Source organism: Peromyscus maniculatus, chromosome 1 (genome assembly GCF_049852395.1).
Source record: "Peromyscus maniculatus bairdii isolate BWxNUB_F1_BW_parent chromosome 1, HU_Pman_BW_mat_3.1, whole genome shotgun sequence".
Classification (NCBI taxonomy): domain Eukaryota; kingdom Metazoa; phylum Chordata; class Mammalia; order Rodentia; family Cricetidae; genus Peromyscus; species Peromyscus maniculatus.
Genome location: NC_134852.1, coordinates 19,875,288 through 19,990,692, shown reverse-complemented (window position 1 = coordinate 19,990,692; position 115,405 = coordinate 19,875,288). Strand labels below are relative to the sequence as shown.

Below are 115,405 nucleotides of genomic sequence, written 5' to 3'. Positions count from 1 at the left end.
CTAATTTTTACCTGAGCCTGGCAGTCACCATCTCCTTGATAACGCAGGTTAATGATCCATTTATGGGTTGGCAGGGGATCGCCTGACCCTGTTGTCAAGACATACAGCCCCTCCTCCCTCAATTAGCATACAGGAGGGATTCCACAGGACTACATTTCCCACCAGGCATTGCCCCCCCCCCCCCCCCCCCGCCGCGGCTCAGTTCCCAAGCCCTGAGGCTCTTTGCAATCTGGTGCTGGCAGCTGCTAATGAATATGTGGCGTTCTGTCCAGTCCTGCTGCTCTGGTCTTCAAAACGGAAACCTTCGGGCCCTTAATGGGGCCGCCAGCTCCTCCCCAAGCCTGGTATTAGGGTGGAGGCGCGCAACAGCACAGTTGCAGCCCGAACCTTTTGCTCCAGGTCTTGCCTCGCGTTTGCGCTCTGGACATTCAATTCTGCACAGATCTGCTGGCTTCCTGGACCCTGCAGTGGCTGGGAGATGGAAACTCATGAAGGGAGGTGCCGGGCCTATTACTGACGTGGCCGTCTAGGGCCCTTGAGAGCCGAGCACCTACTTCCTGGTGGCCAAAGCCTGGGAACAGCGCCATCCCCCTCCCCGCGCGCCATTGCTTCACACCCCGCCACCTGGCCTTTGCATTTGCTGTTTGCTGCAATGTCCTCTTCTCAAAGAGGCTGGAAGAACCCATTATTGCCCTTCCTGCAAGCTCTAGTGCTGCTCTCAGATGTCCCTCAAGTAATTAATTTTCTCTTCTAAATGTTATTTCTTGCCTGCACTTCACTATAAGGGCAGTCTGACACTGTAGTTCCAAGTGCCCACGGAGAGACCATGAAGAGACACACACAAGTGCAGAAGACACTCACGCCTGCACAAAAAGGACACTTATGTCCTGCGGCGTCCTACACCGTCCTTCTCACTGCGTGTATACTATAGAACAGACAACCTAGGTTTGAGCTTGGGACTGTCAGTTGGGGAAGTTTGGCCTGTGACCCGAAGAGATGAGGCTGCCTCGGACTAGGCACTTTTGTGTGAATCATCAGTCATCTGTGATGCTCCTGCTTCACCCAGATAGAACCGTGGGTAGGCTAGTAGACACTGTTCATGTGCTGGTCTTGCTAGCGTTTCCCTTGTTACTTGTCTGCAGCCCGCTTAAACCTTGTGCGAACAGCAGCTGACGGGCGCCCCCTAGTGTTACAATCCTTGCGAAGACCTTGAGTATCCCCAGCCTTGGCCTTATTAGTGTTAGAGCCTAGATGTCTGTATTCCTCCGATCTCGGTGGCAGTTGGTATGGGAATTTCTTAACCCTCCAAAGCAGCCTGCGTTACAGCTCTTGGCCCTGGGTCTCAGAGCCTTGGGTCTAAAGACCTGAAAGCTATGTGTTCTAGAGATCAGAGCCCAGTGGGTGCCGGCCTGTCTGGCCTGTCTCTTTCAGTATCACAGACTACCTTGTGAAGAGAAGGCCTGTATGTGTGAACTTTGTATTCATGCATTGTTTCCACCCCAGGACACAGCTCTACCACATGCACAGGGGCCTGTAATCCTGGGTTCTCAGTCCTACCTAAATACTCTGCATCTAACCCCTCTGTGGAGCAGCCCTGTGTATGGGCCTGCAGTGTGACCTTGGCCTGGAGGACTCCCTCCACTGGCCACACAGAAGCAAATGCAGACATTGGAGCAGCCCACCCTGTATACACTCTCTACCCATGTGGTAGGAATTTCAGTATTTTTATTGAAATTCTCCAGTTTGCAGCTCTCCTGGTGGTCTCTGTTCTTGTATGTGATAGTCCATCAGATGAGGCCATCAGAGGAGACATGGGAGGCTCCGGGAAACAAAATGAGTTATGCTAATGGTCTAGATACAGTAGCTCATGTAGATCCAAGACTGAGGATCTTCTGAAGTCACCCATGTTAGTCGGGAGGCACAAGAGCCAGGGGATCGTCTTTCTGAGGGAAACAAAGGCAGGCAGAGTAAAGAGACTAGCAGAGTGCTGGCATCCCTAAGTCTATGGCACCCAAGGCAAGGAAGACTCAGTATTGCCATGTTGTTTTGACTACTGCAGCTGGGCCTATGTGGGAACAGAGGCCTTTCCATAAATGTCTTTATGAAGAAAACATGGGTGGAGGACAGTAACTACCCAAGGGAGGTACTGGTCACACTCATCCTGGAGACACTGCAAAGGGTTTGAGCATCTTGTGCACTGTGTCCACAGCATGAGCTATTTTATGTTCTTGGGAGTGCTGGCCTGTGCATTCTGTAAGAAGTGCAAGTACAATGACATGGTCAGAGGTTTAAGACAGTTATGAATGGGGCACCACAGCAGCAAGAGAGCGTCAGGCAAGATGAAGTCAGCTCAAAATGGCTGGGGAAGCTTCTCAAGGACATCTGAGATATCACAGAGGAGAGAGGGCATGAGGGTTCCAGGGACAGGTAGAAAGGCACACAGGTGGGAGAAAGTATGGCTGGCATGTGGGAGGTGAGGCTAGAGGAGTGGGAGAGGCAAGAGGAGGCCAGGTTTGGAGCAAACACAGACAACAGACAAGGAGTGTAGTTTGCCCAACAGGCAGACCAGTACTTTGAAACCATTTTTACATCACTGTGCGACGAAGACAAACATTCATATATGCATTTGAGGATAATCAGAGCAATTGCTTGGGCCAAAGCGACTGACACATATCCTGGCATATTTGTACCTCACTCAACAACGTTTACTGAAAAGGTGACTCACTGGACAACTTCCTGCCATGGAATGACACAACATGATTTGGGTAGCAGCTTGCAGCAGGAAGAAAGTGGGTGGGGATGGAATGAAGGCAGGAAGGGCTGAGAAAGGACCCTGATAAAAATCCAGTGGGAGGCAATCAGAGCTCACAGACAGTGATGCTGGAGGAGGGGCTGGATTAGAGATGAACCTGAGGTGAATCCACAGGGCTGGAGTCCATGAGATGTGAAAGGAAGACGTGGGAGGAAAAGACAGAGATCGGGCAAGTGTCAAGTACTGTTGTGGATGAAAACAGGGAAAACACAATCAGGATGGCATGGAGAGGGCTTCATGGGAGAGGCAGCCTCTTGTGTCTGTCTTGGAGTTAGGCATACATTAATGTGGTGGGGAAGCAGGTAGGAAGGCACAGAGTGGGCCTGGAAGATGTCCTTTCCAAGCTGAACAGTACAAGAACTGGCAAGAACAGTAGCCATGTGAGAACATGAAGCTTGAGTCTTCCTACCCAGAGGACCTTGGGTCACCTGAGCCCAGACCGACACCAGCTTTACTTGTTCTGGTTCCAAGAACCCATGCAGATTCTTAGCTCAGGTGTCTTTTCTCTGGGACCAGCCTGAGTGGGATAGAAAGGGCAATAGGAAGCATCTAGAAGCTTCCTCAATTGGTCTGAATCTCTGTGTTCATTAGGGGACTTCACCTGGGCTCTCAAATGTAGAGGCGTTCCAAGATGGCCCCAGTCTGCCCTTAGACACTGGGTGACACAGTTTCCGACCAGTGGGGATCCTGGCTCCTGTGGAATTCAGGGTTTCTTAGCTGTCAAGCCTCTGAGGGAGGCTGTGCTATGGTGCTTCCAGTCACTGAAGCACAGTGATGTGGATCTTGAGGTGGACCATGAGAGCTGAGCTGCGGCTGAAAGCTTTGCCACAGTCACTGCATTTATAAGGTTTCTCTCCCGTGTGGGTGCGCTGGTGCTCAATGAGGGAGGAGCTCTGGGCGAAGGCCTTCGGGCAATCCTTACACTGATAGGGCTTCTCTCCGGAGTGGATTCTCAGGTGCCGGACCAGAGCTGAGCAGTCACTGAAGGCTCTCCCGCACACATCACACCTGTAGGGCTTCTCCCCAGTGTGGATGCGCTGGTGCTGTGTCAGGTGGGTGCTCTGGCTGAAGGCCTTGCCGCACATGTCACACTCGTAGGGCCGCTCCCCCGTGTGCACCCGCTGATGTTGCGTGAGGTGGGTGCTGCGGCTGAAGGTTTTGCCACACTCCTCACACCTGTAGGGCTTCTCCCCCGTGTGGATGCGCTGGTGCTGTGTCAGGTGGGTGACTCTTCGGAAGGCTTTCCCACACTCTTTACACGCATGGGGCTTTGCTCCCGTGTGGACAACCTGGTGTTGGGCAAGGTGGGTGCTCCGGCTGAAGGCCTTCCCACACTCAATACAGGCATAGGGCATCTTCTCAGAGTGGCTCTTCTGGTGGGCCTCCAGGGCTAAGGCATTCTGGAATGTTCTCACACATTCTCCGTACCTGGAGGGCTTCTTTCCTAAGTATGTATCTGGAGCTACTGTCCCATAACCATGCAATGGGCCAAATTTCTCCTCTGAAGGAGACTTGTCTTGGGAAGAGAAGTTGGGCCACATGTTGGAACTGTTTCCTGAGGCATCAGACTCATGGCCAGCCTGGTCTTTGGGGGCATCCGTGGGAGGCTCCAGGTCTTTTCTGAAATCCATCTCTTGGGCAGCAGACTTCATCCAGAGTGCTCCTAGGAGCTCTGACTGGCTCTCCGAACTGCTCTCAGGCTTACAAGTGTGGGCCAAGGTGGATTTTGGGGAAACACCTCTTATTAGTGTTTCAGTGGCCATGTCTGGTGGTTGTAACTCATCTGTACTGCTCTGTTTGCAACTTGCCTCTTCATGTTCCACTTCTGGCTCCCATCCTGGAATCATTCAAATCATACTGTTACTTCCCCACCACAGATCATCACACAAGCCTCTCCATCTGTTTGAGGACCTGCTCACTCATTCTGAAAGGGGAGATGTGGATCACTCTTGTCATATGGCTTCATTTCCAAAGAAGTGTAGTGATATGTTGTGTACCCTAATAAAATTTGCCTGAAGATCAGAGAACAGAACAAGCCACTAGATTAAACATGGATGCCAGACAGTGGTAGCACACACTTTTAATCCTAGCACTCGGGAGGCAGAGATCTGTCTGGATCTCTGTGAGTTCAAAGCCACCCTGGACTGCATGAGATTGACTCAGTCTAGGAAAGAAACAGAGCCAGGCAGTGGTGGCACACGCCTTTAATCCCAGTACTTGGGAATCACATGCCTTTAATCTCAGCACTTGCCTTTGCTTGGGAAGCACACATGCCTTTAATCCCAGGAAGTGATGGCTGGGCAGAGAGGTATATAAGGCATGAGGAGACAGGAACTAGAAGTTTTTTTTCAGACTGAGGAGTTGGTGAGGTAAAAGGTGGTGGCTGTGGCTTGTTCCTTTGTCTCTCTGATCTTTTTTTTTATTTTTTATTTTTTTATTTTTTTTTATTAAAAGACCTATTTGATTTCATGTTACAGGGAAGTTTCCCCTTTGGTGTCTTGTGTAAGAAAAAGGACTCAGGGCTGTTCTCTTAAACTACCCTAAACTGCATCATGGTTGATTTTTCCTCACCCAATCAAGCCATCCATCTTGTCAAGGCTCCTGATCTGGCTAAAATGCCAAAAGGAAAACTTTTGTGTGGACAAGATCTGAAAGAAACAGGAGTGGAGGGAGCTAGGGCCTTGCTGTGCATCTCCTCCCGGCAATCTTTGGCAGTGCCAAGTTCTGTGAGTCCAGGCTCTGTTCCTTAAAGTCAACAGCTGTCTTTAGGAATAGCGGCTAAATGAGAATCAGTCCAGATGCCCATGATGTCATTTGAGAATCAATCCAGATGCCTGTGATGTCATTTCTCACAGCAGAACTCTAGGTAGACATCTGCTGTTATGGTTAGTGGGTGATTTGCTTCTGAAACTCCCAGATCTGAGTAAATAGGAGGTAGAGGCACACCTGCACTGGCCCGTCCCGCCCTTCATGGGTGCAAAGGGTATCTGAGGATACTTCATCTGGCAACATTTACAGATGAATCCCAGGGATGAGTCAGAGAAGGATGCAGTAGCTGTTGTTCTAGTCTACACTTGGGCTGAGTAGACTCAGGAACAGGGCTCTAACCCCAGACTTTGAGCCGCCAAGTCGTCAATCCTTAAGCTTTAACACTGCCATCATCTGGACAGTAGTTTGTGATACTGATGGTTTGCCAGGGCTGCTGGCTTATAAAGGTTTTGTTATGTGCTAGACTCCAAGTGCACTGCTTCACTTCCTTTCCAGAAGGAGGTACTCAGTGGTTCCACTGTAGATGAGGAGACTGAGGCCCAGCAGAGGTGCTGAGTTCTAGGTACAGAATCACAGAATTACGCATGGTCAAGCATGCCTTTAGTCCCAGCACTTGGGAGACAGAGCCAGGAGGATCTCTGAGTTCAAGGCCAGCTGGTCTATACAGCTTGTTCCAAGCCATAGTACTATATAGTAGTTCCAAGCCAAGAACTACATAGTAAGACCTGGTCTCAATAAATGACTAAGTGGATAAAATCATAGGATTAGTAGAGATTCTGAGGGACTTGCAGTTGATCATCCAGCTTGCAGCCAGATTGGGACTTGCTCCTGGACTAGAATGTACAGTGCTTGGGTCCCTGCATCCAACCTCGGGAAACCTCACCCGGCCCGGACATGGACAGGATTGACAGATTGATAGCTCTTTCTCGATTCTCTGGGCGGGGCATATAGGTGTGGGTCTCCTTGAATGGCAAGTACCCACTCCAGTTCAGAGCCATCTAACCACCCCCAGATCCTGAAGGCTAGCACAGGGAAAGCCACAAGAGGATACTTCTTTCTTCCCCCCTCCCTCTCGCTCAAGGCATCCAGTCATTTCATCTGAGCCAGTAGCCTACACTTCCTTCGGGGAAGTGCCCCAGGCTCACTATTAGTTGCACAGGAGCTGACTGGTTCCGTGAAGCTCACACCAGACACTGCTTGCTGGTTTTTCCCTGCCCACTTGTGTAATAAACAAGTCAGGGGCCAATGGGCTACCTTTGCTCTCCTTGGGGAGATGCTGATAAGCCAGGGATGTGGCTCAGCTGGCAGAGTGCTTACCTACCCGCATGGAAGCCCTGGGTTCGATCCCTAGTACCACCTAAAGATGTGGCGGGCAGCACATGCCTGTAATCCCAGCATCTGGGAGGTAGAGGCAGGAGGATCAGGAGTTCAAGGTCATGCTCAGCTATGTAGCAAATTTGAAGTTAGCTTTGGTACAAGAGACCTTGTCTTTAGAAAAATAAAATAAAATAAAGCTAATGTAGAAAAACCCAGACCGAATGGAGATATAGAATGTGAGAGTGGGTGAGAGCAAGCAGCCTGAGTGTCAAGTGCTCCCTGAGTGCATCTTCTGGATACCGCTATAGCTAAGCCCTTTACCCTTAATTGCTTGGGGTTTGGTCACTTGTAGCCATGGCTAAGGTACCAATGTGAGAATGAGCACCTGAGTGAGCAATCCCTAAGTAGAGCTTGACCGCCTATATTCTAGGCGGGCTGTGCCAGAGCTCTCTGTGACCCACTACCCGCCTGCTGCTCCTCCTTACCTCTCTTGTCCAGCAGTTGAGTCAGATCCTCCACCAGAACGGCAGCCTCTTTCCCACTCCTTGGGCACTGAGCCCCGACCCAGGCCTGGATCTCAGGGGGCAGTGCACCCAGGAACTGCTCCAGCACCAGCAACTCCAGCATCTGTTCTTTGGAGGACGACTCTGGCCTCAGCCACTGGCAACATAACTCTCGGAGCTGTGCCAGCGCCTGATGGGGGCTGGATGCCTCCTCATAGCGGAAGTGCCGGAAGCGGAGGCGTGCGGCCTCAGGATGGGCAGTAGGGCTAGGGCTGGATCCCTGGCTCTGGGAGAGGCCAGCTTCTTCCTCCTCTTTCACCTTCACCTGAAGGAAGCCGTCCTGTTCCCAGAGTACTGGGCTCAGAGGGCACTTGGGGATGGCCATTGGGCAGATGAACTCAGTGAGACGGGATGGCTGGAGCCTCAGAATTGGGTCTGCAGAAATGTTAGAGCTTCACCATCTGAAAAGAGGGAGGGGAGGTGCAGGTTTGAGGTAGCCAGACTGGCCTCCAATTCACCATCCTCCTGCCTCATCCTCCTCAGTGCATGCACTACCATGCCTGACTACTTTGCTTTTTTTTTTTTTTTTTTAATTTTTAATTTTATGTGCAATGGTGTTTTTGTTTGCATGTGTGTCTGTGAAGGTGTCAAACTCCTGGAGCTGCAATTACACACAGTAGTGAGCTACCATGTGGGTGCTCAGAATTGAACCCAGGTCCTCTGGAGAGCAGCCAGGACTTTTAACCACTGAACCATCTCTCTAGGCCCCTACCTTGCTTCTTTTTTAAATGTATTTATTTGGGCCGGTGAAATGGATTATCAGGTAAAGGTGCTTGCCACCAAGCCACTCATTCTCACACAGAAAAAGATGAGTGTAACGACCATGGCAGCGCCCACTCAAGAGCAGAGAATGGGACTGGAGAGATGGCTCAGTGGTTATGAGTACTGACTACTCTTCCGGAGGTCCTGAGTTCAATTCCCAGCAACCATATGGTGGCTCACTTATCTATAATGGGATCTGGTGCCCTCTTCTGGTATTCATGGACACATGCAGATAGAGCACTCATACAAAAAACCAAATCAAACCAACTAACCAACCAACCAACCAACCAACCAAAACCAAAAAATCAACACAAAATATACAACAGGGAGGAACTCACTAAGCGGCAGAGAGTTTCAAACCTATGGTCACAGATGATCCTGATTAAATTCAGTAGGTCTCAAAAACAAAACAGTCATGATGTGGGAAGATCTGTAAGGAGGAGGAGGCTAACAGGGATAGGAGTAAGATGGGGACAGGGTGTTATAGTAATGATAATGCATGTCAACATGTATGAAATTATCAAATAACAGATTCAATAAAGTTAAGAAAAAGAGGGGGCAGGCAATGGGATGGTAAAGGTGCAGGAACCACATCAATGGAAGGAGAGAACTGACTCTTTTTTTTTTTTTTTTTTTTTTTGGTTTTTCGAGACAGGGTTTCTCTGTGTAGCTTTGCGCCTTTTTCCTGGAACTCACTTTGTAGCCCAGGCTGGCCTCGAACTCACAGAAATCCGCCTGGCTCTGCCTCCCAAGTGCTGGGATTAAAGGCGTGCGCCACCACTGCCCTGCGAGAACTGACTCTTGTACGTTGTCATTTGCTCTCTACTTGGGTGCCACATGTTAAAAATAATCTACTCGGGGCTGGAGAGATGGCTCAGCAGTAAAGAGCATTGGATGCTCTTCCAGAGGACTTGGGTTCCAGTCCTAGCACACACATAGTGGCTCACAACTATCTGTAATTCCAGTCTCGGGTCATCTGACATCCTCTTCTGGTTTCCACCAGGCAAGCATCTGGTACACAGACATACATGTAGGCCAAACACTCATACACATAAAAACATAATTATAAGACGAGAGAATAAAGTAACTTCAACCGGGCTAAGGAGATGGTTCAGTCGGGTAAAGTGCTTGCATGACCTGAGTTTGGATCCCCGGGGCTCATAAGCCCAGCACGGCTGTGCAGGTCCACAGCCTCAGCACAGAGGAAAGCAGAGACAGGCGGATCCCCTGGCCAGCTCAATTAATACATATTTTATGATGGAATAAAAGCAGCTCAAGTATTTGGTGTCGGTGGTGTACAGCCAGTGCTTGGGAGGCAGGAGGGACATTTTTGTCAGCACCTCAAACAGACAGAGGATTTCACTCACACTTGAACCCAGTCACAAACTCACCTACAAAGTCCATCAAAGCACTATTTCTTTCGGTCGCTTCACCCGACGAGATACAGAAGGCTAAGATGCATGCACTAGACACAGCACAACCTGTCGGGCACATACAACCGGTCGGTCAGTCCCACTTTGTGTTTGTCAGTCTTATGCTCGTCAGCCGTCCCACACTTCAGTCAGTCCGCCCCACACTCCGTCTATCCGGACTCACAGGCCGTCAGCTTCGGCGTGGGCGTTCGCAGCTCTCAGCCCTCGGAGCCAGGGCTCCGGTTCTCACCGGGTCTCCAGAACTCCCAGCAGACAATCCCGGAGGCGCCCTGATGACGAACACACAGGCGCCTTCGTGACCAGAGACCACAACTCCCAACATGCCTAGCGCAGGCGCATGGCCACAGGGTGCGTCACCGGGACTACAAGTCCCAGAAAGCACAGCGCCAAGTCCCTGACCCCACTGGGAGTTGTAGGCCTGCGTGCCTGATGCGGGATCTGGGGTACCGAATCCAGTTTGTTGGGATAGAGGTGGCTATGAGTGGGATGCGCGGGAAGATGGAGCATGCACGGTGCAGGTGAATGAGGGCCATCCTCTGATGGCTCACAACCATGTAACTGCAGTTCCAGGAGTTTTGGTGCACTCTTTAGGCTTTCGCAGGCACCAGGCACACAAGTGCTGCACAGATATACAAGCAGGCAAAACATCCATATACATAATTTAAAAGAAAATCACATTTATTTAGTGCGTGTGTGTGTGTATGTGTGTGCGTGCGTGCGTGCGTGCGTGGGTGGTGGTGGTGGTGGTGGTGGTGTATGTGCTATGATTCGAGTGAAGAGGTTAGGGGACAGCTTGTGGAAGTCAGTTGTTCTCTCCGTTTACCACGTGAGTTCTGGGGATCAAACTCAGTCTTGGCAGCAACTACTTTTACCCACTTGGCCGTCTTGTCAGCCACACTTGGCTTATTTTTTTCGTGCTGGGGAATCCAGAGGTTTACTCACATTAAGCACAACCCTAAGCCCTAAGCTATAACCCTTCTCAGCCTTTGTCATTTTATTTGAATTTAACCAATCTTAGCCAACCAGTACTAACCATGTGAGACAGACAGACAGCTCAGGGCTAGGACATTTCAGAACCACGGACAGCTCCCGGCTCTAGGAAAGGTGCTTGTCTCAGAGGTGATTACTCCTGGGATTTGCTGAAACTGCTGAGTTTGCCTATCTTTGAGCTCCATCCAAAGTAAACAGTGTGCCGTGTAACAATGTGTGTAACGGCCTCAGCGCCATGCGGCCAAATTTCAATAAACAGCAATAACAGGTTGCCTGTACGCGGACTGTGCAAGACACAAGGCAGTGAGTTCTCTAAGGAGAAAATCGCTAGAACAGCAGTTCAAAATTCAGTTCCTCACAGAGACTCTCAGAAGGTAAAGAATCCCTTTGATACACCAATGGAGGCAAGGGTATTGAGCGGACTCCCAGGGCATGGACTTGCCCCGTGCCCACCCCTCTTTCAGATATCCTAACAGATACAGGATCAAACCAACTTTGACCTCTGCTGAGATCATCACTACTCAACTTAGGATCTGTTTCCTATCTGGAGAAGGGAGTAACAACACGGAAGACTGCTTGATCAGGCATTTGATAAATATTATGGGCTGGGCACCACACCATGAAACTCAGTCTAAGATGAACGAGAACAAGTATTTTCTAATAATGTATGCAATGTGTATAAAGTAGGTAGGTGTACTGAAGGGACCTGCATCCTGCAGGGTGTTCCCCTCTCGACCCTGGATTGAGCACATACCACAACTAAACACCAGTTTCCAAGCACGAGCCAAATGCAGAGATCCATTATTCAGCAAGGCAGAGACAAGGTGGCAGAACATGAACTGGGCTGAAACAGCAGAAAATAGCTTTGCACGTGTTAATTTTAAGAGGGAATGAGCTAGGACAGGTAGTTCTGATTAGGCATTTTAATTAGGCTCCTCAAAATAATGAATTTTGATTGCTGAACCTTGATGCTTTATTGAACCTTGGTGATCAGTCTCAGGAATGTATCAGGCATAACAAAGTGACCAAATAAGGGAACAGACCTTGGTGGCTAGCTTTCAGAATGTAATATAATGGTTTCGCAAGGGAGAGAAGGGTAAAGGACAAAACATGATGGTGCCACGTTTGCCATGCTCGGGTCTGCCAGAACCCTTCATGTACCACCTATTTTTTGGATGGGGGAGGGGAGAACTCTGAGGTTGAAAATGAGTTTATAGCTCAAAGAATGGCTAGCAGAGGTCAGTAAGCATGAAAGTGGGTGAGCCAAGAATGTATGGGAAGGAATATAGGTTTGTTCCAAATCAGGGGGTCTATGAATTCTGACCTAGCTAAGAATGGCCACTAGTACTTTTTATTTTTATTTTTTGAGATAAAGTCTATGTAGCCCTGGCAAACCTGGAACTCAATATGTAGAGCGAGCTTGATCTCACAAAGACTCGGTGAGATTAAAGGCACATGCCATGCCTTAACATATATGCATTTGTAAAGAGGCTGCCCACAAGCTGAGTGATGATGCACACCTGTAATGTTAGAACTTCAGAGGGAGAGGCAGGAGGATCATTGCCAGTTCAAGATCTATCTGGAGTACTTGGCTGTTGGCCATAACATGTTGGGGCTCTCATAAGCTTATGTTGGGCTGACTGATACAGAGAAAGAACAAGGGGACTAGGAAGTTTATATGTGCATTGCATTCTAGCCTTTTCACCGTTAAAGCTGAAGCTGTTTTACATGCAACTCGTTTTGCTAAACGAACACACATTTGGGTGTACACAGAACAGCTACGACAAAGACACACTGGGGTTCCTACTCATATGGAAATTCTGGCAGGATGAGGCAGACAATAAACAATGAAATAAATTTTTTTTTCTGTTTCTGTGAAATAAATGTTAATACTTACTTTAATAAAAAAGAATTGAGGTTTCCATTAAACTTACTTTTAAAAACTGGTAATACCTTTACATATTTCAAAATTCCAAAAAAATATAAAAAATAGGGTGAAAATTATTTCTCACCCCAGCTTCCGCCAATTCCCCACCAAGGGCAGATAGTACATCTACTTACTTTTCACCCTCTCAGAGATTCTGTGCATGAGTATACATAAGCAAATGCACATGAAAAATACTATAAGGTTTTACGTCTTGTTTGTTTCTCTTAAAGTGTCATATAGACTTCTCCCTCATTAATAAGGGCAGTCTCCACTAGGGCTGTGATGTCTATTCTGTCACAAACCATGGTAGACTTGTTTTGAAATTCCTATTTTTAAAAATCCTTGTACAAATTATCTGCATGTGTACAAATAAATCCTGTAGGATTCATTCCCAGCAGGTTTTCTGAGAAAACATTCATATGATCGAGTAACTGATGAACTGCCCTCCACAGATGTTATACCCATTCATACTCCCACAGGAAATGTATAGGAAACACCCAGGCCCCTTTGAGAAAAGGTTGGTAAAATAACTAGATGGAGGGCACAATGTTATAATTCTCCAGCAATAAAGCTACAAGAAGTTCATTAGGGAAAATGCTCAAAATATAGGAAAAAGCATGTTACAAGAGAAAGAGAAGCGTTCTCTCATTCTAAACCTTTAAATGAGAACTGTACACACACACACACACACACACACACACACACACACACACACATCTATGTTGAAGATTCAAAGTACACTATATATATAGTGTACTTTGAATCTTGCATACACATTTAAGACAAAAATTGTACTGCTGGTGGCGGCGGCGGCGGCGGCGGCGGCGGCGGCGGCGGCGGCAGCGGCGGCACACGCCTTTAATCCCAGCACTCAAGAGGCAGAGGCAGGTGGATCTCTGAGTTTGAGGCCAGCCTGGTCTACAGAGCAAGTTTCAAGACAGCCAGGGCTACACAGAGAAACCCTGTCTCAAAAACCAAAACCAAAACCAAAATTGCATGGAAAAGGGGCAAAATCTTTTTTTTTTTTTTTTTTGGTTTTTCGAGACAGGGTTTCTCTGAGTAGTTTTGCGCCTTTCCTGGAGCTCACTTGGTAGCCCAGGCTGGCCTCGAACTCACAGCGATCCGCCTGGCTCTGCCTCCCGAGTGCTGGGATTAAAGGCGTGCGCCACCGCCGCCCGGCTAAGGGGCAAAATCTTAATAGCAAGGACCATGTTTGAATGACTGAAGCATGAAAAATGTAAATGCTTTTTAAAAGAAGTTTTACAATATCTTGTGCATTTTCCAAGTTTTGCTATAATGAATTTGTGTCAGTTTTATAAAGAGATAAAACCATGAAGTTGGGCTGGAGAGATGGCTCAGAGATTAAGAGCACTGGCTGCTCTTCCAGAGGTCCTGAGTTCAATTCCCAGCACCCATATGGTGGCTCACAGCCATCTGTAATGAGATTTGGTACCTTCTTTGGGCGTGCAAGGACACATGAAGGCAGAATGTTGTATATATAATAAATAATCTTTTTAAAAAAACCATGAAGTTCCCCCAATTTACATTAATTTCCCCCTAAGGAATCTTTCAAAATATCTACAAAGAAACCAGTGGGGCTATCATTCCTGGGTGTGAACTGAAAAGTGAAAATTGTTGGTTGTTCCCATTTCACTAAGCCAGAATCTCAGTCATACAACATCCACCGTGAGAAGTGTTAAAACAGGACTGTTTTTTGTTGTTTTTGCTCCTTTGGGGGGCCTGCCACCCAGCTCCCAAACAAATCACACCTGGAGGCTTATTCTTAATTATGAATGCCCAGACTTAGCTTGGTTTGTTTCTTGTCAGTTTTTTTCTCTCAAATTATCCCGTCACCCTTACACCTCTTGGCCTTTCCCATTCTCTTAATTCTATAAATCTTATTCTTACTCTGTGGCTTGCTGTGTAGCTGGGTGGTGGCTGGCCCTTAATGTCCTCCTCTTTCTCTAGCTCCTTCTTTTCTTTTCTTTTTTTTTTTCTTTGGTTTTTTGAGACAGGGTTTCTCTGTGTAGCTTTGCGCCTTTCCTGGAGCTCAGTTGGTAGCCCAGGCTGGCCTTGAACTCACAGAGATCCGCCTGGCTCTGCCTCCCAAGTGCTGGGAATAAAGGCGTGCGCCACCAACACCTGGCTCCTTCTTTTTCTTTTCCTCCCAGATTTCTCCTTATTTTCTCTGCCTGCCAGCCCCGCCTATTTCTCTCTCCTGTCTCACTATTGGCCATTCAGTTCTTTTTTTAAAAAATTTATTTATTTATTTATTATTTTTTTGAGACAGGGTTTCTCTGTGTAGCTTTGTGCCTTTCCTGGAACTCACTTGGTAGCCCAGGCTGGCCCTGCAGTTTTTTATTATTAGGAAACAGGATTTCACTATGTAATTCAGGCCAGAGAACTGCCTGCCTTAACTTCCCCACCACACCTGGCCTTCCCTTATGAATTTCTTCTTCTCTTTCTTTCTTTTTAGATTTATTATGTATACAGTTGGCACCAGATTTTTTTTTTGTTTTTTGTTTTTCGAGACAGGATTTCTCTGTGTAGTTTTGCACCTTTCCTGGAACCCACTCTGTAGCACAGGCTGGCCTTGAACTCACAGAGATCTGCCGGGCTCTGCCTCCCAAGTGCTGGGATTAAAGGCGTGCGCCACCACTGCCCAGCTAGTTGGCACCAGATCTTATTATAGATGGTTGTGAGCCACCATGTGGTTTCTGGGAATTGAACTCAGGACCTCTGGAAGAGCAGCCAATGCTCTCGGCCTCTGAGCCATCTCTCCAGCCCCCGTTCAGTTCTTTATTAGACTATCAGGTGTTCTGGACAGGCATAGTAATACAGCGTCAAAGTTAAAAAAAAAAGCAACATAAACAAAACTAACACACCTTATAACATTTTACAACAGGTTTTGGAGTCAAGGTGATGGGCACAACACCTGGTTCCCAGTGTTGGCATCATGGTATCACTGCTGGGTGTCCCCACTTCATTTTCATTTGCTTGAACCATACGCATTTGATGGAGCAGTTAAGGAGATATAAGTAAAGGCAAGTTTCTGGCTCTTAGAGTCTGGTTTACTTCCTGGGAAGCCATTTCATGCATCTCTGCCATCTGTTCTGCACTGTCAGTGGTAGCTGGGATGAATTGAACAGACCTAAGATGTTTATATGATAAAAGCACCAGGACGAAGGGGTGATGAAGAGGAGGGCCCAAAGGCATATTTTATGGCTTCAGTGATGGGATGGCAGATAGTGACATCTATGAAACTGATGGAGGAGCAGACCAGTTTGGATGAAAAACGGCAGTTTTCTCTAGGGTAAGCTGGATATACTAGGTTACAATATACCTGGAGGAGCCGACAGCCATTTCTAGGTCTGAAGCTCAGAGGTAGGAGGCAGAGACACAGAAATAGGATGAACAATGCAAAGCCAGGAGTATGGATGCCGCTTGGGGAAGGTGTAGGCATAACATGGCTCCTAGACCATGCCGCCAGGGACCTCAGGAGAAGACCAGAAGCGTACTAATGGGCTTATGCACTCCAGAACCAAGGGGGTAGCATGGTGCAACAATGTCAGCAGCCTCAGCTGGAGAGCTCATGTGGAGGGGTGGCAGCACCCAGTTGTGGGCAAAACAGGACTTGTGAAGCAACAGGGAAGAGGCCTGAGGTGGAGGCTGCACTGAGGAATAGGGAGAACAGGTGATTCTTCCGAGGGCCTGGAAGAGCAAGGGGCAGAGCTGGCTGTCTGCCAGTTTATCACCTACTGCCCAAATCGTTCTCTTACTTGTAACCATCAGAGGTTAAGGATGCTGAACACTACTTTCCAAACCTCCTCACTGTGATGGATGGCCCTGTGACTCATTCTTGGCCAACCACTCATAAGTGTGGTATGTGAAAAGGCTTTTGGGAAGGCCTTTCTTTGAAACATCGTGGGAGAGGTGAGTATTGGCCTGGCCTACTTCCCTATTCACAGTGTTGATTACAGATGCAAAGCCTGGGGCTTTATCAGTCTGTTTACGGCTACAAGAAAAAGGCAGAAGGAAGCACAGCAACCCCCTGAGTCACTGAACTCTTGTCTCAACTACTGTAAACTGGGTGCTCATATCAAAGTCTGACTTCATAACTTTCTAAATGTGACATGTCTAGTTACCTTTGTTCTGGTTATTAGTAGTATGTCCTGTGCCTACTTCTCCTCATTTAGAATATGGTACTGCTTCATAGAACTTTCACAAAGTCAGCCAGCTGACATTTTTCCCTTAGCTATGTGAATGAAAAGCTGCCAGAGACGACACACAAGCCAAGGTCTAACTGAGTGGCTGTGAAAAGTCAGACTTGGCAAGGGAAATGGAAGGCCAGCTCCAGAGGGAAATTTGAGTACAGAGAAGCAAATTCAGGACATCAACAGGGTCTTGTGGGCACCCTGGAGATTAACAAAAAGGCTGATCCAAAGTATCCTGGAAGCCAGGTAATACTCCAGTGGAGACGCCATCAGTTTTGGGGTTCTTAGACAAACAAACACGAATGTGAGAAGCTGTGATTGCCATGGGTTCTAATGCTGGACAGTTCCCACAGAGTGGCAAGAACCAGGCTGACCGTTCACAAAGCAGTGTACTGAACAGCAGCTGTTCTGCACATCTGGAGCATTTGACTCAGCGTCCATGGGCCACAGACATTGACTATAGCGATGGGTAGTACCCATTCCATAGTTTGTTTCCTTTTAGGTTAAGTGGGTTCCCTTGTTCTCCAAGAAACCAGAAATAACAACAGATGTTCTTTTTGTCAGGAGCTGCATGGACAGAGATTGGTGACTTCCCTCACCCCCTTTTTTTCCTTAAGAGAACATGTGGAGGAAAGCGGTTAGATAAGGGTTTCCTGTGAATGTTAAAATGGCTGTTAGAATATCTTGCTCTGTATAAAATGTCTACCTTTTCCTGACATTAACAGCCGAGAGAAAGGCTTTCCAATCGTCCTTTGCAGAGACTTCCTGCAAAGTTGGGGGCGGGGAGAGGAGCTTTGAGAACAAAGGGAGTCACGTAACCTATGCCCCACTCCCCCCCACCTTAGTGAGCTCAGTGGCTTGACACCAAACCAGAACTCAGTCCACCACATCAAAGCAAGGAGGATGGATCGGATGGGAACAAAATTTAAGTTATTCAAGTAACAAAAGACTAAGAATCAGCACAACTAGATTTAAGAAAGAAACCAAACACACTGTATAGATTATGGTTAGAATAAAACATAAACTTTATGAAGCAACCAGGAACATCTGAATACTTGATATTAGATGGTATCTGCTAGATATAAATAATGTATTTTCCCTTGAGATGTAAAAGAATAACTTTTCCTAATTTTTTTTTTTTTGGCCTATTTAAGTAAGGCCACTGCTTTCATTCAAATTCTAGCCCAGAAGCATGACCCAAACAAACATCAACATGGCAAAACCCCCAAAAGGATGGCTTAGTGTGATTATGCAAATGGCTTTGTCCCTGTGGATCAATATGGTTATGGTTATATATACTTAAAGTCTTAGCCCTTTAGAAATATATTCAGAAAGATGAATGAAAAGTTTTCTGGGATGGATGTGAAAACAATACAGGGAAGGACATGGATGAGGAAGTGGGTGGGAGATCCAATGAAAACATATCATTCATCCTTTAAGTGCAAAAAGATTATATAGAAAGATAAGAGAATTCTTCACCCCAAATATAAATATTGCAAAATGGTGAAAGGTTTACTAGACACTACTTTGTATATATAAATTCATGGCTCTCTTTGTTTTCTTAAAAAAAAAAAAAGATTTATTTATTATGTATACAATGTTCTGCCTGCATGTCTGCCTGTAGGCCAGAAGAAGGCATCAGATCTCATTATAGATGGTTGTGAGCCACAAGGTGATTGCTGGGAATTGAACTCAGGACCTCTGGAAAAGCAGCCAGTGCTCTTAACCTCTGAGCCATCTCTCCAGCCCTATTTGTTAAGAACAAATTCACATGACTGTAAATACAGCTTTGTTCAATTTACAGTCTAGAAAACATGGTCTATTATTTGTGTCTCTGGTACTGGGGACTGAACTCAGGGCCTTCTACATGCTAAGCAAGTGTTCTACTATTGAGCTGCACCCCAACCCTTTGGATTGAGTTTATATCAGGCTTTTCTACCTTAGTATTATTAATATTTGGGGCTAGAAAATTCATTGTGGAGCTGCCCTGGGCACTTTAGTATGTTGAACAGTAAGTAGCCGTGGCCTCCATCTGGATGCCAGTAGCATCCTTCAAGTTGCTGTGATAAAAATGACTCTAGACATTACTAAGTGTCCTCTGAGGACAAATTATTGCAGATGGGTACCTCTGACTAACAGCAACCTTAGATATTTCAAGATAGGGGTTTCCATAGGCTCTGTGACTCCTTTAGAGAATGTTGTAGAGTTTTGTGAATGCTTCTCTGTCAGGTGACTTACTGAAATGAGGACAGGAGGCACACATGCTGCAATGAAATGTAGAACTGAGTCATGTGTGACTTAACCTGTGTGAAATGTGAACTGGGATTCTGACTTGAATTCATATAGAAAGAAGCATTACCTTGTGTATATTTCAAATTTAGGCAGAGTTTTCCACAAATGCAATAGTATTTGTTTGTTCAAAACTTCCATTAAGAGTTCATCACTACTCTGAAAAATCACTTCAGGCATAGTAATGTTCCTTATGGTATTTTTGTAGACAACGGCGTGCCTTGCACCAGTCTGAAAGTTACAGGACACTGACCTGGTAAAAATGGGCCCACATAAGAACATGGCAAGATACCATACTGACTCAGTACATATCATTCTATTATAAATTAGCTGCCATCTTTTACAAAAAGGGTCATATGTTATTTCCACATTATGCCTGTGCAGAGGTTTTATTACTGGTAAACTCATTTTAGGGTAATGGAGAAAACATCTTAAGATTATTGTTGCTGGATAGAGTGGCACCTTGCCACGTTCCCAGAATTAGGGAGGTGAAGGCAGAAGGATCAGAAATTCAAGGTCATTCTTGGATACATGATGAGTTCGAGGCCAGCCTGGCCATGAGACCTTGTCTCAGAAAAACAAAGAAAAAGTCTGTTGTTAAACAGGGACTGAGTTTGATACATTTGAGAATCACCAACCTCAAGTGTTTGGGAGGCACTACTTCCTTACGAAGACAGAGGTCACCACTCATACTATGCCATCTTCTCTTGCCACCAATACAATGTGTGGACTTATGTTTGTACCTAGTAACTCAACAGTTATCTGAAGAGTTTCCTATGTAGATTCTCTGATGTCGAATAGCATAGAATTGCCCATTGAAGGTTCTTCTACCCCAATAACATGCACAGGGTTTTTCTCCTGCATAATTTCATGAAGGTCAAACAAGGCCAGTGCCCTGCTTGCTTGTCCTGCCTTTGCTTGGGCCACAGGGATCTCTCTTGAATTTGAGTGTGGATTCCGAACGAGCTTTGAGCCCCGTCCACAGGGCTGTTCTCGCCTTCGGCTACGTCCACGTGGTGCTTCCTCTCTGTTGTGGGTTATCTGATGTCGGATGAGGTGAGAACTCTGAATGAAACATTTTCCACACTGATTACATTTAAAGGGCCTATCGCTCCGTTGAGTCCTTTCTTCTTGACTCAAGGGCGGGTCGCAGCTGAGGGTTTCTGTCCACTCGTGCTTTGTTAAAGCTGGTGTCTGCTCAAAGATCAGCCTCTGTCGGCACTCATAAGGTTTCTCACCAGCATGCTTCCGCTGATGCTGGGCCAGGGAGGAGCTGTGCCTGAAGCCCTTCCCACAGTGATTACACTCATACGGTCTCTCCTCAGTGTGAGTCCGCAGGTGCAAGAAGAGGCAAGTGGTCCGAGAGAAGGATTTCCCACACACACTGCAGGTGTACGGCTTCTCCCCAGTGTGTGTTCTTTTGTGGCGCCCTAGGGATGAGTTCTGATTGAAGGCCCTTCCACAGTCCTGACACCTATAAGGTTTCTCTCCAGTGTGAATTCTCCTATGGACTGTAAGGTGTGTACTGTGGCAAAAAGACTTCCCGCATTCATCACACTTATAGGGCTTGTCTCCAGTGTGGATGCGCTCATGTTGAACAAGGGAGGAGTTTTGGCTGAAGGCTTTCCCACATTCTTTGCACATGTAAGGTCTCTCTCCTGTATGAATTCTCTTGTGCACTGTGAGGTGTGCATTATGGTTAAACGACTTCCCACAATCAGTGCATTTATAGGGTTTATCTTGCACCTGACTTTTTGTGAGTTCTGTAATGGACATAGTCTGATCAAAGGCTTTCTGATAGCCACTGTCATCAAAGTGCTGTGTTGCTGGGGAGTCTTTATGTTGACTAACTAAGTCTGGGTTATGTTCTGAGTTTTTAACTTGTGAGCCATCAGTATAGCCATGTTCTCTTCTAGAAAGATCTGATAATAGATCTGTGTTTAAGCTAAGAACACAGGTTCCCCCAAGTCCAAGACTTTCATAGCTTTGACTTTGAATTGATATTTCTTTGGGGCCTTCTAATTGCCCTATGTTACTCTGGTCCTTCTTGAGTGTCTGACTCTGGCAATCATTTTTCTGATCTAGCTCTGTTATGGAATGACAAGAAATAGCCCCTTTGAACCCATCCCTTTCTGTAATGGGGAATGATTCCTTCTCAGCGATGTCCTGCTCTTTGAGTGATGCGTGGTTTTCAGGTCCCAGAATCCAGCCTGAAAGAAAAACAAAGAGCTCTGAGTAGTTAAGGGAAAAACAAGGAGAGGGGCAGGTTCCTAATACCGTGGAACTTTGCCACTAACTTAGGATCTTAACAACCTGCCCTAGTAAGTCCTGATTCTCCTCTTGACACTACCCCTGCCCTCAACCATAGCTTCACTCCTGGGCCAGGCACTGGAAATGAATTAAAAATGTACCAGTTTCTTGCAGGATCTGTTACAACCCTATCACCTAGTGACCAAAAGTAACACTGCCTGCCATCTTACAAGGCCTAAAATCCAGATGTCAGCGGTGCTGGTTTTTCCTAGAAGCTCCACAGAAGAATCTGGGGGGTCAGTAGTGTGGTACCTTCAAATCTCTCTCTCAATGACCTCTGCTTTTGTCGCCACATATCCTTTTCTTGCTGTGACCTTCATGCTTCTTACAATTACTCTTTTGATTACACTGGGCCCACCTGATGGACAACTGGTTTTAGGGATTAAGAATTAGACTTCATTGAGGAACATGTTTCACTTTGTTGCTCAATCTTAACATTAAAATTTTTTATACGCACACACACACACACACACACACACACACACACACACACACACATACATTTATCTGAGTGTATGTGTGTGCAACATGTGCATGCAGGAGCTCAGTGAAGTCAGAGAGGGCACTGGATCCCTGGAACTGGAGTTATAGGTTGTTGTGAGCCAACTTGTGGGTGCCCAGGTCCTCTGCAAGAGCAGTAAGGGCTCTCAACTGCTGAGCCACCTTTCCAGCCCCTCTTAGCATTCTTGAGGCCTCTTATCTGCTTAAAACACGCATGCATGTGTTCATTCATTCAATTTCCAACTTAACTAGTGTCCAGTCAGTGCCTGGAACTGACAGGTGCTAAATATTTAAAATATCTGTTTCAGCGATGTTGGAGGGATTCAAAGGAAAACCAAGAGCCTGGCCCCAGAAAAGCTCAAGAAACTGAGGCTGGCCGAGCACTAAGCCTTTACTGCCTCTGCACAGCACACAGAGGGGCTTTAGTAAGATGCGAGTGATTGCACAAAATTTCTTATTTTAAGGCAATATGCTCAATATATTATATAGCTTATGGAAATATTCTTATATAAAACAGCACCATGTACATTAGATATATAAAGAAAATAAGAAACAGAAAAACAAACAACAGCAACATCATAACAACTTATATACATTTATGTCCACAGCAGCACTACTCTTAATAGCTCCAAAATGGAAAGAACTCAAATGCCCATCAATTGATGAATGAAACATGAGTACAGGGAATATAGCTCAGTGGTACTGTACTTGCCTAGCATTTATGAGGCCCTAGGTTCAATTCCCAGAATTATAACAAACAAACCAACAAATAATGATCTATTAAGTGGAATTAAAAGGAATGAAGTATGAATACATACAACATGTAGGAACGTTGAAAACATTACGCTGAGTAAAAGAAGCCAGACACAAATGTCACAGACTAAGAGTCCACTGATTAAGAAAGGTTCCAAACAAGCAAATCCATTGGCAATCCAAATGCATGGTTGTCAAGATCTAGGGACGATGGGTGGTGACTGCAAGTAGACCAGCAACTATTGTGGTGAGAGCTAAGGTCTGGTTGTTTGTGTTCTAAAATTTGTATGTTTAAGTTCCAATCCCTGCTCCGATGGTATTTAGAAATGGGGCTTTGGGAAGTATTAGGTCTTGAAGACAGAGCCCTCATGATAGATTAGTGTCCTTCTAAAAAGGGACACTGGAGTTCCGCCCTGCTCCCTTCTTCTGAGGAAAAGGCAGCTATCTACACATGAGAGAGGGGCCTCTACCAGGAACCAAATCAGTGTAAAGACTCCAGAACTGTAAGAAACGAATGCCTGGTGTTTAAATCACCCAAACAGTGATGAAGTAGATACTGGTGATGCACAATCTGTGAAGACACTCCGACACCACTGGATTACACAGTAGGTGTTTTTTTTTTTTTTTTTTCCTTTTGTTTTCTGCAGCTAAAGTATTCCTGTGTCCTGCCTGGCCCATAGTCAGGACAAATCTCTCTCACCCGACATCCTGCAGCCACTTGGACCCAAGTAACACACAAAAGCTTATATTATTTAAAACTGCTTGGCCATTAGCTTAGGCCTATCACTGACTAGCTCTTACATTTAAACTCAGCCCATTTCTGTTAACCTATACGTTATCACATGTTCTGTGGCTTTACCTGTGTGCCATTACATGCTGCTCCCTGGATGGCGGGCTGGCATCTCCTGACTCAGCCTTCCTCTTCCCAGAATTCTCCTTGTCTGCTTATCCCGCCTATACTTCCTGTCTGGCTACTGGCCAATCAGCGTTTTATTAAACCAGTGTACAAAAGCATTATCCCACAGCAGTTTTCTGTTTGTTTTGCTGAACTGGGTATCACATCTAGGGCTTCATGTATACAACTGAACTTCTATCTCTAATTTTAAATGGGAAAGTTTTATGGTATATGAATCTTAATAAAGTTGTTTCTAAAACCCCAGGCAGATCTGCCCTTTTCTCCACCCTGGTTACCCCTCTGCTCACCATGCCAATCACTTCTCATGATAGACTGTGCTCTCCTCCCCTGCCTCCACCATTCTCAATGACTTCACCTCTTCTCTCACTGTTCCCTGCTGGCTTCCTTATTATTCCTCCCAACATACCCCATGCTCCTTTGCTCATGCTGCTTTCTCTGCCTGGGGCATGTATCTCCGGACATCTGCCTTCTTCAGTGTTATCTTCTAAAAGAGGCATTCCTGTGTGTCCTGGGGGCATCATCTACTCTATGCTTCTCAGGCATATTTTTGTTTCAACCATCACCTCCTGATATTGTTATTCATTTCTCAGACCCCTAGATGACTGAGGCTGTCTTATTTTCTGCTACCCTCCTGGCATCAAAGGCATTATGTGGGTGAATCCTTAGGAATGTTTGCTGAATGGACCCCTGAGCTGATACTGTTAGATGCAGCTTCAGGGAAAACCCTGGTCTAGACCAGTGTTACCAATGGGAAGGGCGTTGAGTAGGAAACTTCAGGCCACGACTGAGGGCTGAGCTGCTGTAACCACGTCAGGCCAGCAACAGCTGAAAGCATCAGTGCTGAATTCACCCGGGGTCCCCACAGTCACCCACACCTCAAACAACTGATCCTGCTGTTTAGGAAGCCACAGTGCCTCCAGTGAGAAACGGTGGTAAGAGGAAGGGTTGAGACTAGAGTTGACCAGGTGAAGCCAAGTAACTACGGGAAGAAAACAGTAAAAAACAAAGCAAGATGCAACAGGCAGAGGGGCTCACCTCACTGGTTACCTAGCCCACCAAATCACATGGCTGCACTGGGAAGGGGTCATGGATGAGCATTCCTTCCCTTTAAAACAAAAGAAAAATTACTCTCTTGTTGAATAAAGTATGTGGTAAGCTGAATGATGGCCTCTCAAGGATAACCACATCCCAGTCCTTGGACCCTGTAAATGTGTGATGCTACATGGCAAAGAGGATATTATAGATATAGTTAAATTAAGAATTCCAAAAATTATGATATTTATTTATTAATTTGTCTGTATGTGAATGATGTCACATCTGTGCAGGGACCCAAGGTCAGAAGAAAGCAACAGATCCCCTGGAGCTAGAGTTATAGGTAGCTGGTGAGCTACCTGACATGGATGCAAATTCAGGGTTTTTTTTTTTTTGGTTGTTGTTGTGTTTTTTCAAGAGCAGAAAGTGCTCTTAACTGGTAGGCCATCTCTTTAGGCCCAAATTAAGACTCTTAAAAGTGTGCAATTATCTTTGGATTCTAAATATCACCAAGAGGCTCCATGTAGGAAAGGCAGGTGAGGTAGAGTCAGAGATGAACATGTGATGATGGGAACAGAGCTGAGCGGTATGCTCTGAAGAGGGCCCTGTAGGCCACAGTATTGGGCAGCCTCTAGACCCTAGGAGAGACAAGGAAACAACTCCTCCTGCAACTGCCAGGGGTCAGGCTTGATGAACCACTTTGGTCTCCAGCTTCCACAGATATGAGAAAATAAATGAATGAATTTGTGGGCTTTTTTTTTTTTTTTTTTTTTTTGGATACAGTTTTACTAATGCAGGGGCTTTCCTGCAGAGTTCCTGGGATTACAGGAATTCACCATCATAATCAGCCACATTTTTCCCCATCCACTTTGTCACAGTACTTTGCTACAGTAGCTGTAGAACACCTATACAAAGAAAGTATTAATGCAAAGTATGTTTCCATTTTAACGGGAAGCCCTTAGCTTCTAGGACATCTATAATGGTCTAAATATTAAGTTCTTTAAACTCTATAACAATTTTGATGCCACACCTGCTGTGTGAGCCAGTTAAGGCTCAGTTACTTTAAAACCTAGATTCAGTGGTAGCATAAGCCTGTTAGTGAAAGGCACTTGTCCAGACGAGGCAGATTTGCTCCTGGAAAATAAGATGGAAGCAACCTTGGCAACAACCAATACAGGAAGGAGAAGTGGGTCTGCCACAGACTCGCCAACCTGAGAGTCAGGGCCCCACCTCGTCACAGAGGTGAATGTGTCTCTCTGAAGCCTGGGATGGCACCAGAAGCATTTGAATGGGTGTATCCGCAGACTGCTGCCATTCCATACGCAATCCAGCTGTCAGCATACCAATGCATCGGCCCCATCTAATTATGTAACTTAGACCTTTCCTTCCCATTCTCCCCAGGAAACAGGGTCAGGAAAAGAGCAAGTAATCTAGTCCTGACCAAAGAGTTTTGAGACAAGGGGGCAGATACCTGGTGCTGCTGTTCCCACCACTCTCCTTCCTTCTCACCTGGAGCGTGGATGTGATGGCTGGAGCTGCTGTAGTCACACTGTAACCCTAAGCAACACAGAACCATCAACGCTAGCATAGCTCTAAGATGCCAAGTCAGCACCAGAACCAGCTAAGTCAGCGGTCCTGCTTTTTAAAAATAATACTTTCCTTTTCTTCTGAACTTGTCTTCACACGGCTTTAAGTTTTTTTGTTTTGTTTTTGAGGCACGATGTTAATATCTATATCTCTATCTATCATCTCTATCTCTATCTCTATCATCTCTATATCCCTAGCTTGCCTGGATCTCATTATGTAGACCAGGCTGGCTTTGAACTCTCAGAGATCCACTTGTTTCTGCCTCCAGAATGCTGGGATGAAAGGCATGCATCACCACATCTGGCCAAGTTTTTAATACCTAAATAGAATCCTTTCTGGTAACAGACTAGCAGAAGGGTATGAGGGACAGGTTTACAGAATCTAATATGCAAGAACTGAATGGACCACTGGGATGAAAACCAGGAAGAGGCTGCTGTGAAGGCTGATGAGAATGGAAGTGGCCTAGCAAGGAAGATGGAGCAGAAACGCAAGCAAGGCGGGCCTCTCACTGCTGGAGAGGAAGAATGGCTTTTGTGAGCACAGGAGGATGAAGCCATGGGGCACCTTGGGCAAGCTGACAGTCTTAGAGACATCTGCTCACAGGCTGGCCTTAGGGAGTATTAGGGAACTTAGATTTGGGGTGGGTTCCCACCAGCCTAATTGGTAAGAAAAGTTCAGTGCTCTACTGTTGTGGCTTATTTCAAGCACCAGAATCATGGTACGTACAAGGCAGAGGATGCCCCCAGGAGAAATCCTGTCATCTTCTCTGGAGACAACAGTGCTCGTGTACTATCACAGCTCCCTGCTGGGGGACTGGGCACATTCTGTCTGACTCCACACACTGAAGAACTAGAAACTCATGCCTGGTTCTATCCAGTGGTTCTGAACCTGTGGGTCACAAACCCTTGGTGGGGGGGTCACCTAAGGCCACTGGACATATCAGCTGTTTACACTATGATTGATAACAGTAGCCAATGACAGTTATGAAGTAACAAAGGAAATAATTTTATGATTGGGGGTCACCACAACATGAGGTGTTAAAGGGTCACAGCATTAGGAAGGCTGAGAACCACTGTTCCAGACTTTGCTCCCTGAAGCCTTTTCCCTTCACAGGTTTTGCTCTGTATCTTTGGCTATAATCAGTCAGAGCTGGGAGTACGATGATGCAAACTTCTGTGAACCTCTTAAGAAAGGGATGGTTCTGAGGGCCCTGAAACATCATTCTTTCCAGAAGTGCACCTCCAGTGACCTCCTGGAATTTCCCCAGTTGGGGCATCCACTTGGTGGGGTTCTTACCTGGATGGCAGGCTCGGCTGCCTCCCCTCTCTGCCACCCAGAGCTCAGCACCTTGCTCCAGCTGGGAGATAACTGCCGGTTTGGGAAGATCAGGACCTGGAAATAGGAAAAGACTCAGGAGCTTGAAGGCTGCTCTAGGACAAACAAACCCAGGCTGCACCTCATGCTCTTGACCATCAGGACATGTGGGCACCTTCTAAGCACGTGAGGGTTTTGCTCGGTGACAGGAAGGGCAGCCTCCTCCCAACAAGTGTGTCCATCAGCATACGAGGATAAGTTAGAGCCCCATACCAGAGGCCCATAAGCATAGCTCGGTCTGAGAAGCGGGCCTTACCCACAGAAAGAAGATGCCCAAAGGTCTCCAGCATCACATCACGATACAGAGTCCTCTGGGTAGGGTCCAGCTGCCCCCACTCCTCTTGGGTAAAGTCCACAGCCACATCTCGGAAAGTCACCGGCTCCTGAAACATCACACATATTCTCCATTAGTCGGACCATCTACCTCTGTGGAAGAGGAAGGATGGGAGAAAACAGGCAGGCAGGGGTCCTGAGAAAATGTACACTCTGCATGATTCTCCTCAGGTCTCACTGGGAGCCTATGGGTCACTATAGGTAGGTACGGGCTACCATGACAATATGAGAACTTTCGGCAGGATCAACAAAAACAATCACAGCAGACCAGACAGACCTGGCTATACCACTGACATGCAAGTTAATGACCTAAAGAAATGGTAACTAGGTTTTTTTTTGTTCTTTGAGTATGTTTATGAGTATTTGAGTGTATGCATGTGTGTGTGTGTGTGTGGAGGCCAGAGGACAGCCTCGGGTGATCAGATCTCCACACATTCTTTTACTGATGACCAGGTCTTGTCAGCATTGTCTGTTATCTGATCATCAGGTCCACATCCCCATCCCACCCCCTATTTTTGGTTTTTTGAGACAATGTTTCTCTGTGTAGCCCTGACTTCCACATTTTCTCGTTTCTTTCTCATTTACTTTTTTTTTTTTTGAGACAGGGTATCTCTGTGGAGATTTGCAGTCTGTCCTGGAACTCACTCTGTAGCCTAGGCTATCCTCAAATCCACAGAGATCATCCACCTGCCTCTGCCTCCCGAGTGCTGGGATTAAAGGTGTGCGCCACCCCTGCCTGGCTTACCCCCCCTTTTTTAACCCACTATTTTAGCTCAGCTCTTAGCATCCTATCCTATGTCTAAGTGGTTCTTTCCAGCCCTGTACCAGTTCTTCTCGACACCTTCCCTCCCTTTCCCATTTTCATGTGTGTGACGCACCTGTGTGTAGGCACACGAGGGAGAGTATGTCTGAACATGCGTATGCATGGAGGCCCAGTGTTGGTGTCCAGAATCATCACCCCTTGTTCTACCACCTTACTCACTGAGCAGGTCTCTCCATCAAATCCAGAGCTTACTGATATTGTGAGTCTCAACAGCCAGCTTACTTTGGGGGTCCCGTCAGTCTTCCGAGACCGGATCACAGCTGGGCCACCACGCCCAACCAGCATCTGTATGGCTTCTGAGGATCTGAACCACAGTCCTCCCCCTTGTGCAGCAAGAACTCTGACCACTGAGCCATCTCCCAGGCCCTCTTAACCCTTAAACCATCTTTTTCCTCCTGAGACAGCATTTTAAGTATCTCAGGTTTGCCTCAGACACGATATATAGCCAAAGGCGACCCTGAACTTCTGATTCTCCTGCTTTTAGCTCCCAAGATTGCAGGTGTGCACCACCACAGCCAGTTTTTTGTTTTGTTTTTTAAAGTGGTGCCAGGGCTTCACACATGCTAGGCAAACACTTCCCCCTGAGCTACATACCAGCCCTGAATAATAAAGGATGACTACTCCCCCAAGGATATCCAGGTCTTCGCTCCTGAAACTTACGAATTTTATGACAGTAACATGTACTTTGCAGACGTGATAAAGACAACAGAACATGTATATGTTATCCACGTGGGCCCTAAATGCAATCACATATTTAGGAGATAGGCATGAGATTCAAGATGTCAGAAGGCAATGTGATCACTTAAGCAACGCTACATTGCTGATTGAAGCTGGACAAAAGGCAAGGAGTGCCAGGGCTACAGCTCTTATAACTGGAAAAGTTAATCAACAGACACCCTCCTCTAGAAACTTGGTAGAAGTGAGGCTCTGCTCCGTGGTGCTCATTTCTAGAATGTGTCTTGTTGTTGTTGTTGTTGTCCAGCCTCGCCTTGAATTTATCATCTTCCTGCCTCAGCCTCTCATGTGGTGCTGGGATTATAAACATGTGCCACCGTGCTCGGCTTAGAATGTACACTGTCTTTAGCCACAGCGTTTGTAGTGCCTTATTATAACAGCCACAGGAAACTAATGTGCCGGACATCAAAGGCCTCCATTTTTGGTCCTTGCTCCTGTGGTGGCTAGCCTCTAAAATGGCCCCTCAGTTATGCCCTGACTTGCAGGTAGCTGTGTTGGCCTGTATGACCGATAGGATACTGTGGAAGTGACAGTGTAAAGTCTGAGCTGAGGTCATAACAGAGCTTCTACCTTGCCATCTCCTGGATCACTGCTCTACAGAAAACCACACGCTACACTGTGAGGCCTAAGTACTTCCACGGTGGAGGAAACACTGAATCCTCCTGCCAACAGCTATGTGAATGAGTCATCTTGAAGGTGGGTCTTCTAGGCCTTGTCAAGTCTCAAGTAATAACTGTTTGGCTGTCATCTGGACTGTAACTTTAAGGGCCTAGGGCAGACCCATGAGCTAAGTCACTCTTGGGTTCCTACCTATCAGACATTGTGAAGTAGTATTTATTTCAGGTCATTACATTTTGTGTGCCATTTGTTACACGGAAAGAGACTAAATACACTTCTTCTAATGTCTTTCATATTGCTTATTCCCTGACAAACTGCCAGCCTAATGGCTGTCACCTGAGACTTGACTGGGGCTGGGGAATCCACCTTCACCACGGCTCATTCATATGGCTGTTGGCAGGCCTCAGTTCTCCACAATGGTCACATTTCATAGAAAACTAAAATAACATGAACCTGATCATCTGCAATCTAAGACTTTCAATAAGCCCATTTTGTACACAAGATGTAAAACAATGCAAATCTCCCCTTAAGCAAACCAATACCCTCCCCCCAAATACGTAATTTCAAAGTTGCAGAACTTACATATGAATTAGTTTTGGCTTTTGTTAGGTGGACTGTGGAGAACAGTAATAAGCAGCCAGTTTGTCTACAAAGTACTGGAACTTCGATGACCAAACGCTTGGCAAACACTGGCAGCCCTACCTACCACGGTTTTCCCACGGCCCCGCAGGGGGTGACCCTTGGAGTTACTCTTATCTTACTAACTTGGTGCCTGTGCCCTCATGAAGTTATTATGCCTTATTTGCAAAATAGGGGCCTTCATGGTACTGACATGCCCCGAAAGTCTGTTGATTCTACTACGCTTTAGGACGTGTCCTGAGGACCGTATCGGCAATGTGGGTGCTTTGTAACGCCAGCCAGCCAGCCAGCCACCTGTCATCACTGAGACACGTCTCTCTGGATGTGTGGGAAGGGGTTGGCCAGAGAGGGGGTGAACCCCCGATCCTGTCCTCTGGGAAATGACCACCCCTCTCCTCCCACACACAGCAGGGAGACAGCAGGTTGGAGCATGCGTACTGAGGACGGGGGTGGGGACTGGGTTCGGACCCGGGCTGGGCGGTTGAGCCACTGCGTTCGCTTCCCCTGTGGAAAAAAGCGCCGGGGGTCACAGGCCATTCCGTGGGGGAAGCGGGGCCCGGAGTCCACTCGGTCATCACTGTTACCTTCAGTTGTGTGGCTTGCGGCCGCCAGGCCATCGCCATTGTTGCCGTTTGGTCCTGCGGGTCCATCTCGGGCGAACAGGTCAGCAACCGACGTCCAAGACGACCCCTAATCTAAAGCGCACCCCCCGTCGTAAGGACCACCCGACCAGCCTCCCGCTGGACAATGGCGGCAGTGCCAGGGACGCCGAGACTACAACTCCCAGAAGGCCACGCGCTGAGACGCAGCACTGGACCAATAGGAGCTACCTCCAGCCCAGGGTTGACCAATGGGGAAGTCCTGGCCTCTGGTCGGAGGGAGTCCTGTTGATTAAGGAGCCTGCCCGAGTACTAGCAGAGCCGAGCTTTTATCCCGTTACTTGCGGGTGCGGGCATCGCTCGGTCCCGGTTACCCTGAAAATCGTCCTCTCACCCTCATGGCTGAGTTTAGGGCACGTATGCATCTGAGCAGTGAGGGGAACGCTCGGCAGCAAGGCCTTGTTGTTAGAATTGGTCAATCCGACTTGCTGCTGGAATTAAATGCACAAGAGACCTGGGGATTTCTTCCTTTTACTCTGTGTACTCCGGTTACACTGACATTTACGTGAAACAAAATTACATGAACATTTAAGAGCTTTCTTAATATAACAGGCTTTGAAGGACTAATGACCGGAAAGGGAAAAACGAGGCTTCCCAGATTTCGTTTCTTCAGGTAAGACAGCCATTTAAAGGTGTAATTGTTACAGCACAGATGAAAAGATACCCTGGAAGTCGGGAGCTAAGGAATACCAGAGAGTCAACAAACTTCACACAGATTTATTGGGAAGGAAAAAACTTCAGAAGGGTGGATGCTTCTGCTCATCGAGAAACTGGGGATAACTGAGCAGAAGGCAGAGTTTTATATAGAGTTTCTTGGGGGTGGGGTGGGGAGTGAGATGGGTGGAGGCGTGGGGGTGGAACTTTTCAGGGTGAAGCTTTCCAGGGTGGGGATTGGTGGGATTTCAAGTCCAGAGCTTGGGCTTTTACTCGGGATGGGGGGGGGGGGGGAGAGGGGAGGGGGACTGGGTCCCGCCGTTAGGGTAGTTAGAGTGTTCTCTGGGTGGAACCTGACAGTTGGAAGTCCTCAGGGGGAGTGGCCAGGCCATTCGTGTGCCTCGAGGGGTTTACAAAAGGTACACCCGTAATCCCAGCGTTTAAGAGATGGAAGCAATAGGATCCGTGAGTTCACGCTTTGCAAAACAGCATGTTGAAGGCTGCACTCCGAGGGGTGGGGAGTTGGGAGATGGAAGACGAAAGAAGGAGAAAACATATCACACACACACACACACACACACACACACACACACACACACACACACACTTTTTTTTCCTTCAAACTAAGGACTAGGTACAAGTAGGAAAGAAAAGGACTGGGGTGGCGGTGCACACCTCTAAAAGGCAGGCAGAACTCTGTGAGTTTGAGGCTAACCTGGTCTGCATAGTGAGTTCCAGGCAATTAGAACTACATAGAGAGACCTTATCTAAAAAATAAATAAATAAAATAAAATAAAAAAAGGAACAAAAGAAAAGCAAATGAGTACTTGCTAGTATTCACCAGGCTGATGATGTAGTGGGAAAAGACAGAAAAATAAACTACACCCTTAAAGAGACAGAGAGCAGCAGGTATGGAACAGCAGGCCCTGCCCCTCCTCCACTCCCCCCAGTACTGAATATTGAACCTACATCTTCATGCATGAGAGGCAAGTGATCTATTATGGAGCTACAGTCCCAGAAAACAGCATGTCCTGATGACATCCTTTCAATCTCATCCTGACTTTTCGCTCTCCCTCCCTTCATCCCCGTACTTAACTTTGTTCTGGCATCGTCCCCACCAGTCCCCACACACGTGGGTCCCCACACGCGTGGTTCTGACAGTAACAGTAGTATTACAACTGGTGCTCAGGGTCTGGATTTGCTATTTCCTGGTCCTTGGCCTCTTTTCCAAAGAATTGAAAATAGAAGTTCACAGAAACACAAGAAATAAGATAATTTCATTTGTAGCAAAGTGATATTATAGATTGTGTAGGATACACTATTCAAGATTGACAGTGGGTCATGTGAGCGAAGGTTCTCAGTGTCCAGATTATTGTTCAGGACTTCCTTTTATGGGACTCAAGGGAAGGTGGTGCCGGTTACTAGGGATGTAGTTTGGGTGATTCTCTACTTTGATTGATAGATTAGGTCATCTATTCATTTTCTCTACCATGCATGTCCCTTTATAATGCATATGATTTTATTTATTTATTTATTTATTTATTTATTTATTTATTTATTTATTTGGTTTTTTGAGACAGGGTTTCTCTGTGTAGCTTTGAGCCTTTCCTGGGACTCACTTGGTAGCCCAGGCTGGCCTCGAACTCACAGAGATCTGCCTGGCTCTGCCTCCCGAGTGCTGAGATTAAAGGCGTGCGCCACCACCGCCTGGCATATAATGCATATGATTTTAATCATACATGTGCCCAATTATGCATAGGCATAAGGTGGTAAATAGGAAGTTCTCCCTAAAAGGTTACAGTTTTGCCTTCTTGTGCATGCATCCGAAACTAGTTCAGGCTGGACTGGCTCTTTCATTCTTCATACACAGATACGTTGAGAGTATTCTTGAACTTTAAAACTGTCTAATTTGAACAGTTCCAAGGGCAGGGAAACATGTATCATTGTTAGATGGAAGTATGTGTAGCCTGATGCAGACAGAGATGGGTTCTGAGGTTTCTAGGTGCATTGTTCAGAGAGTGGTGTGTGTGTATAGTATGTACAACTGAAGGACCTAGGCTGCCAAGTGCATTATTACAAGAGGAGTGCGTGTGCAAACCCCAAATCAAATGAGTGTCCCAGGGCACTAAACTGCCTCTCTTGCTTGCCTGCCTCAGTATCAGGCAATGTGGTAATTTGAATGAGAAATTTCCCCGTAGTCTCAGGCATTTGAATACGTGGTCTCCAGTGGGTGGTGCTCTTTGGGGTACAGCCTTGCTGTGGGAAGTATTAGACTTGAGGACTGCGCGGGTGTGTGTGTGTGTGTGTGTGTGTGTGTCTCTGCAACCACTACAGAGAGCAGAGTATCCGAGGGAAGCAAAAAGGTAGTTCAGTTCAACATGACTAAGTAGCTGGTGTTGGATCAAACTTCGGAAGTCTGACCCCCACATAATTTTTTTAGGGATATGCATGCATATGATATTAATCATACATGTGCCCAATTATGCATAGGCATAAGGTAGTAAATAGGAAGTTCTCCCTAAAAGGTTACAGTTTTGCCTTCTTATGCATGCGTCCGAAACTAGTTCAGGCTGGATTGGCTCTTTCATTGGCACAGCACAATTTGGTGAAAACTTTCCTGGTAATAATCCTGATCAGGCAGCTCGAGCTTGATGGAGCCACTGAAGAGAGTAGAGCTGCCACAGTGCCAGTGAATATGGTGATTTTTCTAACTGGGTAACGGTCACTCAAGAGATTGGCAGCCCCTTTCATGCCGCAGCAGCCATTCAAATAACTTTTCAAAAAGGACCTTGCTTTGAATGCAGAAATAAAGGACATTGGAAAAATGAATGTAAAAAATCCAGCAATCCTGTCCCTCACCTTTGCTCATGACATAAAAAGGGAAAACTTTGGGTTAAGGAATGTTGATCCAAATTTGATAAGGATAGTAAGCCTTTAAACTCCTAAGGGGGATACCTAGAAGAAGAATCATCCAGCCCTAGAATCAAGGTGGGGGGAATTGACTCAGACAACAAGAAATGAACCAGGCTTAAAATCAGTTTCTGGTCATTTAGGAGGAACAATAGGATCTAATGCAAATGGAATTAAGTTCATTAGCTTTATGGACAAGACCATTCTCAGCTGTTGGACATAGGATGAGCTTATACACTGAAGACTAGTCCTTTAGAGCAGTGATTCTCAACTGTGGGTTGAATATCAGGTATCCTGCATGTAAAATATTTACATTAGATGCATAATAGTAGCAAAATTGCAGTTATGAAGTAGCAATGAAATAATTTTATGGTTGAAGGTCACCATAACATAAATAACTGTATTAAAGGTTTGCAGCATTAGGAAGGTTGAGAGCCACTGTTATTTTAGACACTGGGGCTGATCATTCAGTTATTTCTCAAGAGCAATGGCCCCACACTGGTCAATGTCTAGTGGCCCACCTTTACAAGGTATTGGAGGCCAATAGGATTCTTTAAAAAGTACCAATGTCTTAATTTGGACTGATAAAGATTCTTCTGGCACTGTGCAGCCTTACATTGTCTGGGAACTTTTATAAAATCTGTGAGGAAGAGATATATTACAACAAATGCAAGCAGTAATTACTATTGCTACTAATAAATCATCTGATCATTATAATTCAAGAAAGTGTAGCTCCTCTAACTGGGGTCATTGATCAAGGGCCATTCATACAGCCTTTATAACTTCAGTGGATCTCTGATGACCTAGTATGGATTGATCAATGTCCCCTTCATGACAAAAATTTAAAACTGGCCCGACTTCAAGTAAAGGAATAGTTGCAACTAGGACATATAGAACCTTCAGTTAATCCTTGGACTCAACTATTTTTGTAATTCATAAAAGGGCAAAGAATAATTTTTTTTTGAGACAGGGTTTCTCCGATTAGCCCTGGATGTCTTGGAACTCACTCTGTAGACCAAACTGGTCTCAAACGAAGAGAGCCTGCTTCTGCCTCCTGGAATGCTGGGATTAAAGGCATGCACCACCATTGTATGGTTCAAAGAATAAAATTTGACTGTTATATGATCTTAGGGGCATAAATATGACTATGAAAACAATGGTGGCCCTACAGCCAGGGCCTGCTATGATTCCTCAAGAACATTACATTATTATGATTGACTTAAAAGACTGCTTTTTCTCTATTCCTTTACATCCTGATGATAAGGAACATTTTGCATTCTCTGTTCCTACTTTAAACAATCAACACCCATTGACCCAATATCAGTGGAAATTTTTACCATAAGGGATGAACATTAGCCCCACTAATGGTTAATATTATATACACAAATCACTTAAGCCAATGCTGATTCAATTTCGGGAAGTATTGGCCATTATATGGCGGACATTCTCCACTTCCCACTCACCTAATCAATACTTAAACAAGTGCTTGATTTTTATGGTAAATAGAGCAAAATTTAAACATAGCTCTATATAAAATTCAAAAACAATCACTTTATAATTAATTAGTGTACATTCAAACAACAAATTTGCCATCATGCTCTCAGCTTAAAACTTCCCAAACAATGTACTTCAGCTACTTAGAAAAAACTTTGGGCCATGTTAATTGGGTACATTTTTATCTGCCTACTACTACTAAAGTCTTGATTCTGCTCTCTCACTTGCTTTCTGGAGACTTGGTTAAACTCTATAAAAAACATAACACTTGAAGCAGAGCAAGTTATTAGTTTATTAAGTAAAGCTTCTGCTAAAGTTGTAGCTCATAGAATTAATCCCTTACTTCCTCGTCAATTATTTATCCTTCCTACTTAACACCTACAGGAGTTACATATCAACAAAGTATGGTATTATAGAAATTTATGCATGTTATAATTCTCTGCATTGATCCATAACTCCTTATTTACAAGAAATTATACACTTGGTAATGATGGGAAGAGCATGTCTTAAACAAATTACTGGTTAAAGAGCCTACAGAAATGATTGTACCATTAAATAAAATGCAGGTTGGTTATTTGTTCCACATAATTGGCGGGTAGCATTAGCATGTTACTTGAGATCTATAGATAATTATTAACCTAAGATCTCCTTTTAAATTATCTTGAAGATACCCCATGAATATTGCCTAAAATTACATCTAAAAATTCTATGGTTTTAAAAACTTTCATTGCTTTTAAAGGATGGTTCTTCAAAAGGACAAGGAGCTTATGTTTTATATACAGATTTCAAATCCTTCACAAAAAAGATTGTACTCACCCCTGGTAGTACAACTCACAGTCTGAACTCACTGTAGTCAGTAGGCTTTTTTTTTTTTTTTTTTTTTTGAGACAGGGTTTCTCTGTGTTGCCCTGGCTATCCTGGAACCTGCTCTGTAGACCAGGTTGGCTTTGAACTCAGAGATCTACCTGCCTCTGCCTCTCCAGTGCTGGGATTAAAGACGTGTGCCACCACTGTCTGGCTAATCAATCAGCTTTTATTAGATGTTTCTCAGCCATTGAATATTTTAACTGACTACATATTGTGCTCAAACTGTTTTTCGTTTCTTAGAAACTGCAGACTTTAACCCAACCCTCTACTAGTGCTATTTCATAATTATTTCTCTCCCTTCAGATGTCTATATGATAATGGCCTCAACATTTTTTTCATAACTCATATTCATGCTCATTCTAATCTTCCAGGCGTTCCTTAACATCCACTAATACTCCAGCCGATGTGCTGGCTTCCTTCTCACCACTAATACTTTCTTTTCAGGCAGCTCAAGCCACAAAAACAATCTCACCAACTTCCTCACCTTCTTGTACTTTCACACTACTGCCCTCTACTGGTGGAATTAATTCTCAAGGTATAAAATCTAATGCCGTGTGGCAGATGTTATTAGTATCTCAGAATTTGGACGTTTAAAATATGTTCATGTAGCCTGGCGTAGTGGTACACACCTTTAATCTCGGCACTTAGGAGGCCAAGGTAGACAGATCTCTGAGTTCGAGGCCAGCGTGGTCTACAGAGTGAGTTCCAGGATAGCCAAGGCTACAGGAAACCCTGTCTAGGAAAAAAAGAGTAAAGTTTATATAATGGTTGATACTTTTCTAATATGATTGTTGCTTCTTCTCACAGGACTGAAACAATTTCAGATGCCATTAATCATTTTTTATACCCTTTTTCCTTTCTAGGACCCTCCTTACAACTAAAAACTAATAATGGTCCTGCTTATACTAGCAAATGCTTTAAGGAATTTTGCAATTTATGGAACATTTACTGGAATTCCTTATAATCCACAGAGTAAAACTATTGTGAAATGATACAATCAAATACTTGAATGGCAAATTTAAAAAATAAAAATGGGGGTATAGACACCCATGTAAACCCCACATACAATGCTACATTTAGCTATGCTAACTTTAAGTTTTTTTTTTTTTATTTTTTGCTTTAAAGGATGTTTCTTCTGTTGTACAAAAGTATTTTGCCCTAATGGAGATACAGCCTAAAGTTTATTTTAATAGAAAGATCTAAGCACTAATCAATGGAAAGGGCCAGATGCTCTTCTAACATCAAGGCAAGGTTATGCAGCCCTTCCGTTGAAGGAACAACCCTGTGTGTTTAACATCCCTGGTTCCTCTAGTGCTTATCTGTGAGCACAAGGACCTCCATGTCTCCCACAGGGGGCAAGCTGTGAGAGTTTACAGACTTGCATCACTTCTAGCTGACTCTGCTTTGTGCTTGTGATTAAGGATGCGAGCACTCAGCTTCCAGCTCCAGCGGCGAAGCTCGCCCCTTGTTCACATGCCTCTGCTCCACCACCATGGCCTCTTATCCCTCTGAAATTACAGGGCAAAATAAATTGCCTTTCCTTTAAATTGCCTTTGGTCGTGGTGTTTTATCGTAGTGTAGTGGTTTGAAAGAAAGAAAGTGGCCCCCAAAGAGAGTTGCACTCTTAGGAGGTGTGGTCTTGTAGGAGGAAGTGTGTCTCTAAGGGGATGGGCTTTGAGGTCTCTCTCTCAAGCTTGCCTCAGTGTGACAGTCAGTTGACTTTCTGATGCCTGCAAGATGTAGCACTGTCAGCTCCAGCACCATGTCTGCCCGCACACCGCCGTGCTCCCCTTCGTGATCATAATGGACTGAGCCTCTGAAACTGCAAGCCACCGCCTCAGTGACATGTTTCCTTTGTAAGAGTTGCTATGGTCATGGTCTTCACAGGAACAGAACCCTGAACTAAGACACACAGCAACAGAAACATGGGCAAAGAAGAAGGTATTCGGTGTAAAAGACAGTAATTACTAGAGGATGTTGCCGGCTCAAGTAGACTGGAATATTGTCAGGAAAAACTGGTTAATTTGGAGTCCTTTCAGCTTCCTTTACATTTCAGTCTGCTCTTTCTTTCCCTCTCATGTTCTCACAGCACAGTGCAGTTCTCCAGTGGTGGTTGGAAGAGAGGTATAGTAACCAGAGCAGAGGCATCAGGAGTCTTGATAATAATTTAGTGCTTGTTGTTTGGTATGGAATGTTTGTTTTAAGTCATTCAGGGAGTTTCCTTTTTTCTGAGATAAGAGTCTTCCTATGTAATGCTAGCTGGCTGGGAACTTGCTATGTAGAGCAGGCTGGCCTTTCTCTGCCTCCTGAGTGCTGGGATTAAAGGACTGTGCTACCACACCTGGCTGAGTTGTATTTATTTATTTATTTATTTATTTATTTATTTATTTATTTATTTATTTATTTATTTATTATGTATACAGTATCCTCCAGGCGTGTATGCCTGCAGGCCAGAAGAGGGCACCAGATCTCATTATAGATGGTTGTGAGCCACTATGTGGTTGCTGGGAATTGAACTCAGGACCTCTGGAAGAGCAGCCAGTGCTATTAACCACTGGGCCATCTCTCCAGCCCTGAATTGTCTTTATTAAAAAGTAGTTTTTATTACTTTTAATAATGTGTATGGGTATGTGCACATGTATGCAGGTAGGAGCTTGTGGGGGCCAAGATGTCAGATCCCTTAGAGCTGGAGTTAGAGGCGGTTGTGAAGTGCCTCACAGGGTTCCGGGAACTGAACTTGGGTCCTCTGGAAGAGCAATGCTCACTCTTTACCACTGAGAAATCTCATCTCTCCAAATTCTGGGGAGTTTCCTTTTAAACCACTTCTTTGACTAAACAGCTTTCTAGAATATTCAGATAGAGCTTTCCTCTAATTATTGACTTATAATTTTGTTGTGCTATTAAAATATGGTAGCTATGCTGGGCAGTAGTGGTGCACGCCTTTAATCCCAGCACTCGGGAGGCAGAGGGAGGCAGATCTCTGAGTTTGAGGCCAGCCTGGTCTACTGAGCTAGTTCCATGACTGCTAGGGCTACATGCAGAGAAACCCTGTCTTGAAAAACAAACAAGAAAAAACCCAAACAAAACAAAATGGTAGCTGTGGTGATTTAATTTCCACCTTTTATTTTCAAGTATTTTCATTACCTTTTATTTTGTTTGTATGTGTGTGTGTCTACATATATGGAGGTCAGAGGACAATCCACAGTCATGGGTTCTCTCCTACTGTGTGGGTCCTGGGAGTCAAATTCAGGTTGTCAGGCTTGGCAACAAACACCTCTATCCATCAAGAGATTCATCTGTCCCTATTTTATATTATTTTATTTATTTTGAGATAGGGTCTCATGTAGTCCAGGCTGGCTATGATGACTATTTTTGACTGTCAACTTGACTACATCTGGAATGAACTAAAACCCAAGTGACTGGGTACACCTGTGAGTAATGATTTGATTAATCATTAGAAGTGTGGAGACCCACCCTAAATCCAGATCTTTTGAGGTGGGAAGATCCTCCGTTTATCTGGCCACACCTCTTGCTGGTGGCCTGCGTAAAGGACAAGGAAGAAACAAGCTTGTTCTTTGCCTACTTGCCCTCACTCTTGATGGTAAGTTCATCCCTTCACTGGCGTTAGAGCCTACTTCTTTGGAATTCTGGCATATATTGAAGACCAGCTGAAATATCCAACCTCATGGACTGAACAACTACTGGATTCTTGGACTTCTATTTGGAAACAGCTGTTGTTGGGGTAGTTAGATCATAACCTGTAAGTCACTCTAATGAATCCCATTTATATATAGATTTATTCTATCAGTTCTCTTTCTCTAGGGAACCCTGATGACAACTACATTGGCCTGCAGCTTGCTGTGTGGCTGATCCTTGTGTCTCCATCTGCAGATTGCTGAGATGCCAGGTGTGGCCCACCATGCCTCTCCATACCTTTGCTTTTAAAACCCATTTAGGTCATCCTCACTGTCTGAGGAAGTAATACATAAGAGGATGGCTGCAGGCGATCAGACAGGAAGCCATGGTGATGAAACTTGGGAAGAAAGTGCCCCAGGCAGAGATGATAATGAATGGCCAGCTGTTAAATGGTCTAGTAAGGTGTCCATATTTTGTGTGAGGCTTAAGTTGAGCTATGTTGAGAAAAAATAGCTAAGTTGAGCTATTTTCTCTGATCCTGACAAATATTTTTAATTCTGCAGCTTCACCTTCATGTTCCTGAGTCCAAACCCATCAGAAAAACACACATAATTGTCATGGTGTGGGTGTGTAGGTTCATGTGTGTCCATTGAATGAAGACTCAGAGGCACCTTAAGAATGATTCTAGGCCGGGCAGTGGTGGCCCACGTCTTTAATCCCAGCACTCGGGAGGCAGAGGTAGGCGGATCTCTGTGAGTTCGAGGCCAGCCCAGGAGTGAGTTCCAGAACAGGCTCCAAAGCTACACAGAGAAACCTTGTCTTGAAAAACCAAATAAATAAATAAATAAATAAATAAATAAATAAATAAATAAATAAATAAATAAATAAATAAATGAATCTAGCCTTTTGTGGCTGCAGGGGATCCAGTCTCTAAGAACTGAAGCACTTTCCCTTCCTCTAGGGCATTTTTATTTTTCCTCATATTTACACTTTAGCCAGTTGATTTTCATATATTCAAAACAACATGAATGAAGCTTCCAAAAACCCAATGCCAAGTGCAAATGCAAATTACTCAATTCATCAGATACCACAGTTTTTCAGGTTTCCTGAACCAAGTTTTGCATAGACTTTTGTATCCTTGGGAGACTCTCAGACAAGGTTCACATAGGGTGACAAGAGAAACAAAAGGTAACTAAATAACTGCTGCAAGCCACAGGAAAATGTAATGGAATTCAGCTACTATCACAAAAGCTGCTACTTGGAAAGGTCAAGGACTTCTCCAAAGGTCAAGCCATGGCTTAAGAAGTCTTGGTGATATTTTAACTTTTGTATATATATTAGCCGATTCCTACAATGATATCCGTATATATTATGTATGCTTCCAAGAACTCATAACAGTGTATTTTATCTGAAATATCTATCAAGCATCCAAGGCCAAACGATCTCCTGAATTAAGGTAAATTAAGCTCAGACCCTCCTTTCTTATACAACCTTACTGAGATTTATACTACCTTTTTACCTTTTTCTGATATATTAACCAATTTTAGCTCTTAGTTGACCTCCTCCTTTACCATTCCCCTTTTGGGTTGTAAAGGAAAGCCTGACGGTCACTGCCTGAGGAAATCTCTTGTCTGCCTTTATGACCCTGCAAGAATTCAAGCCTGCTGACCTTTCTTTAGCTAGAGCACTGTTATTGCATGGGTATATGACTGTAAACCTCAGAGACTGAGAGAGGATTTTGACTAGAGAACTAGATGGAGAACTAGAAGAATGAGATGGAAAATGAGGAGAGTGGGATGGGGAAGAATGAGATGAGAAAGACGAAATGGGGCAGAACTAAGATGAGAGAATTAAGATAGCTCTTAGAGGGGACAGCAGATAACTATAGAGAGAAATCAGACAAGAAAGGAGATAGGCACGAGAACAGAACTGTAGCAGTGTAGATCGAATTTTATTCCAGAAGAATAAAGTAGACAGACGAAAGAGCTCGGTGTGCTTAGATTCATTTCCTGAAAAAAATTCTTGCTATTCGTAGCTTCTCTTCTGGGCCCCTGGGAAGAAGATTATTAAGACTGGGCCATGATAATATTCGAGAAGAAACAAAAGATGGGTTAAGGCTAGGTGCTAGCACTCGGGAGCCAGGCCAGGTGTAGCCCAGTGGGAATTCTCCCACACATATTGTTTTTGAACTTCAAACCCTAAAGTTCCCCTTCTTTATTACTTCTGATCCAGTTGCTGAAGCTCTATGATAAATCTAAGTATTGCCCAAAATTGCCGTTTCTCACTGATGTGGAATTTATTTCCCCATCCATTGACTTGGATTTCCCCGACTGTTCCATTAACAAAATCTGGCAGAAGTACTGATTTGTGATTTCTGAGTCTGTGTTATAACCCACTTTGCAGATTTTATGGGGGTCTTCTAAAGTATTTGTTATTGGGACATCCTTCCTTCTGAAACCCACCTACCATGCTCAGATAATTTGGAGTCGTACAATATGACTGAGCTCCCAGCTGGCGGCCAACATCACTGCCAGTCAGGGAGTGTATCATTTTGGAGACTGAGGCCCTCTCAGGAATAACCCACCTTTCTTTCACCACTTCTAACCAAACTCCGTGAAAATCTGGAAGAACCGCCCCGTAGATACTCCTGACTCCATTAATAGGAGGAAAGAAATTATAGATGCTATAAGTTACTTCTTTACAATTTTTAAAGATTTATTTTCTGCATGTATGTGCACTATGTGTGTGTCTGACACCTGTGGAGGTCAGAAGAAGGCACTGGATGCCCTAGACTGGAGTTATGGATGATTGTGAACCACTAGATAGGACCTGGGAACTGAATCTGGGTCCTCTACAAGAGTAACAAGAGCTCTGAATGGATAAACCATCTCTCTAGTATTGGGAAAAAGGGGCCAGCTAAAGAAACCCACCAGAGGGCCTGGAGAGATGGCTCAGAGGTTAAGAGCACTGACTGCTCTTCCAGAGGTCCTGAGTTCAATTCCCAGCAACCACATGGTGGCTCACTGTTGTGCCCAGATTGTAACCCCCAGAGAGACCACCAAGGACGAGTATACCAGAATGCAAAAGCAAGGTTTACTTCTGCTACAAGTCATGACAGGGAACTCATCTCAAGCCATCTCAAGTGAGGCAGGGAAGAGTTACCCTTTCTTGGGGAAGTTAGATTTTATAGGCAAAACCCATAAAATTTCTTAGAGGGGAGGGGGTTAGTACAGGTCCATCCTTGATTGGACCAGTTTTTCCCGGGCCTGGACTTTATCTTATTCTAGCTTATCTGTTTGCCCTGTCAGGAGTTTTACAACTCCTCTCTGGGGTCTGGTCATGTTATCTCTGGAGAGGGGCATCTTGTGGTTAATTGGTTACCATCCTGACTTTGTTCTTTTGAGTTCCTGGGGCTGGCGCCATCATTTCTGGGGACTTGAAACTGGTCTGGGTCTATCTATATTGAGATATCTTTGTCTAAGGCCCCCTTTTTGAGACAATAGAGTGAGGGTCTTGTTGTGCCTAGATCGCATCCCCAAAGCCACCACTGGAGACTTTAGGTACAGAATGCAAAAGTAAGGTGTATTCTAAGTTTACTAGCCTCCAGGGAGGCTCTTCCAAATCTCTCACTCACAGCAGGAAGGAGTGCTCCCCTTTCTTTGTGAGGCTAGTTCTTTTTTTTTTTTTTTTTTTTTTTTGGTTTTTTTTTCGAGACAGGGTTTCTCTGTGTAGCTTTGCGCCTTTCCTGGAACTCACTTGGTAGCCCAGGCTGGCCTCGAACTCACAGAGATCCGCCTTGCCTCCCGAGTGCTGGGATTAAAGGCATGCGCCACCACCGCCCGGCTTGTGAGGCTAGTTCTTAAAGGCACAGACCATATAATTTATTTTAACCCGCCTCCCTTTTTTTAGTCTTTTGGTCGAATATCCTGACTCTGTGTTTTCCAAAGTCCCTGTAGCAGATACAGCCACCTGGGGAAAAGGGGTCTAAGTTCTTATCTACCCTTAGGAATCCTGGTTTAAGCTTCTCTTTGTCTGTAGGGGATAGAGTGGGGGGTTTTACTGAGGTATCACACTCACAACCACCTGTAATGAGATCTGGCGCCCTCTTCTGGCTTGCAGGCATACATGCTGTATACCTAATAAAGAAATACATCTTAAAAAAGAAAGAAACTCACCAGAGCTAGTGAGAGAAACCCACCCTGGATTTGAGACCTGAGCCAGTGAAAGAAAGACTTTAGCCCTGAACCTAGAACCAAAGAAAAACAACCTGACACTGAAGGCAGAGCCTTCAGAAATGCACTTTGGCCCTAGACCCAGATCCAGTGAAAGAAATATGCCTTAGCCCTGAAAATAGAGCCAAAAAGCTAAAAAGGGCCAGTGAAAGAAATACAATTTGGCCCTGAAATCAGAGCCATCTCTGCCCCTGACCAACTAAACTAACCAATCCTCGAGCAGAAAATCTTCTCCCTGGGAAATCGCCACCCCTAAGAATCCCTATATAAAAGCCCCTCTGCCTATTAGGTTGCGGGCTGTGCTTTCCCACCCCGGCAGAGGTAGCCACTCTCCTGTACTACTCCTTCCCAACTCTCTCTCTCTCTCTCTCTCTCTCTCTCTCTCTCTCTCTCTCTCTCTCTCTCTCTCTCTCTCTCTCTCCAAGACAGGGTTTCTCTGTAGCTTTCGAGACTTTCCTGGAGTTCACTCTGTAGCCCAGGCTGGCCTTGAACTCACAGAGATCTGCCTGCCTCTGCCTCCTGAGTGCTGGGATTAAAGGCATACACCATCACTGCCTAGACAAATCTCTTTCTCAAAAGAGTCTTGGGTGAAGATCTTCATTTGGACAAGGATCTTCAGAACAGAAGAACCTTGCTGAGATGTCCCTTAGGGAGGCTGAGCAAGGCTGAGCAGAAAAAAAAAGTAACACTTTTCTCCAGAGCCAGAGGAGATTGCTGCATTTCTGCAGGGGTTTCTCCTTTAGCAGAGTGTAGCAGAAGAGGCAACATCTTGGGCCAGAGAGAAGAAGAAGCAGAACTCTGCTAGAAAACATCCTTAAGGTAGAGGAGTTGAGCAAAGGTCAGCTGCAACAGCACTCTCTAGGAGAGGAGCAAGATTACTATATATTGTGGGGAGACCATCCCCATTGTACCCCAGCTTCTGGTATCACCTGACTTCCCAACAAGTCAGGATACCTCTCCTTCCAGAGCTGAGCTGTCCTATTGTGGCTCTAGGTGTAGCCTGGCTTCCTGACAAGTCAGGATACCTTTCCCTCCAGAGCTGAGCTGTCTTATTGTGGTTCCACTCTCCAGAGCTGTTAACACTGGCATCCAGCCCCCATAAGTTACTTCTTTGAGGATATTTTGGAGCATCAGAAAAATGAAACAGGTGTGTAGAACTTCACCACCTGAAAGTATTTGCTTTTGAAACAGGATATCTCTATGTAGCCCTGTGTTGTGGGATATTTGTACACTGTGTGAAGATATTATTGTGATTGATTTAGTAAAGAGCTGAATGGCTAATAGCTAGGCTGAGGTATAGACAGTACTTCTGGCACAGAGAGAGGAAGTAGGAGGAGGTAATTGAGGTGCATGAGACATGGAGGGAGTCGGACATACAGAATGAAAGGTAAAAAGCCATGAGGCAAACCATAGTTAAATGGGTTAATTTAAGTTATAAGAACTAGTGATTATAATTAACCCATTTAACTATGGTTTCTTATAACCATAGCTGTCTTATAACCATAGCTGTCTTATAACCATAAGTTATGGTTATAAGAATTCCCCCCCAGGCTACAGCCTGAGCAGCTGGGCTGCTAGTAGTTTAAAGTGCAGCCACTGTGATGAAGGTAAAACAGCACTTTGGCACCCAATGTGGGTGCCAAACCATATGGTTATAAGAAACCATAAGAATTATATGGTTTCTTATAACCATAGTTAAATGGGTTCGTTTAAGTTATAAGAACTAGTGGGACAAGCCTAGGCTAAGGCCAAGCTTTCATAATTAAGTCTCCATGTCATTATTTGGGAGCTGGCTGGTAGGACAGAGAAAGACTCATTGTATATGATGCCCCACATTGGGTGCCAAAGTGCTGTTTTACCTTCATCACAGTGGCTGCACTTTAAACTACTAGCAGCCCAGCTGCTTAGGCTGTAGCCTGGGGGGGAATTCTGTTTCCCCAGATGATGGCTGTGCTGCTGCTGCTAAAGGTAGCTTTAACTAAATCTCTGTCATTCTAATAAAATTCAAGATCATAGGCTAGGGTGAAAATCTACAAGCTCAGAGAGTTAGAGTAATAAGTGGCTAACTTTCTCTCTTTGCTGACATCCCTGGAACCTTCTCTCCATCCACACTGCACCAACTAAAAAAAAAACCCATTCTAACTAGACATCAAAATACTATACAATCCAATTAAAAAATGGGCTAAGGAGCTAAACAGAATTCACAAAACAAGAATCACAAATGGCTGAAAGACATTTAAAGAAATGTTCAACAACCTTAATCATCAGTGAAATGCAAATCAAAACGACTCTGAGATACTGCCTTATTCCCATCAGAATGGCTATGATCAAAAACACCAATGACAGTCAATGTTGGAGAGGATGTGGAGCAAGGGGAACACTCCTCCACTGTTGGTGGGAATGTAAGCTTGTACAACCACTGTGGAAATCAGTATGGCGGTTTCTCAGAAAATTAGGAATTGAACTACCTCAAGACCCAGCCATCCCACTCTTGGGCATATACCCAAGGAATGCTCAATCATATCACAAAGATACATGCTCAATTGTGTTCATAGCAGCAGTATTTGTAATAGCCAGAACCTGGAAACAACCTAGATGCCCATCAACTGAAGAATGGATGAAGAAAAGGTTGTAGATATACACAATGGAGTATACTCAGCAGAGAAAAACAATGATAGCATGAAATTTGCAGGCAAATGTATGGAACTATAAAAAAAATCATCCCGAGTGAGGTAACCCAAACCCAGAAGGACAAACATGGTATGTACTCATAAGTGGATTCTAGATATAAAGTAAAGAACAATCAGACTGCCACCCAAAGAACCATGGAGGCTATATATATAGCATGGGGGACCCTAGGATGACTGTGACTTATAATAAGTTTTGGTTTTACTCAATTACTGAGCAAGCCTCAATGAAACATTTCACTATTAAGATAAGAATTTATACTGTATCAAGCTGATAATAGAAAAATAAATAAATTAATTTAAAAAATAAAAAATAAAAAAAAGAAAAGAAAAATTTGAACTATTATAAATAAAACATTCTAAGCCCCTCCCTCCTACTTCCTGTCAACTAGTTGCTAACTCCACCTTTCTGAGCCCAGATTCATTTTATTTGATTAACACAAATGCAACACATCTTTATATAGTTCAACAAATGCAACATAAACAATTGTAACACATCTTTGCCTAGTTGAACACATATTCCACAACAGCCCTGACTGTCCTGAAATTCTCTATGTAGACCAGGTTGGCTTTGAACTAACAAAGATCCTTCTGCCTCTGCTTCATGAATGCTGGGATTAACAGTGTATACTTGGCTCCTGAGATTCTTAACCCCTAGTTTTTTGCTATTTTTATCATAATTGCCTTAGTTTAGGCCTTTATCACTGCTCTATAAAATATAGAGTGGTGTGGCAAGATGGCCATTGGGTAAAGGTGCTAGAAGGCAGGCCTGATGACCTGAGTTTGATACATAGATCATACAAGGTAGCAGGAGAGAGTTGTCCTGGAACCTCCTTATGCTCACTGTACTTACACATATATACACATACATAAAAGAAAGGCAAAAATATGTAATTTAAAAATAGAAAATATATGTGTTTTTGTTAGGGTTACTATTGCTGTGATAAAACACCATGACCAAAAGCAACTTGAGGAGGAAAGGGTTTATTTCACTTTCAGTTCCATCATCAAAAGCAGTGATGGCAGGAATTCAAGCAAGGCAAGAGCTGATGCAGAGGCAATGGAGGACTACTGCTTACTGGCTTGCTTCCTTTGGCTTGCTCAGCCTGCTTTCTTATGAATCCATGACTACAGTCACAATGGACTGGACCCTCCCACATCAACCACTAATTAAAGTCTCTATGGGCTTGCCTACTGGAGGCATTTTGTCTACTGAGGCTCTCTCCTCTGATGACTTTAGCTTGTGTCAAGTTGATAGAAAACTAGCCAGCATGATATGTTATGAACTAGTAGCAATGGTGTCATGGATTGCCAGGCAGTGGTGGCACAGGCCTTTGATCCTAGCACTTGGGAGGCAAAGGCCTCGTGACCAATGAAGCTAACTAACCACAGATGAAATACTCTGAGACCAAGACTTGTTTCCTTTAAGTTATTTTCTCAGGTATTTGGTAAGAATGATGAGCTGACCAGAAAATAGCATTTGAAATAACTTGTTATCATTGCCTAAATAATAAAGTGTACCATCAGGGAAAAATGCTTTATTGTTATACAGAAAGCAATCCTTTCTTCCCTACTGATTCAAGCAATTGCTTACTTCCTCAGTAACTGTTAACTGTTTGTATTCTAATTGAGGCTATGTACATGTGGAGGCCAGAGGATAAACTCAGGTGTCATTCCTAACATGCTGTATAGCTTTTTTCCCTCCCATTTTTCACATGTGTGTGATGTGTACATGGTTGTGCATGATTGCATAGGCATGGGCATGTGTGTATGTGTGATGTGTGGGGCACACTTGGAAATGGATGCATGTGTATCTGTGGCCCAAGGTTGATGTTAGGAATTACCCATGATCTCATTTCCACTTTATTCAGTGAGGCAGGGTTCCTCAATCAAACCCAGAACTGACCAGAATACTTAGTTTCACTGATTAGCTTCTTTTGGGGATCACTTCTCTCCACCTTCTTATGCTGGAATTACAGAAAGGCCACCATGCCCACCAGGCACTTAGGTGGATTCTGGGGACCCAAAATCTGGTCCTCACATTTGTGCATCAAGTGCTTACTCACCCCACTGAGCCATCTCTCCAGACCTTTCCATTCCCTCCTTTTTCGAAACAGAATCTGTCATTGGCCTGGCTGGGAAATAATCCTCAGGGATCTGTCTCTCTACCTCTCCATCACTGATGTTGCCAACACACACCACCCCATTTACCTTCTTTAAAACAAAATAAAACAAAACATGGGTTCTGAAGATCAAAACCAGGCAAACACTTTTCTGGCTAAATCATCTCCCCAGCCCCTCAATTTTTGATTACATTAGTGGGTTATATTCAAAATAGCTATGTATTTCATGACTGGGCACCAAATTCCCCACACAGGGGTTTTGTTAGTTTGAGTGTTCTGTTGTCTGTATAAAAATATCTACCATCCTACCATAATTTCTGATTTAGTTTGTCAACTGAATAAAAACATCACCTGAAGACTACAGCTTCATGATGATTGTCCTAACTCTGTCAGTTCTTAATGAAAGCCTTTCATAGGAATGCTATTCATAGCTTCTCAGGTCACTTTTACTGCTTGTAAAACTGAAGAGTCTGAGTTTTCCTGATAGTGGTTCCTATAAAGTGGTATGAAGCATGAGCTTGGTAGTAATATGGATTCAACATACATTCCAGGTATTTATTTATTTTTCTTTATTAAGAAAATTTTTATTCATTTGATATACCAACCACAGATTCCCCCTCTCTTTCCTCCTCCTGCTCCCCCTAGCTTTCCCCCAACCCACCCACCCCCATTCCCTCCTCCAAAAAGGTAAGGCCTCCCACAGGGAGTCAGCAAAGCCATTCCAGGTATTTGTAATATATGTGGTCATTGTACTCTGAGAGTGAAACCCTAGCTATCCCATTTCTAGCATAGGTTATAATAATGAAGTCCTTCATCTTGATTAATCATAGTTTATTGTTCATTAATTTTCTCATGTTGAATAAGGGATGTATTACAACAAAGTTTTGCCTAATTTTTTACATCGATAAGAGTTTTCTTTCGTATGAATTCTCTTATGCCTTGTAACTTGACACTGTTAAATAAAAGCCTTTTCATGATTGTTACATCCATAGTTTCTCTGCAGTGTGCATCCTTACATGTTTATCAATGATGACTATTGCTGAAGTCTTTCCCACAGTCATATATTAATAGGGTTTTCCTCCAGTATATATTCTCTGGTGCTCAATGTGGTGTGACCATGGACTGAAGGCTTTAACATACATGTTACACTAATAAGTCTTCTTTCTCATGTATGTCCTTTGATGAACAATGAGAGGAAACCCCTGATTAGACATCTTCCCACAGTTGAGTGGTAGTGGTGTACCTTCAATCCTAGAACTTGGGAGGCAGAGGCAGGCAGATATCTGATTTAGAGGCCAGCCTGATCTACAGAGAGAATTTCAGAACAGCTAAGGCTACAGAAAGAAACTGCCTGGCTTAATGAGTGCATTTTTAAGACTGATTTCTTACTTGTATGAATCACAAATTCCTAATGAGTTGAATGCTTCAAATGAAGGACTTTTTGTATTAGTTACACTCATATTCAAAGAAATCCTGTCTTGAAAAACAAAAACAAATAGAACAAAAACGCCTTCCTATAATGACTGCACCCATAATGCTTTACTCCAGTATGTGTCCAATTATGTTCAACAAGCTGAGGTTGATGCAGAATTTCCCATAGTCATAGCATTTATATGGTTTTCATTAAAATGAGTTCTTTGTTGGAAAGAAGGCAAAAAGACCTAACAGGTTTTTTTTTTCACACTAAGTACATTCCAGTAGTTTTTCTCTAGTGTGAGTTCTCTCATGTTCAATAAAGTACGAGCTCCCTGTGAAGGCTTTGACTGAGTTTATTTATTTTTTTGAAGACAAAGTTGTTTCTCTGTGTAGCCTCAACTGTCGTGGAACTCATTCTGTAGACTAGAGTGTCCTCAAACTCACAGAGATCAACCTGCCTCTGCCTCCCAACTTCTGGGATTATAGGCGTGCACCACCCCTGCCTGGCTTAATGAGTGCATTTTAAAGCTGGCTTCTTCCTTGTATGAATTCACAACTTCCTAATGAGTTGAGTGCTTCACATGAAAGATTTTTTGTATTGTTTACACTCATATTGCTTCTTCCTGTGTGTCATTTGATATGCAATGAAGTCAGAACTTTGGCAGACTTTTTAACTTTTATATGTGTGGTTGTTTTACTTATATCTATGTCTATGACCATGTGTGTGTCTCATGCCCTCAGAAGCCAGGTGAGGGCATTTGATCCCCTGGGACTGGAGTTTCAGATGGTTGTGAACTGCCATGTGGAAGCTGAGACTTGAATTTAGTCCTCTGGAAAGGCAGACTGTGTTCTTAATCTCTCCAACCCAGAAAGACTTTCTACAGTGAGCACATTTACACAGTTTTTTTTGTAGTATGAACTCTCTGATAAATAATGATAGAGTTCTATCTAAAGTGTTTTCCTCAGCCATAACTATTATCCTGTTTTTCTCCTCTGTGACTTAGCTGATTCCTAGTAAGTGTAGAAATCAGGATGAAGGATTTCCCACACTAATTGCATTAATAGAACTTCTCTTCAGTATGAGTCCTCTGATGTAGATCATAGCTCTGTCTGAAAGATTTCAAACATCAAGGTATACTCATAGGGCTCCCTTCATCCCATTGTGTGTTCTTTGGTGTACAACAAGCTTAGGATGATAGCTGAAAGTTTTCTCACACTGATTACATGACTGTGGCTTCTTCTCCGTCTGAATAGCCATGGGACAGATATAAAAGCTCTGCTCAAACCCAGATGGAGCCACTCCGGGGTCACTTCCTTCCTTATGTACAATATGTGAGCTCTCAGAATGGGCTGCCATACATTCTCCACATACTGAATGCCTCTCAAAGGCCTCACTTCAAGATCACTTAAGATCATCCTGTGATTAATGAGGTTTCCATATTCCTCATAGTCACCACTAACCTCCATGTAAAAAGTTCTGTTATGAAAAGGAAAGGAGGCTTAAGAGTCACCACTGGAGGGCTGAGGAGAGGGATCAATGGTGAAGAGTATAGGCTGTTCTTCCAGAGGAACTGGGTTCAGTACCCAGCACCAACATGATGACTCACAGACTATCTTTTTTTACATTTTTTTTGACTCACAACTGTCTTAATTCCCATCCCAGCGGATCCAAAACACTGACCTCCATGGACACTGCATGCACATGGTTCACAGACACACATATAGGCAAAATACCCATACACATAAAATGATAAAATAATTTTTTAAAAGTCACCACTGATAGTATATTTAGTAAATTTTAAAATTTTTTGTCTCATTTACTCAAGCAAATGCTCAGGCACTTGGTTCTCACACATTGGTGCTTTTCACAGGGCTTCAGACCTGTCCAGACTTTGTGATTATCACTGAAAACCAAAATGTTTAGTTTTTAACTTGTGAGTTGAGCTTATAATAATGTGTTCTTACAATGAAGAAATGACTCAGTGCTTAAGAGCACTTGCTTTTTCATAGCACCCAGGTTTAATTCCCAACACACACATGACGGCTCACAGGACAAGTACAGAGCCAGAGGGAATGGCAAAAGGAAGTACCAGGTGGACTTCCTGAATCAGACAGTATTTGCCTCAGAGATGTTTACCTCAGATGTTGCAAACAAGAACACATTCTTTTTTTTTGTTTTAAAATTTTATTTTATGTGTATAGCTATTTTGTTTGCATGTGTGTCTATACACAATGTGGGTGCATGGTGCCCTTGGATCCACTGGAAGTTGAATTACAGACAGTTGTGAGCTGATATGTGGTTGTTGTGAATCAAACTCCAATTCTCTGGAAGAGAACGCGTGTTCTTAACTGCTGAGCCATCTTTCCTGACCCATGAATACATTCATAAAAATATTTATCTGTATTTTCTGTGTATGTATGATTGTACATTATGAGTACACTTGATGCCCAAAGAGGCCAGAAGAGGGCATTGGATTCTCATGAGCTGGAGTTATAAAGGTGGTTCTTAGCCAGTACGTGAGTTATGGCAACTAATCTTGGCTCTTCTCTAAGAGCAGCAAGTGCTTTTAACCACTGAACCATCTTTCCTGCTTCACTTTGGTGGCATGAATGAAAATGTTCACTATTAGCTCATATGCATGAATGGTTGGATGGCCGGGCAGTGGTGGTGCATGCCTTTAATCCCAGCACTCGAGAGGCAGAGCCAGGTGGATCTTGGTGAGTTCGAGGCCAGACTGGATTACCAAGTGAGTTCCAGGAAAAGCTGCAAAGCTACACAGAGAAACCCTGTCTCAAAAAACCAAAAAAAAAAAAAAAAAAAAAAAAAAAAAAAAGAATGCTTGGTCCCCAGTTAGTAGAACTGTTTGGGAAGGATTCCGAGGTGTGGCCTTGTTGGAGTTGGAATAGGTGTGGCCTTGTTGGAGAAGGTTTGTTGCTGGGGGTGGCTAGGTGGGATTTGAAGTTTCAAAAACCCAAATCAGACCCAATGTCTCACTCTCTGACTGCTGCCTTTGGATCAGGATGTAAAGCTATCAGCTACTGATCGAGCACCATGTTTTTCTGCTTCCAGACATGATGATCATGGGCAAACTAAAACTGTAAGCAAGTTCTCAATTAATCCCTTTTTTAAGAGTTGCCTTGATCATGATGTTTCTTTACAGCAATACAACACTAAGACAACCTCCCAATCACTCTAGAACAAAAAGAAGTGACTATACCCAAAAGGAGTAGATGGCAATAAACTCAGGACTGAAATCAATAAAATAGAAACAAAACAAATACAAGGAATCAATGAAACAAAAGAGAAAATAAGGCTGACAAACCTTTATCCAGGTTAACTAATATGAGGAGTAAGAGTATCCAAGTCAACAAAATTAGAAATAAAAAGGATGTAAAAGCAAACACCAAGGAAATCCAGAGAATCATAAGAACATACTTTAAAAACCTGTACTCCACAAAATTGGAAAATCTAAAAAGTGCATAATTTTCTCAATATATATCACTTACCAAAGCTAAATCAAGGTAAGTGATTTACACAGACCTATAACCCCTAGTGAAATAGAAGCAGTCATGAAAATCTACCAACACCCGCTCCCCCCCCCAAAAAAAGCCCAGGTCCAGATATTAACACAGACTTTCAAAGAAGAGTTAACACCAATATTCTTCAAATAATTCCACAAAATAGAAACAGAAGCAACATCACCCAATTCATATTACGAGATCAGTTACCCTGATACCCAAACCACATAAAAACCCAACAAAGAAAGAAAATTACAGACTAAGTCTTGAGTTGTATAAGAAAGTAGCTGACGAAACCACAAGGAACAAGCCAGTAAGCAGCACTCTTTTTCAGTTCCTGCCCTTTGATTTCCAGCCTTGGCTTTCTTTCAAGGATGGACTATGATCAGGCTGGAGGTTTCTTCTCCAAGTTGCCTTTGGTATTGTTTTATCACAGCAATAGGAAACAAAGTAAGACCTTCACAGAACTCCTGACTTTTGCCTCAGAACTCTCTCTTCCTTGCCAAGTTAGCCTAATGACTGAGAATTTGGGCTCAACTGGGAATCTTTAGCTCCTTTTCAAAACTCTGCATGTCTGTTATTTCATTACCATCCTAGGCCTGAAGTTGGGGAAACCCCCAGGTCAGTTGGACTCCATTTGATTGGAGTTCAGGGTCTTTGTTGAAGCCACCTACTAGCCATTAGTCACCAGAGGTCTTTTTTTTTTTTTTTTTTTTTATGGCTCTAAGACTGGATTTCAGAGGGGCCATCTAGAGATCCAGAATTCCAACCTAACTGGAAGAAGCACCAGCCTGGCAACACAGTGTCTTCTGCCTTGGAAAGTAGGGTAGAGACTACCTTCTGTTGTTTTCTAAGCATCGCTCAAACTCAATGAGAGGGGAATCTGACTCCTTCAGCTTTCGAAGGGAAACCAGCCAGGTTATGGAAAGCTCTCTCTGGGTAGGAAGGGCCTCAGTTGTGTCAGCCTTTACCTTAAAAATTTAAAGGTTAAGACAGGAAGAGGAAGGCAAAGGGAGGCTGTATGTGTGGGAGCTGACAGGCTCAATGATAGGAGATTCAAACTTGACCCTGCTTTCATCTGTGATCTTGAAAGACAACACACACAAGGCCCAGAGTCCATACACATCTACGCTATATCAGAATTGCCCTAGGTGTTCCATTTTCAACTCTTTGTCTTCCAGGCTGAGATACCAGAAACCACTGAACAGTTAAGTCTCCAAATTTACCCATAGGCCACCAAATAATAACATGGCCATTTTCTGCCACTAATTTGGAATTGCTTATTACATAGAACACACAGGCAAACCATATTTCCCAAGCTGCATGTTGCATCTTCTGATCCAAAGTTCTCCTGTAGTTCATAATTTTCCCATCTCTTGACTGTTTCTGGCTCCTCACTGTTGGAGAGGCCCCTTTTAGTGTTATGGATCCAGAAAAATGAGATTCTTAGGTTTTAGTCTCTAGTCCAACCACTTGTTTCATACTTGGTAGACAATAATATGGAGTAATTTACTGCCTAACACACCTTTGGGCAAACTTAAGTCCCATTTCAAAAATACTAACACTTTATTAGGTTGTTGAAACAATTAAACACCGCATGATAATAACTGCACTACGACTGATGTATGCATCCTCATAACTAGCCCTTTTCTCACATACTTGACCTTACACCAAGACACCTGTCTTCAAGTCCTATTTGCTTCTGAGAAAGGTGAGGCATTCACCCAAGAGGGAATGATTAAACATGCTCTATAGGCTAGATCCTAAGGGCTCTGGTGTGTGTGTGTGTGTGTGTGTGTGTGTGTACACACGTGCGATGGAGTTGAACTTTATATATGCAAAGCACATGTTCACCCACTGGGCCACAACCCCAGCTCTAGAATGTTTTTAATGTTATAAAGAACTTAGAGGAGCAATGTGGAACCCTGGAGAAAGGGATGATGTCAGCTGTGTGTGATCTGGAGATTTTTTTTTCTGACAGTATTTTTATTGACTATTTGGAAATTTCACATAATGCATCTCCATCCAGCCTTGCATAGATCTGCTAGGACTGTTTGATAAGACATTTTGTTTTAATGTTGCTCATTTAAGCATCAGATCAGCATATTTTTTTTCTTTGTGGAACTGAGGATCGAACCCAGGGCTTTGAGCTTGCTAGGCAAGCACTCTACCACTGAGCTAAATCCCCAACCCTCTGAGCTAAATCCCCAACCCAGCATATTCTTAATTAAGCAAGTGTATTAGGGTTCTCTAGAGTAATGGATCTGAGTCTTTTTCCTCTCTCTCTCCTCTCCTCTCTCTCTCTCTCTCTCTCTCTCTCTCTCTCTCTCTCTCTCTCTCTCTCACACACACACACACACACACACACACACACATACACACAAATATACACACATTTATTAGAATGACTTACAGGCTGTGGTCCAATGCTACAAGCTGCAAAACTATATAAAGGATTTCAGCTGGTTATGACAAAGGTAATACCTGGAAGAAGCCAAGGGCCTTCCAGAGGTCAAGCTGAGGCTCAAGGGGCCTTGGTGATATTTGGCTTTTTTATTAGCTGTTTCCTGCTGAGTTTCTTGTGTTATTGTAGCTTTTCTATAATTTATTGGGCACCATTTCCTTTCTACTAATGGGATATTTAGATAATCTTCTGTGCTGGCAGCTATGCACAGCCAGAACCCCAGTTCAAGCCTCCCTGTAATTACTGTCATTGGCAGCATCTGGCCGGGTCCATCCCTGTAGAGACGGAAGTATCTTACCAGAGATACCTCTGTATTCTCTAAGAACAGACTTAAGCATCCAAGACCAAACAAAACAACACCTGTCTCCTGGGTCAGGCAAATAGCTTTATTTCTTGTGCAATTTAGGGTGAGACCCTCCTTTCTTACAGCCTTACTAATATTATAGACTCCTAATTTCTTACCTAACCACTTCTAGGAATGTAGTTTGAGCACACAGATTCCCTTTTCTGATGTACTAACTGATCATTAGCTTGCAGTTGACCTCCTCCTTTACCACTCCCCTTTTGGGTTGTAAAAGAAAGCCTGACAGCCACTGCCTGAGGAAAATTCTTACCTGCCTTTATGACCCTGTAGGAATTCAAGCCTGGTGACCTGGCTGGAGGGGGAGGATTGCTATTGCTTGGGTTTATAACTGAATTCCTTAGAGAACTTGAGAATGAAGAACTGAGGGGTATAGGAGATTCAGAGGAGGAATTTGAGAGAGAGAACTTGAGGACGAGATGGAGAAAAGAGAATGGAGGAACTAGATGGGTAAGAACTGGAGAGGAATGAACTAGGTGGGAAAGAACTAGATTGAAGGCCTTGAAGAGAGTACTAGAGGAATGAGATGGAAGATGAGGAAGAGCCAGATGGGGAGGAACAAGACGAGGGAGATAGGAGAGGAGCTAAGATGGAAAGGAACTAGATGGATGAGAACCTAGATGGGGCAGAATAATATGAGAGAATTAAGATAGAACGTAAGAGGGGACAGCAGATAAATGTAGAGAATCAGGTAAGGAAGGAGCTAGGCATGAGAACAGAATAGAAGCTGCGCAGAGAGAGAACTGACAGAATAAAGTGTATGGACTAAGGAGTTTCATGTACATAGATTCATTTCATATCATCAAAAATTAATTATCAGCTGGTTGTAGATCCTTCCAAGACCTTGGGAGGGGACTATCAAGGGGCTGGACCCCCCATAGTCACCAATAGTCCAACAATGGCTGTCTACCAATGGAAGGTCCAATAATAGAGTTCAGTTCACAAGGCTGGATGTCCAGCTGGCCTTCAGTACATGCCAGAATCTCTAATGCCAGGGGAAAAATGTACTAGCATGAATAAGAGCAAGTAGGCAAAGAAAGCAAGCATCTTCCTTCTATGTCCTTTATATAGGCTGTCAGCAGGTGCGGCCCAGATTAAAGGTGAATTTTCCCACCTCAAAAAATTTAAGAACAAAATTCTTCAGATGTACCCAGCTGCTTGTGTTTTAGTTAACTGCAGATGTAGTAAAGTTGACAACCAAGAACATTCATTACAGCAGGAAACACAAATTTCAAAACAATTATATTTATTTATTTATTTATTTATATACATTCTTTTGGTTTTTGTCACTCACATACTTGACCCTGTGCATAATTATCTCTGCAGTTTTTGGTAACTGGTTTTTAGATTTAGGAGCATTTTCAGATTTCATATTTTCTTTAATGGCTAAATGAAGCAATCAAGAACTCCCTGATAGTTTCAGGCACCCTCAGGCCTGCTGGGTGGTGTCCTGAGCTGTTCTTCAGGTGTGGGACTCTCCTTACTCAAAAGTCTGCAGAGTGCATCTCAAGGCTGAAGAGGCAGTGGTTTGAAAGGCACTAGGACTGCAGTTTGGATTGCCTCTTCTTGAACTTAATCCCGTGTGTTTTCTGATGCCCAATAAGGTGTGAGCTCTGAGTGAAAGCCCTCCCACACTTGGTGCACACATATGGGCGCTCCCCAGTGTGAGTTCTCTGATGCCTGGTAAGGTGGGAACTCTGGCGGAAGGCTTTCCCACATTGTTGACAATGGTAGGGCTTAGCCCCAGTATGAGTTCTCAAGTGTTGAGAGATGGCTGAGCGGTCATTGAAGGTCCTCCCACACTCTGAACACTCAAATGGTCTCTCTCCACTATGAATTCTATAATGCTGTGTGAGGGAGGAGCTCTGAACAAATGCTTTCCCACAGGCCATACACTTGTAAGGCCGTTCTCCTGTGTGGATCTTTTTATGGACAGAAAAATACCTAGCATTCTGGAATAGTTTGCCACATTCACTGCACCGGCAAATTTGGCTTCCTTTATGAATTTTTATAAAAAATATCTGCTGAGCATGATGGCTGATAGCTTTGTTACAATTGTTGGCTTTCCTAGTAGTCCCCTCTTCAGAACCCTTCTGGTAAGTTTTCACATGGGGACCATATTTTATAGAAGTGTTAGTTTCCCTGCCTTTCCCCCTTTCAGAGGTCTTCAGGTGAATTTTTATATGGGGACTGTGTTTTATGGATGTACTCATTTCCCCGACTCTCCCACCATTAGAATCCTTCTGGCTAATTCTTACATGTTTCAAGGAATTCCTGTTTCCTCGGACTTTACTCTTTTCACAGTCTTTCTGGAGAATTTTTACAGGTGAAGCATGTGCCAAGGAACTGTCCCTGTCCCTGGCTCTTCCTAACCCAGACACCATCTTGTGATTTTGTATAGACGAACCTTGTGTCATGGAACTGCTGCTTTTCCCAATTTTACCCCACTCAGCACTTTTCTGGTGAATTTTTATAGATGCATCAGGTTCCATGGCATTGCTGCTGTCCCTGACTCTGCCCGCTTCAGAGCCAGTGGCTTGCTGGTAAATTTTTGCAGGTGATATAAGTATAATGGGATCTCTGCTGCCCCCAACTTTACCCTGCTCATAACTCTGCTGAGGGTTTTTTATAGAAGAACTATGTGTCATGGAATTGCTGCCATCTCTGACTTGGCATACTACAGAGTCCTTTTGCTGATTTCTTATGGGTGAATCTCGTGTCATGGAAATGTGTTTTTTCTTGGCTTTCCTCTTTCCAAAGCCCCTTTGGTTACTTTTTACATGCAAGTGCTTTCTCGGAAGAACTTCATCGAGTGAGTCTTGGCTTGTGTGAAGCCTAATTTGCCCCTGAGACTTGGGGCTTTCAGAGATCTCCTCCTGAGGGAGGTCTTTTTTCTGTACAACCTCCACTTGATTTGATTCTATGGTATGGATTTCTTGCACCTCATTTTGTGAGATATTTTCAATAACAGAGGACTGGGTACCATTACTTGAGAAACTTTTTGGTTTTGGGTCACGAATTGTTTCTACCATAGAACTGGGTGATTTTGGACTTAACTCTTTGTTTCCCAATGTAGGCTCCCACCCTGAAAGAAACCAAAAGATAAGCATACTGTAGTTAAAAATGGCAGAATGACAGTATAACAAACAGTATTAAAAAAATGAGATTACATCCTTTCCTCAAATAGTCATTCATTTTAGGGAATGGCTGGCAAGCTCGTTAGCAGCAAAACCAGGAATAATCAATTGGTGACCGATGGGTGAGGGGAAGGAGCTTTCTCTCATTCCCCCAGGCAAACCCAACCAGAGGCTGCCTCTGAGTACTTAAGTTTCCCTACCCACATTGGGTCACAAGCCCAAAGAAAGGTTCTGGACAGAGTAAGAGACCCTTGAGAGCACAGCCAGTCCTGACAATGGGTAGAGAGAGAGTGCGAGTCCTGAGGGGACCCTGCGGCATTCTAAATGTAAGCATGGTCTTACCCACTGAGACCAAGTTGCCCAAGGTCTCCAGCATCACATCATGATACTCAGTCCTCTGCACTGGACCTAGTAGCTGCCATTCCTCTTGATTGAAGTCCACAGCCACATCCTGGAAGGTTACTGGCTCCTGTAATGTTATGAAAATGTTATTTGGTGTTTGTCAATGTGGGTAGAATAAAGGCCACTGCGACATTACACCAGATAGGGACTCTTCTGCTTTGGTGGTTTGGTCAGAGACAATGACTTCTCAAGCCCAAAAGAGACCCACAGGGTATTTCTCCAAAGTCTGGGTCCCAAGCTGGTAGACAGAACCCCTGATTGACAAAGAGCTATAAGTGTAATAAGGAAGCCATATCAATCATGCTAGCATCTGTGTCAAGGATGCACTGTAAGGACAGCATCTCACCAGAGAACCTTCTCCCTCTAGAAACAGACTTGAAGCTAGAAACACAATGAAGCCATAGTCCTTGCCTTTGTGGTCAGGTCTAACCTATGTGGAGCATTCACCTATGCTGTGTTAGATTTTTATGGGCAGCTAAAGATTCTGAAAGGAAGACTCTTCCACTTCACCAACTCTGCCCAGATAGGGGAGGTCTTTTGCCCAGATGGAGAAGAGCCTACCTTGGGGGGAATAGAATTCAGAGCAAGTCTGGGATTAAGCAGTTTCTCCCCACTCACAGTAGCAGCCTTACTTGAAGCCTACTCTAGACTGCTCATTACTTGAGAGCCAACAGTTTCAATCACACGCCTGGGCCAATATAAACCACTTTCAGGGCAAGCAGCACTACTGCCATATCCACACCATATCCTATAGCAGACAAGGCCAACACCCTGCTGCAAGCACATCACCTAGTTTGTTCTGAGACACATCTGGGCTGTGCTGTTCCACTCCTAATTCCCCAGCTGAGTGTTTCTGAAGGACAAGGGCTCTCTGGTTCTAACCAGGGTACAACGTGGTTCTTACAGGCTGCCTGTGGTTGCTCTGATTCTCATGTTCATCAGCCTTGGTCCACTTACTCTTGCTTTTTGCTTTCTTCTGTGGCCAGGTCATAATGTCAGGAGGCAGGGTTGCCCTTCACACTTTGGTTGTTTCAGAACTCCACTCAGTCCCAAGAACTCAGAAGGTTAAAACTGCCTATCTTGTGTGAAGCCTCAGCAAGGCTCAGTGTAGAAGGGGGCATTTTAGGGGTGGGCCCCTTATAGAAAGCTGTGACCAAAAAAAAAAAAAACAAAAGGTAAGGTTCTTGCTTACCTCAGGTGGTATAGTAACTGGTAAGGTGGCCATGTCCTTCTTTTTCTCTTTCAGTCCATCAGTGGCCTCATTATGGCAGGCAAGCAGAGCTGGAGGAGATGCCACATGAAGGGATCAATGGGGTGGCAGCCTTCAGGCAGGCAGAACTGCCAGGCTCTGCAACCCTCGAGCTGTGCATATCCATGTCCCTTGATGGTCTATGTTGCCTTCTTCACAATGGGTAACTAATTCCCATACCTGGAAGGGCCCAGATTGTCACCCTGCATGGACTACTGTTTCCATTACTGACACCCTTTATTGCCTTCCCCCTCCAGCATCTGTCTCAGGCTCTAGCTTCTGAGGCAATGGCCTCACACCTTCTCCTTAGTGGTAAAGTCTGTTTCTAGTCTACAAGCCCTTACCATGCTTGTGTGGCTCCTCTTCCGTTGGTCACAGGGTTGTGCTTCTGTCACCTTAAATATTCCTGGCCAGTCCTAACAGCCCTCCCAAGGACTCCTTCAGATCTAGCCTTCCTCATGTGTCTTCACATGCTCCATGGGCTTTTACAATGCTGTTCTACTCCAGCCAGCTTTGTGGACAATGTGACTCAGGTTGCTCTACCATGCTATCACTCCATCACTATAAATGGACTCTTGTAAACATGGGAGATCATAGACTTTCAGAGCAACTGAAGCTTTTGCTGGAACATTTAGGAAAGAGAAATCCTGTGTTTGAAGCCTTAATGGGAATGAAGTCAGCTGAAGGCAGCCAACTGAGGTATGGAAGAAAGGATAATTTGAGGTGCTTATTGAAGTTCCTAGGTATAGATGTTCCTAGAGTTAGAGTTTGGAATTTTTCCAGTAAACTTTCCTTCTTCTTGGAGCTGCTTTTAAGGTTTTATGAGTGACACCAAAGAATCCCAACTAGTACAATGAGCACAAATAGTTTTCTCAGGGTCCTCTGTGAAAGGTCATTGTCATTAGGCTGTGACATATTAAACACAGGGTAAACTCAATTTCATCTCATAAGCACTACTGCTTTTTTGGTGTCTGTAATTGTGGTGTATGTGTATTTGGGTGCATGCAGAGGTTAGATCTCTGGTGTCCTGCTCCATCACTCTTTGCTGTATTCCATTGAGTCATGATTTCTCACGGAACTTGTAGCCAGGCTGGAGGCCAGCAAACCCTAGTCATCTTCCTGTCTCCACCTAATCTAATAGTGTGGTTACAGGCATGCATGACCATGACCAGATTTTTCAATGTAGCTTCTGGGGAGTTAAACTCCAGTTAACTATCATTAACTGCACCCCACTCCCAAATTCTGAGGACTAAACCCAGAATGCTGTGCAGTCTAGATAAGTGTTCCACTACTGATGACAGCCCCAGCTGCTTTCTATTTTGAGGCAGAGTCATGATAAATTGCTCACACTGGCCTTGAACTTCACTTGTAGCCCAAGTGGGCCTTGAATTGGTGACTTGACTTGGACTTAGATTATATCTTAGATTATAAGCCTATATAATTAGGTCTGGCAAACTATATTAGGGTTCCAGAGACCAGAGCTCTGGCATCAGCTTCACTGGCCTAAAATCAAGACATTAACAGGGCCATATTCTTTTGGATGTAGGGAAGAACCCATTCTTTGCTTTTCCAACTTCTACAGGATACCCAGAGTTCTTGGCTCATGGCCCACCAGCACATCCATCCTGCTCCCTTTTTTCACTGTTCTAGTTGTAACACACATCAGTGACAGAAACAGTCTCCATAAACTCCACCAGTATCCTGACCTTTCCACCATCTTATCACCATCACATGTGTATTCACTTTGTCATACCACATCTTTTCTGCAGGACCACAGGTTCAATAAGCTCAAGTCCTGCCTTAGTTACAACTTCATTCACAGCCCCTACAAAGAACTGGAAGGCTGGCTAAGTGTCAGGGATTCAGGGATCCCAAGAGGATTAAAAAAAAAAAAAAAAAAAAAAAGGCACTGCACTTGTGAGCTTCCATTAAAGCCCATAGGAGGTTGTTGTTTGGGAGAACAGGGCTGGATACCAGCCACTTCAGGTTTCCATTAACTCTGACCTGGTAACATGCGGAAGACACAGATGTTTGTGGTCTGGAGTGGGAACAACCCTCCAGCATTCCTCATTCCTCCACAAAGCCTTAGATGTTTCTAAGGCCACCATTCCATGGCACTCACCATCTTCCTTAGACACTGAGGTCACATTCTCCACCAGGGTCACTGCTGCTTGGCAATCCTCTGGGCTCTGTGATTCCACCCATACCCGCAACTTCTCAGGCAGTGCATTGAGGAACTGCTCAAGCACCAGTAGCTCCAGGATATGTTTTTTTGAATGTGTACTGGGCTGCAGCCACTGGTGACACAGCTTACGAAGCTGAGACACAGCCTTCTGGGGATCATCTGACTCTTCATACTGGAAATGTCGGAACTTTTGGTGAGCAACTTCAGTGTCAGTCAAATGCTTGCTTGGTTGTTGAGATGGCTCAAGGTTACCTAGGCTCAGGTCTTCTCCACTTTCCGGATAGAGGGATTGAATCAGGGCATTCCGGGGACCGGCCACATCCTTGTTCAGTGTAAGGACCTCAACAACATTGATCTTCGTCAAGGGACTCTCATCAGGAAAGGAATTTATTCCAGGGTCCAAAGAAGGCCCAGAAGATTCTGTAAGTCAAAACCAGAGCAAAAGCTAGGCAGGGTGGCACATCCCATAATTGTTATAGCTGGGAGCCAGAGGCAAGACGGGATCCCTGCATGTAAGAGTCTAGTCAAGTCTATATATTCAGTTCTAGGCCAACTAGAGTCACAAAGACAGATTCATCTAAAAAACAAAAACAAAAACAGGGCTGGGTATGTAGCTCAGTTGGCAGAGAATTACCTAGCATCCAGGAAGCCCTGGGTTCAATCCCTAGCAATGCATTCAAACCAGGCAATGCAATGCAATGCACACCCGTACTCCCAGCACATAGGAGATAGAGGCAGGAGGATCAGAAATTCAAGGTCAAGCTTGGCTACATAGCAAAGTCAGGCTAGCCTGGGATACTTGAGACTCAGTTTCGTATACCTGTTTTAAAGAACACAAATATTGTTTTTTTGAATACATAAGGAGCTGGCTTGTTCTTATATACAAAGTACTATTATTAAGTTACATGCATTGCAGAGGACCTGTCTAGATTTCCCTCCATTTCCTGTATAGTTTTTAACTTGTGTTTTATTTTGTATGTCAGTTGTTTATATTTTGTCTAAAAAGAAGCAAAGTTCATGCACTTGCTTTTCCTTTCTGATTTTTCTTGGCCTAGGACCTAGCCCACACTAAATGAGTGCTCAACTACTGAGCTACATCAACAGGGACTCACACTCATTTTTGAGACAGGGCAGACAACCCAGGCTGTCCTCAAACTCTATGTAGTAGAGAAGGACATTAAAATTCTGATGTTCTACTTACCTCCTGAGGTCAGAGATTACAGGAATCTACCACAATACCTGGTTTATGTGGTGCTGGGAATTCAACCCAAGGCCTTCTGCATGTTGGGTAAACACTTTGTCAACTGAGCTATATCACCAGCCCCTCTTTACGCTTTTTATTTGAGGACAGGTGCCCACTAAATTGCCCAGACTGGCCTTGAACCTGTGCCTCAGCTTCCCAAGGAGCTGGGATTATAGGCCTATAATACCAGGCCTTGCTTTAAAAAAATCATTTTTTTTTTCTTTCTTACTTTTTCAGAGGGATGTCTCCTCCTCATCTCCCCTAGAAAATGTTTGCTCCAATGCTTTGTTCTTTGGTTTTAGAAATGTATTCCAGACTTTCCAGTTACCCTAGATTCTAAGGGTGGATGTTAGGGAATGGTATCAACTTAAGAGAATCATGATAATACATGGCCACACCTGATTCTGGATTCTTGAACAAATCAGTAAGACTCTGAGCCCTCAGAGGTCTTTATAACACTTGCAGCCTCAAATTTCCCTTTCCTTTCTCAAAGCTTGTACTCATAACTGAAATTATCTTTGAAGCTATACCAATGTTTCTTGTGATTTCTTCAGATATTTATTCACTCCAAGCAATTCAGTCATATCACTAACAAATTGGAATGGATAGAATTATAGTAATGGTGATTGCTCTCATTCATATCATTTAATATTTAGGTCAGAAAACAGAATTAGAGATGTTAGAAATTGCTTTACTACAGCTATAAATTTGTATTATTCAAATTTTATGCAGGGTTTGCTTTTTTATGACCTCTGATATTTCCTTTTTCTTATTCACTGTAATCCTTTCTATTGAGTTTTTTTTTTTAACTCTCAGATAATGTAGTGGTTAAAGCTGATGACTTCCCCACACAATGCATCCAAATGGTCTTTGCCCATATGAGTCCTCTGATACAGAGCACAATGAGGACTCCTACTGAAGTTTCCCACATTGTCATGCTTACAGCAATCCCCATCAGTAAATTCTTTGACACTCAGTGGCTTCCTAATAGTGACAGTGTTCTTAAGACTGACCCTGGCACAACTGCAATGACAAATACGAGAGCCACACATGGAACTGTTTCTACATCATGTACATTCTCATGGTTTCAGAGTTCTCAGATGCTGTTATTTGGTAGAAGAAAATTTCCAAACACAAAACTGTGATTTTTTTTTCTGGGGAGGGGGGTTTAGTGTGAGTTTTCTCAAGGCAAGACTAACTTAGGTCAGAAGCCGTTCTTGTTCCAATCATATTTCTGAGATTTCTTCTCTTAAGAGTGAGTCCTCAGAGATTGAAAATTTCACAAAATGACTATCATCCATGTCTTTACAGACTGATATCTGGTTTTAGCCTTCTAATAGTTAAGGAAGTTTAATATGAGCTGAAATTGGGCTTTCTCACACTCAACACATTTACAGCACACTGTTTTTTTGATCACACACACACACACACACACACACTACAAAGATCCCAGAGAACAAATACATGAAGATGAGAGAAAATATGTTCTTGAACAAAAAACCAACCAACCATACAAACACACTACTGTACTAGGCTCTAGTCAAAATGTATGATAGTTCTAGATTCTAGACTCTCAAACAAATCTATAAGGTTCTGAGCCCTCAGAGTTCTGTATATGTGAAATTCCATCATTTTTCATATATTTATTCTAAAATTTTATATAATTATTTCTTTCACTTTCCATGTTTGTTCTAGCATGTGGACATTCTCGTAGGCTATACAAAGAATTAAATCCAGCAGTATCTGCCTCTTTCTCAAAGAAAACACCTTTTTTCTGTAATGTAAATTCAAATATAATTTATAAACCTGTTTACTGTTTGAAAGTGTTGTCACACTATATTTATCAGGTTCACTTCATGCTTCATTTTTTTTTTTTTCCTTTTTGCTTTTTTGAGACAGGGTTTCTCTACATGTATCCCTGGTTGTCCTGGAACTCACGCTGTAGACCTGGCTGGTCTTGAACTCACAGAGATCTACCTGCCTCTGCCCCGAGTGCGCACCACCACCACCACCCAGCAAGCACAACCTAGTTTAGTTTCCCATGCCTACACAGGATCTTATTCAATTCGAAGCTTTCTTGAGGATGAATGACATTTGTCTTAGTATTTATCCATTTTCTCATATTACTTCAACAACCACATTCCATGATGTCATTCTAGCTATGGTGGAAAAATGGAGAGGCATGCAAGCTGAATTGTGAAAAAGAATCCCAGCTTTTGATTTAATCTCAGTTCTGTGCATCAATAAGATGCACAGCATACCACTGTTGGGAGACTAGTGGAGATGTAGTATCTCATTTAATAGCAATATATGATATTCTAAAATCTCTTATTTTTTATGTGCTACCTGAACCTCTTTGAAGTTCAAACAAGTTTATTCGATTGGATTAGCAAAACTCCTTGGATGTGTCTAAGGTTCATTTTCTTTTTCTTTCTTTTTTTGGAGATGAGGACCGAACCCAGGGCCTTGTGCTTGCTAGGCAAGCGCTCTACCACTGAGCTAAATCCCCAACCCCAATTCCTTTTCATTTATAAGTTATTGACAGAACAAGAAGAGACATGGCACAGTTAAAAAAAGAACTTTCAAGGTGAATGCCATTAGGTAATTCTTTACATGATTAGTCTAAAGTTTTACTCAACATTATGTCATCATGGAGAGAAAAGGGTTCTACTCCTTAAAATGGTCTGTTTGTGGGGCCCCTAGTAGTGGGGCCAGGCCTATCCCCAGTGCATGAGCTGGCTTTTTTGGAACCTATTCCCTATGCTGGGATGCCTCGCTCAGCCTTGATTCAGGGGGGAGGAGTTTGGTCCTGCCTCAACTTGATGTGCCATGCTCTGTTGACTCCCATGGGAGGCCTTACTCTTTCTGAATGGAGGAGGAGGAGGAGTGGATGGGGGTGGCTAGAAGGGAAGTAGGGGGAGGGAATGGGAGGAGAAGAGGGAGGGGAAACTATGGTTGGTATGTAAAACAAATAACAAAATAGTTTACATCTGTAAAATAAGTTAATTTAAAAAATTCAGGCAAAGTTTTCCTTGCATTGCAGTAGCCCAGTGGCAAAATACTTGTTTAGCACATACAAGGCCCCTGGCACCAGTCTCCAGGACCACAAAAAGAATGTTAGCAGTAAACATACAGACCATGAACAAACAGCCACAGGAAATCCCTTCCGGGCTTCCTTCACCCATAAGAATTCTCAGCAGCTTATTTTTGTCTAGTGTAGCTAATTAGATACCTATATCCACCGATTCTACTGTGAAAAGCCATGTCACACGACATACTCCTCAACAATAAAAGTCACTCCTCTCACAGCTAATGTGGCCAGGTGTCTGTTGCCAACTTAATCTGTATGTGTTTGTATTTTGGTTTTCTACTCCTAGCCCCAAATTTGGGTCCAGAGAAGGGGGTGTGCTAAGTCAGTAATTCCAGTCCCTTTGTGTTGTGGCTAATAGTCATCACCAAAGACGGCACCAGATGGAGATCTGATAGGTGAATGGTGCCAGAAGCAGTGGCTCTGATGCTACTTCCAGCAGAGCATATAAAAATAATGAGAAGCATCCAGTAGCACACAGTGTACTTTATCCCCAACACATATACAGAAAAGTTGAAGACAGCAAAAACAGTGAATACCACCCAGTCATTTATGAAGATCATCACGAAAGTATAACCTTACAGCAAGGCACTTCTTAAATCTACTATGTTACCGCTCTGACCACCTTGGAAGATTCTGAAAGGGAAATACGAAGTATTACTGATTTTCCTTCGTTTCTAGCACTAGATGAATATTTATTCATTTAGATGAATGTTGATGTGAAATAAAGCAAAATCTAACATCATGCGCATCAAGACCCAGAAATTTTCCTATTAAGTTAGGCCAGATACGCACTCTTTCATGATGTTTTATATGTGATGATGCAACTATGTAATTGTCCAAAGCAAAGAAAAAGAACATAGGACGGCAGAGATGGCTCAGTGGTTGTGGTGATTTGAAGGAGACTGGTACCCTTGGGCTCATATGTTTGAATACTTGGTCCCCAGTTGGTGGGACTGTTTGGGAAAGATTAGAAGTTGTGGCCTTGTCAGAGGAGGTGTGTCACTGGGAGTGTTTCAAAAGCTCATGCCAGTCCCAGTTAGCTATCTCTGCCTCCTGCTTGTGGATCAGATGTGAGCTCTCGGCGATTGCTCATTCATCATGCCTGCCTGCCTGTTGCCATGTTTCCCCGTGATGGTCACGTGCTAACCCTCTGAAACTGTTAGCAAGCCCCAAATGACGTGGAGTTACAGGGTTTTGGAGTTGTCTTGTATGGTTTTGATCTTGCTTTGGTCCAATATTTCCTCACTTTTCCCCCTTTGGAATGGTAAAATACATCCTGTGACATTTGTATGTTGGAAGTATGTAACTAGCCTTTTGTATTTAAAGGGGGTTACAGTTAAGAGACTGCCTTGAGCTTCAGAAGAGACTTTGAACTTTTTTGTTTTTATTTCAATTTTTGTTCATTATTAAGTACTTCTGTAAGTGTATGTATGTGTCAGAGTGCGGTGGCCTCAGAGGACAGAAGAGGGTGTCAGATCCCCTGGGACTGGAGTTACAGATGGTTGTGAGTCCCTGTGTGGGACTGAACTTGGGTTCTCTACAAGAACCGCCAGTATTCTAACCACTGGGCCACCTCTCTAGCTCTCAAGACTCTGACCTTTCAAAGTGTTGAGACTGTGAAAGACTATGGGGAGTTCTGGAGTTGGACTGAATGCATTTTGTATCATAATACTGCCATGGACTTATGGGGGTCAGGAAGTAGACTGGGGTGGTTTGAATGAGAATGGCTCCTACAGGCTAACATATCTGAATGTTTGGTTCCCAGTTGGTGAAACTGTTTGGAAAGGATTGGCTGTGGTCTTGATAGAGGAGGTGTGCCACTAGGGGTGGGTTTTTGAGGTTTCAAAAGCCCATGCCATTCCCAGATATCATGAGCTCTATCTTGCTTCCTGCCTGTGGATTAGGATGTATGCTCTCAGCTACTGCTCCAGCGCCATGCCTGCCTACCTGATTCCATGTTCCCCACCATGATAGTCAGGGACTCACCCTCTGAAACTGTAAGCAAGCCCTCAATTAAATTTTTTCTCTTCTAAGTGGTCTTGGTCATGGCCACTTATATCTTCACAGCAATAGAAAAGTAATTAAAACACCAATGTTAAGAGAATTTACCAAGATGACAGATTCATCTGAATAACTGTGCAAGAAAGGATTAAACAGAATAGGTAACAGTAACAATATAGGTCTAATCAAATTTAATGTACATTCTCACAGGATATTCTCAACTAACTCAGGCAAGCTGGTGTTTATTTAGAGATTAGATGTCCAAAGACATCCAAAGTTTTATTTATTTTTTTTAAATTACAAGAGGAATGAAATTTATTGAAGTTCACTAATATACAATAAAATGTATATAGCATTATGGTATGCACCCAGAGAGGAAAAGCACAAAAGATCAAAGCATAAGAGCACAGAAGAGGCTTCTGTACTATGACAATAGCAATTTGGTCTATGGAAAGGTGGTGTTTCCAACAAGTATAAGAATGAATCAGAATATGGGGCTGAAAGAACTTGTGTCCACCATATACAAAGTGTAACTGGATAAATAGAATAACAACAAAAAGCAAAGTTAAAATGCTTGAATTCACAAAAGTATTCAGACAGTATGGCTGTGTAGTTAACAACACCAACAACAAGAAAGCTTAGAAGAGAAATAAAAATAGGAGCCAGCATAGTAGCACACATTTGTGACCCTAGAACTTCTAAGGTAGAAGGATGATCAAGAATTGAGTTATATAGTAGGTTGGAGGCCAGCCTGGGCTACATAAGACCTTATCTCAAAACAAAACAGAAAACCAAACCAACAACAAAACCCCCAACACAAACATCACTACCACTGCACACAAATCCCAAATACCATAACCATTGCCCCATACAAAGACTGAGACTGAGGATGTTAGTTCAGTGATAGCATGTCTGCTCTGCTTATCATGTGAAAGGCCCTGGGCTTAATCACCAGCACCATGAAGAAATGACTGCAGATTGGAAAATAACTAAATAAAATAAAAAACAGCATGCTACTTGAGTTCTCCATAGCTTAGAAGACATTAGTCTCAGAATAATCAGTAGGCCCATCCCTTTTGGAAACTCCCTCATGCCTGGCTCTCACCTGGAAAGATATCTTGAGGAATTTCTCTCTCCACTGGCCAGAAGTCTTCTACTTCTTCTAACTGAGAGATCACATTTGGCTTGGAAAAGTGACGTTCTGCTCAAGGGAAAAGAGACAGGGCTTGGGGAGTCTGCTTAGAGAAAATGCTGTCCTCTTGTAACACTCTATCCCTTCTTTTCCCCAGGCTGTCACATGATAACTTTAGGCCTTGGGCAGTGATAACTACACATCTATTCCTTTTATTGGATTTCTTGGGTTTCCTCGACAGTAGAGGAATCATAAAGTAAAAAAGGGAGATTGTTCAATTGGGGGACATTCTGCAGAAGCTTTTGCTTCTTGGCTAAATGTGACAGCAGAGAAAAAAACTGGTCAGGACTATCTACATTTCATGCTTCTGCCTAAACATAGACATGAAGCTTGGAGCCACAGCTATACAATAACTAGAGAAGACAGAAAACTTCCTAAGAACCACAAAGAAATCACAATCTTTGATGATATCTCTGAGCTGCTGGACACCGACATCTCATATGCTGGAAGTGCCATAAAAATTATAGGCACCTGTCACTGCAGCCATAAATATCCCTTATAGGCTCTGCCCAGTATTCAGGGGCTCTGATGTACTGACTGGATGAAACTTCTGAAGTTATACTGAAAAGCTGCCTTTTTCTTTTCACTACCAAGCTCTCAACTGCCATAACACTTCCACTCTGGTCTGTCCAGCCTAAGCCCAAGCGCAAACAGTTCAGAGGTACCACACTTTCGGAGTTAAAAAAAAAATTGGGGGAGGAGGAAGAAGGAGGTAGAGTCAAGAATAAATAACCCTCAACTTCAATCTTCTTCCTCCTCCACCTCTGGAGTGATGGAATTACAAGTGTGTACCACCTCCCAAGGCCCAAACACATCTTTATAAAAGTGGAGGTTGCCTTACCCACTGAAACCATGTTATTGTAGTTCTCCAGCATGATTTCCTTGTATAGGCACTTCTGTTGGAATTCCAGCTGTGCCCACTCTTCTTTGGAAAATGTCAGTGATACATCTTCAAACTTCACAGGTTCCTAAAACCCACAGGATGTTGTTCAGCCAGGGGGTCTTCCTCTTCCACAGTGAGAGGAAAATGGGAAGACTGACCAAGACGACCCAGCAACATTCTACTTGTCTCATCTCAAGTTCCTTTGTTTGAGTCCTTGAGCAAACCGTTCTGACACTACTCAGGAGGCCTTATGGGACCTCTGGACTATGAAAACCTGTTCATTTCTCATTAACCAGGGCATAGGACTGTTAGTTCCCATCTCACTGCTTTTCTTGCAGTTGCAGAAAGCTAACCACGAGCCTCCTATATTTACACTCGTCAGTTTCTCCCTCTCCCGCATCCCCAGCTTAAAAAAAAATAGTAGAAAATAGTTGAAAAGGACTGGCGAGGTGGTTCAGTGGATAAAGGTGTTTCCTAACAAGCCTGAGTGTGAGCTTCAGGACCCGCATTTTGGAAGGAGAGAAGCGATTCGGCAAATTGTCCTCTGTCCTCTACACGCAAGACAGCGGAACACACGTGCATATCCACACACAAAAAAGATGTAATAAAAAACCATTTTTAATTGAAAAGCCTCAATCTGGCCTGTAGAATCCCAGTTCAGAAATTGTTTTTTTCGTTTTGTTTTGTTTTTTCTTTTCTTTTTTTATTCTAACCACCCTCCTCCCGGAACTCTAGGGTATTAGAGAACAGATGTCTCACCACCAGCCGCCTCCCTCAGGGGCAGACTCCGAAGCTGAAAGAAACCCCTACTCACATGAGGCCACACTGTGGGAAGCGTGGAGGCCATACTGTCCTCAAAGTTCTCTCGCCGGGGTGGGCAGCGGGGTGGGCAGCGTGCTGAGGAAACGGAAGGTGGAAGGAGAGTTGGGGGAGGCTAAGGAATGTGCCTGGAAGCTCTTTCCACCTCGGCCCTTAACCGGTCTCTCGGCGGGACATGACCAGCCCGCCCCCACACTTGAAAATGCCCGGCGAGTCCTCTCCCCGACTCCCACGCGCCTACAAGTCGGGTTCCCCTCTAACCGCGAGGGGACAGATCTTCCGATGTCCTCCAATCCGGGACGCGATTGGTGTTCTTAACCGTGTCCTACATCCAGAGCGCGAGGTCTCTCTGAGGATCCGGACCCACGGCTACACAGCTCCTTCCGGGTCCGCAGAAGTGGAAGCGCAAGCAAAGCCAGCTCTGGGCTCCAGAGGGTGTAAAGTCATAAAACAGAAGATGGGCGCTGTCCCCGACGGGCTTTCACGCGGCACGACGCGTGCCCGAGAAGACACAATGGCGCTAGCTAGCCCGTCGGTCTGCCCCGAACTGCGTCAGCTCACAGGTCCGGACTACAACTCCCAGACGCCCCCGCGGGCGTCGAGCCGCGGCAGTGGGCGGCGTCCGTCGCGTTGGCCGCGAAGCTGAAGTCCGTAGACGTGTGTTGATGGCGGCCAGAGAACCGGGAGGAAGCCTTGGAAGGAGGATACGGAGCCGCTGAGCCCCAGTACCTCTATGGACCGAGCCCGAGCCTAGGAGAGAGTCGAACTAGCTAACGGGAGTGAACGCGCGTGGACTAACGGGAAGTTGGGGACTGGCAAGGACGGGCAAGGGGTGGGCAGGAAGTGCTGGTGTTAGGGCGGCTGAGGGACGCTTGCCGTGTAGCACAGTGGGAAGCGCCGGAAGTAGTGGACAGACGGAACACGCTGTATACACTGTGTGTGTGGTGTGTGTGTGTAGTTGTGGGCGGGAGGTAGGAGAAGACTCAACAGAGTTTCGTGAGGGAGAGGAGAAAAGGATGCAATCTTGCTGAAGGTTTACTCTCTTAAACAGAGGAAGAAGGAATTAAACTATAGACTATAGTCAGCAGGCTCTGGAATTAAAAATCTACCGTAATTTCTATGAGAAGACAAGCATTTGCGCCCAGATTTGTAGACTGGGCAAGGCCGTATGTATGGTTTCGCAACTTTAAGGTTCCCGGGATGTGTGGAGACTTGATGGACTTGAAATATATGGTGGGCTACACTAAATGTCCACTCCCAATTTTCCCCAGCAGAGGACGGGACATGAAGGATCATAGGAGTATGAGGAGGAGAACAAAAATTTTCCCCAATCCCAGGGAGACTAAATGTAAATGTCTGAAGACCCACAGGGTCTGAAGAGATGCACTGTTAATTGTACCCTACGCATAGGGAGGATGTGGGTCCTGGTAATGTCAGTGACCTGTGATTAAGTTTGCTCCGTGTGGCAGACTGGATCGTATCCAGGAGAGGAGAACCTGAAGTTCGTCCTGACCGTAATCGGGTGTTTTTAGCTTCCTTGACAGTCCAGAACAACAAAGAACTCTATTGTATTCCTTATACTAGCTAGTATTCTATTCCTAGAGTCTCTTTGTATTCTGTTCTGACTGATGTAGTCTTGTCTTACCTGAGGTCCAGACATTGTGATGTATCTTGATGGCAATTGGGTTAAATGAGTGAGCACCAACTGGGAAGCCCATAGTTTTGATTCAAGATTTGGAAAATATTTTAGGTTGGAAAATGGCCTAAAGATGTCAGGCCCTGATCCCCGTAACCTGTGACTGTTATCCTCAAGAAGGACCAGAGACTTTGCATATGTATTAAATGTATTGTGATGGGAAGATTATCCTGGATTACCCATGCAGCCATGTGCCTTTTTAAGAGGCAAGCAGAGAGATTTGAATACACACATACACAAAGAAAGTGTTGTTACCACAGGGGTAAAGGTTGGAGTTATGTACCCATAAACCACGAAATGAGAGCAACCATCAGAAGCTAGTAGAGGCATAGAATTTATTCTCTCCTGAAGCGTCAGTGTGGTATGTAGTCCTGCCAACTCCTTGATTTCAATCAGTAATACTGATTTTACACTTATGGCTTCCAAAATATAAGAGTAAATTTTTATTAAGATTTATCTCTTATTTTAAGATACCAGGTTTGTACTAGTAGAGTTAAAGTGGCCATAGGAATGCAAAAGGAATACATTCTGTCTTTTCTGGCAGCTATGATGTAATTGGGAGATAATTTAAGAACAATCAATATATGAGGCTAGAGAGATATATCAGTGGTTAAGAGTACTTGCTGCTCTTTGGTGGAACCAGGTTCAGTTCCCAGCACCCACACTGTGGCTCACACTTATTTGTAACTCCAGTGCCAGGGGATCAGACAATGTCTTTTGGTCTTTGTGGACAGCCAGGCATGTAAGTGGGTAAAATACCCATATACATTAACAAAAAAGAATAACCAATATGAAGACAGTCTAAGGGAAAGATGGAAATTGAGTGTTTGGAGTGATTGCTGAACTGCTAGATCATACTGAAGTTATAGCTGTATTGGTGATCTAACTCTCCAAGCATACAAATGAAAAATTCCCTAATGGTGTTAGTCTGAGGTGGACTAGCTATTAAGAGTTACAGAATCTTACTCATAGAACAATAGTGGCAGATCCATTTTTGTGTTTGATTTTGGTTCGGGGTTGTTTCAAATTGAAGCACAAATCTCTGTGTTTCATTAATTGGCATTTAGTTTGAAGTATTTTGTTATTTAAATTTGTGTGTGTGTGTGTGTGTGTGTGTGTGTGTGTGTGAATGTGCATAGGAGTACAGGTGCCTGCAGAGTCCAGAGACATCATATTGCCTGGAACTGGAGGTAATGTAGTTGTAAAGCTTCCTTGGGTGCTGGGAAGTGAACTCAGGTCCTTTGCAAGAACAGTATGCACTGGTAAACACCGAGCAATCTCTCCAGCCCCTAAAGATTTATTTTATGTGTATGTGTTTCTGTGTATATGTGGAAATGTGTGTGCAGGTGCCCTTGGAGGCCAGAAGCAGATGTTAGATTCCACGGAGCAGGAATTTGTGAACAGCCCAATGTGGATGGTGGGATCTGCACTTCAGCTCTCTGATAGAGCAGTAAATGCTTTTAATTGTTCAGCCATCTGTGGTGATATATTGTATTTTTAAGATTTGTGTTACAGCCATCTCTTCAGCCCTGATATCTGGTTTTAAAATGACTTGGCATGGCAGTGCACTCTGGTAATACTAACACTGGGATCCTGAGGTAGAAGGGTGGTAAATTCAAAATCAAATTGAGCTTCATATGGAGTTTTAGGCTAGCCTGTGATACATAGTAAGCTCTCACCTCAAAATAATAAACAGTTTTTAAGCCAGGTGGTAGTGGTGCATGTCTTTAATCTCAACATTTGGGAGGCAGAGGCAGGTGGATCTCTGTGAGTTTGAGGCCAGGCTAGATAGCCAAGGACAGCGAAGGCTATACAGAGAAACCCTGTCTCAAAAAAAAAAAAACAAAACAAAACAAAAAAAAAAACCAAACAAACAAAAAACATACAAAGTACCAGGTTTTGAGCTGATATATGGGCTTGAGAGAGGGCTCAATGGTTAAGAGTGATGGCTGCTCTTCTAGAGGACCTGGGTTCCATTCCCAGCCCCCACGTGGTGACTCACAACTATTTGTAAGTCTAGACGCAGATCATGTGACACTCTCTTCTGGCTTCTAGGGGCACCAGGCACGCACGTGCTACACAGACATACGTGCAGGCAAAACACCCATACACATAAAATAAAAAAAACATGCATTTTTTTGATATATGATACGTACATACATATGTATGATAGCATGATATATGATATAATATAGTGACAGATATAAAGTCTTCATCTTTACAGCTCAATGAAATTAAGTTTTTGAGACAATGTTTCATGTAGCCTAGGTTGATTTCATGTTACTGTGTAGCTCAGATGACCATGAACTTCCGATTCTCCTGATCTCCCTTATGCTGACATTTGAAGCCTGTACCATAACATCCAACTTCAGTGGATTTTTCTGAAAATCTGTTTTTACTTATGTGTATGTGTGTGTGTGTGTGTGTGTACCATGTATACTTGGAGGCCCATGGAAACCAGAAGAAGTTGTCAGGTCCCCTGGAACTAGAGTTACAGGGAGTTGTAACTCCATCAAGCATGGGTGTTGGAAATGAACTCAGGTCCATCTGCAAGAGCAGCAAGTGCTGTTATCTTCTAAATTATCCTTCCAACCCTCCTCAATGGGTTTAAATATAGAAATACATATGTGTCCATTACATAGGTTGCAACTGTACAACTTCCGAAATCCTGTATTATTTCCTGAACAGTATAAAGGTAACCATTGTTGATTATCCCCCATTAGTTTTTCCTTTTCTTGCAGCTGGCTTTTTCACTCAACAATGTTTTTAAGTTTATGCTAGTTACTGTATCAGTAGTTCACTCTTTAACTGCTGTGTAAATGTACCACATTTTATTCTTTCATTTTATTATTTAAGGACTTTTGGAGTGCTTATAGTTTTTTCCTTAGGATTAAAATATCTGTGGACAGTATTCCATTTATGTGTCTTTTGGGACATGGCTCACATATCATTATGAGTTATTACTGTTATGTCCTCTTGGGGAATTTCTCCTGGAAAGAAGATAGTTTTTGAATCTTTGCCAGCTTGAAAATGTTTACTCTCATGTGTGAATACTATCTTTGTTGAGTACAATATTTTAAAACTAATGTCCTGTTGTTACTGGAATTCTTTCTTATCTTCTAATAATTAGGATTTCTGAACAGAAACCAATGCTGTATCTGCTCTCTATTTTTCTGTAAGGGCTTTCGGTTGAGCTTATCATTATTCTTGGCATCTGAACACTATAAAGCAACGGTATGTCTTTAATCCTGCCTAGATATTGGCTGTGTTCTTAGAAATAAGAAGTTGCATACTTAAGTAAATAGTGTAATGCCACTGATAACACATTGATAAGTTATTATAATCTGTCTGATTTGTTTGCAATGAGAACATATAGAATATGTAGGAGCAATTGATGGTATAACCTTTAGCTCTCTGCAAATATTTTAAAATCACATATATATTTATCCTGAATAATATGCTTAAGAGATGTATGATCTCTGTATGGATCTTTAAGGTTGGTGGTTTTCTGATTGTCTATGATGAAGAAAAGTATTTTGTTATTTATAGCATTTGCATGTAAATTGATTATCCATTGCAATCATTTTTATTAGACATTGCTCATCAGACCAGACCCTGAGCCCCATTAGGTATGTTTTTGAGGTAAAACAAAGGGAGATGTAGTAAAGAACTGCTTGTCTGTGACTGAATGAAGCCATGTGGACAGTCTTCATGCATTTAGGTAATGCATTTATTTATGGCCCCCAAATCACTTCACCTTTTTAAAACCACCTTTATGATTTATCTCTAAAGGCAAATAAAATGGAATTTTGACTCTACTTCTATGTTAATTGTGTCTGATGAGTTTCTTTAACAAATTCCCTGGTTTAAAATAAAAGCTGGGGTTGGGGATTTAGCTCAGTGGTAGAGCGTTCAAGCGCAAGGCCCTGGGTTCGGTCCTCAGCTTCGGAAAAATAAATAAATAAATAAATAAATAAATAAATAAATAAATAAAATATAAGCAGTGTCTTTAAAGGTGTATCTTTAATTCCAGTACTCAGGAGGCAGAGGCAGGAGGGTGAGGCACAAGGGTGAGCAGTTCGAGGTCACTCCCTGCTACATGGTGAGTTTGAAGTCAGCTTGGGATACATGAAACCTTGTCTCAAAAGAGAAATAAAGCTTCAGTTGAAAGACTACAAAATCAACTTTACCTATAGAACTTTCCCAGTATGAATCCTCCTACATTGAATACCTAGAGCAAGAAGCACGAATACCTAGAGGCTTTTTTATATTGATTACACAACATGGTTCTCTCAGTATGAGTTCTCTGATATTGCCTCCTAAAGGCGAGTGTTGTCTAAAGCCTTTTCCCACATTGACTAATGACTACTGACCACCTCCTTCAGTGCCCCTCCCCAGTGTATATTTCATGATGCTAGAGAACAACATATCCACTTAGGGCATTTTTCCTCTATATGACTTTTGAAATGTACTGAGGGAAATCTTTCCTGGGAAAGACTCTTCTATACTTAGCACACTTAGAAAAAGTCTGTCTTCTGAGAGTTCCCTCACAGGTCTAAAGGGCTGTGCCTTATGGAAAGATGTTTTTACATTTATATGAATGCTATCCAGTATGACTTCTCTAATGTCAAAGTATGCTTCACGAAGAGATTTTTTTTTTTTTGTTGTTTTTACACTTGGGCTGTCTCTAGTGTCTGTCACTGGTCCATTCTGTTGAGTCAAAGATGGTAGGAGCTCTGTACAGCCATTACCATATTCCTTGTATTTAAAGAGGCTCCTCCTCCAGGAACTATCCTGCAGGTACTGAGGTTTGTGTTACATGAAAACTTTTTTTGATGCATATATTTAATTGACATGATTTCTAAAAAAAAACACAAATAAAAACACCAAAAAAAAAAAAAAAAAGTTGTGGTGGAACATACCTGTAATTCCAGCACCCAGGAGGGAGAGGCAGGAAGATCAGAAATTCAAGATCGTCCTCTATAACTCATTTTTAAAATTTCAATGTGTTAGTAGTATTCTACTACTCCTTATTCTCTTGCAGTATATGCAGTAAATAATTATTCTGCATAAAATAAAATTCAGTACGTCACATTCCCTTTCCTATTGTAAGATTCTGAAAGTTGGGTAGTGTATATCTCCTAGGTTGTCATCCCCACCCCAAAATAGTGTTCTAATAGTATCTTCAATGTTTATACTTCCAGTGCATTAACTTTTACAAGTGGAGGGCCTTGGAAAAAGATGTATGTGATGATTAATTTTTGTTTGTGAAATATGTATTTTTAATTATGTGTATGTATCTTTGTATGGGTACATGCATGTGAGTCCAGGTGCCAAAAGAGATCAGACTCTAATGTCAGATCCTCTGGAGCTGGAATTATAGGTAGTTGTGAACTGTAAGATGTGGATGCTGGGAACCTAAATTGGGTTTCCTAGTAGAGCAGGAAGTGCTCTTACCTGCTGATCCATCTTGTGGCCCCTAACTTATAAAGATATTGCCAGGCTACTTTGTGAGATGATCATTCCCAATTCAATTTTCCATGAGTAGTAGAGGAAGATTACGTTAGCTCTCCTTTTAATTTTTCCAGTCTGATGACTCAGAAAGTATATACTTTTGTTATTTTATTTTTTAGTTAGATTTTTATTTACTATTGGTATGCATGTATGTGGAAGTCAGTACACTTTTATGGAGAGGATTGGGCATGGAAACAGTTGTAGAATAAGAAGCAAGAGGTGCTGGGCTGTGTTTGCACATGCCTTTGATCCCAGCACTCAGGAGGCAGAGAGAGGAGGATCTCTGTGAATTCAAGGCCAGCTTGGTCTACAGAGCGAGTTCTAGGACAGGCTCCAAAGCTACAGAGAACTACAGAGAACCCTGAACTATTTTTTTCAATATGGTAAAATGGTTCAATTTACATTTTGCAACATGCAAAATGATGGAAATACATCAAATTGATAGAAACATATTCTATAAGGTTAATATATTAAAACACAAAGCTTAGGATTTGTGTATATTTCAGTGGTAGAATGATTGCTAAGCATGTTCAGGGCCCTAGATTCAATCCCTAGCATGTTAATAAAACAACTCATATAACAATGCATTGGAACTACTTAGAAAAACCATTTTTCTACATCATTGATTTGTACATTTTGTATTTGGTTGGTAGTCAAAGATAGCTGTGTTTGGATTTTTTTTTTTTTTACCACATTCATTCCTATTTATTATTTCAATTTCAAATCAAATCTATATTGAAGGGGGTCCCTGCAGTTATCCAGGCAGGGAAGTGAACCCGAGACGAGATGAGAATGAAAATCCAATTCAGATTGACTTTGTCAGCATGGATCAGACTTTGGGGAGTCTAATGCCAGACAGTTCATTGTCTTCATATTTAAAACAATTTGGGGAAAGTTTTCCAGGCAACCATCTGTCCAACCATTCCAATTTTAGGAGCACAATAAAGCTTAATGTGTGACTGCATAGTGACTCTTTTACAAAGTACATGTGACCATGACGATGGGTTCTATAGCAGAAAGGCCTAGAATCTAATGTGGTCTCTGACCAATAGCATAGAGGTCAACAGGCCATACCATTTCCCTTAAGGATGAGTAATAGTCTAGGGAGAGAAGAGTCTGAGATAATTGTTCTCAGGAGTTAGGGTGAGGTCTTTCCCATCAGATAACAAAACAGTCACCAGGTCATTAACAACCTCCACTCTCAGCTTTCAGGATGAAATAAAGGTATTTGGTTTTTATCTCCTCCATTGAGGAGACACACCTGTGTGATTAACATGCGTGGTTCTCTTAGTGCTTCTAGTGCTTCTCCATGAGTAGAATGGCCTCCCCCAACACTATGTTATGTTAGCTGTTTTGTTTTGTTCTGTTTTTTTTCCTATTTCTTTTTTTTTTTTTTTTTTGGTTTTTCGAGACAGGGTTTCTCTGTGTAGCTTTGCGCCTTTTCCTGGAACTCACTTGGTAGCCCAGGTTGGCCTCGAACTCACAGAGATCCGCCTGCCTCTGCCTCCCAAGTGCTGGGATTAAAGGCGTGCGCCACCACCGCCCGGCCCCTATTTCTTTTTGTTTGTACAGGTCTCCTGTAGTCCAGGCTAGCTTTAAATTCCTGATTGTTCTGCCTCCACATCCTGAGTGTTGAGATTACAGACATGCCCCCAAATGCCCAGCTTTTTTGTTTGTTTTCTTTACAAATGTTCTAGTGCCTCATAATTAAATAATTTTGTTTTATTATGTCAAGGTCTTACATATTGCAGGCCGTGGTGTCCCCTGAGCTCCTGATTCTCCTGTCTCTACCTCCCAAATGCTGGGACTATGTACTACCATGCCCTGTTTAATACTTTGTTTTAAATCTTTCACCCTTGCTAGTAAGAATATTTAAAGCTTTGCTTGTGAATTTGATATTTCTTCTATCCATCTAGACAAGTATACAGGTGAACCTAGGAAAAGTATCTGTGAGACTGTGGTGATCTAGGGTTTACTCTGTCAGTTGTAAACCTTGGTAGACATTGCAACAAGGATCAGCAGTGTCCTTACATGAACCACTACTCAAATCACAAAGTAAAACATTAACGTTACATACTCCCTGTGTATTCTGTCATAGAATCATCTTTACTCCAAAGGTTACAGACACATCTTAGTTATTTTTCTATTGCCACAACAAAACACCATGGCCAAGGCAGCTTATGAAAGAAAAAGTTTGGCCCTCATGGTTCCAGAGGGTTAGAGTCCACCTTGAGGAGCATGGCAGCAGGTAGCCCATTGGAACAGGAGCTTGCATCTGATCTACAAGCATGAGGCAGAACAAGAGAGACACTGGGAAAGGTTTGGACTTTGAAACCTCAAATACCACTCCCAGTGGCCTGCAACAAAGCCTTACCTTGTAATCCTTCCCAAACACATCCACCAACTGGGTACCAAATACTCAACCATGTGAGTCTATGGGGGGGTCGTTCTCATTCAGATCACCACAAGACATCCTAACTTCTGTTGCCACAGGTTCCTTTCTTCTTTCTTTTGGGTGTGTGAGTGTGGGCTCACCTGTGCCATCACGTGTATAGAGATCAGAGGACAATATTGGAGACTATGTTGAGGCAGGTCTCGTGTTCCTGTACTTGCAGTATGTACTCCAGGTTATCTGGCCTTTGAGCTTCCGGTGCTTTGTCTAACCTCTTCCCATCTCACTGTGGCAGTACTGACATCATATAAGTGTGCCGCTGTATTGGGCTCCCCCTTTTTATTTAAATATGGTTCTGGGAGTGGAACTCATTGTCAGGTTTGCATGACAAGCACCTTTTCCCACTGAACCATCATGCATCCTGTTCAATTGTTTTTGAACCACTGACTCATTATGTAGCTTTGACTCACCTGAACCTTGCTATGTTGACCAGGCTGGCAGGCTGGCCTCTGCCTCCCAAGTGTGGGATTAAAGAGGTGTGCTACCATGCCCAACTATTCAATGTGTTTTGAATACAGCTCTATAACCACCAACAGAACCAACGCAGAATACTTCTATCACCCTAAAAAGTTCCTTTGTAGCAGATCTGTCTTCCCGCTCACAACTCTAGTATTATTTTGTTTTTGTTTTTGAGACAGGGTTTCCCTGTGTAATTTTGGTGCCTGTCCTGGATCTCGCTCTGTAGACCAGGCTGGCCTTGAACTCACAGAGATCTGCCTGGCTCTGCCTTCCAAGTGCTGGGATTAAAGGCGTGAGCTGCTGCTGCTGCCGCCGCCGCCGCCGCCGCCGCCGCCGCCGCCGCCGCCGCCGCCGCCACCACCACCACCACCTGGCCTTTTTTTTTTTTAAATTTGAAGAAATCTATTTATTTTTATTTTATGCATCTAGATGTTTTGCCTTTATGTCTATGTACCACTTGTATGCAGTGCCTTCAGAGGTCAGAAGAGGACAACAGATCCCCTGGAACTCAAATCCTAGCCGGTTATGTAATCAAACCCAAGTCCTCTGGAAGTACAGCCAGTGCTCTTATCTGCTGAGCCATCTTTCCAGCCCTATTTGGTTTTCTTAAAAAAAAAAAAAAGTCCAAAACTCATGTTCTTCCCCATGGGAGGCCTTGCCTTCTTGTGCAGGAGGAATGGAAGGTGGGTTGGGAGGGAGGCTGCAGGGGTGGGAGGAGGGAAGAGGGGGACCTTTAATTGGTGTGTAAAATGAATGAAAAAATTTTCTTAATAAAAAAAATCCAAAACTCTAGCCAGGCAGTGGTGGCACGCACCTTTAGTCCCAGCACTCAGGAGACAGGGGTATGCAGATCTATGATGAAGCCCAGCCTGGTCAACAAATCGAGGTCCAGGATAGCCGGGGCTAAACAGAGAAACCTTGCCTTGGAGGAAAAAAGTCCAAAACTCATTTCTTTTTGGTGTTCAAAATGGAGAAAGCCATTTATAATCTTTTTGTTAATCTTCATTATCATATTGTGAGGATTTAGAAACACCTAGGATGTTGGTGATATATACCTTTGGGTGTTTTCAAGGGGGATTACTACTAACAAAGTGGGGGTGAGCCATCCTGAATATGAGCAACACCATCCCTTGGGCTGGGAGCCCAGACAAAATCAAAGGGGAGAAAGGGAAAAGCCAGCCAAGAGTACCAGCATTTCATTTTCGATGCTTCCCAGCCTGAGAGTCTGTGAACATTATATTCTCCCTGCCGCACTGAACTGCACACACCTTCTGAAATAAGGAACCCAAACAAACCTGGGCTCTCTTAGGATTTTGTCAGGTAAATGGAAATGGGATACATTTTCTCACTGGCTACATAGAACTGGACAAATATAAAAACAACCATAAAAACAAGCAAAGGCAGATAATCTCTTTGTTAATAAGGAGCATACTTGACATGGTGGTTGTCTTACTTTTCTACTGCTGTAAAGAGACACCATGACCAAGACAACTTATAAAATAAAGCACTTAACTGGGGGCTTACTACTATTTGAGAGGGAGAGTTCATGACCATCGTGGCAGAAGGCAGGCAGGCATGGACTGGAGAAGTAGCTGAGAGCTTGCTTACATCTGATCCACTGGAAGCAGAGAGCTAACTAGCAATGACAAGACTTTTCAAACCTCTAAGCCCACCCCTAGTGACACACCTCCTCGGACACACCTCCTTGAAGGCCACACTGTAGGCCACACTTTCTAATCCTTCTGAAACAGACGTTCAAATATAAGTGCCTATGGGGGGCTATTATTATTCAGAAGACCACAGTGGTGCATGCCTGTAATTCCAGCGCTAGGGAGGAAGATGTAGGAAAAAAAATCACTTAAAGTTTGAGGTCAGACTTAGTGACACGAGACCCAGTTACAAACAAAAGCTCATCACTCTAAAATAACTATCACTAAATTATTGATCTATATTTTATAGAAGTATGGTTTTGGCTTTTTAAAGGCCTACTGATTATCTCTGTTCTGACAAGTGCTGGGATCACAGGCATGCTCCACTATGCCCACCTTGAATTTTTCTAAAAATCAGAATTGTGTATATAAACAAAATCGAGAACATTTATTTCTTTTCAATACAGTTTGTAATGCTGGGAGTTGGTTGTCATCCACGCCTTTAATCCCAGCACTTGGGAGGCAGAGCCAAGTGCATCTCTGTGAGTTTGAGGCCAGCCTGGGCTATAGAGTGAGTTCCAGGAAAGGCACAAATCTACACACAGAGAAACCCTGTCTTGAAAAACCAAACCAAACAAACAAACAAATACAGTTTATAACTTGTTATTACTGATTTCTAGCTACTGATAAACCCACATTTGCTAATTATCTAGAATCTTTAACTGTTCTTTTAATTATTTTTAAAAATGTAGCTTGAGCCTGAAGAGATGGGGAGAGAGAGGTTAAGAGCTCTTATTGTTCTTCTATAAGACTGGGGTTCAATTCTCAGCACCCACATGGCGGCTCACAGTCTGTAACTCCAGCCTCAGGGAATTTGACACCTTTCTTTTGGGCACTGCATGCACATGGTGCAGAGATACACGCAGACAAAACACCCACACAGATAAATAAAAATAACTTATTACCACCTATGATTGTCAATAAAATAGTGTGGCTGAATATTAACATTTTTCTCCTTAAATGTATTTTTGGCCAGTTCAGCAGTACGAAAAAATAAAGCTCTATGGTGCTGCAGGCCTTTAATCCCAGCACTCGGGAGGCAGAGGCAGGTGGATCTCTGTGAGTTCAAGGCCAGCCTGGTCTACAGAGCGAGTCCCAGGACAGCCAGGGCTACACAGAGAAATCCTGTTTCAGAAAAAAAAAAATAAGGCTTTATAACGAAATCGTAAACATCGGGAGAACAGGGGAGATTGTCTTGTATCCAGAGCCAGCCCTCTCAAAAGACAGAAGCATGGAAGAACATGAATATCCGTGAGTCCTCAGTGCCTTAGATATAACTATGTAAATAAAGGTAAAGTAACGTTTCCTCCCTATCGCAATGCCTTGGGTGACAGGCACAGGGCACCTGTCTCTGGCCAGCCGCAGGGACCAGTGAACCATGCAAAGCTCTCAAACCAGCAGCTGTCAGGAGGCCGCTGAACCTCTGGGATGCGCGCGCAGCCCGATCGGAGTCTGCGCACGCGCAGTCGCCGCGAACATGGCTGCCGCGGACCGACAAGAGTGAGTCCTTCCGCGCCTCGGTGCCGTTCTCTGCTTCAGCTTCCCCGTTGTGCGGGTGGGAATCGAAGGGTATTGGTGGGCTGGCGCACAGTGCGCCTGCGTTGGGTTTCACGGGGTCGTGGGTGTGGCCGGGGACGCTGCTGTCTTCGCGCGTGTGCACGCCCCCGGGTCGGAGAGGTCCCTTTCTGGCTGGTGTGAACGCCCCTCCGCGCTGCTATCGGGTGAGGTTGTCCCGGTCCTTTCCTCCGTGCAGGACACCTCCGTATGGATCAGGTGGCCTTGTCTGGTCCTTCCCGGAGGTTTTGCAGAGATCCTTCGGGCGCCCGGGCCCTCCGAGTCTGCCATTCTCGTGCTGAGTTGGCTGCCTGGCTCCAATGGGCGGGGCTGTTTTCCGTGGACTCTTCTAGGCAGTTTCCCCTTCCCTCTACTGATACTTGCAAAATAATATATGTGTGTGTTTATATAATATGTTTGTACCCAGGTAGGATTCCCCCCTCCATCTGCTTTCTAGCCTTTTCACTATCTCGTCCTTGGTTTTCAGTGGTTTTATTTCCCTGTAAAAGCACGCTTTTGTCCATCTCCCTCCAATAACTTCCCCTCCGTTCTCCTTCTGCCTTCTCCTCCCAGCTTTTGTAATTTGAAAGATTTCATACCCACAGCTAAGTTGCAGGCATAGTTTAGTGACAAAGCTGAGAGAGAGAGAGAGAGAGAGAGAGAGAGAGAGAGAGAGAGAGAGAGAGAGAGAGAGAGTGTGTGTGTGTGTGTGTGTGTGTGTGTGTGTGTGTGTGTGTTTGGTTTTGAACCAAGCACCTTGTATGTGCTAGGCAGTCACTATCCTTGAGCTCCATCTTTTATGTTTATTTTGATCATTCTAAGGTTTATGGAGATACCTCTTCCGTAAGTCTTTTCGCCATCATTTTATAAATGTGTGTGTGAGAATTTGTATGAATTAGGACTTAGAATATTTTCCCATCTGAAAAAGCAGTAAAAGAATTATGCACTCTTGTCAGGCCTGCTGATGCATGCCTGAAATCTCAGCACTTGAGAGAGGAGCAGTTCTACACAAGCTAGCACAGTCTCATAACTGAATTTCTTTCCTGAATTTTTAATGTACCATCAAGGTGCCAGCTGGTGAGTAGTCCAATAGAGCTGATCCTGGTGGGCTCAACACACTTAAAAAACAGCAATAACAACGACAACAACAACAACAAAAACCTGGCTATGTGGGCATACCATGTAGTTTATCCTCTTAAGGTGTACAGTTCAGCATTTTTGTTGCTATTTTTGCTTGAGGCAGGGTCTCTCTATGTAGTCTTGGCTGGCCTGGAATTTGCTATATAGACCAGGCTGGCCTTGGACACAGAGATCCACCCACCTCTGTTTCCTGGGTTCTGGGATGCAAGGCCAGCATCACCATGCCTGGCAATTTTAGAACCTTTTCATCGGTTACCACCCCAAAGAAAACCCATACTCATTCCTCCTCCCCAAAGAAAACCCATACTCATTAACTATCACTTTTATCTCCTCCATCTCTCCTTGCTGTAGCCTTTTTTGTCTGTTTTGGAGATTGATATAACTAGTTGTAGACTCTGTGGTCCTTTGTGTCTGGTTTCTTTGACTTAGAAAACTTCTTCAAAATTCATCCATGTTATAGAATGAATATGTATTTTGCTCAGTTTTGTAATACTCTATGGATTTTTATTTCTTCAGAATATTTTGTTTTGGATGTCACAAATAATGCTGTGAAACTTTTAAAAATAGATGTATGCTTTTCTGTCTTGTGGAATAGCTACATAGAAGTGGACCTGATTACAGCATCTTAGTGAATACGAAGTGATATCTCATTGTTGCTTTGATTTGAGTTTTTCTCGTGGCTAGTGGTATTGAGCATCTTTTCTTTTGCTTATTGTTTACTTGCAAGCTAGGAAATGACCCCTGACCTAAACCTGACCATGGTTTTGGATTTCCCAGACTCCAGGACTGTGAGATACAACTTTCTGTCACTTATGCCATGAGACTATTGTGTATTTGAATTCAGAAAGCAATCTAAAGCAAGACAAGATCTTTTCTTTGTTCATTTAAAAAATGTGGGTTGTCATATTTATTTATTTATTGAGGGGCAGGGTCTCCTTTCAAGTGCTGAGATTATAGGTGTGCCTCACCATGCCTGTCTCATTTTATTATTGACTTCTGAGTTTTATGTATTCTAGATACATTGTCTCCCATCTGGTGTGTTTCTTTTGACTTTGTTGGTTGTGTTAAGTCTTAGGCTTTGATAAAATAAGTATTAGTTCTAGGTGAAATTAAATTTATATTTATTTATCTTTTTATTTATTTAAAAAAATTCTCAAGGTAGTTACCCACCTTATTCGGAAGACAATCACGATCTGAACTTAGGTAGAACTTGTCAGATCTTAAATTTTTTACTTTTTATTTTAATTTTATGTATATGGGTGTTTTGTTTGTGTGTATTCATGTGCACCATATGCATGCAGTGCTCACAGAGACAAAAAGAAGGTATTTGAATTTCTGGGACTGGAGTTAGAGATAGTTCTGAGCCTTCATGTGGATGCTCAGAATCGTTCATGGGTCCTTTGCCAAAACAGCAAGTGCTCTTCACTGTTGAACCATCTCTTTAGCCCTCTCGTTTTACTTTTTTTTAATTAAAACAATTTTTAAAATTAATTTTACATACCGACCACAGTTTCCCCTTCATCCTCTCCTCCTGTTCCCTCCCTTCACCTCCCTTAAATCCCCCTCCCCTCATCCACTCCTCCTTTCAGAAAAGGTAAGGCCTCCCTTGGCAGTCAGTAAAACATGCCATATCAAGATGATGTGGGACCAAGCTCCTCTCCCCTGCATCAAGCTTGAGTGAGGCATCACACTTTAGGGAATAGGTTCCAAAAAGCCAGCTCATGCACTAGGGGTCCCACAAACAGGCCAGGCTACACAACTGTCACCTACTTGCAGAGAGGGTATAGGTCGGTCCCAGGCAGGCTTCCTAGCTGTTGGTCTAGAGTTTGTGAGCTCCCATGAGGTTGGGTCATCTGTCTCTGTGGGTTTCCCCATCATGATCTCGACCCTGCCTTGCTTGTATAATCCTTCCTCCCTCTTTTCTGCTGGACTCCTGGAGCTTGGCCCTGTGCTTAGTGTGGATCTCTGCATGTGCTTCCATCAGTTACTGGATGAAGGGTCTATGATGACATTTAGGGTAGTCACCAATCTGATTACAGGAGAAAGCCAGTTCAGGAATCCTCCCCACTATTGCTAGGGATCTTAGCTGGGGTCATCCTTGTAGGTTCCTGGGAGTTTCCCTGGCATTAGGGTTTCTCCCTAACCTCATAATGGCCTCCTCTATCAAGATATCACTTTCATTGCTCTCCCACTCCGTCCCTCCTCCAGCTTGACCATCCTGATCCCTCATGTTCCCATCCTTCATTGCCTCCCATTCACCTCCCCTCCCGCCCCCAGTTTACCCAGGAGATCTAAGATCTATCTATTTTCCCTTCCTAGGGCAATCCATGAATCCCTCTTAGGGTCCTCCTTGTTACTTAGCTTATCTGGGGCTGTGGATTGTAGCCTAGTTATCCTTTGCTTTACATCTGATACCCACTTATGAGTGAGTACATACCATGTTTGGTTTTTTGGGTCTGGGTTGCCTCACTCAGAAATTTTCTACTCACTCTACATACTATCCACAGGTCCTCCCTCCTCCCTCTTCCCACCCCCAGCCCTCTTTCCCAAGCCACCCTGCATCCCCACATCCCCCAAATCGAGGTCTCCCATGAGGAGTCAGCGGAGCACAGCACACTGAGCCTAGGCAGGTCTAAGCCCCTTCCCAATGCACCAAGGCTGTGCAAGGTGTCACACCACAAGCACTGGGTTCCAGAAGCCTGCCCATAGACCAGGGACAGGTCCCGATCCCCCTGCCTGGGTACCCCCCAAATGGTTTGAGCCAAAGAACCATCTTCCATATCCAGAGCTGCCTGCAAATTTCATGATGTCATTGTTTTTTTTTTTTTTAACCACTGAGTAATACTCCATTATGTAAATGTACTACATTTTCTTTATCCATTCTTTGGTTGATGAGCATCTAGGTTGTATCCAGGTTCTGGCTATTATGAATAATGCTGATATGAAAATAGTTGAGCATGTGTCCTTGTGGTATGATTGAGCATCCGTTGGGTATATGCCCAAGAGTGGTATCTCTGTTCTAAAGGTAGATTGATTTGTATTATTTTGAGAAACTGCCATACTGATTGCCCAGAGTGGCTGTACAAGTTTGCACTCCTACCAGCAGGGGAGGAGTGTTCCCCTTACTCCTCGTTTTACTTTTAAGTCCTCTAATATTTCTTAGGATAGTCTTTCCCTTTAAAAATACGTTTTCATTTATTACACATAGGGATTGTATATAAATGGAGTATAGTGTGAGGAGTGAACTCACTAGCATTCTGTTTTGTTCTTTTTTTTTTTTTAGTCAAGTTAATAGTAGGTGGTAAAATTATAGTCATAATTTTAATCATACATAAAATGCCTCAAATTTTACATGTTCAAGCATTTTCCCCCCTTTTTCTTGTAAGGTGGCAAAAGTGGTGGCCAAGCTTGAATTTTCTTTTTAGTGGAAGAGCAAGGTGCATACTATGTTGTTCTGGAGCACCACTCAGTGGGAGTTTATGGTTCATCCAAATGAAATTAGGAGCAGTGGATAATTGTGTTTTAGCTAACAGCCATTCCAGGAACACCATGCTTTACCCACAGCTGCAGATGTGGTTTTTCTATTCATACTAGTAGTATATACAATCATCAGTCATAACAGCTTGGAGAAAATCCATAGCTAGCGGTAGGTCTGTCCCCATGGCTATTCACCTGCTACATTGTTACTGTTTGTGATGGTAGGGCTGGAACACAGGGTATATTAGATAGGCTAGGTCAGCACTCTTCCAAGATACACTCCTAGCTCTGTGGTCTTTTTTTTTTTTTTTACTATAAGCTTTAAAGAATAATACTTTCTATCCAAGAACTAACTTTACTGCAGCCCCATTTGTCATGTTTTGTGATAATAGCATTTTTATTCTTGTTTATTTATAGTTATATTCTTATTTTTATCAAGGTTTTAGTTCTATCCATCACTGAAAAATAGGTTATCATGTTAATACTTTTCCAAAGAAGCACAGGTTTGTTTTATCTATTGTTTTCTTGTATTTGGTTTTCTTCTGTCAGTTGGTTGTTAGCTTGACTGCTTTGTATCCAGTAGACTGGTCTTTCAGGCTGTTGCCTGGCCTTTGCTCAGTATTTTTTGTGGTCTGGTTTATGGTCCATGTTAAGTGAATGTTTCACATGTGCTTAGAAAACATTTGGCTTTCAGTGTACATTGCTTTTCATCCCGTTGTTTGATGAGGCTAGCTACTGAAAATTTTTGCTGCTTGTCTTTGTCCAGCAGTTTTGTTTTTTTTTTTTTTTTTAATTTCCAGTTCTGAAAAGAAATAAGCCTTTTGTGGTGTTTGAATATATTGATTTCTTCTTCCATTCAAGGATGCCTTATCTGTGTTTTGTTGCACATTACTACTGTTGTATTTCACTGTGCTCCTTATCTGGCCAACACTGATTTTTTTTTTCTTTTCAGCATTGGATTGGATTTATCCATTTATCATATACTTTTTTTTCTGTTTCCTCCTTTCTTCAGTCCCCCTTCTTTTGAAGAATTGTCTTTGCTTTTCTGAATTTGTTTTTATTTTACTCTCACTCCTGAATCTTGGTGAACCTTGTAGTTTTTCCCTTCAGTAATTTGAAAGAAACTTTCAATCATTCTTGGTCTTCTACTTTGCTATTAAGTAATCATGACCAATCACATTGTTTTATCTTCATTACTAGTCTTTTTCCTTCCTTCCTTTCTTTTCTTTTCTTTCTTTCTTTCTTTCTTTCTTTTTTTTTTTTTTTGGTGGGTGGGGGAGGTTTCGAGACAGGGTTTCTCTGTGAAGCAGTTCTGGCTGTCCTGGAACTCACTCTGTAGACTAGGCTGGCCTCAAACTCACAGAGATCTGCCTGCCTCTGCCTCCCGAGTGCTGGGATTAAAGGCATGGGCCACCACCACCCAGCCCTTCTTTTCTTTTAAGATCATTCCATAGGGTGCTGGAGAGATGGCTGAGTGGTTAAGAGCATTAGCTATTCTTTCAGAGGACCTGGGTTTAAATCCCAGTCCTTACATGGTGGCTCACAACCATCTGAAACTCCAGTTCCACGGGATCCTATACCTTCTTCTGGCTTCTGCAGGCATCAGACATGTATGTGGTACACATATAAACTTGTACAGAAGACACCTATACACATAAAGTAAAACAAAAATTATAAAAAAAGATCATTTCATAGGTATGTATAAGTATTAACTTGTTATTATTTATCCTTACACAGTATTCCTTTGACCTGTTCTCCGAGAGAGTTACAATGTAATGTCACTTCTTTTGAACCTGCTCTTGGCTTCAGGTCTTGGCACTCATTTGAACTCCCTATTTTAAAGATATGAATTTGAAAAAGAAAACAAGTAAAATATATTCACTTAGCCCATTATCATTTTTCATTTTCCCCCAGATATATCTGTGTTTACTTAATTTGTCTTTTTCTTTTTTTTTCAGTATGGAACATGAGACTGAAAATAATAGCTCAGAATGTTTCTGAAGAAGAAGAAGTTTCCTTTGAGGTAGAAATGGAAGGAATTAAAAGAGAGGAATCCTGCCTTCCCATTTTAGGTGACAATTGGGACTGTGAGAACCAGGAAAGAATTTTAAGGCAATCTCCTTTAATTGATGAGAAACCAGGGGTTCAGGAAGCAAATTGTGACCATCTTGGTTTGGGGGAGCATTTGAGTACAAATCCAGCCCTTCTAGCAACAAATGGCTTCCATGTTCATAACTCAGACATTAAAACTTTTGATTGTGAACAGACCTTACATAGTTGTCCCCAGAGTTATACAGCGAGGGGAACTGGTGATAGTGATGCTTGTGAAAAAGCCATCCACTCTTCCATGGAAGTCACTCAACCTGTAAGAAACCAAATGAGAGACAAACCATATAAATACACAGAAAGTATTAAATCTCTAAACCACTTTACTACTCCCCTTTGTGATAAAAAAATTAAGAAAAGAAGCAAGAAATTTTACAAAGGTAAGGACTTTGGGGACATTTTGGCCCTGAGCTCATCTCTTAATGAAAAAAGAAGTCATTCCATTGAGAAACCCTATAAATGTACTGAATGTGGCAAATGCTTCAAACGGAACTCTTCTCTTGTTTTACACCACCGAACTCACACTGGTGAGAAACCTTATACCTGTAATGATTGTGGAAAATCATTCTCCAAGAACTACAACTTGATTGTACATAGAAGGATTCATACAGGAGAGAAACCCTATAAATGCAGTAAATGTGGGAAAGCTTTTAGTGATGGATCAGCTCTGACACAACACCAGAGGATTCACACAGGTGAGAAGCCTTATGCATGTCTAGAATGTGGAAAAACTTTCAACAGAAATTCATCCCTGATTTTGCATCAAAGAACTCATACAGGGGAGAAACCATATAGATGTAATGAATGTGGGAAACCCTTCACTGACATCTCTCACCTTACGGTACATCTCAGAATCCATACTGGTGAGAAGCCTTATGAGTGTAGCAGATGTGGAAAGGCTTTCCGAGATGGCTCATACCTCACCCAGCATGAGAGGACACACACTGGAGAGAAGCCTTTTGAATGTGTAGAGTGTGGGAAATCCTTCAATCGCAACTCTCACCTCATTGTGCATCAGAAAATTCATTCTGGGGAGAAACCCTATGAATGTAAAGAGTGTGGGAAAACTTTCATTGAGAGTGCATACCTCATCAGGCATCAGAGGATTCACACTGGTGAGAAGCCCTATTGTTGCAACCAGTGTCGTAAACTCTTCAGGAACATCGCTGGACTTATCCGGCATCAGAGGATTCATACTGGTGAAAGGCCTTATGAGTGTAATCAGTGTGGTAAAGCTTTCAGGGATAGTTCCTGTCTGACCAAACACCAGAGGATTCACACTAAAGAGACTCCATACCAGTGTCTGAAGTGTGGAAAGTCCTTCAGGCAGAATACTCACCTGGTAGTACACCAGCGACTTCATAACAGGGAGGGTCCCAGCCAGTGTCCTCATTGTGGGAAAATATTTAGAAGGAGCTGGTGTCTTGTCCGACATCAGAGAACACACATTAAAGAGCAGCCTGTGGAAGCATAATGAACGTGGGCCATATTCTTCTTGAGTGAACAAAGGAGATATATCTTCATATATGACTTCCCTTGTTAACAGAAAAGAATTTGAATATGAAATATTCTATTATCCCATTAATTCTGTTATTAGGGAACTCCTGAAGAGAGGATTGAATGGTAATCAATGTAGAAAAGGCTTCAGGGATGATTCAGCCTATACCGAACATGTAGTGCATACACTGAAATAAAGTACCCAGAAGTGAGGATATTTCCCTAGAAATACCCACCTAACTTTACATCAGGATACTTAAATTGGAAAGAACCTGTGAATGCATTCAGTAGATAATCAGTAGGAGGCATCTTTAATAGAGAGTATCACCTTATTGTATATAAGCAAATGATGATTAGACTCTAAGCTTCTGAGTTTAATTAGGAAGAGAAGCTTTTGTCAGGAGGTTTTACTGTCTTTCCTGTATCAGCAAAGGCAGGCATAGTGGTGAGAGGTCTCACACAACGCACCACAACAACCACAGGGTTTAGTTGAGTTTGCTGTTTGAATGCACTTCTGTTTTATGGTGCTGCTAGAACACTGAGGACTCATTTAATGAGGTGAAACTGGATGTAAGAGTTGCTTGTGATTGAAATGAATTTGTCCCTCGTAATACTAAAATACTGTCTATGATGGGAAGGGCTGCTTCTAAGAAATAGGATCCATTGCTTTAGTTGTTGAACAAGAAAACATTAAATTGTTGTATTTCAGTTATCACTTGCCTTCATCATTGTTGATCATTTAGGACACTAATTTATTTAGAGTTCAAGTCCTTTGAAGCAAAATCCAAAGGTTTTGTTGCCATACTAAAAATACTTAAATCATTGCAAAAGAAGGCATAAAATAGATCTATTATTATTATAGTCATGTTAAGTGTGTTCATATTTGGCTATAGGTTAACAGTGTATGATGGAAAAAATTTAATGGCTTTCTTAGGAGACTACAATTGTGTAATTTAACTTTTTATACATTTTTATATAATAATTTGATGATGTATATAGAAGTGAAGCTAAAAGGAAGTGAATTTGGTGTTTTCTTGGATCTTTGCCAGTGGATAGAGGCCAAAGATATTGTTAGACATCCTACAAAGGCTAGCTTATGGTTACAGGAAGCTGTAAGATTCTACAGGTGTTTATAAACAGAAGCTTCTCTAGAATCAGAACATCCTGACCCTAGAATCATTTCTTTTGGAACTTGGATTATAAAGATTACGGCATTGTGGAGGGAGAGGCTTATCAGTTTGAGGATAGGGAAGAGAAAGTTACAGAAAAATCTGGATAATCCTAGCATCTCCTTTCTCAGTGCAATGCTGGCTGAATGAAAGCTAGACAATTTGGTTGAAAGCTTCAAAGGCCTGTGAGTAGCTCTCCTGGTAATTTTGACTTGATCCTGTTTTCTATCTTCTGGTTCCTATGGAGGGGGGATCTTAAGTCTATTTTGAAATAATTAAGGCTGTTGAGTAGATTCATAAGGAAGTCAAACATCTCACTCTTCTGTATGGATGCCCTTCTTTGACAGGAAGAACTATCATATGATGGGGATGGAGAGATAGTAGTTAAGAGCACTTGTTATTCCTGCAGAGGACCTAGGTTCAGTTCCTTGCATCCACATGGTGGAAAAGCTATTGGTGCCTAGTAGATAGAGGCCAAAGATATTGTCCCATTCCTACAAAGATAGCCCCTGGAACAGTTAATTCGTCTCAGAATATTAAGAGTGCTGAGATTGAGGTATATATTTCTTTTCTGTACTTTTCAATCTCATCATTAAAAAGATTAGTCTCATGCTCCCATGATATTCACAATCATTTGTAACAGTCTGTAGCAGTGGTTCTCAACCTTCCTAATGCTGTGACTCTCTAAATGGTTCCTCATGTGGTGACTTCCAACCATAAAATTATTTTCTTTGCTACTTAATAACTATAATTTTGCTACTGTTATGAATTGTAATGTAAATATCTGTGTTTTCCAATGGTCTTAGGTGACCCCTGTGAAAGGATCATTTAACCTTAATGGGGTCATGACACAGGTTGAGAACTGCTGCTGTATAGTGTTATGTGTATCAGTAAGAAATATGAAAACCCCTAGTGGACTGTCCACATCATTCAAGGGCTGGACACTTCGTGTCTGTTATTCTCAAGTAAAACATGAATGTATTGCAGTATTAATGTTAGACTGTCCCTGCTTCTTAATTCTACATTCTAGATTCTGGAACAGGAAATCAGCACCAGACCAGGTATGGTCTGAGGGCAAGTACCCCAAGGAAGAGGGGTCAGCTATGAAATTGGAGTGAGTCCACGTGGGGTTTGTGTGATGTGTGAATTGTTTCCCCTTGCTCTTTTCTAAAATTAGTTTTTTAAAATGATCAAGAATAACTGTTGTAATGAAAAAAAAAACTACTCTATAGAAGATGGATACTTCTTACTAAGGAGGTAAAAGCCAGGTGGTGGTGGTGGTGGTGGTGGTGGTGGCGGTGGCGGCGGCGGCGGCGGCACCGCACGCCTTTAATCCCAGCACTTGGGAGGCAGAGCAAGGCGGATCTCTGTGAGTTCAAGGCCTGCCTGGGCTACCAAGTGAGTTCTAGGAAAAGCGTGAGGCTACACAGAGAAACCCTGTCTTGAAAAACAAACAAACAAACAAAACAAACAACTAAAGAGGTAAAGGTGAGATTTGAATTGGGAGAATTTCAGATGACTCCCAATGCAGCCTGGGCAATTGTTGGTGTTAGGCCTGAATGACTGGGGAACAGGACAGAGGAGGAGACTGTCCTAGACTATCAAGATGAGTGCCATTTAATCACATAGGCCCTTAGTAGGCAGAGAACTTTGGTTGGAATCAGATGCAGAAAGTGAAGGTAGAGTATTTCAAAGAATGAACATTTAGTTTACCTTTCTTGTCTTTGATGAGCATTTAATTCACTTGTTCCTGGCTTTAAGGCTGAACTGTCCACAATGTGAGTGGTTCTGAAAGCCACAGGCAAGAAAATGGGTTCTCTGCAGTGTCTCCCCAGAAGGAACTATTCCTGTTCTTATTAGTCCAGTGTAAGTGAATTGATTCCAGTCTTAAAATGGAGAGAACTGACGTGTGGTTTTAAGCCACAGGTTTTTGTGATAATTTGCTGTATTATCTATAGGTGATATCCCTCACTATTTCTTTTAGACTCCCAACTGAAGTATTTTGTGTGTGTCCTCTTACTCAGCAAGTTAGTAAACCAACCCCTTCCACTCCATACCCATAAAACATGTAAAAAGGAAAAAAGAATTCTGTCGGCTCTGGCTTCTGCCCTTTTACCATTTTAACAGCCCTGAATTTTAGTGCTGATTTAGATTATTAAATCCTATGAATGTGTTTGGGTGTGATGGCACACACCTTTAATCCCAGCACCTGGGAAGCAGAGGCAGGCAGATCTCTTGTGAATTAGAGGTTAGCCTGGTATACATAATGATTTCCGGGACAGCCAAGGCTACTAGTTAGACCCTGACTTAACAACAAAAATTAATAATAAAATCCTGTGAATGAGTGAAAAAAAAAATCTCAGAACAGAAAAGAGTATATTTCTCTTAAATTTACTCCCATCCCCTCCCACTTGTGTGGCCAAGAAGGCACATTTCAGCATCATAAAGCATGTGTAGAACCCAGGGATATGATGGCTAGAGCAGGGTTTTCCATCCAACATGGAGACTGTGGGAGCATTTATAATTATGGCCACTGTCTTAATAATTTCCATTAATCTACATCCTTTTGATGCTAAAGTTAACATTGTCAAGTATGGCTGCAGATTGTTCATTAGACTGGGCCAGCTTCTTGTCTCTCTTAGTTCAACAACTGGGTAGAGTACCTGCAGTACTCCTAAGAGTTGTTACTATTGTAGAATGCAGAACAACATGTTTACAGTTCAGCAGGGGAGAAAAACAGGTACACATCATATATCAGATGGTTTTTGAGACCTGGAAGAAAAATAAAGCTGAGAAGGGATGGGGTGTATGTGTTGGACAGAAGTGATTACAGTTTTAAAAACAGGTCAGGGAAGTCCTCACTGAGATGATTCATAATGACCTATGAAACATGAGGGAATGAGCCAGTAGTTACTTAGGGAAGAATATTCCTACAGAGGCAAGAACATACTGTATTTGAGGAACAGCCAGAAGACCACTGTGACGAGAATGAGATGATGTGAGATGGGGCCAGGGAGGTAACAGAGAGCAATTAATTAAAATTACTGCTGCTCCCCCTGGCCCCCCCCCCATGTTAAGACAGCTATGGTAACCTGTATAATTGTTGAAGATACTCTCCCCACGGATGTATTGCACATCTCCAACCCTGTGAATTTAGGCTTGGTCATTCACTTCCTTTCACAGTGAAGGGCAATTGCTTGTGTGACATGTGAGGGTGTGATGTAACAAGACGTTAAGGTTTAGGGAGGAGAAACCTTCCATCATGTCAGTTACAGGGAAGAGCAATTAAGCCATACATAGATGGAACTTCTTCATGAGCAGTAGTTAAAGAAGTGGCTTTATTGCAGAGGCAGGTGAGGAGAACAAAACTTTGCGGAAAAAAAGTCCATTTACAGGAAAACATCTATGACTGAAAAAATAAATGGTTTCAGAATATGAACAACCAAGTCTGAGCAGAAGAAAATAACTAATAACTGATATATAAGTATATGCTTTATCTAGGCTTATCTGTGCTTTAACAGGCACTCAGCATTAATGGTCATTTCTGAGAAACTAATATTCAAGTTTTAAAAATTAAGTGTTCAGTGGCTCATAGTATTCTCTCATAAGGTTGTTCAGTCACCTCCATTCTGTAATTTCAGGACAGTTTTCATTATCCACAAGAAAGCTAAATATACCTGTTAGCATTCTTCTACTCCCCAAGACCCCGGCAACCACTTAATCTATTTTCAGTGTGTGTTTGGAATTCTATACTTTGTACATCCATAAAAAAAAATCCGTGGCCTTTTGTCACTTTTTCATTTCATTTAGCATATGTTTTCAAGGTTCATATTGTAGTAGGATTCCTTTTTGTGGCTGAGAAATATGTCACCATATAATTAAAACTATATGTTTTGAGTATTGGTTGATGGACATTTCAGCTTCTACTTTTTGACTATTAAGAATAATGTTGTTCTGAACACATATACAAACTCATGTGCCAATATATTTTCAGTACTCTTAGGTAAATACTTAGGAGTGGAATTGCTGGGTCTTTGCTTGCTTTCTGAGGAACTGATGTCTGTGTCCCTTGAACCACTTTGTTTCTACCAGTGATGTATGACTGCTTTGACTTCACGTCCTTACCAGCATTAGTTTGTGTCCTAGTGGTGTGCAGTTGTTACCTTGGGGAAATTTTTTTTATGTAGTTAAAATATATACCTTATCCCACAGGTTAGCATTTTTTTTTCCTTGCAGGGGAAAGATAGTATTTTAAACTGTGTACCATATCATCTCTCCTGCAACTACTCAGCCACAAGTGACTGTAATGTGGAAGTAGCTATATGTTGAGTTGTAAGCAAATGAGTGTGAATGTGTCCAATAAAATTTTATTTATGGACTCTGAAACTTGAATTTCCTGTAATTTTAACTGTGAAATGCAATTAAAAAAATTGTTTCGCCAAGTAAGCCAGGCCTGGTGGTGCTCAACCTGTAAATCTCAGCCCTTAGGGTAGTGACAGGAAGATTGCCCCAAGTTCCAGGCTAGCAAGGACTATTTTTTGCCCAAACACACAAGATTTGGACTGGCTTTTACCCAGGGGCTACAGTTTGATACCCGCTCTACACAAACTATTTAAATGGAAAGGCAAATTGATGAAGCCAGTTGAGACTATCAAGCATTTTTTGTCATCTTGGCATAGGCAAACATTTTTAAGTGAAATGAATATCAGAGAAACGCATAGAATAAATTTAAGAATTCCTGTGCATCAAAAAGTCTCTATTATGTAAGCGAAAAGGCAAGCAATAGAGAAAAGACTATTGCTGGGCCTGCATAGGAGTGGTATTCAGATAAGTAAGGGATCCAGCATGTCAGAGAGAAAACCCATTGAAAATGTGGGCAAATGTGGGCTTTGGATCTATGCCATCGTGAATGAGGAAATCCAAGTGGCCAATACATTCATGGCAGTGTCCAGTTTCATTACATGATATCCCAAGATACTTTATCTGGATGGGTAATATGAAAACAAATCTTGACAAAGCTGTGTTGACAGCAACATGCATTTTGCTTATCACTCAGGTCTATATATTTCCAGAAAGAGCTGTAGTCTTAGACCCTGGTCAAGATGTTCACAACAGTTTCTACTTAAAAAGAGGGAGGGGTGGGGTCTTACCATATAGTCCAATTTGGGGTGGAACTCCCAATATAAGCCAGGCTGGCAGAGGACTCGGCCTCCTTCCTGGGTTTCCAAAGTACTGGGTTTGAGAGTGGTGATGTTGCAAATGTCAGCCATTAAGGCTGGTACACAGCCATTTCTGGAAACATTACTAATGTCCACTTAGGCGCCATGGAAAATTAGACCATCACATAAAAGTGAAGCTGGTGACCCCCAGAGGAAAGAGCCACAAAACCCTGCTTTACTCAGCATTGATAAACCAGCATTTGAGCGGTGGACGAGGAGACATTGTTTCAAAATTCTACATGCTGCACATGTGTAGCTGAGTGTGAGGGACTAGAAATTAGTCGTTTCCTGATAGGCAGATGGGGAGAAGGCCTATGGCTAGGGAATAGCGATGATGAATTTACAACGCCTCTGGCCGCTTCTTCACCTTCCTGACCTGAGACAAGAGCCTGGCATCTTAAAACAAAGCCTTATGGGCTTCTCCTCCTGCTAGCAGGGCCCCTGCTAATGGACTGGCTCAACAAGTTCACAGCCGGGCCAGGACATGTTTAAACAACAGATGTGGGTCAGTAAGCGGTCCTGTCTATCTTCAAACTGGCCAGTCCTAAATTAGGGGAAGAAGAGAAGCTGGGCTTTGGCTTTCTGCTTCGCAGAGAGTCTGTGTTCTTCCTCACCCTGTAATAAAAGCCATTCTTGGCGGCCTGATTTCTGTTTGCGTTTCAGAGTTTGTCCGCCGCTGTTACTCTAGATTTTTTTCCTCTCCCTGCCTTTTAATTCTTTAACTGGCAAGCAAGAGAACTCTATCAAGACCCCTAGCTGGTAACACAGAAAGGTGCTGGCCTCGCTGGGTTCCTTGGGCCATGTCCCGCAGAAGGGTAGGTGGGCAGACACCGGGAAAGGAGCCATCGCAGGAGGACGACCTCACGTGGGAAGTTTGCGCAGTCGTGGATAGGTGGCTGGAGTTTTTCGGTTCTTTAAGCCTCCACAGTTGGCATAGACTAAAACCTTCAGAGCTCGAGATCGGAAGACAAAAGGAAGCGGGTTATTACGGATTTTCGCACCCAGACTTTACTGACCTCCGGCAGCTCAGGAAAACCTCACTCGGGAACCTAGCGCGCACACACGCAGGGCACTTAGTGCCGCGTCGTGAGGGTTGTGCCCTTGGAGGTGAGTGGGTGTCTCCCGATTGTCTGGGTGGGGTCCCCCCTTCCCCCTACTTCCGCAGAGGTGGAGCAGAGCCCTTGACCTTGGTGTCTGGATGCCCTGGGGTCTGAAGCAGAGGCGGGGCAGTCGTAGTTTGGTCGTGCCCTTTGTCCTGGGTGATCCCACGTGTCTTCTCGCCCCGCAGGACACAGATAACAGTTCTTTCTTCTTTTGGGTCCGACTCCTTGAGGTTCGCCGGCCTGTGTTAGTGCGAACCTCGAACCTCGAACCTCGCTGTTTCCCTCCAAGTCCTCCTGCAGACACAGCTCCTCCTCGCTTCCCTCCTCGCTCCCTTCCCTTCTCAGGGTTAGGGACAGGAATACCTGTTTCCTGTGTCCACTCCCATACTTTCTTCTCTGTACCTTTCTGCCCACCAACCCTTTCCCTGCCTCCCCTCCATCCTTTTTCTCGCAGAGACAGCGTCCCCTCCCTGCACCTGTGCATTTTTGCTTTCTCTTCCCTAGAGGCTGTGAAGTCTCCCAGCCAGTCTTCCTTCTCTCCCTGCTGGCTGATACATTCCCCTCATCCACCACAACAGGTGAACTGGGTTGCCTTTACCCACAGGTCCCTAATGTCCACTCCTTTCCGGGGTCAGGCACCCCAGACTTGGATGGGTTCTCAACTCAGCACCTAGTGTAGTCACTCTGTAAATGACTGCTTCCTCTCCATCCCTCAGCTTTTACCTTATAGTTTTTTTTCCATTATCCACGCCCCTCCCCCGTTGTGTCTTCAAAACCCAATGCGTCTACCTTCAAGAAATTCGCAGAATCCAATCAGTTCCTCACTTACGTTCTCACTACTTTCTCCCCTGCTTCTGACTCTCCCTAGGTCTATTTACCAGACACCAGGAGCTTGCCAGGAGCTTGTCAGAATCATAACCTTTCACCACTTTAAACCCTGACCCCTTCAGCCCAGGAACTTGTCCTCACAAGCCTAGGCATGGGGCTGCTAGCCCAGGAAGTATTTGTTGCTAGGTTTACAAGTGATAAGAGCCTGCATCAAATTGGAAGTCAGAGCTCAAGCCTGCTATCCTGGGCAGTGAGTGCATTCTCAGTTTGCTTGGCCTTGTGAGCGACGGTAAGAAACCGGAACAGTTACTCCTAAGGCAGAAAACAAATACAGGTCTGTATATACCTCAAGTTTGTAGAATAAGTGTTGGATGCTAACCATGGTGTATGTTGTTCTTTGCGTTTTTTCATTACAGTGTGTCAGTCAGATCCACTGCTTAAACATTGTTGTCTGGAAGAGTATGGCACACAGTAAGTGTCCAGTAAATTTTTTCTGAGTGAATGAAAAAAAAGGCTGTCTCTGTAACTACAAGACCACAGAATGAGTGTGCAATGCACCCAGCACTTTTTCTTCCTTCCTTCCTTCCTTCCTTCCTTCCTTCCTTCCTTCCTTCCTTCCTTCCTTCCTTCCTTCCTTCCTTCCTTCCTTCCCTCCCTCCCTCCCTCCCTCCCTCCCTCCCTCCCTCCCTCCCTCCCTTCCTTCCTTTCTTATACTTTGACCATTGTAGAGCTTTCCCATTTAGACTACATGTTGCCTCAAGCAGTATGGAGTATGGGGTGTGGGTGTGTGGAGTTGAGATGCTTGATGTAGTGAACTCGGCCACTTGCTTTTTTCACCAGCTTGTGTGGTACTCGGGGCTTTCAGCACTACTGTTTTCCCTACCGGGTAGTAGTCATCTTATGAAGATGCTGAGCTGACATGTTTCTTTGTCTCCTTTTCCTTGTGAACATGCAAGTTTTTAGGTTTTGTTTTGTTTTGAGATGGGCTTGCTGTGTAGCTCAGGCTGGACTTGGTCACATAGTCCTCCTGCCTCAGCCTTCCAAGTACCAGGATTATAATTTACACCATCACGACAGACATGTTCCCTCCCCTCCCCTCCCCTCCCCTTTTTCTTTTCTTTTTGTAGTTCTAGCAGTACATTAGGAGATACGTGAACATTGTCCTTGTGAAACAGAATTTTTATAGCCTGACAATTTTCAAGCTTGTGTGACCCCTTGCCCAACATCTAAATTTAGTCCATGTAATATGTTATGTATTATGTTGATGTGTATATGACATGTATATTTATGTGTGGATTTGTATGGAATTTTGTGTGTACATATGTGTATCACATTTATATGTGTGTTCATATGTATACATGTATGAGCATGAATGTTTTTGCATTTGCATATCATGTGTATTTATATATTGTTATGTGTGAGACAAGGACAATTACATAATGTGCTGTACACATGTGTGAGTATAGTTCATGTGTGATGAGATAGTGTTTACTAAGGATGAGCTCTTTTGATGTTACCTTTGAATCTCATTTTGTGTCATTGTAAAATAAAGGCTGTTAACCCATCACATTCATTACCTTGTATTTAATTTTCTTATTTCAGCAGTACTTAGGAATTATCTGAATCAGTTTCTAAAGAAAATTCACCATTTTTTTTATGCTAAGCAAAAGATGTTAACGATGTGGGAACTACCCATAATATAATGTTAAATGTACATATTCAACTTAAATAAGCAGTTTGACTCCAAACTGTGCTAAATGACCCTCTAGGTAGAGGATCAGAAAAAATGTACTTAAGACTTGATAGTTTATGGATAGTTTATGGATAGATTATGGATGATTTGTGCTTTTCAACATTCTGTATATTTTCCAGGTTTTCTGTAATGAGTGTGTACTATATTATTTTGCAGTGAGGTATTTTTTGGTAATACTGGGGATTGAACCCTGGGCTTCACATTTGTTAAGCAAGTGCTTTTACTACTGATACACTGTAACACCGAAACAGGAACAATACAACTCACAAGTTAATAGGAGAACAAAACAAAACAAAATGACAAAAAACAAAACTAGAGGGTTAAGAGCTCTGCAGTTAAGACAGTTGGAAAGAAGTTCCTGATTTTCCTATATTAAGTCCTTGTAGTTAAGGTTTCTAATTGTAATTAAGAAGTCCTGTTTGTCCTGTGTTAAATCCTAGTTAAAGAATAAGTTCTTGTTCATCCTGTGTTAAGTCCTGGCAAAATAAAGTTTCTAATTGTAATTAAGAAGAAGTTCCTATTTGTTCTATGTTAAGTCTTTGCTAAAGAAGGTTTCTATTTACAGTTAAGTTTCTCTTTCGTAGGTCGGATATAAACTGCTTGTTCCCCCATTTTTATTATAGCCTCCTCTTTATGACTGCCAACCCGTTAGCTCCCGTGAATACCCGATCTCTTTTATAAAAGAAACTTCCTGAGGTCAGCAGGGGCTGTTCTCTCAAATCCCAAATTAGGATGAGGCAGCCAGCTGGCCAGTGTCAAGTCTAGGGTGCACCCCAAAATACAGATTACTTTAACTAGAAGTTGTGGACTTGGTCTTTTTTCCTCATGAATATCAGGTTTAATAATACCCCTTGGAGCCTGTAATAAGTTTTACTAGTGAAACATTTAAATATTTAATAGTTAAAATGTTGAGTAAATGCTCTGGTTTTTTTTTTGGGGGGGGGTTGGAACTTTTAGAAGCTTATCTCTCTTCTGTATGTAGTAAAGAGATCAAATAGCCTTGACCATGAATCACTTGTCAGCTGTTGGCAGCAGCTGGAAGCCCTACATATTTCATATTTGGCCAGAGTAGCCTGTGGTTCAACCACTCTGCTTTACCCTAATCCCACTTCTTAGAGGCTGAGATTCTTAACATTCCTGTTCTCTGCTGCTTCAAAACCTTCTGCAAGATTTTCTACGTTAAGAATTTCCCCAGGTGGTAACTTGATGGGTTTCTTATGGTTCCAGCTGGTGTCACATTTCGCCCACTAGCTCATTTGTAACCACCTATTGAACATTTTATGAGAAACATGTTACTACATTTATTCTTGCCAAGTTATTAGGGAATCCTGACCATAGAGTACTTCTCCCAGAAGCATTTCCACTCTCCCATCTTTGTATTTTGACAAGTTTCTGAACCATTACAACAGAAAATTGAAAGAGTAGTGAACACCCATTGTGCATTGTGTAAATTTAGTAGTTCATACATGTAATATATAATGTATATTAATTATAATGTAAATATAACTATATATTATGTGCTGATAATATGTGTAATGTTGTGTGCATGCTCATATATCCTTGTTTGTGAGTATGACCTGTATATTTATGTGTAGGTTTATGTGTATTTTTGTATATGTGTATTATAAACATATTAAGACTATATGTATGTTCATATATGTATATATGAGTATGACTGCATTTGAATATATGTTTATTTATATATGTTGCTAATTTGTTTGCATATACCATTTGGAAATAAGTTTTTAAGTGGGACACTTTACTCCTAAATATTTCTTTACTTGCATTTGAAGAGAAATAACATTGTTCAGCATAGCTCTGAACACTATTACCACACTGAAGCAAAGGAACAGTAATTTCTTACTATCATGTGATACCCATCTATGTTCAGGTTTTTGCAGTTTCCCCTAGGACACCTATGTTCTGCAGCCAGGAGGCTTTTAAGCATCATTTGTTTTAAAATAATTATATAATTATAGGATATGTGCTTAAGAGTATATCATGAGAGTTGGGGATTTAGCTCAGTGGTGGAGCACTTGCCTAGCAAGCGCAAGGCCCTGGGTTCAGTCCTCAGCTCCAAGAAAAAAAAAAGAGTGTATCATGTCCAACTTTTCCTAGAATTCTTATAGTGCTGTGTTTTACACTTATGACCATGACCCATTTTGAGTGGATCCTTAGAAGGTAAGGGTTTAACTTCATTCCCTTACATTTGGATGTCCAGCTTTTCCTCACCCTTGTCCGAAAGGGCTGGTTTTTCCCATTGTTGAAAGTCATTTAACATATGTGTGATGTTTATATCCATGCTCTATATTCTGTACTATTGGTCTATATGTCTGTCTGTCTTCAAACTTTGTAATCAACAAATGTAAAGCCTCCAATTTATTTCTTCAAGATTATTTTGGTGATTCAGAATTTCTTGAGATTCCATATGAATTTTAAAATGGATGTTTATATTTCTTCAGATAATATTTTTGGGATGTTGATAGGGATTACATTGAACATGTAGAATGCTTTGGGTAGTACTCAAATCTTTTTTTTTTCATTTTTCTTTATTAAGAAATTTTCTATTCACTCCACATGCTATCTATAGACTGCCCCTCCTCCCTCCTCCCACCCCCCAGCCCTCTTTCCCAAGCCACCCCATAACCCCACATCCCCCAAATCGAGGTCTCCCATGGGGAGTCAGCAGAGCCCAGCACACTGAGCCTAAGCAGGTCTAGTACTCACATCTTAATGGTATTAAGATGGTGTAAGTCTTCTAGTTCCTGAGTATGTGGTGATTTTCCACTTATTTTTGTCTTCTTTGATTTCCTTCAGTAACATTTTTTTTTTTTTTTTTTTTTTTTTTTTTTTTTTTTTTTTTTTTTTTTTTTTTTTTTTGTAAATACAAACCGTCTATTTTATTTCATCCCTGAAAACAATGACAAAACAGAAATGTTCACAACCCCTCTGAGACTGCATAAGCCCTTCAGACTTCAACCTAGCAAAGGGACATAATCTCTTCTCATAAAGGTACAAGGAAGACATTTCAGAAAGCTATCTTTCGTGAAACAATATATTCTTATACTCATTTTAACAAAATATTACAATCACTGCTACTGTTTGTGGTAGCACATTATAATAAGGAACAATCTTGAAAACTAAGTTCAATTTAGTCTGAATCTAGAGGCCAGCTGCTCTTGAGCAGTCATTATGTAGAATAAATACTACGAAATATAGAATACTATATAGCAATTGGATTTGCTACAAAAGATATTTAAATAAAGACATGGTTTTTTCTATACTAGAATCAACCAAGTTAAGATTTCTTGTGCTGTATACAGTAGCTATTTCCCTAAAAAGATAATCAGTCTTCATAATTTATATTTTAATGTTCTTAATTTTGTAAAGTGATCAGTTATATAAAATGAGTAGCTAATCTGACATCTCCTAACACAGGATACTCTTACATAACATCAACTAACATTAACATTTTCCAAGCAGTTTTGTGCAGCACAAATACATTTATTATATACATCTGGTTAACGTCCTCAAGTCTCTTCCTTTCCCCACCAATATAATCAAAGCAACATTTACCAAAATATGGAAATAATGTACGCCTTCCTAATGCAGAAGCAGTCAATGGGCCGAATATTTTTCTTTTCCTTTTTTTAGATAGGGTCTGCTCTGTTGCCTAGGCTGGCAGTGAACTTGCAATTCTCCTGCCTCAGCCTCCTGAGTATCCATGGCTACAAGCATATGACACTGGGATTTACTTTCAAATCAACAATCATGATTGTGAAAAATCACGCATATTTTATTTTTCATTTCATCATAAAAATATGTATTATTATGCAGAATATATGTAAGAAATTTTTAAGTATGAGATTAGAGATTACTCTCATTTCTATTAAATAGTCCCCAATGGTTAGGCTATGGACAGTGGTTGCTACCCATTTCAAAATTATACTCTTACAAATGCTATTTTTAAAAAATATACAGTTAACCTTCAGTTATTTTGAAGGATAGTGCAAATGAAAACATTCTTTGGGTCTATTTCAAAACATGATTTTTAACATGACACTTCCTTTTCCTGCTCATAATCTGAGTAACAAAATATAGTACTGGAATTAAGCATGTTTTCTACTCACAGGGACATCATGAGGGCAGACGACAGAATAATTCAGTAATGTTGTCGTCTGCTTCTCTGAAAAACATGTTACATACTTAAATAAATATTTTATAGAAAGGACTCCATGTCTTTCTGGTGTTTTTGTTTCTTCTTGATCTCAGATACTAAAGATGGATACGAAGATGACCTCCCTGCTCACCACATCCACTGTGCTGCCAAACTCCCAGGAAGGATACAGAACAGCATTGAAGAGCTTTGTGGGAAAGCAAACTAAGAGTGCCTGCGAGTTTATATACAGAATTAGCGTCCTATGAATCCAGCGAGCTCCTTGGAAATGCATAGAGCTTTTATTGTCAAGTATCACTGCGTCCCAGGCAGCGGTTTAGAGGTGTCCTGCGACGGATGTACTCCACAGTGGTGCAGCCCTGCAGGTGGCCCTCACTGCTATCTGACACTGCCCGGCGCGCTCGTCCTTTTGTGGGTGGTCACCGGCACGAAGCTCCCACTGGTGCCGTTGGTAGTGTTGGCTGCCGAACCATTCACAACAATATAGTCGACCTTGTTCTCCAGCTTCACCAAGCGTTGCAGGATGTCGTCTAAGAGGACTGCGATCGTCCTCTTCAGATCCGCGTAGCCTGCCATGGATGCTCCACTGTCCACATCCACCATGCTCTTACTCTCCTCTGCCAGGGCCTTCACGTATCTTTTGCTTAAATCTAGGATCTGCTCACGTAACTTGACGCTGCTCTGATGCCGTGGCTGTTGAAATGTATAGTGAAGTAACATCAGCCCCCAGATGAGTCCGAACACCAGCAGCAGGAAACTCAGTTTCTGGGACATATTTTTTCTTGAGATTGTAAAAAACATTTCTGATGAAGCAAACAGACTTGATTGAGAAGCAGTGACTGGAGACAAGACACCAAATAATCAGGACGTTTGAGAAAAGAGGAAAAACTCTCTAGTGCTGTGTGTCCATCTTCAGCACGGCTCCCTCTGCTTTGACATAACTGGCCCGCGGGCTTCCCGTCAATCACGCGGGCCACCGCCGCGGAGCTCGCGAGCTGGAGCTGCAGCCACAGCCCGCCGCGGACGTCAGCGGCGCCGCAACAGCCTCCGGGCCGGGATGGAGGTAGGACGGAGAGCGCTGGGCGCCCGGAGACTCTGCTCCCCGTTTCCGCTCCGCCTCTCAGTAACATTTTTTACTTTTTGTATATGAGTCTTCCCTCCTTGGTTAGAGTGCTACTGTAAATGCAGTTTGGTCCTTAATTTGTGTTTGGGTTGTTCATTGTTAGTGTATAAAAATGTGACTGATTTTCCTTGGTTGTTTTGTATTCTGTAACATCTGAATTCATCAGTTCTAACAGATTTTCTGTGGGTATTCTTTACTGTTTCAAGAGTGTATATTCATGTTATTCATGAATAGTGATATAAGTACTCCTTGATTTATGATAAACCTATCATAAGTTGAATATAAGTTACACACACACACACACACACACACACACACACACACACACACACACACACCATACACTAGAATCAGTATTTTACACTCATCTTGTGGCTGATTGGGGGCCTTGGTATACTGTTATACTTGAGCAACACAGAAGGGTATTATACCATATTATCTCTAGCCTAGGAAAAAGTTAACAGTGATTTCTATTAAATGTGGTAATGCTTTTGCAGCACTGTAGAAGTTGAAGAATTGTATATTGACCCATTGTAAATCTAAGGCTGTCTATAATTTTTTCCTTCTCTCTCTCTCTCTCTCTCTCTCTCTCTCTCTCTCTCTCTCTCTCTCTCTCTCTCTCAAGATTTTATTTATTTATTTTGTATACAGTATTCTGCCTGAATGTATGCCTGCATACTAGAAGAGGACGCCAGATCTCATTACAGATGGTTGTGAGCCACCCTGTGGTTGCTGGTTGCTGAGAATTGAACTCAGGACCTCTGGAAGAGCTGTCAGTGCTCTTAACCTCTGAGCCATCTCTCCAGTGCCAATCTCTCCCTTTCCTTTTCTTTTTTTTTTTTTCCTTCTGGAGCTGAGGACTGAACCCACAGCCTTACGCTTGCTAGGCAAGCTCTCTACCACTGAGCTAAATCCCCAACCCAATCTCTTCCTTTTCAATATGGATGTCTTTTACTGCATCTTTGTATGGTTGTTCTGGCTAGAATTTAGAGAAGTGGTAAAAGCAGACATCTTTATCTTGTTTCTGGTCTTAGAGGAGAAGCTTTCTGTTCTCTACCATTGAGTATGGATATTTTTTTAAATGGTCTTTATGTTGAACTAATTTCTTCTATCCACTTCTGATTGGTGTTTTATTTACTAAATTAAATTTTTCTTTGTTGTGTTTATATTATGAAAGGGTATTGATTTAGTTTAGTACTTTTTCTACATCATCAGAATGGCTGTATCTTTTTCTTCTTTTGTTCTGTTAATGTGGTTTGTTACACTGATGAATTATTTATGTATGAATCTTTGAACTGCAAGAATGAGTCCTATTTGGCTGTCATGTTGAATCCTTTCAGTGTACTATTGAATTCAGTTTACAAGTATGTTGTTTAGTATTTTTGCATCAATATTCATAGGGGATATTAGTTTGTGTTTTTTTTTCCCTTGAAGCACATTCCTCTTTTGACATTGATTTCAAGTCAATACTTGTTTTGTAGAACTATAAAGAGCTTGGGAAAAGTTGATATTAGTTCTCTAAGTGTTCAGCAGTACACATGACTCTGAAGAGCTTCTGATGATTGACACAAGCCCGGCACAGGAGTGTGTATGTCTTTGCTCATGTGGAGTTTAGAGCCTAGAAAAGCAATCCTTGGAAATAGAGAGCAGAATAGTGGTTAGCTGGTGGGAGATAGGCATGCTTTACATCATGTCATGTGAGCCCGGTACACTAGGGTTTGGGAGAATGAGGTGTGAAGGGAGAGGCGAGGAGGAGAACGGTTGTGCTTGGACTGATAGTGAGACCTCAGGAGTCATCAAAGAGGCATCTTAGAGACAACGGGACATAAACTTCTCCTTGATGGGGGACTTTGAAACAAGACTGGATCTCTTCTCTTAAAAGGGAGTAGCATAGAATATATGTAGAAACCACCGGCTTTGTTTCCTATTTGCACAGTTGCTGTTCTGTGTTATTAGAAATTCGACTCTGGCTGCCTTCAGAGAGAGTGCCTAAAGTAACCCCCACCATAGTTCCAGTGCTTTGGATTCCCTCCTGAATTGGTAGTTCCTCAATTTAGCAAGGTCCAGGGCAGTGTGCCTCCGTCTCTCTGATACGTTGAATTCACTGTTGCTCTTATTTGCTTCTCTTTATGAAGTGTGGAAAATCCAAGAGGACTGTGTCTACAGTGCACCTGGACATGTCCTCACAGTAGACCTTTGGACAAATTCCCTTCTTCTCACACTCCTTGAATCTGCCAAGTTTCCCACTTGCTAGAGAGCCCCCTTTTCCCTATTCTGTAAAGTACAGAATAGGTTGTAGGCTGTCCCTGCAGGGCTTTGAAGATGTTGAAGTCACAGACGGAGTCCAGCCTTAGGCTTGGGAGGACTTGTTAAATACAATACTGCCTTATCGACCTGATTGCATGATCAGTTTTTTGAGCTACATCTTGATAAAATTAAGACTACTTTGTTTAGAACTTATGCAAATGATCATATTTGTGTTATAGGTAAACATGCTTAAGGAAATGTCTAATGCTGGATTGTGAGGAGTGAAGGAGAGCAAGGAACCAAGTAAAGGATGCTTTGCTGTTAAGGGTTGTATATAACTCACACAACTGTAGAAGAGAGACAAGGATAAAGAATACCACACATTTCAAAGAAATGCTCTCCATTGGTGTATTCAGCCTAATTAGTTTGACTAGTTACTGGGTAGATGTTCACTTGCATAGGATCCTTGTCTATGTTAGGACTAAAAGTAATCCTGGAGATCTGACTCCATCCTTAGTTCAGTTTGACGGTTGTCTAGATACTATATGCATGAAATCCTATATTGGTGAAGTATGTATGAGTAGACATACTTCTCTCACTTGTTCCAAGGAGCTTCTTGACTGTCCTTTCTAGAAGACAGTTTCTGTTGTATGGGATGTAACAGAGCTTCTAGGAGGAGATCAGAGACCACCAGTGATGATGAGAAAATATGGCTGCATTTACTTTATTCTAGGATCCAGCAGTATTAGCACCAAAGAGAGAATACTGTAGGGATGTGCTGCAGCATTGCTTTGGGATGCTGGGGACTACTTTCCTCTGGAGAGATGGAGGCCTTAGGAAAATAATTTGAGAGGTAGACAGTCACTCTAGTATGTTTGTATTATTGACATCTCATCATTGTTGAATTGGATAGGTTAAAGGTAAAAAGACATTTCAAGAGTTTTGTTTTCTTGAATAAGGCCTAATTGTGGAAAAGTAAAATAAAGATGTTAGGAGAGGCAGCTGTTCCCTTGATGAAAGGAGCGTGGCAGTGCAGGAACAGTTAATGTTGAGGTGCTGCTTCTGAGCCCACCTACCATTAACACAGCAAAATAACAGCTCTGTGAATCCTGGTTTTCTCAGAAGAGCAGACTTGTTTTTCAGCACTAAGAACAATGAAGTCAGCATTAGGCAAAGAGAGACATTTGCTGAGGAACAGAACTTCTCTTGAACCTCTGAACTGATTGACACAGACAGGATAAAAAAAAAATGTAGCAGTGACTCAGAGCTGAAAGCCTTGAGAGGAGCCAGGGGTGGAATACAGACACGAGAGCCAGGATCGCACAATTCCCACGTGTGACTCTCATCAAAAGTCATTTTCACTTTGAAGTAGTCAGAGATTGCGGAGGCGTTAAAGAAAGGCACAGCTGTGCATGTTGGAGGGCAGTAGGTGTAGTTTTAAAAGGGATACATGCAGGGTAGATGCTTTTGTGTTGGAAATGCTCCTTTTGATGTTAACTGTTCTGCATTTTGCAAAGATTGCCATTTGAGTTGTGTAATACTATACACTGCATCAGTGTTTATTATTTGTTAAAAATGTGTGAGAATCTATAATATCTTTTCTTTTTTGGTTTTTCCAGACAGGGTTTCTTGTGTAGCCTTGGCTGTCCCAGAACTTGCTCTGTAGACCAGGCTGGCCTCAAACTCATAGAGATCCACCTGCCTCTGCCTCCCAGTGCTGGGATTAAATGCATGCACTACCACTGCCTGGCTAATTTATAATATCTTTTTTTAAAATTTATTTATTTTTTATATTATGTGCATGGATGTTTTGCCATGGGTGTCAGGTTCCCTGGAACTGGAGTTACAGACAGTTGTGAGCTGCCATGTGGTGCTGGGAATTGAACCCGGGTCCTTTGGAAGAGCAGTCAGCGTTCTTAACCATTGAGCCATCTCTCCAGCCCTTAATTTATAATATCTTAATAAATATTACATATTAAAATAAACCCAGTATCCTGGCTGATGTGTTAGATATTCTACCACTTGAGAAATACCTGAGAAAATAACTGTAAGAGAGGAAAGATTTATTTTGGTTCACAGTGGAAGCTATAGTTCCTGATTGGCTGGTGCCATTGTTTTTGAGTCTCGATTGGGACAGAACATCATGGTGTAAGTGTTCATCTTTTGTCATCCAAGAAGAGGGAAGTGAAGAGAGGGAAGGAAAAGAGGAGATGGAGGAGAGGAAAAGGAGGGTGAAGGAGAAATAAAAGGGCTAGGAACAA

The 115,405-nt window shown here is 43.0% G+C and overlaps 5 protein-coding genes across 11 annotated transcripts; 1 reads left to right on the top strand and 4 right to left on the bottom strand.

Annotated features, from left to right (window-relative positions):
- Positions 1 to 2,543: 2,543 nt before the first annotated feature.
- Positions 2,544 to 9,970, bottom strand: Zscan22 (zinc finger and SCAN domain containing 22). 3 transcript variants are annotated; one of them, XM_015990363.3, is made up of 4 exons: positions 9,820 to 9,966; positions 9,615 to 9,704; positions 7,384 to 7,862; positions 2,544 to 4,649 (listed from the first exon to the last, which is right to left on the bottom strand). In XM_015990363.3, the coding sequence occupies exons 3-4, from the start codon at positions 7,784 to 7,786 to the stop codon at positions 3,571 to 3,573; spliced, it is 1,482 nt and encodes a 493-aa protein (XP_015845849.1). In that variant the 5' UTR covers positions 7,787 to 7,862; positions 9,615 to 9,704; positions 9,820 to 9,966; the 3' UTR covers positions 2,544 to 3,570. The 3 variants fall into 3 exon arrangements, with proteins under 3 accessions (XP_015845849.1, XP_006997266.1, XP_076427339.1); XM_006997204.4 differs by lacking the exon at positions 9,615 to 9,704 and having other exon boundaries at positions 9,820 to 9,970; XM_076571224.1 differs by lacking the exons at positions 7,384 to 7,862; positions 9,615 to 9,704; positions 9,820 to 9,966 and adding an exon at positions 5,384 to 7,353.
- A 7,818-nt stretch (positions 9,971 to 17,788) lies between these two features.
- On the bottom strand, positions 17,789 to 31,489 carry Znf8 (zinc finger protein 8). The gene is made up of 4 exons (XM_006997205.4): positions 31,282 to 31,489; positions 27,806 to 27,932; positions 27,472 to 27,567; positions 17,789 to 21,286 (listed from the first exon to the last, which is right to left on the bottom strand). Exons 1-4 carry the CDS (start codon positions 31,345 to 31,347, stop codon positions 19,851 to 19,853), a joined length of 1,725 nt encoding a protein of 574 aa, XP_006997267.1. The 5' UTR covers positions 31,348 to 31,489; the 3' UTR covers positions 17,789 to 19,850.
- Positions 31,490 to 31,604: 115 nt separating this feature from the next.
- Znf329 (zinc finger protein 329) lies at positions 31,605 to 101,080 on the top strand. 4 transcript variants are annotated; one of them, XM_015990356.3, is made up of 2 exons: positions 31,605 to 31,969; positions 93,881 to 101,080. In XM_015990356.3, exon 2 carries the CDS (start codon positions 93,889 to 93,891, stop codon positions 95,500 to 95,502), a length of 1,614 nt encoding a protein of 537 aa, XP_015845842.1. In that variant the 5' UTR covers positions 31,605 to 31,969; positions 93,881 to 93,888; the 3' UTR covers positions 95,503 to 101,080. The 4 variants fall into 4 exon arrangements, with proteins under 4 accessions (XP_015845842.1, XP_006997269.1, XP_076427301.1 ...); XM_006997207.4 differs by lacking the exon at positions 31,605 to 31,969 and adding an exon at positions 87,212 to 87,251; XM_076571186.1 differs by lacking the exon at positions 31,605 to 31,969 and adding an exon at positions 87,288 to 87,306.
- Positions 58,949 to 74,324, bottom strand: Znf274 (zinc finger protein 274). 2 transcript variants are annotated; one of them, XM_042272695.2, is made up of 8 exons: positions 74,183 to 74,324; positions 73,917 to 73,999; positions 73,061 to 73,187; positions 72,133 to 72,228; positions 64,630 to 65,112; positions 62,451 to 62,539; positions 61,199 to 61,325; positions 58,949 to 60,804 (listed from the first exon to the last, which is right to left on the bottom strand). In XM_042272695.2, the coding sequence occupies exons 2-8, from the start codon at positions 73,947 to 73,949 to the stop codon at positions 59,258 to 59,260; spliced, it is 2,502 nt and encodes an 833-aa protein (XP_042128629.1). In that variant the 5' UTR covers positions 73,950 to 73,999; positions 74,183 to 74,324; the 3' UTR covers positions 58,949 to 59,257. The 2 variants fall into 2 exon arrangements, with proteins under 2 accessions (XP_042128629.1, XP_076427237.1); XM_076571122.1 differs by having other exon boundaries at positions 74,163 to 74,301.
- Positions 101,081 to 108,398: 7,318 nt separating the features above from the next.
- On the bottom strand, positions 108,399 to 111,077 carry LOC107400081 (coiled-coil domain-containing protein 126). The gene has a single exon (XM_015990372.3). It carries the CDS (start codon positions 110,573 to 110,575, stop codon positions 110,153 to 110,155), a length of 423 nt encoding a protein of 140 aa, XP_015845858.1. The 5' UTR covers positions 110,576 to 111,077; the 3' UTR covers positions 108,399 to 110,152.
- Positions 111,078 to 115,405: the final 4,328 nt, after the last annotated feature.

What these genes read in the sequence shown, in the direction of transcription:
- Zscan22 (XM_006997204.4), bottom strand. Translation starts at nt 7,786, where the DNA reads ATGGCCATCCCCAAGTGCCCTCTGAGCCCAGTACTCTGGGAACAGGAC. An exon ending in TCAACTGCTGGACAAGAGAG is followed by an intron (nt 4,650 to 7,383) that starts GTAAGGAGGAGC and finishes GAATGATTCCAG; the next exon opens with GATGGGAGCCAGAAGTGGAA.
- Znf8 (XM_006997205.4), bottom strand. Translation starts at nt 31,347, where the DNA reads ATGGACCCGCAGGACCAAACGGCAACAATGGCGATGGCCTGGCGGCCG. An exon ending in CGCAAGCCACACAACTGAAG is followed by an intron (nt 27,933 to 31,281) that starts GTAACAGTGATG and finishes GTGATGTTTCAG; the next exon opens with GAGCCGGTGACTTTCCGAGA. An exon ending in CAGCCGAGCCTGCCATCCAG is followed by an intron (nt 21,287 to 27,471) that starts GTAAGAACCCCA and finishes TTTTTCTTTCAG; the next exon opens with GCTGGATTCTGGGACCTGAA.
- Znf274 (XM_042272695.2), bottom strand. Translation starts at nt 73,949, where the DNA reads ATGGCCTCCACGCTTCCCACAGTGTGGCCTCAT. An exon ending in CAATAACATGGTTTCAGTGG is followed by an intron (nt 72,229 to 73,060) that starts GTAAGGCAACCT and finishes TCCCTTGAGCAG; the next exon opens with AACGTCACTTTTCCAAGCCA. An exon ending in CAGTTACTATACCACCTGAG is followed by an intron (nt 61,326 to 62,450) that starts GTAAGCAAGAAC and finishes ATAACATTACAG; the next exon opens with GAGCCAGTAACCTTCCAGGA.
- Znf329 (XM_015990356.3), top strand. Translation starts at nt 93,889, where the DNA reads ATGAGACTGAAAATAATAGCTCAGAATGTTTCTGAAGAAGAAGAAGTT.
- LOC107400081 (XM_015990372.3), bottom strand. Translation starts at nt 110,575, where the DNA reads ATGTTTTTTACAATCTCAAGAAAAAATATGTCCCAGAAACTGAGTTTC.